Genomic DNA, 121,265 nt, shown 5'->3' with positions numbered 1-121,265 from the left:
TTAAACTTTATCAATACCAATATAAAACTTCATGTTTAACATTGAATACAAATGTAATAATAGCTTTGGTATTTTATTTACTTTAGTTCTTTGAAGAATTGAGATAAAATTATGAAACATATAATAATTCTAAAAAGCAATTAATTCTTCCGCTAAAAAATCCGCAAAAATCTCACTGCGTTGATTAGCCAGCCGCTGTATTTTATGCTAAAAATTAAAAGAAGTTGATCAATGTTTGCATCATAGGCCTAATGACATTATTCGATAACTCTGGGATAAGAGCATTTTTGCTTCTCTTAAACAATGTCTTATGTTCATCCAGACGTGAGTAAATACTGCATAAAACTGATATCAAAATGATTGAGATTAACACACTTTATGAGCCCACACAAAATAAAAGATCGAATAGGAAACAAAGAAAATAATTATTTTCATCATTATCATCACAAACATCATACCATCATCATTCTCATTATCGTCATCATTAGATCTACCACCACATCTATCATCATTGGGCATCAGCATAAAATGGGAACATGTAAAACAAACAAAACCTTTAGCCGATGAGGGGAATTGAAACTGCAGCTTAATGAAATAGATGATGCAGATCTAGGGCTGAAATTGCTAATCCTGTCTCTTACCTCTTGATTTACCTCCTTCATCCCATGCGCCAACCCGTCCAATCTATTGAGTGTGTGCTGAAATCCCAACGAGGTCTCTGAAACCATTTCTCGAACCTGCCCCAAACTCTCAACCAGATACCGCACCTTTCCTCGTAAATCTTCCAGGGTGAGACTCGAATTCGGTCCTGGCGATCCGACGTCATAGTCTTCGTATTCTGCCATGTCATTGAAAACTCCTCAGGGTCATTTGCAATTCATTTATCTCTATAAGGTCATCCGAACTTGTAAAAGCTGAATGCAATTTTCAAGTTGATTTTATTATTGTGTTTCATAAAGATATATAAGCGCATGTCGCGCTTGCAAAATATTTCAAAATGCGCGCATTTTTACCATGAATATTCATGAAAATTATATTCGGTGATTTTATGTTTTATAAGCTCCTGTCTCTTGAAATGTAGATTTCAAATAATTTATTATTATTATTCTCAAATCATTACATATGATTGTCTCAGAGCAAATTTGTCAGTGAAAATCGTCAATGCAAGGGTAGAGGAGCCGGATCGAGTGTAAACCAGGGATACGAAATAGCACAGTCGACCGAGAGTATTTTGTAATAGGGAGTTTGGGTACAGCAAGTTGTTCTACAAACTTTACAAGCAACATTTTCATAATAGCTTGAAAGTACACTTTAATATCAGACAATATTACAAAGCACTAAAACCTAATTGTCCTTGATGCTAATCAGATGCATACTGTTATGGTAAGGTTAGGGTTAGGGTGAGGAGTAGGGTTAGGGTCAGGGGTTTTGAGTGAATGTCTCAAAAGGAACTCTTTCCTTAAAAAATATAGTTTCTGTCTGATGTTTTCTTTGAGGCCTAGCTTGCTGTTTGGTATCATGAGGAAATGAAAACATCATGGCCAGGCGCGTAGCCAGGCGGGCGGTGGGGGCGGTCGCCCCCCAAAAAAACGTCCCCAAAAAGAAAAAAAAGAAGGGAAAAAAAGAGAGGAGAAAAGGAAAAGGGAAGGGAGGAAAGGGAAGAAAGGTAGCTTTGTGTTTTTTTTTCTTTTTTTTTCTTTTTTTTTTCTCAAAAGAGAAACTCCTTCACTCTTGCTCAAAATTTATATATGAATTTTGCTTCCGCGCTGCGCGCGGTTAAATGACAATATTGAAGATCTCCATTGTTTCCCCACCCTTTCTCTAAACCTGTTTTTCTACCTCAGCTATATGTGTTTATTGCCAGTTAAAGTTCACATGTATACATTAGGGCATGGAATTAGAGTAAGGTTAGGCCGAAGTGTATGAAGTTATCTTTTTTTTTTAGTTGATCGCGCAACTTCTGGTCGGGTCGGCTCCGGGCGGGTAAAATCTTTATATCAATTTCTTCCGTCACCTCCATAAAGTCAATTTCTCCCGCTTTTCAGCTCATTACTAAACAACCATAATTTTGGGGGCAAACAGGTTCCTAATCCAAAAAGAGGAAGGTATAAAATTCGTATCGTATAAGGGTATTAAATAAAAAAGTACAATATTTTTTATCAAATTCTATTAAACTTCATGTAATTTCCCTGTACATTGAAATTGTGAATGACTCTTAAGTTTCTTTATAATTCAAAATGAAGCGCTTCAGGAAATGTCAAAGAAATTAGGCATCCTTTTTATATAATTTCAATAAATCACAGAAGTTTCAACTTTTTGCGCACTATTTTCCTTTTAATGAAGTTCAATAATCTTAGAAAATTAATTGAATTAGAGTCGATGGGTTATTGGAAATATCTGCATTTGATGAAACGTCCGCCCTTTGAAATTTCAGAGTTTCGTTGCTCTGCGCGGGGAGGAATATCTTCCTCCCGGCACATACACTTCTCCTCTGTTTTGCGAGTTAAAGATATGCACTGTCGCTAAATTGTTTGTAATCAAATCTGATCTTTCTAAGGGAAGTATTTAATATATGTTTGAGAATATCCTTTTCTCGGGACCCTTTTCATGGCAAAAAAAATTGATAAAACGCTTTAGCTTCCGCACTTCGCGCGGGGTTATTATCATTTTAATTTCCTCCATTGTATTCCTTTTTTGTGCGTTCACAATCTTTTTTGAAAACAAGGTTCATGAAAACCAGGTTCAAAATCACAATAATGTCAACTGAATTGGAGCTGATATAGATACTAGAGACAAAAGAGACGGCTCCTTTTCATTTTAATTTATGAAACACCAAAAGCTTCGCGCTTCGCGAGGGAGGGGGAAACTCCCCCTCCCTGCACCCACCCCCTAGGGAGCGCGCTTCGCGCGCTCTGTAAGTGTTGGCACGCTTCGCGTGCATTTACCGCCCCCTCCAAAATGAAATCCTGGCTACGCGGTTGATCATGGCTTCCATTGTCTTTAATTGTCACTGCCATCGTCCTTGTCATTGTCCATGTCACTGTCTTCATATGTGTTTGTCATTATAAGCAAGATTTTAGAGGATTCAGAGAAATGCAAAGATGTGCAACATAGGACCGGATTAACGAGCTGTAAAGGCCGTGTGCATTTATAACAAACAAAAAACCACAACATACTAGACACTATTGTTGCTCTCTAAATCTTGAATGGCCTGTATCCTCATCTCTTCTTGTAACTCCTCATTTAATTAACGGTTCCTGTTAGTTCTCTTCTTTCTCTTCTTTTCCATTTTTTTATTTTTTAGTTCATCCTTTTTTCCCTTTTCTACTCCATTCTTCATTTTTTTCCTCTCCCATAATTTTCTTCATGCATGATGGGGGTAGGCCTAGATAGTCGCTCATGATGAAGAGATAAGGCTAAAGTCGCTATCGTGGGAGAAGAGATTTGCTTTTCATAATGTGAGTTGATCGAGAGACAAAATAAGAATGTAGTATCATTTAGATTGAACTATATATATTTTTAAAACTATATTTTACAAACAATATGTGACAAAAATAAATAATGCAATCGAGCTCCGATGCGCTGCTTATATATAGAGACTTGGAATATCGTAAGCCCCTTTCACAATTGACGTACGACCTGTTTACGACCACCTGCAACAGTTTTTTCTTGTTGTTGCACGATCGATCCCATGGTGTCTTGCGAGCACTCGCAGTCGTTGTAGACGATCGCACAAACTCGAGGTGGTCGGAGGTGATCGTGACTGGTCGCATCTGAACTTTGAACATGTTCAAAATCCAAACGCGATCAAATACGATTGATTCACTCGCAACAGGTCGTACCATCGGTCGGGCGATCATCGTGTGAGTGTTGTTCAACGTTGTACGACTTGGTGCGAGAGGTGGCACAACTAAGTATAGTCGCATTTAGTCGACTGGAGGTCGTACAACACTTGCACATGTGCTGGAGACCTACAGAGACCAGTCTTGCGACTGGGTGCGATAATATGAGACTGTTGCAAGACCGATCGAAATTACGGCTTACTACATTCCACTACCGTTGCATTCGCATGTATGCGACCGTTCAGCCCCTTTCACAATTGACGTCCGACCAGTTTACGACTGCCTGCAACAGTTTTTTCTTGTTGTTGCACGATCGATCTCTTGGTGTCTTGCGAGCACTCGCAGTCGTTGTAGACGGTCGCACGAACTCGAGGTGGTCGTGACTGGTCACATCTGAACTTTGAACATGTTCAAAATCCGAACACGATCAAATACGATCGATTCACTCGCATCAGACCGTACCCGGGGTCGTACCATCGGTCGGGCGATCATCGTGCGAGTGTCTTTCAACGTTGTACGACTTGGTGCGAGAGGTGGCACAACTAAGTAGTCGCATTTACTTGACTGGAGGTCGTGCAACACTTGCACATGTGCAAGCGACCTACATGTACAGAGACCTGTCTTGCGACTGGTTGCGATAATAATATGGGCCATAAGACTGTTGCAAGACCGATCGCAACGGCTTACAACATTGCACTACCGTTTCATTCGCATGTATGCGACCGTTCCACTCGCAATCCCTCGTGCAACACTCGCATGTGATCGCACGAGCACAATAAGAGTATATGCGACTTACTCGTGCATCGGGGTTTACTGGTTGTTTTGTTGTACGACAGCTGTTGCAACTGTGAAAGCCTCTGTGCGATCTTATGAGATGACTAGCGATTGATGCCTGTTGCAGCCTGTCGCACGACCAAAAGGTCGCAAATGGTCGTACGTCAATTGTGAAAGGGGCTTTACTGTGTAATGTTCTAAATCATCGTACGATTACATATGTTCAAATCTGTGACTATGCTATCACCCTTCTTAGAATAAAAGCGAATTTAATATCTAGTCGTAATGACGTCATAGCAGTCGTACGATTGGCTATAGGCCTACGATTTGAAACCAATTTGGCCTTTACTCCAAAATAAAGTCTTGCAATCTTTCAAAACGGTTATGATATATTCTTTCAATTAATTTTAACCTCAAACAAATGATAGGGGACATCCCGATAGACCGCGGGTCCGATAGACCGCGGGTCCGATAGACCGCGGGTCCGATAGACCGCGGGCCCGATAGACCGCGGGCCCGATAGACCGCGGGCCCGATAGACCGCGGGTCCGATAGTCCGCAGTGTGTGTAAAATTATAATAAGATATATCAAATGTCATCGAGAGGTCCAAAGGTCAAATGATACGAGGCCATGGGGTTCTATTAGATGCGGATCCATGGGGGGCCGAGGGGGAACTGCCTCACCCCCCACCCCCAGCTCAAAAAGAGGGGGAAGAGGGGGAAAAAGAGAGAATAAAAAAGAAAGAGAAAGATGGGAAAAGAAGAGAATATAGAAAAGAGAGTAAGAAGGAGAAAGGAAGAGAAGAAAAAAAGAGAAGAAAAAGGGGAAAGGAAAAAAAAAGGGAGAAGAAAAGGGGAAAGAAGAGGAAGAAAGAGGAGGGAAAAGGAAGAGAAGAAAAGAAAGGAGAAAGGAAAAGGAGGAAAAAAAAGAGGAAGGAAGAGAAGAATATTTAAATAGAGAGGAAGATGGGAAGAAGGATAAGAAAAGAGAAAGAGAGAGAGAGGAAAAGAGAAGAAAAACGAGAGAGTAAGGGGGAAGAGAGGACAAACGAGAAAAGAAAGAGGAAAAGAAAAGAGAGAAAAAAGAGAAGAAAAGGGGGAAGAAAAGAAAGAGAGAAAGAAAGAGAAAGGAAGGAAGGGGAATGAGGGTAAGAGAAAGAAAAAAGAAAGAAAAGGAGATGGGAAACGGGAGGGAGATGTTGACCTGGACGTCGATTTGATGGCGCCAAAATGACGTTCGAACTACGGGGCGCCGAATTGATGTTCGATATAGCGGGGCTCCAAATTGATGTTCGAACTAGGGGAGTGCTAATTTGAATTTTGACCATAATGCGACAAATACATGTTTTAGAGGGGGAGGGAGGGCAAAGTTATATTTCACATGGGGGCGCCAAGTTTATGTTCAACCGAGGGCGCCAAACTGACCTTGAACTTAGAGGGCTTCATGCAAATCCATTTTCTACCGGGGGCGTAACATTGCTCGTATTGCCTGTTTATAGTGAAATATATGTCCTGCCAAAAAACTTAAATTAATGCGGCTGAATTAAAATATCACGTTTTTACGATAACAGAAAAAACAATGTTTTCGAGTTTCAAGTCTGTTAAGCGAGATAGATACCATGTTTAGGGTCACAAACAAGGGTTATCAAATTCAGCTCGCGCTACGCGCTCGCAATATTTGATTAATGAGGTATGCATCCTCTGCTTCAATCCCACATGTAAGTGTTAGTGTTTTTAAAGTCAAAATACATAGGCCGATCCAGGGGGCAAAGATTTTGCCCCCCCCCCCATAGTGGCGCAAAAAAGGGGTAAGAAACATAAAAAGGAAGAGAAAAAGGACAAGCAATTGGAATAGGAATTATACCTTAGTCCTTCTTAGTATATAAAAAAATTGAGCTCGCGCTTCGCGCTGGCATCAATAAATTGTTTAATTATATACGCATCCCGACCTTACAGTTTTTTATGCGAACGAGAAGCACAAGCTGAAAATATTTGATATTCTAACCTGACAACTGAAAATGTATTTTTCATTTCACCATTATAAAAGTTTTCAGCTAGCGCTTCGCAGTCGCATTCATTTTTTAATAGATATGCATCGTGTTCATCATAACAACTACTAACATAGGCGGATCGAGGCGGCCCGAGGGCAACCTCCCCCCTATTGACAGAGCAAATAAATTGTGAAAAACGGGGAAAGAAAAAATGGGGGAAAGGAAGGAGAAAAAAGAAGACGAAACATAAAAGGAGGAAGACGAGTGAATAAAATAAGGTCAGGAGAAGACTTGGAAAACAATTTTTTAAAATATTTAATGTCACTATATTAAAGTTTCGCTCGCGCATCGTTCTCGCATTGCCTTTTCGATAAGATACATATCTTGCTCAATAGGCTGATATGTAGTTTAAAATATCAATATACAAAACATACTTCAGATCGGACATGGATCTTTCATTATTTTGTTTTATTTACCAATTTATGTTTTTAAGTGCTCTGGAAAATGTCCGTTTTATGGTTTGAATCAACATTTGCAACATTTTGTGCGCTCGCACTATTTGCCAAGTAGGCCTACCTATTGTCTTTTTATATTTCATATAAGATTCTCTAAATATACCTTTTCAGGTGTCTCGATTGTAAAAAAAATAATAAAGGCCTATGAGCTAGAGCTGTGCGCTCGAATTTTGATTGGTGAGTTATGTATACCTATATATTAATTCTATAACAAACTACTTAAATCCCCCCATTAAAAAATTCCGGATCGCAATTTGCGCTCGCATTATTTGCTAAAAATAATATCAACCAATGAATCCTATTCATGATTACAAAAATACTTAAAATATCCAGTTTTCAAGCCTCATGCACTGTCAACAAATTTCACACACTCATTAGGCTTAACAGATTAATAAATATGAAATAAAATTTGTATGAATTCATAATGACTAAATTGTCCCTTTTTCAGAAATAAATATCAACAAGTTTTAGGAAAAGAAATAGAAGATAGTCATCATTCTTATATTCTTATATTCGTATTATTTATATAGTGCTATCAAATTTCCCTATATACACAGTGCTGTAAACAGTGCTTAAATTGACCCTTTCCAAATCGGAATTTCAAATATTATTTTCAGCTCGGGCTCTGCGCTCGCATTATTGATTTTTGTGATGAAAAATGAAATGTATTCAGCTTGCCAGGATTCTGTCTAACTCTAAAACATGCGCACGCATGTTTTTTAGATACAAAGCTTGATCTTATTCTAAACGTGCTAAAATTATCCTGTTTCGAATCAGAATATCAAAAAATTTCTGTTCGCGCTTTGCGCTTGCATTATTATTGTAGTTAGATACCAAAAATTACCCATCCTTTTTCATGATTGACAAACATGAATCGATTGTCCGATTGGGGGATTTGAAATCTCATCTTTTTAGGTTGGAATATCAAAAATGTTCAGCTCGCGCTTCGCGCTCACATTATTTAATCGTTGAAATATGTATCGTCTTAATGGCTAACTGCAAAACATCCTTAACAGGTCCCTTTTCGACCAGGCCAGAACGAATATTTAACATTTCTGCTCGCGCTTCGCGCTCGTGGTAATTATCTAGTTACGTACGCGTCCTGTTCAGGTTCACAAACATTGCCCAAAATGTTCAATTTTCAGGACAAAATACATGAAATTTCATTTTTAGATTACATAGGGCTTAAGAGATTATTACACATTTATGTTGCTTATAAAGTAAAGCTAGGAAATGACTGTTAGGACATGGGCGTTTTGCCCCCCCCCCCCTAAAAAAAAGATAGAATCAAGACTAAGAAAAAATAGAGAGAAAAGGAAAGGGATTAGAATGAAATATAATATTATTTTCCAAATATTATGTCAAAATCTATCACAACCTTGTATTTTTGTAATAAAAATGTCAGCATATTTGCTTGCTCGCTTCGCTCACTGGCAACTTCTTATTAATTTTATGCGATACACAATCTCGAGCCCCCTCGAAATTGTTGGCTCATTACGCCACTGGGACAACCCCTTCAAAGAAACAAAAGAAATCAACTTTGAGCGGCCGATCGGGGAAAATATGGGTGAAAAAATGGCCCCTCACCCTATTGGCGGAAGCTGGGTCCACCCCTGACTTAGGCTTCCAGGATATAATACATGAAAAATCTATTAAAAAAAAATAAGATCGCGCTTCGCGTTCTCATTATTTATTTAGGCCTTGTGAGATACCTCAATTTGTTTTTGAGAATGAAATCTCAGATTTTCTTTGACGTCTACCCCCCCCCCCCATTTCATTTATTTTTTTTTAACTTGGTGCCCTCGCCACCCCCTAGTACGGAGCCTTGAAAATGCCATCAACGTGACGACATGGCGTGGTACTTTATCTTGCCATGTCTTAATTAATCATTGGCGGCGGAAGGCAAAAAAAATTAGGGGGTCCACCTGAAATTTTGGGATGGACACAGGTAAAAATTTGACAAGCAAATCAACCAATATTTATTGGAAGGACCACCAAAATTTTTGGACAAGAAAAAGAGGTTTTTAACCAAAATAAGGGGGGGACAAAGATTTTAGGGGGGATCCACCTCAATTAGGAGAGAGGGGGGCGTAGAAAACAAATTGACAACCAAAAAAAAAAGGTTCTCAACTAAAAATCTAGGGGGGACCGTCCCGCCGGCCCACCTCAAATTTAGGGGAGAAAGGTCCCCCCTCCGCTTCCGCCGCCTAAGTAATTAATACGCTTATTATTTCGACATAGCGATATATTCTATCTTGTCAAGTCGATATGTCCACATGGCGAAATATGAAGTGTACAAGTCCCGGCGGGAATCCGGATATATCGCTATGTTGACATGTAACTTATTTAAGTCGACTTGGCAAGATAAAATATCTCGCCATGTTCTTTTTATAAGTGGACTGACTTGGCAGGATAACGTATCGCGCCATGCGGACATAATAGGCTTATTTAGTCGACATGGCAAGATAAAGTATCTCGCCATGTCGTCAAGTCGATGGCATTTTAGAGGCTCCGTATGGCGTCTAGAGGGTAAATTTCCGGGGGTTAACAGTCCCTGACGATAAAAATATGGGGATAATATTTTCCTTGAAGTGGATGTCAGGGGGCGATTGTTTGGGTCATCGTTACATAACCCCATGGACTCGTATCATTGGCCTTTTGACCTCTCGATGGCATTGGATTTAACTATATCCTGATCATAATTTTACACACACCCCCGGGGGGGCCACTTCCATTCACGAGTGGATACCATGCGCGACCATGGGGTCTGGAAAAGCACCCTAAACACGTAATTTCCATATTCTGAAAATGCACCCCTTAACAAGTATTGGCGTGAGAAACCCTACCCTTTACAAGTATAGGAAACAAAACGATACTCTTGGCAAATGTTCCCTGAAATGAACCCCTAAACAAGTACAAGAATGTTTTATTGTTACGGGTCCTTCGGTCGTCGGCTTTACCGTATTTGGTTTGGTACGACCCCACCTTCTACACCTCGCGCAAATCGGACTCTAAACACGAAGTGTTGGGGCAAAAAGGACATCCTTTATAAAACATTTTAATTTTGTTTTATCATCCCCGCGAATTCGACCCTAAACACGTAATTTTCCTAGCGAAATAGATACCCTTTTTTCATTATTTTTGTGTTTTTGACACCCTTATCACGTTACGTACGTAACGTGCCCTATCGTGAAAAAGACATCCTTTTTACGTGTTTTTTTGGTCGCGCATGGTATCCACTCGTCAATGTAAGTGGCCCCCCCGGGCACACACCGCGGACTATCGGACCCGTGTTCTATCGGACCCGCGGACTATCGGACCCGCGGTCTATCGGGCCCGCGGTCTATCGGGCCCGCGGTCTATCGGACCCGCGGTCTATCGGGCCCGCGGTCTATCGGACCCGCGGTCTATCGGGCCCGCGGTCTATCGGGCCCGCGGTCTATCGGGCCCGCGGTCTATCGGACCCGCGGTCTATCGGGCTGTAACCAAATGATATGTTCCATTCACTTTTTCAGAAATGAGCAAAATGCGATTTGTTCCAAAATCGGATCGCAAACAGTCGTAAGGTGTGCGGTGGCCTTAAGGGTTTAAACCTTTGGTTTAAACCGAACCAGTGGCGTACCTAGGATTTTCCACAGGGGGGGCAAAACCGTCCGCCCAAAAAATTGACAAGCAAAAAAAAAAAAAAAAAAAAAAAAAAAAAAAGGTCTTCGATCACAAATAAAGGATTTCGTACCAGAAAAAAATTGACAAGCAAAAAAAAAAAAAAAAAAAAAAAGGGCTTCAAGCTCGTCAGGGGGGCATTGAAGGTCTTAAAGCTCGTCAGGGGGGGGGGGCAAAAAAGGTTTTTCAAGCCCGTCAGGGGGGGGGGGCAAAGATACGTTTTTTCATGGGTTGTGACTCGTCAGGGGGGGCAGAGTGCCCCCCCTGCCCCCCCGTAGGTACGCTAGTGAACCAAACCTTTATAAACGCAACTCTTTCTGCAACGGACCCCTGACCTGAAAAAAACCTTTTTTAGCTCATGTAGATGATGCGTAGGCCCAGTATGTTTTGATTAAATACGAGCTATGAAAAAATGATATAGACCCAAAAGGGGACTTATAAATTATAAGTTCCCTTTTGGGTCTATAACATTTTTCATAGCTCGTAATGATAAAGACTTTTTTGGTAGGAGAAAGTCCTTATACATAGGGGGTTCGTTTCTTACTATAATGTAAGCGCGCCATGCGCGAGCTTAAAACTTTTGGAATTCCGAAAAGGGGATCGTTTCATGAATGATAATAAATGTTTACCCAGGGCATAGACCCAGGGTAGCCACTTCAGTTCCGAAAACTGTTCTAATTTTCCTCTTCCGCATAACTACTCTTCTTTTTCTCCTTGTCCCCTTCTTGCGCCGCAAATAGGGGGCCACTTCTACACCCCCCCCCCCCCCTTCCCTGGATCCGCCTGCTGTGTAGGATACACGAGGCCGAGGGAGGGAGTGATTCACTTGTCGATCGAGAACCCCACATAGCTCCGCAAGCAACCCCCGTGCAAAACTCTTTGGCAGAAGTCGAGTCATGAAAGTGCATTTAGGCGCTGCTGAAACTTTCGCTCTGAGTCTGCATTCATGTGTAAGAAATCTGGTTGTCTGCTGTCCTGTCATAGACTTCTGGCAATAAGTAAGTTTTTGGTTTATTTCTATCGCGGGAAATATTACTGCACAGGGAACAGTAGATTCTGGAATCAAGCCTTTGTTTTATTTTCCTTGGACATCTATCTAATTCCAACCCCCATCGACCCAATCGCTTCCTTAGTTTGCATAATTTGCCGGGATCGGGAATTGGCTCAGGATCTTTCTCCGAGATCCAGTCCGCACCCCCTCGGCCTCCGGTATGTTACCCCGCTGTTTTGCTGCTTCGTCGCCGTTGGCCTGTGTCAAACCACATCCGTAATTTCAGTTACCTGTTTAGTGTGCACACGTTCACCCTTATATTTGTTAAATGTATTTGTTGATTTATGGATGAACTGATGAAAATTGTCCAAGTATTATAGCTAGCGTTAGGCCTTCTCTGTACATCTTAGTCTGTCATTTTAGGAAGTTAATGATGAAGTTGATGATGATGATAATGAAGAAGAAGATGATGATGATGATGATGATGTTGATGATGATGAAGATGATGATGATGAAGTTGATGGTGATGATGATGATGATGATGATGATGATGATGATGATAATGAAGAAGTTGATGATGCTGATGATGATGAATATATATTTTGGTTCTTGCTGTATTCATTCTATTTTACCTTCTGATTCTATCTTTTAAAAAATATTTTGGATTTTTTTCTTTGATATATATTTAATTTGTGGGGATCTATGACATGCTGATTAAAAAATTTGTACAATTATTTTGATGTATGTAGGCCTAGATTTATAACATTCAATATGTTATAGAGCAAAGATGTTTTCTAAAGGTCACTATTTTATATTACACAGAAAAATGTGGAAAATTTTACTTTGATCATTTCTGGAGGTACAAAAAGGCATGTAATTGCCTATTTATAGTTTCAGAAACAGCAGAAGAGAGAAAGAGAGCGAGAGATCTTTTTGTACTCTTTAATCACAAGTTTGAATTTACAGCAATATTGGAGTTGTTGCAAATTGAGGACTATCATTCCTTGCTAAATATGAAAATATATCTTTTTTTTTCTCAAATATTTTAGCTAGTTAACACTTAACATCATACATGTACTTGGGTGACCATTATCTGAATTGGTTTATCTTTGAAAGAAGAAAAAAGATTGACTGTCAGTTCTATTATAAAGTTTTTATTTTAGAGTGCAAAATGAAGTTTACATGTGTTTATTAAAACACATACCAGTCATAAAACTCCACAAAATTATTTTTAAAAAAATGAGGTCCCTATTCTTAACTTCATAAACTTTTGAAGACCAGGCAGCCAGTTCAAACATGCTCAAGAGTATTGCATTAACTTTATGAGATTCAGAGCCAATTCAAATCTCATTCACTTTCATTTTATGCACTTGTTTTGGATTCAATTATTTGATTGTTTAACTGTACTGTATACTTAGAATAGTAAATTTCAGAGCTGGCTATTAAAGGCACAGGGATTATATATTATTGCACGAATTTTAGAGTGTAGTTTTCATTTGTCTAATGCTGTAAACTATATCTCTTTACTTTAGATACCTCATCATCAACGGAGACTAATGTATTGACATTCACCTTCCAAGATCTTCGTCAAACCTCTATTTCCTAAATTTACTTTGCAATCATATCAGTCAGAATGACTCCACCAAGGACTTGTAGTAGACCAAGGTTATATGAGTTTATGATAATTTGTACAGTGCTTCTTGGAGTGGTTCAAGGATTCAGTGAAGACAATGGTGTTATTAAATGGGACGCATTCCCACCAGAACCGGACTATCAGTCAGGACTTCTTCAGATGCCACATACATTGAGGGATATTAATACAGTCGCTGTGGCTTTTATCCAAGCTCTTCCACCTAAAGAACTACCATGGGGTGAGTATGTGTCATCACTTCTGAATCGGGGGGGGGGGGGTGGGTTGGCAGGGAAAAGATTACAGAGTATTTTTGGCATTTTCACCCCTAAAATGATTAAGAGCCCTGGAAAAAAAAAAATCCTTAAAAAGGTTTTCCAATGATGCCGATTTGTGCAGTAAGTTGTGAAAAGTAGCCCATCCCCCCCCCCCCCCTATGAAAAAAAAATATTGTGCCTGCTACATCTCGTTTAGAACTGTTCATTGAAGTTTCTTATCAAGATACTCTATGTCCCAATGATTCAATATTCAACATCATATCTATCTTAGCTCATCCAGAGAAAAGGCAATATACAATGCATTGCATTTATGGTAAATATTATGCAATGTGTTGGTTATCAGTGCTTGTTCTGTGAAATGATACATGGCTAGAATATTGATTCATTATTTTAATTCAGAATAAATGGTACATGTTTTATCTTGGCTAGGAGAATTTAATAAAGAATGACTCGGGTATGCCACAAGTAATCTCCCAAACATATAACATCATTCTTAAATTCAGTACATCAATACTAGGATTTATGGAATATATTATTTTTCATGCAACATGATCAGATATATGTTAAAAAACACTAAATTTCTTTATTGAATCAGTGCCAAAAAGTCATTATTGAGTAAACTTAATAAAAAAAATTTAAATTCTGTTTGTGAACAGAGAATATCATGTCATCTATATAAAGGCAAAGATCAGACTAGATAACACACACTTGTCACCGAACAGACAGGAAAAAGCGCATTAAATTATTAGTCATTATAGAGTTACTTGGTTGAGTCTTCCTCATTAGAATACTGTAGGTGGATTACCACATGTCCTATTAGGTAACCTGAAACCTGTTCACCCAATCCCTATGCACTTGTCTCGGTGATCTCTAGGATTTGATTTTTCATGTTTTTGTAATATAAGGGATCATTATAACATTTTCTCCAAGAATGTCACCAGATTATTGAAGTATTTGTTATGGCCTCTCCTTTACAGTGCGTATCAAAAAAAAGGTTTACACTTAGAAAAAATCCTGTAAAATTAAACATTGGTAATATCCTGGTGATTTTTCCACATTTTAACAGTGGTACAGATCCATTTAAGCGAATGACGATATAACTGTCGAAAAATATTTCCGCTTGAGTGAGCACCACGTACTTTTGAAAAGTTAGTGAAAAATGATTTGCGCAGAACTTTGAAATAGTTATGCGAATAAAATTAGACCTTTATCATGAAGAACACATGGAATTTAGCTAGTAAAATTTATTTGAATATATCTTTTACCTTTTTAAATTGTTTCCTTGCCCAAAACACTTCGGAAAGTGCATTGTGCTCCACACACCGAGGCCATCGTGACGATATTTGCTTTACACTGAGCTGCTATTTACATGAAACGGCTTAGGCTTGATTTTCATTTTGTTAATCATCGTCAAGCTTGGGAAAGGTGTTGAGAAACGAGTATTGAATGAAAAATGAAATGTAAAACCACTTTAAATGATAAAATCTTATTGAAAAATGCTGGAGATGTCTGATATAAACTTTTGTTCAGATTCAGTTATGTCCACAGATCCTGCTGGCACAAAAAGGGTAAAGGTTGTGCTTTACTAAGTGTTGACATTTTCAGTTTGGGAGGCAAAATTGTTACAAAATGCTTCAATGTATTCGTTTTATTTCAATTGACTAAAAGTGCAAGGGAAATGTATAAGAAATGTTTCGCAGGGTAATTTTGATTTCGCCCTTTCCCTTTGACACAGCGTGAAAACGATCATTTCTGCGAGCTTTACAAAATTGGACAGTGCTCACTCAAGTGTAACATTCTGTCAAAACTTTTACTTCCATTGGATAGATGAGACCCAAACCCAAGAATATATGTGAAAAAATTACCAACATGTTGTATATTTTTTAATTCCCAGGGCTTTTTCGAAGTGTAAACTTTTTTTTGATATGCACTGTCTAAATGAGAGTTGTAATCTGAACATTAGCTTAAAAGTTGTCAATGAAGTATTTGAATTTATTTTAGTACTATTATTAAAAATTCAATTTTCGGTTTATCCATGAACTCCTGTTGTTGCTTAATTCTTAGTGATGCAGCAGCAATTTCAGATATTACCTGATAATATTGTGAATATGATATTGATACTTCACTGAATGAATGATATCAGATCCATGATAAATCACCTCTTATAACAAAACAAAAAACAACAATAACAAAAAAACACTTGTCTATTAAAAAAATGTGTCAATTTTGGGTCATCATGTATTCTAGTGTTGTAAGACAGCCCTAACATTATTCCCCATTACTTATTTGTACCATGGTCCAGGGGAAAACATCACAAAAATGTTACCCCTACCAAGTTTCCCCCTCTTTATACCGACATGTATATTCTGACAAATATCTGTTTGCCATTAATTGAAATGGGGTTGATGATATTTGCAGACTTTGCATAACCCTTAATATGTACTGGTTTTTTTTTGTATAGTCTAAGCAAAATTTGTCAGTCTTGAAACAATATTTTCCCCGAAAATTATTAATCTTGTATAACACATTCAGAAGAGTATAGTTCGAGTTACAGAATTGCATAATGGAAGCAACTTGCATTTCAATGGCTATAGCCCTTTTAAGAAAGTTAGATCCGAGCCATTTGTAATATTACCGCAAGAGAATTATGCTCACTTAATATCACTCTTGTATGTTTTGAAGAGCTGAACACATTGGCCTGTATTCTGAAGGCCATGGTCTAAGTCTATGCCAAATTATGGGAAGCCAAGATTGTTTGCATTATATATTTCAAAATTTTTCTGTGCTCATTAGTTATGATTGAGAAAACTATTTTACTTACTACTTCCAGATAGTTCTGAATAATTTGAGTGTCAACTAAACTGACCATTAGAGATTTTTGTCTCAATTGGCCTTCCATGGTTAAACTACAACTTGAAACCAGAGTTTAAATTAAACCTGACTTCAGAATACGGGCCATTATCATATTTTGTGTTTTCAGTTTAAAATTTAACCAGAAATAATTTGTGTAATGACAAATGATAAGATCTTTGTTGATTAATTTAAGCATTAAAGGACAAGTCCACAAATGTTGATTTGATTGAAAAGAGAAAATTCCAACAACACTGAAAATTTCATCAAAATTGGATGTAAAATAAGAAAGTTATGACATTTTAAAGTTTTGCTTAATTTCACAAAACAGTTATAAGCACATCCTGGTGGGTATGCAAATGAGGAGACTGATGACGTCATCCACTCACTATTTCTTTTATTATTCATGAAATGGGGAATATTCTATTTTTCTCCTCGAGTGAAACAATGAATAATTCCTCACTGAACATGTGGAATGAGCATTGTTTAATATTATATGATTCAGTCAAGTTGGTCCTTATTGTCAAATCTATAAAAAAATGAAATATTGTGTAATTCAAACAATAAAAAACAAAAGAAATAGTTAGTGAGGGACATCATCGACTGTCTCATTTGAGTTGTGCATATCACTGTTTTTTGAAAAATAAGCAAAACTTTAAAATGTCATAACTTTCTTATTTTACATCCGATTTCGATGTAATTTTCAGCGTTTTGCTAGTTTGATTTTTCTCTATTTATTCAAATCAACATTATTCTGGTGTGGACTTGACCTTTAAATAATAATTTTTGTATTATGATAATTTTTGTCTCGCCTGCATAGCAGAGCGAGACCATAGGGCATAGGCACGGCTTTTCCGACGGCTGCGGCATCAACATTGAAATCTTAACCAATTAAGGTTAAGTTTTTGAAATGTCATCATAACTTAGAAAGTATATGGACCTAGTTCATGAAACTTGGACATAAGAGCAATCAAGTATCCCTAAACATCCTGTGTGAGACCAAGGTCAAAGGTCATTTAGGGTTAACAAACTTTGGTAACATTGGGGGTATTTGTGGCATTGTCATCACAAATGTAAAAGTTTATGGATCTAGTTCACATAAGAGCAACCATGTATCCCTGAATATCCTGTATCCGTGTTTCAGCCTTTCAGGTCACATGTCCAAGATCAAAGGTCATTTAAGATCTATAAACTTTAGCCATGTTAGGGGTATTTGTTGAATTGGCATCATAACTTAAAGTTTATGGATCTACAGTAATTCATGAAACATAGACGTAAGGGTAATCAAGTATGAATGATTGTTTTGCACACATCTTAGGTCACATGATCATGGTCAAAGGTCATTTTGGGTCAATGGACATAGTATTTTATTATCATATGTATGTTTTCTTTTGTGAATAATTATCCTATTCAATAGCTGTTTTCAAAGTCAGCACTGCTGCTATATTGAATCGTGTAATGCAGGGAAGACTGCCAGAGGCATTCCACTTGTTCATAATTACATCACATATTTTATATTTTCTCTTTGAACTGAATATTTTCACAGATCTTTACAGAGGAATAATCAATGGAACTGTAGACTTTTCAGATCCAATGTTGGTAAGTCCACTTTACTATTTGTCTGGTTAAATCTGATTAAGAATAAAATTTGAGTAGAAAATTAAATCTTTGCAAATAAAGCCTGTGTGAGTTGTGTACAAAAAGTGAAAACTGTATTTTAGAAAGAACGAAATGTGTCGTTTACAATTTTTATTCAACTTAATTAGTGTTGAGTTAGACTGAAACTAATTAAGGAAAAATTACCATATTTGGTGGTTTAGCCCACTGTTTTGTGGTTCCCTAGAAATGATTATCATTAATGATAATTTATGAAATTTTGCTATGGATCGTAATCACGTGATTGTCCAAAATCTATCAGGTGACCTGTTATTGCTTTTAGCCTTAGAGCAAGATAAATTTGCTAATTATATCTGACACTAGTTCTAATTGACTGGTCATGGTTTAGGGATGAAGATTGTTTACCAAATAACAAGGATCCACTTCACTATCTTTTTACAAAATATGTAATCGAACAATATTCTTCATTATGATTTTTGTTTCCAAAATTTATTTGTACTTTTCTTTTGCAGTATGTGGATCACACAGTAGCGTTCATGGCTCTGTTTGCCATTGCAGTTATCTTCATGATATTCATGCCTATAACTGGGATCATCTTCTGCTGCTGTCGTTGCTGTGATAGGTGTGGGGCTCACATGCTACAACGAGAGGAAGATAACGTACCATGGAAGAGGGCGGGCTTCGCCTGTGGGCTACTCATCGTCTCCATCATTATGACGTAAGAAATCCTCCCTGATTATTTCACTTTCATTAACTTAATACAGGGCTAAAATTAATCCTGTGCCATTGTATCTTTCCTATTGTTCCCATTAGTGCTATAGAAATTTTGCCTTGCCATCACATTGTTAAAATTTAAAGCCTGTGATATTAGCCTGGTTGAATTCATAATGCTTAATTAAACAAACTGTACTAAAATTATTTTTAATTGAAACCCAAATAACACGATTAAAAAGAAATTATTTTCCAACTTATATCAAAAGTCTGATTTTAACATGCATACACTTGAAAATTGAAATTCTACAACAATTTGATAATGTTATTTGATATTATTTCACTTTACCAAAGTTTTCTTTTATTTGATGTACCTCTGTTTATGCCAATTTGTCTAAAGTAAATTGTTCTTGTATAGGGCATATCTCATTATGAATATAACATCTCTATGCGCGTCCAAAAGACTTGGATATTAACACGGCTTTAGCTTGGTAGCCGTTATTACAGTGCATACGCATTTCAAGGAATTACCTTGTACCCATTTACTTCACCTGGGTCGAGTGCACCACACTGTGGATCCATTCCTTGCTGAAGGAAACTACGCCATGTCTGAGATTTGAACCCACAACCCTCTGTTCTAAGTCCGAAGACTAATCCACTGGGCCACAAAATTGTTAGCAGCCTGCCCCATGTGAGGATCGAACTCACGATCCTTAGATTATGAGACTAACTTGCTGCCTACAGCTACTGCGCTAACGAGGCCACCATATTCATGTAACTGATAATATACCGTAACATAATCAAGTGTAGGCTGTATGTTTCTGGCAATTGTGTAAACGTCTGTTCATATTCACTGTATATAATTTCACATAATAGTTTTATTTATTCAATATGGTATTTAGATATTTTTACTTGAGGTTGTGGAACAAAATAAATATCAGATTTGGATGAATGAAGACAAACTTGACCTTGAACTTGAAAAAAATATTAATATAATCAGGCATCTTCAACTACTAGTATTCTGAGTCATTTAGATACAAATAATTTCTGCAACATCAAATGAAATATTGTTCATTCTTCCAGATTTTAGTTTCTCTTTTTAGTATTATTAAAAAGTAAAGATGAACTTTAGCACTCAGAGTTGTCAATGATTTAATTTTGATTTTGAAATCTAAGTTAATTGTTAGCATACATCATCAAAGGTCTCGATCTAAATAGGTTGTATGCATGCAAACCCACAATTGAGAAATGATGAAAACTAGCCAGTAAAAAACTGAGTGTGCTGAAGCGAAATGCACCACTTTGGCATTTGCATTAACATTCATTCACTATTCATTTATTTGATTATCATTTCATTTACATGTATGTCATTTTTTTTTTTTTTTTTTTTTTTGGGGGGGGGGATTGACTTTATGAGATTTTGTTACATTTTTGCATGGAGATTGGGTGTATTGCTTTTATGACGTAGATCCTTTGCTCGTGCCAGATCTATTAAATATCATTTTGGAGCCATTGTTGAGATTTTGTTTTCCGGATTATCATCTCCAAGGAGAAGTTTCAAGGTGTATCAGGAAACCTATGCATGCAGACTGTTGATCTTGATAAAGTTCAGATTCTCTACGTATTTCCTTCAAAGAGTCTCAGGGAAACTTCTCATGCCTTAAATGTACAGATCCTGTTTAATTCAACCCGTACACTCAATCAAATTCATTAATTTTTCATTATTCTTTTTTACAAAAAGTTTTGTCCTGCATTCCAGCATTAACCTTGGCAAGTGTGAATGAATCGTGGATGCAAGGACAGGCTAATTTTAGCTCTGATGCCTTTGAGTAGGAAGGAGAAATTTCCTTAAAATGATTTGCTGCTGTAAAGTGTGTGCTCTCCAATGTAACATAGACCTGTGCAAATTGAGGATTTAAATGAAATAATGAATTATGTAAAGAATTTATTTACACATTTCATATGCGTTTTTCTTTTAATCTTGATATGGCAGATTGATAATTTATGCCGTGTGTTTGCATCTGTAAAGACTAGTTCTTTCATTGATTTTCTTTATATATGATTTTTTGTGAAAAAATAAAAGTTATGAAATGTAAATAGGTGTTTTCTCAATACACTAAAGGGATGAAACTACACTGTAACAATGCGCACTCTCTCTTTACTTTATGCTGATAATTGTTACAGTGTAAATGAAGAAAATTTTGAGTCTTTTTGTTCGTATGCCATTGAAAATTTCAAAATGAGTTGGAACAGAATCCAATAAAATGGCCACCCAAGTGTTTGTACAAAACAACGCATGAGCCAAAATGATTCTGCGAGAAAATATGTAATTTACTGAGAAATGACTCAAATGAGCAAAATAAGCATGGCCTACAAGACAGGTGTAGTGTACTTTTCCAAGCAGTGATAGTCTCACTTACAGTTCTGTGATCTTTAGTGTGATCATTTTCCGCTTACCGATAATAGATTTCATTGTTCCCAAAGTTACAGTGTAGGTTGATAGCAGATTTAGATAGCATTGCTATGATTTTTAACCTTGAAGTTTGAAGACTTTCCCTTCAGTTTGCTGCAACTAATTATAGGCAATTTTTTATCTTACAGTTGCTCGATATAAAATAAATTCAATTTTCCATGATATTTATCATAAGTATGGTGAATGAAGAGGAAGTGAGCTCTGAAAGTACATATGTCGCGGTAACATTTATTTTCTTCATGAGGTACAATGTTCCATGAAACATTGGTGGGGGTTAAGGGGAATATCATTGCTTGGGTGAAAAAAGCTCTGAAATGACTGCCAAATATTCCAAAGAGTGATAAAATATGTTTAGAGGAACATGGGGATGAAATTTAGAAAGGATGTCACTTGATAGGTGATCTGATCACAAAAATAAAAAAGAAGATCTTTGACAATCCTCAGAACAGGAGATGTACCATCGTGCCATGTACCATGAAAAGATAAAGTGTAAAGATAAAATTGTACAATTAAGCATAACTGTATTAAGTCTATAGATGTAAAACCACTTACAAAAAAGTTACAATTAATTGTAAATATTTCGCTTATCTCTTTATGTTAACACCCCAAGGTCTAGTTACCCCAACAATATTAGGGACAATCCCTTTTTTAAATGTATTGATTACTTACCTTCCAAAACACCTTTTGGTCCATATTCAACTCTGAATTAATTCTGGACTAAAATTGTGGTTTTCTTCTGGATAACTATTTGACACACATGAGAGGTTCATTTGATCTGCACATCTGGCCCTTAAATCATTTAAGTTCCTGAGAAGATTTGAAATAGTTATCTTCACCAGTGAATAATAATGAAATAACACTTTACACACAAGGTTTTTCAATTTTTCTGCTTCCTAAAATTTAAGCACAGAATTAAACCATGGCTAGGGCCCTGGGAATGATTTTATACTAGGTGTAGGTTTTGAAGGAAAAATTTGATCAGCAAAAAAATGAGGTCATTTTGGCTTAAATTCCTATCTTGTGGCATTCCATGGAAGCTGCCTAGATGGTGAATAACACACCCAGCACCCCACTTTCACCCCCCCCCTTCCCCCGCTTCCCAGTGCCATGACCATGCATGGCCTCAAACAGATTGCAGAATACAGACCTTGACTTTATTATTGCATTTATTTAAAAGAATCATATATTTCTTTTGTTTTTCCAGTATAGGTATTGGTATATCATTCATTGCAAATCAGAACGTATCTTCTGGACTACGTAAAGTTGAACCCAACATACAAACCAACATGGATGACCTCATCATGTATGTCAATCAGACAGTTGATGTAAGTAAAATAGAATTTATTTTCTTCTTTATGTGTTTTGTTTGAAAGAAAATTGCAATCCAGTGCCATGTTTTACATAGGTTCAAGTGATTGATCATTGGGTTGATTTATGATGGTGGGCCCCAAGTCTGCGCACCTAACAATTTGAGTTAAGATTGATCATGAATTTCTTTTTATTTCACAAAATCTTTCAGTTACCGGTAATAATGTTCCTTATATTATTAAGAGTAAGTGTACCAAATTTCTCATTAAAAAATTAAAGAAAATATAGGATTTTCTTGAAAAAACCTCGGGCAGTTATTTTCAGATTGAAAAAAAAATTATACCCCATGTCTGCGCACTCATTCACTTTGCACACGATTCGGGGATTTTGATGAGAAAGGCTGCATTTTGAGGCCGTCACATGAAATGCCCTAAATTCATTATTTTTCCACCATTTTGAGTCAGATTTTTTTATGAATACCTGTCTATGTATTGCATGTGAAAAGTTTGTGCTCGTTGCGTATCTTCTTTTACTAGAATCGCGCAGATACGCGTGTGCGCAGACAAGGGGGACTGCGCAGACTTGGGGGAACTTGCCATACAATCGATCATGCACATCAATCAATGTAGTCAATCATAGAAATAATCTCAATGATCAATCACTGCAATCTGTGTTACAGGGTCCATGAGGCTGTTGATGAACCTGATGAGATATATTGAATGGATTCTAATGTGTAATTTTACAGTGGTAATGAACAGTTGCAATTTGTGTTTTTATATGATAGAGAATAGAATTCTATTAAAAAATAATATTAAAGAATTCGGTGTTCCCCATCGGAGCTGATGCATTATAAATACCAAATTACTGACCTTGTAGTGGTGTTTTTACTCCATAAATTAGATGATTTTCTGCTGAACACAAATGTTATTGTACTGTAATAAATGTAAGTTTTTTCAACATTGGGTATTCCAAGCCACAATGTCAGAAAATGAATGCAGATTTGGGATGCTTAGTTTTAAAGTTTGAAAAGTAAAATGGAGTGTCAACATCTTCCAAAAGTAAATAAGAAGATGGTAAATTCTCTAATTTTTTAACGAATGTTAATGTGTTACCTTTCAAATGTAATCAAATTTTCCAAAATAAATATGCATACAGTGCATATTTTGTTTTATATATACCTTACAAATTTATTATGCTGGTATACCTGTGGTCTTATTGCCTATTTCTACATTATTATATTTTTATTGTATCTTATAACTAATCATGTTTTTGTTAGCAATTTATCCTCCTTTAACCATTTCCTTTACTACCTTACCACATTTAACCTTCTAGTATCTATAATAATAATAACATAGTAATTGGGGTTTTCCCCTCACTTTGGCTCTAGAGATAGTACTCAGACACAGTGCAACTAGAGTGTTATCCAGACATGCCACAAGGGGCCAAGAGTAACATTTGATTTTATTTTGCCTTTGCCCCCAAAACCTGCAGCTTTCATGAAATATACTGGTTTTCCCTGTAAGGTTTTTTTTGCCTGCTGCGAACATTCTGCAGGATTTCTGTTTTACAACTAAAGGTTGGCTTTCCAATCTTTTACTAGCTTTCTTTGTACTAGGCTTAGTAGCATTTCTTAAAGGGGGACTCCTATTATGTGAAAAGTGGAAACGGTCATTGTGCGTTGTCAAGTTATTTTCATGTGATTTAGGAAAAATATATAGTAGAAGAAGAAAGTCCAATAAAAATGATTTTCCTTTGAATTTCAAGACTTTTACCCCCCCCCCCCAACTGGAATGTTTTAACTGAGCATTTGTGTATAGTCCCATGATGTATTATTTGTTCAGTGTATGTGACTCATGCCAAGTAGTGATATAAAAACGTGTATTTTAAAAGTTTGTGATAAGTAAATTATACGTACAAGCATGAAGAACATATGCTTTTCTTTAATACAATGACCGATTGACCATCAAAAGTTCTGCAATTAGAAAAAAGAAAGATGAATATCCAATCGATAATAATCACAATTTTCTGCCTAAAATTGATGCAATGTATTTCTTGATGAATGTATGATAGTGGATGAGGTGGGTGAGTGATTGGACACACTTTCTCTGTGTTGAGCTGTATGGTTGTGGTTTATGAGTCACATGGTTCTTTCTAATAAAAACCAAGTGCCTTTATACTCGGTCTCTTCTAAGCAAGAGGAAAGAGGAAATTTGGCCATGTTTCCCCAAGCAACCAGGAGGGAATGACATTATCTATAAGTAGTTAGTTACTTGGTTCTTTGTTCGTGTTAGAGATGAGCACAGCTGACTGTACTTGTAAAGCATGGTGTACACTACATGATTTGTTGTGCTCCGATTTTCAAGAGATTATCATTTGTGTGAATATTCCTAATTATGAACGATCGAATGTGAATACTAAAATTGAAATTCTATTATATTTTGAGCCTCCATGTAGGAATAAAAGCAAATAGCGTAAAAGAAATAGCATCATCATGGGTTAAGAATTGAAGCCGATTTGTACTGTCCTCTTTACCACAAGACTTGCTACAAAGCAGAATTCTGCCTTTAGTATTCATTGCATTATGCCAAATTTCATATGAATCAATCTTCTTGGAACTATCACCTTTAATGCAAAAGACAATTTTCCAAAAAGTCACTTAGTACTTAGTAGGTACTTGGTAGCAAGAGCCTTCACTGAAGGTGTAGAAATTAAACTCTCTGAACCAAACCATTTGAATGTTCTTTATTTTTAGTTGATCTGTATCTCATTGATGAACCAATGTATGGGGGGGGGGGGCATTCCCACAGTGATTGTCATTGTCGACTGTGCTCCCTGCCCCCTGGTCCCTGCCCATCAGAAGCAAATGTTTTATTAGCTTATAACAGTTGCCTTGTCATTGATAATCACTGGATTCTGGGGAGTTAAAAAGCTCCCCGATTTATGAAGATGCCTCACTTGAAAATGAAATCCCCTAATATATTTAAGGTGAAAATAGCATACATGTGTGTGATATGATGCAAAATGCATCATTTATTCCTGAAAAAAAATATACAAATTATGAAGAATTTGTCATTGATAAATAATATTGTAATTATCTTTTACTTATAATTAATATTTAATAATAATATTAATTTCTAATTATTTAAAGTTATGTTCATTTATTGTGGTTTATACAGAAGAAAAATAATAATGTTATTAGCTGTATTGTATTTTCAATATTTTTCATCGTATTGATTTATATCTCTCTTTTTTCATTTGGTTATTAAGGAAATTGATTTTCTTTTGGACCAAGTTGACAAAGTGAAAAATCTTGCAGTGAAGAAACTTGATAGTAAGTATGATATTGTGTGTTTTTCTGATTTTAATGCAAAGTCCTCTTGTATTTCTGTGCAATTTTAAAGTCAATATTTAAAATGCACTTTAAAAAGATACTTGAAATGGGGAAAACATTTTATTGTTTTATTGGGGAAAAATAAAAAAACTAATATTCAACAAACAGGTTTCTGTATGAAAATTTCCAAGGCATATCAGAGCAAAATCGAAGTATTCATTATTAAAAAAAGCTGGATGGAATCAATGCCTCACATTACTGCAGGTGTAAATTGAGAAATATTAAACTTGATTATCAGCCAAACAGAATGAAGTCACCATTTTTCATTTATAGTTTAAAATTGCTTGTAAAAAGCAACTTCTGCATACAAGGCATGTATACTTTCACAAGTTTTTATTTTATGAGAGGAATCATTCAAGACACTAAATGAGTGAACCTATAACCCAAATAAAAGGAGGATGATATATTGTGTCATACGTCCTCTCCCCCACGCACACTTCAATGTTATGACGTCAATTATGTTTTTAAACCTATGATTCATGATTACTAAAAAACTAGTATTATAATATCAATACTGATGTATTGAAACAAAATCTTCCGTGTGTGTAAAACAAACTTGACGCCTCACCAATCCCAACTTTAAGAAAAGAATATGTCATGAATGCATAATCATATGACTGGAAAGAGTATCTTCTCTCAGATAATTTAATACCATATTTATAGGGTATATGTTAACACTTGGATAATCAGGAGGTATTCTTTGCAGTGATGTAAATGTTGATTTGTGCCAAAGTAAGGCATGAATGCAATGAATGAACCCCAGATGCCATTACTGTCATCCTACATGAGTTAGTAAACATATTAGCAATTTATACCTCTTCAATGAAATTAACTTGAGAATTGATACTAAAAAGTGTTTATTGAACAATCAAAATTTACATCACTGCAAAAAATACCTCCTGATCATCCAAGTGTTAACACATACCACATAAATTTGGTATCAAATTATTTTGGACAAGATAATCTTTCCAGGTATCTATAATGATTATGCGTTTATGACTTCTTTTTTTCTTCTGAAATTGGGGGTTTGTGTGAGGTGTCAATTTTTTTTTTCTCACATGGTAGTGTTCTCAGTATAAAATGTAAATGAATAATTTGTGAATAGATAATATATATCAAACTTTCACAATTTAAAGGTAATTTCATATTTCATATCCTGTTTCATTGTGAATCCACTCAATTCCCTGATATTAAATCAACTTATTTATGTTTTTATTTTTATTTACATGTGAATTTATTATGTTTTGATTGACTCATGTACATAAATCAGTTCATTAAAGTTTATAAATACACAGTAGTGAAGTACAACAAATGAAAGTTTTCACATTGGTTTTAATACTTTAAAACACCTCAGCCTAGTATATGCCTGGATTAGCAGCTGTATATTATGAATATTTATTTTGTTAGTTAATTAATCAGTAAACAGAAAGAAGGGGGAAAACTGTCCTTTTGAAGAGAAAAGAAAATGGTCCTCGAAAGAACGATGTTCAACTTTGAAATTTAAAGAATGTTAATTAAAAGAATATATATGTGTGTATGATTTGATTATCACGCAGCACCCAGAAGTGTGAGTAGAGACCTCATCAACATCACTCAATCTAATTACATGTATATCAATAGCTTGGATTGTGAATAAATGATAAGACAATCTATTATAGGTTGAGGAATGAGCATGTTTCCTATGAGCAACATGTGCATGAAGAGAGGTGTGAACTTTTGGTCAAACAGTATGAGAGAATGTAGGGGAAAATGAATCATAGACACTTCAAGGGCTCCTATCATAATTGACCTATTGAGGAAGGCCTCTGACGGAGTTGTGCCTTGTCTGCTTTATTCATCATACTGTCAGGCTGTCTTAATGCATTTCTAATGCATAGAAAATACTATTTAGGTGATTTATAAATGTAGTAGTAATGGTAGTTGCAGTATTATTATTAGTATTTGTAGTAGTAATAGTAGAAATAGTAATACTAGTAGCAGTAGTAGTAGTAGTAGTAGTAGCAGTAGTAGTAGTAGTAGTAGTAGTAGTAGTAGTAGTAGTAATAGTAGTAGTAGTTAGTAGTAGTAGTAGTAGTAGTAGTAGTAGTAGTAGTAGTAGTAGTAGTAGTAGTAGTAGTTTTAGAAGTAGTAGAATTAGTAGTGATAGTAGTAGTAGTAGTAGTAGTGATAGTAGTAGTAGTAGTAGTAGTAGTAGTTTTAGAAGTAGTAGAATTAGTAGTGATAGTAGTAGTAGTAGTAGTAGTAGTAGTAGTAGTAGTAGTAGTAGTAGTAGTAGTAGTAGTAGTAGTAGTAGTAAGTGATGGTATTTCACTATGATATGGGTAGGAGAGGGAGAGAAAGGAAGAAGGGAAAAGGAAGGGGTTGATAAAAGTGGGGAACATTCCACAATTTGGAAAGTAAGCATGTGAAGTGAGCATCATCTAGGTGATTGTATTTTTTTCCCGCTAAATATCCATTTCCTTCTAAATTTGGTATATATGATTATGCTGCCCTAAACATGAGATGAATACAGGACGATTTTCATTGGCCTACAGCTCACAAAAAAATTATACCATGTCATGCCTCTCTGTCTAGTATCTGTTAAATGTAATCATATTTCTTTTAATATTTTCTGCAATGTTCAGATATCAGCATTTCTATCGGTGAACCAGTGAGGGATAAGCTTAGGGTCAAAGTTGAACCTGCCATCATTGCTGTCAAAGAGCTTCATAGAGGTAAGAAAGCAATTTGGTGATCTTTCTCCATTTTACGTCTTCTTTCAGATCATTCAATTATTACTAGTATTATTTATGTACTGTGCACGTTAACAAGAAAAAAGAATATGTCAATTGTCAAAGTATAAAATTAAATATACTCTTGATTATGACATAGATTGCCTACAAAGAAGATATCATTGAATCATGGTAACCTCAAATGATGTAAATTTCATAGTTAAATGTTCCAGGAGTAATCATTCCCTGTTATATATATTTTTTGGGGAAACAACAATTTTCATTGGTATGCTTGTATTATTTTTTTGTCTTGCCTGCATTGCAGAGCAAGACTATAGGCGCCGCTTTTCTGATGGCGGTGGTGTTGTCAACATGAAAATGTTAACCAAGGTTAAGTTTTTTAATGTCCTCATAACTTAGGAAGGATATGGACCCAGTTGATGAAACTTGGACATAATGGTAATCAAGTATTACTGAACATCCTGCTGAAGGTTCATGTCACATGACCAAGATCAAAGGTCACTTAGGGTCAATTTCGATCATGTTGGGGGAATCAACATTGAAATATTAACCTATTTTAAGTTTTTGAAATTTCGTCATAACTTTTAAAGTTTATGGATCTAGTTCATGAAACCTGGACATAAGGGTAATGGTGTAACACTAAATATCTTGTATGAGTTTCAAGTCACATGGTCAAGGTCAAAGGTCATAAAGTGTCAATGAACTCTGGCCATGTTGGAGGTATTTGCTAAATTGCCATTATAACTTATAGATCTAGTTCATGAAACTTAGACATATGTAATCAAGTATCATTGAGCATCCTGTATGAGATTCAGGTCAGGGTTAAAGGTCATTTAGGGTCAATGAACGTAGTATTTTATTGTTTTTTAATAACTATTCAAGTTGTTTTTCAAAGTCAGCACTGCTGCTATATTGAATGGCGTAATGGAGGCGAGACTGCCAGAGACGCTCCACTTGTTATGTTTCTAAGTTGCTTTATAGTTTTAACTAGACCCATTACTCTATTTGAATTTGATTTGTAACTAGATGCATATGATGCCCATGTGCTTCTCAACAAGACGAATGACCTGATTCAGGAGCTGCAGTTCTCAGCTATGATCCTCACAGACTCCTTGAGGGACGAAAGATGGTTTCTCAATGATACCCTGCAATCGTCAGCATGCTTTCAGAGTGAAGGATGCAGGGCTGCAAGAGGTCTTATTGATCTTAATAGACTCTCGCTTTCAACGCACTATAATAAGGTGGGTTTCAGTTTTATGGAATGTTATGATGATCAGTTTGTCTTGTCTCAATAAACTGTATGCACATTTTCCCCCCATGGGGAGTATTCCAGCAAGTCACTGTGTGAGGCACAGACAATAATGGGCAAATAAAATGACGTTTGCATCTTACCAGGTCAATCCATATAAATGTTATGACGAGTAATGGTTGTGATTAAATATTTGCGATAAAACTGATTAAAAGTGATGTCATGTTGTCTAAATACCATGCGAGACATCATTAGACTTTCTGTGTGTGTAATCTGGGGACTTTTTTATAAGTTCATTTACAGAAGACTGGCATTGTAGTGCTCCTGTATATTTCCCCAAGTGACTTAGTAAAAGTTCACAAAGTCATTTGCTAAGTATTTCTAAATAAAGTCACATGAAAGTATTTTTCTTCAATCATTTGCCATGATCATTTTTCTGGTATATCGTCTTGCTTTGGATAGTCAAAATGAATATGAATATATTTACTTTTGTAAATATATATGTTTTTCTACATTTTTCATCAGACAAACATTGAAGACTTGCTGATGCAGGCATCACAGGCATTAGAAAGCGATCTTACCAGTTATGCCATCAGTACACAAGCTATCTTAGATTCTATTCCACAAAGAATTGAAGAAGAAGGCAGCTCACATGTACAAGGTAAACACCCTATCTAAACCAGTATTTCAGACAATGTGATGTTAGTCACCTGCACCCTGTTACATGAAGCTTATTGATTGATCATATAGTAGATTTATATCATTGACTGCACAAAATAGTCAATGCAATATCTCTTTACTAATCAGTCCTAAGATCAATTGTAATGATGGTGATACAGGGGCCCATTATGAAGAGTGTCTAAGTTGTGTCATGGGTTCAGTTGGGCCATAGGTGTAATGATATTCATAATACTCAGCAGAAAGTTTGGTTAAGAATCTTCTTCACCCCACCCCGCCCCCCCCCCCCTTCCCGGATTTGTCCTTGAGTCTTAAAGGAAAATGAAACCTTTGGAACCAGAAAGCTTGTGTGAAAACAGAAAAATCAAAGAAACAGATCAACGAAAGTTCGAGAAAAATCGGACAAATAATGAAAAAGTTATGAGCATTTGAATATTGCGATCACTAATGCTATGGAGATCCTCTAATTGGCAATGCGATAAAGATGTGTGATGTCACTTGTAAACAACTTTCCCTTTACATTAGTATATATTATTTCAGTTAAACTGCCTCTTTTATCACATCTATCAGTAGATCCTGTATTCTTTCTATAGGAGGGCATGTAATACAGATTTTCAAAGAATACATTATGGATAAAGAGTTTGTATCACTATAAGAAAGAACAAAAAGAGACATTTTGGGGGTATTTTATGGTCAATCAAAGGGAAAGTTGTTCACATGTGACATCACACATCTTTGTCGCATTGCCAATAGGAGGATCCCCATAGCATTAGTGATCACAATATTCAAATGCTCATAACTTTCTCATTATATGTCTGATTTTTCTCAAACTTTCTTTGTTCTTTTATTTTTCTGTTTCCACACAAGCCCACTTGTTCAAAAGGTTTAATTTCCCTTAAGAGTACTTTTATTTTTGTGCATTCTTTATTGGATAAGGAGGAAAGTAAGTTGGAGTGGTGTTCTTACAAATTCATAGCTCTTCTTTTTTTACTTGTTTATGTGTAGACTTTTCAAATTTCATCCCAAATCATATATATTTTGGAACAAAGTTACAAGCTTGTATTTTTCACAGCTTAGTGTTGATATCTGACTCAGAATCTATTCCTTTTCACATTTTTGTTTCTTAGAAATCAAGCAAATGGTGGATGATCTGTATGCTGGAGGTGCTTCTGGCATTGTTGATAATGCTAGAAATTTGAGTCAAGTTGTAAGTTTACTAACATTTTGAGGGTGACATTTTACACTTAAGATGGGACTGTGTAGAGAAATTTTAAGCTATATGGTTTAAAAACGTGACAAAAATCAAGCAGAAATGTAGGACATACTGCTACAAACAAATTGTAATGGAGTATAAAAGACTTTCTACCCTGTGTTGATTAGTTGACATGAACATTTTATTTAAAAAATTGTCATGATGGACTTGTGAAAAAATAAATATTAAGAATAACCACTTGTGTCAAGAATTTTTGGCAATAATGATTGAGCAAACTACACTGTAAGATATTCTATATGACATTCATAATCCTCATTATATAGTGCCTTTTTTATATGATTTCTACAAAATGTATGAATATGATATAATTGCAGGTAATCGATCAGATAACAGCAATTTTCAGCCATTCTTCAGATCAACCAGTTTCTCAAATGCTTTATAAGAGCCTTCATATGGCTGTTACATATGACCAGTACAGGTGAGTTAATAATGAATGTCAAAGCAAAGCATAACAGTTTGATTTAATTTAAACAACTTTTGAAGATGATAATTCTCTCATTATTCTATTGGTTATGTATTTGTGGATGTAATATTTTCAAAATAATAACCAATATAAAAGAAAACATTGAGAGGCGATCTTAATTTCCTGAAACTTTGCTTTTGATAATTTCCCAAATATGTTGAACAGAATGGGTAAATATTTTTCCTTACTAAGTGTTAAGGAATGGCTGTGTTTTTATTGGAACATGTCTTCTATATTCCTGATTCTGGTTTATTCATTAGATCTGGGGATAAAGGTAATTATTGAATTGATAGTGTGGACTTTGTGAATGCATGCACCATCTGGAGACACTCTATTGTGCTAGCCCAAGATTTTGGAGTAAATTGACTGCTGTTTGACAGTTGTATTAAAATCTCTTTTGTCTCTTTCAGGTTCTATTGTGGTATAGGTTCAGTGTGTGTATTCATCATCATTATCTTATGTAATTATCTTGGAGTATTATTTGGTGAATGTGGTCGAGATAAGAGAGATCAACCTACAGAGAGGGGATGTCTGTCAAACCTCGGTGGAACTCTGCTCCTTGCGTGAGTATATGATAGTAATGTGATGTAGCATTTATAAAGCCACTTTTATGTAGATAAGTATTCAAATGTGCACAATGTATTACCCTGGGTTTAGCTGAAGGTACTGTTGTAAACTCTTGGTATCCTGTCTGTTCTGATTCACCTTACCTATGTTGAGTGCAGCACAATGTGGGTAAATTTCTTGCTTGAGGAATCATGGCTTGGATTCCAACCTATGACTCTCCGAAAGATTCAGATCACCCTCAGGGCCCCGTCTTACAAAGAGTTACGATTGATCCAATCAACTTAACTATGGAAATCCATCAATGTCATAATTTTTTCTACAGGAAATTTGCATAATGTCCTTTGTAACAAAGGCAAACACACCAAATTGTCGAGAAATACATGATATCTAAAAATATTTAAGAACAAACATGTAATTTTAGATGTGGTGTTGCTGGCTTTCCACAGTTGAGTTTGATCAGATTAGTCGCAACTCTTTTTAAGACGGGGCCCATAAAGAACATTAAGAAGGAGCCTAGTAGTAACTGCTCTTCTCAGGAAGTCTTTAAATACAGGTTTCACTGTACATGCGGTGTTTATGATTGTAAACTAGAATTCTTGTATCTCCTTGTTACTCTACAGTGGTGTTGCATTTGGATTTTTGTTTTCTGCTCTGTTGATGCTGATGACAACCATCTTTTTCTTAGCCGGAGGAGGAACTGAGAAAGGAATATGTCAACCTATTGAAACAAGGGCATTATTGAGAGAGGTATAGTCGAGTAAAACATTATGTCCTGACATATTTTAAGATGGCATCCAGTGTAATCAAATCTAATAGTGAAGACTTGCTATTCATTGTGAAATTTTAACAAGGTATTAACCCTATTAAGGCAGAGGGGAGGGGGCCTCGATCCCCCTGGATGATCTGTGTGATAAGTCTGCGTTGCTTAAAGATTTCACAGTAAAATTTCAGGCCTTTATTTTTTCCAAGTCTTGCTTTTCTGTTGAAGCCAAAGACATGATTCCCAGAGAGGCTTATAAAATTTTAAAGGAATTACAAAAATGTTTCATCCTAGTTGGTTATTTTAAATTTGATGACAAAATGATGTGCTATTTTACTTATAACATTATCTCAAGTTGATAGTCATACAGATGTTTACTGACATTGTCATTTTTAAAAACCTATTTTGATGTTAAATCATATTTCACAATTACTAAATTGAATCATTTGAAATAGTCATACTTTCAAGCATAAAGGGAAGTGCTAGTTCTCTCATTTGTCATTTAATATTTTTGATGAATACATGCTTTCCAATTGATGGATTTCCTTATAGCTTATAGACTATCCATATCTCCTGGACCAAGGAGAAGCAAGTTTTCTTGGATCCGTCTTACTGAGTGATGGCAATCAACCCATCAGTGCAGAAAATATCATCAAGTAAGAAAACTGATCAACAATGACGTATGCATGATTTTTTATCTGTTCTCACCAACACTGAACTTGATATCAACAGATCAAAACCTATTAGATTATTAATTTCCAAGTCAACATTTACATTATATCACCATGGGCATCAGTAAATGAGATTCTTGGGGGCATCTCACAAAGATTCAAGATTGACTTAGAATCAAACATGAATTCCGAGTAGCATGTAATATAATAGGCATCACTGCATTGGTTTAATCATGCTGATAGGATGCGGACTACTGTGAATAAAATAATATTGTGTGTTATATTTCAATTCAATTCATTTATTTCCTCTTTCAATATTTTTATGTTTACAATGATAGTTCAATATACATATTTACAAAATATAACATATCAATCAATTTTTAAAATACAATAATACCATGATATCGAAAGGGAAGGAGACCAACTAAAAAGCAGAGCTTGTAGGGTGAAGTTCCTCGTTAATTAATTTAATTGAATGTGTACGTCGCCATTCAATCATTACTCACACTTGACTGTTTGTGAAAGGCCCCCAGGTTTCTTTAACTGAGTCCATACTTTGCGTAAAATAATATAAGAAACTGGTCCCAATGTATTCTGACAAGCATGAATTTGTTCCGTTCTAATACCTTATACACTAAATCCATCAGTCCATGGATTTAATGCCACCTTGTAAATTCATGCCACTAAATTTTTTAATGAAGTTTGCGTTCATAATATTGAGCTCAGCTCCAATGTTTCCTTCCTTATGCAGGCGATATGATAATTATTATATATATATTTTTTTTCTCCACTCACCTCTTTTAGATTTACCACATTTGCTTATTTACATGTATACTATGGTTTCTTCATAATACACCCCCTCTCTTCTATATTTGCTTTTACCTTTTTAGGCAATTTGCTTCCTCTTTTTCACATATACAGGTTGTTTTTTTTTTTCCTACTGTATAGTCCTATCGTTTTTTTTTCCCGTCACACCTAGCGGATTACAATATCAGTTACACCGTTTGTGTATTTATATTTTTTCATATACATTTCTTTTTTGGATATATTTATATACATATCACTTATAGATACATATTTACACTTACCTTCTTCTCTTAGTTTGTTTAATGCTTTATCATATATACTTATTTGTCTTTTGCACATTATCAGTTGTTCCCCATTCTTTTCCTTTTTTCCCCCACTCTTATGCACCAGTTTATTATGCCTTTCTTTGTAACCTGTTTGACCCACCTCTCACTAATTCTCTAGTTATTCATCCCTCTATCACTGTTTTGTTCCAGATCCTGTTTGATGTTGCCTGCCTCATTATCTTAATCCCTCTTGGCCTTACTTACACTAACTTCCCTTTGTGTCTGCCTACTCCTTTTCTTTCATCCCCTTCACTAACCTGATTGGTCTTCTCTACTCACTAATGCCCCTTTTGTCTCCTTGTTTCTAGTGTTGCTGTAGCTTGTTTGTGGTCTATATTATGGTTGTTCCACTTTATATGTTTGTCATTTTGCCTCCGACGAAGATTCTGCTAGGATCGAAAGCTTAGGCCCCTTTTTGACTTCATAATATTGAGAAGTAAAATTCTTGGACACCTGTAGGTTTAGACTTAGCTATTGTCTCCAGTAAATATGAAAGAATGAAACAATGCTAATGTCTACACTGATAATCATCTCATATGTGATACGTTTCCTGTTATTCTGCAGTAAATGTGAACAGAATGCTGCTATCCTAACAACGGTTGATACGAACATAACCACCACCATTGCAGAGCTCTTACTTAACTACAATAAGGTGAGTAGGAGCCATTTACTACTGAATTCTGTTTATCCCAGAAACTTAGTTATTTTATGACAGTTCTACCTGGAATGCACAGACTGCACTATTCAGGCTAATGGACCTAAAGATCTGGTAATGATATATTAGGTCTCTCAATAGGCCTTTGAAGTGTATTTGATACAAGAATGACATATTAATATAACAATCTGGCATTTAGATGAGTTAATCCTTCAGTGCTTTTTTGTCTCGCCCACCAGAGGTGAAGGCGAGACTTAGGGATCCAAATGTCGTCCGTCCGTCCGTCACAAACCTAATGACATAACTCCACAACCGTAAGTCGCTTTTCAACCAAACTTGGATGGTAGATGGACTTGGGGGACCTGCATGTTAGGCTGCAGTCAGAGGTCACATGGAATGGTCAAAGGTCATTTTTAGGTCAACGTTAAAGTTTACATTCAAGACTCTCTTATGACACCTAACTCTGCAACCGTAAGTCACTTTTCAACCAAACTTGGATGGTAGATGGACTTGGGGGACCTGCATGTTATGCTGCAGTCAGAGGTCACATGATAAGGTCAAAGGTCATTTTCAGGTCAACGTTAAAGTTTACGTGCAAGACTCTTATGACACCTAACTCAGCAACTGTAAGTCACTTTTCAACCAAACTTGGATGGTAGATGGACTACGGGGACCTGCATCTTATGCTGCAGTCAGAGGTCACATGGTAAGGTCAAAGGTCATTTTCAGGTCAACGTTAAAGTTTAAGTGCAAGGCTCTTATGACAAGTGTTATTCCATCCCAGTCATTTCACGAAGTTTCGATACAATTCTGTTGCGTGCCCTCGCAAATCACGATATTTCTGGTTATTTTCATAAGTGGGCGAGACACAAAATCGCTTTTGCCTTGTTGTCAGTGGGTATCAATTTTTCAAAAGGAACACTGGGGTGACATTTCAAATGAGTTTGATAAAAATTCTTTGAAGGAAACTTAAATACACATGTGTGTTTTGTTATTATTTTTCCACATGCCTCTATGTGTGTTTATCTGTCTGTCTGCCCACCTTATCCCCTTTTTTTATTAGTAATTTTCTGAGTTTATCACCTATCATTCTCATCTCTGTTATTTCTTTTTTTTTTAATTCAAATGTATACATACCCTTTCTTGGTGCATTCATTTCTCCCATAATTCAACTTTACTTTTCACACGCCATGTTGTTACAGTGGTTACATCTTTCTATGATTTTCTTCATGATTTTTTTTGTTTGTTTCATTTTATGCATGATTTGTTTTCTTTTGATCACATGGATTTGCTGACTTGCAGTCATCAGAACTAAATGTAAGTTGAATTGGTAATCCATTCATGTTTAGTATTGCTTTTCTGATATAGAGCTGTAAAGGGCAGTATATACCTTTCAGCTTCTGTGCTATAAGGGTGCACACCTATAATTATTTCTCCATAGTTTCAGATGTTAGAAATGAAATTTAAGAAAAGTTACAAAACATAATTGTTAATAATAACACATATCATACCCTTTTCATTTAGTAGATCATCCTATATCATACATACCCTGATTTGAAGATACGTTTTTCTGTGGGTTTTTTTTCTGTTGTTCTCAGTAGGGAGTCTAAAGCTCAGAATACTCATAAACTTGTCTACATCATCAATTAATAAAGTTCCTGTAAGATTGCAAGAGAATTATACTCCTTAATGGGACTAATTCAGTAGATAGATATAAAGATATTCATCTAAAATATGGCACTGCACCGTTCAAGCAGTGGGAGAGAGCTTAGGAATGGACCTATGGTATATGTCCTCTATATAAGAGAGTACACTGAATGAAGTTTAGTTGGAAAGTCATGTATTTTTAGAATCAGTGCAAAACTGGATGTACATGTACCTTGCTGATATATAGGTTAAGATGGTTTGCTGACTAAAGTTTTTTTCCCCCAGTACCTGGCAGCCCAGTAGAGTGAATCTAATGTCTTACTATGCTTGTGCTATGTTTACATATGGTTTTTACTTTGATCCAGTCCTCATTTGTGTTAGAGTCTATGGACCTATCTAATTTCACCACATTGGATAGCAGAGTAGTATCTTCTCTCACTCGTATCAGAGATGCTGGAAACAACATCAATATCACTGGTGTACTACAAGAGGTATGATAACAAAGGTCTTATTCATTCTACTAAATTTTTGTCTATTTTTATCTGGCACATGTCTCTGTAAGTACTTGCATCTCTCCTTGTACTTCCATTCTCTTTCACCTTCTCCCTTTTTCTGAGAAAATGAGAATATGATGAATGACTTAGCTTGCTTGATATGATAGTTTTGCAGTCTGACCTCTCTTATCTGGACACGTTGGGACCAGCACCATTCCGGATAAGGGATTTATCCGGATCTGGGAGACTCGATATTAAATACACTCAGCTGCCTTCCTAATGGTAGCTACACGTAATCTATTGTAGTGGGCGTACAGACAGTATTCACTGCAGTGTCAGTGCAAATTATAGGCGTTTTTTTACGAAAATTAAATTGATTGGTTGCAAAAACTCTTGGATAATTTACCTGCTGGAATGATTGAGGAATACATTGAGCATACCTCAAAAGAATGAGAATGACTCAATGAAACCAAGCTTTTAAATTGGATCATCGCAGCACGCATCGCAGCTTTGCAAAGTCAGCCATTGTTATACTGACTGTAGGCTCAAACATGATAGATGGCGCTGTCCGTAAGACGAGGCCTAGCGCCCGAGACATGTGTTGTTCCCCCCCAAAAAAAAAAAAAAAAAAAAAAAGAGAACATGATGAAATGGTTGCGCTGTGCCCTGATTTACTGGAAAATTATCATGTCCAAGTTCTTTCGGTGATTCGGGTGAGATATTTTCATAAAAATTAATGTGGTTGTAGGTAGACTACATGTATATTGGAAAATGAATGTAATCAAAGTGAGTTTGCGTAGGAATTTAGATTTTAGATTGAAATCTGATTTCCCCATGTACTAGATTGGAAAAAAAATCTTGGCAAGTATGCGTCGGGATGATAGAAAGATCCGGATAAGGGGAGGCCGGATAAGAGAGGTCGGACTGTATTTCATTTTAATTTAAAACACAGTCAAGCCTCTCTGTTAAGGCTGCATGTTGTTATATTAATAATCTCATATCTTCCTTGTTTTGATAGATAAGTCAGAGTATTACGAAAGTAAACCTGACTGACTATGCTACCATTCTGAGGACTACAGCTAACAGAGAAAACAATGTGGTAAGACCATATTGCATTTAATCTTTATCATTCGGTGTTCCAATCCAAGCTTTCTATGTTGGGAAAAAATATGAAGCTACTTCAACATGTCAAAGAGAAGATTTTCCATTTTGATTCAATGTTACAGCTTCCAAGTTTTATTGTTTTTAAATTCTCCACATTTATTCTTCTTTAGATTAGAGGCCTAATACATACTTGCTGTACCTATCCATGCTGATATATATAATGTGGGAAATAAATGTCACAGTGCCTGGATTGACAGTATAACAAGGACTGTATATGATTTCCTCATACCTCTATCAGTTGAGATTGATGAGCCAACCCCAAGATATTGTGTATATCCAGGGATCCATTTCATAAAGAGTTATAACTACATGGTGACTTTGCCAGTATTGTAACTACCATGGAGACCTTGATGGTGATTGGCTGCTGAACCCTGTTACCATGGTAGTTTGCCATTGTGACAAAGTTACCAAAGTTGAAACTCTTTATAAAACAGTCCCCTGTAGTTTTGTTCACTTGGGCAATTAGACTTGATCTACTGCATAATAAATTAGAAAATGCCTATTTCTTTTTTAAATTCCATAAGATAAACATATGTTGGAGTGGTAATGAAACATTCTTGATATTTCATAAATGAAATTATGTAATTCTTGTTACCTATGCAGACACTGTATGACAAGTTGCGTGGTCATGCTTATAAACTGACCACACTGACCAATACGTTTGTCAAGCCGATGCAGTCTAAAGTGGTAAGTGAGACAGCCTATTAATGATCATACTAGGGAAGAAGACAATGATGAACAAATAATGCACATGTATGAGTGTATTAATTCGTTGTGGTATTGTGGATAGTCTCTCGTCTCTCATTCTGAGGGATGTGGGTTCGATTCCCAACCATGGCGTGCTTTCCTTCAGCAAAAAATTTACTCACATTGTGCTACACTCCAACCAGGTGAGGTAAATTGGTACTGTCAGGAAGTAATTCCTCAGAGCTGTGAGCACCGCAATCAGTAGACTAGCTTAGTCAGGGAAACATAGGAACACCTTGAGCACCTAGCAGGGTGCTATACAATTCCTGTATTATTAATTATTATTATTATACAGATCATTCAAGATAGGCATATTAACAATCATGTAATACAAGAAGCACAAGGCTTGCTGAGTGATTTTGTACATTATTCTAAATACTCAAGATATCTGCATACCAACTAAGATCACCTGCTTAATAAACCTGTGCATCATTTGCTTTGCTGACAAATTTTAGAATTGCCCACTCAATTAAGCAAGTCATCAAATGTCCTTTATGCCATTATCACTACTATGTGTAGTGACTTTGCTATAAGTGTGCATACCATATTGTTCTGTTAGGTATTTGCCAAATGGATTGATGAGTTTTGGGTTATTTTGATAGAAAGCAAATAAAGTAATTACTGTTTTTCCCAGTTTCTTACTACTCATGGGAGTTCATGAATGGTCTTATACTAGTGTTTCTTTTTTCTTTGGCAGAACGTTTTGAAGAGTAAGCTCACAGCATTGCATAGCAAGACAAATTACTTGTCGGTAAGTCCATATGGATTATTTTTTAAATGAATCCTTATAAAGTGATAATTATTAAAAATCATAAATGAATTGGTATCTTTTAAGGAAAGACTGAACAAGCATTCAAGTTCTCTCTTTACAAAATAGGAAGTCTTAATGTTATTTATTTTTATTTTTTTTAATAAAAACCCTTTACATTAAATGTATATCTGTTGTTGGGACATGTGAATGTAATAAGAAGGATCTTAAACATTTAACTAGGATAATATAATCTTGACTTGTAATTGTAGTCTATTGATATTTATGTTTTGATTAATTTCTTTCAGGCCTTGATCAATGGAACTTTAACAGGCATTAATGAAGTAGAGTCATTTGTAAGCACTGATGGTCCACTTATTCTTGATGAGGTAATGTAGTTAAACTGATTTTGTTCTTTTCATTCAGTTTAGTCTCCACTTTCATTTTTTAGAGAAGGAAAAAAAGAGTTAAACAATGTGATAAGACTGTAGTTACAAAGTAATTCAATACACAATGAAATTGAAAATTCCATCAAATAAACCAGAAAGCAGAGTGCCCTATTAGCAACATTAAATGTGCAAATGAAGTTCTTGTACATAAATATTGCATAGTATTTATGTAAATAACAATTATTTTTACTTTGGAAATAGATTGATTGTGGAGATAAAATTGTTCAGTGCTTTCATTGTAACAGCTGCATTTACAATGTATCTGCTGGTCCGAAAAGGTCACTAAATAACAGTTCTATATTTTGTAACATTTATTGCCAAATATATCAAATGAACTGTAAGCTGTAACATATCAAAATATGCATTGTGAAATCAAGGGATCGTAGCCCAGGGGGGAGGGCACTTCCATTGACAAATGGATACCATGCGTGAACATGGGGTTTCGAAAAGCACCCTAAACAAGCCATGTTCTGAAAATGCACCCCTTATCAAGTATTTGCAAGCGAAACCCTACCCTTAACAAGTATTAGAAACAAAATGGTACCCCTTAGCAAGTATTCCCTTTGACCCCCTAAACAAGTGCTACATCGATAGTTTAACAGCCCCAGCATTAGCAGCAGTATTTTTTCTAGTAATGTGTATGGACATTTGAGTTATAATATCAGCTAGAGAAGCACACATACAAACTGGGTAACGTACGTCGGCGTAAAAGTTAAGGCCGCTGGGTACATACCACCCCATTCCCAGGACCCTAAACACGTAGTGTTGGTGCAAAAAAGTACATCCTTTATAAAGTATTATAATCTTTTATACCCTCACATATTGGACCGTAAACACGTAGCTTTCCTAGCGAAATAGATACCCTTTTTTTCATCATTTTAGTGTTTTTGACACCCTTATTACGTTACTTGCATAACGTGCCCTATCTTGAAAAGGAGATCCTTTTTTCATGTTTTTTTTGGTCGTGCATGGTATCCACTCATCAATGGAAGTGGCCCCCCGGGATTGTAGATAAGTTCAGATCTGAGTACAGGAAGAAATAATGATGTGAAGTTTTAAAGCATTTTGAGATTTAGGAGGTAATACTATATCGAACAAGAAACACAGTGTATAGTTTATTCTTTACTATGCCAGCCCAGGTACATGTAATATTGATTGCATTGACCATTATGACTGATTAAGATGTTTTTATTATTTTATTATTCACAAGACAATCATTCTTAACTTACAACAAATTTAGACAAGATACCAAAATGCATGCATTCCAAACTTGTATACCATATAAAGTATTATCAGCATTGTTTTTATTCAAAACATCTTGATCATTATTGATTTTGTTTAATTTTATGTGGGGTTGGTTTTTTCTTTGGTTGCTTTTACAGGAAATCAAACGGTTTAGAGATCATTTGGTTGGTTACCTTGAACAGACAGCAGATCACATCATATATGAGGTAACAATGAAAATATATCATTCTTTGAAACAAGCCAGAAAATGTGAAGGTGTTTAGTAATTAGACCAAGATTATTCAGTTTTATATCAAGAACAAGATAAATAATCACAGATTGCAGTCATGAGACTGATCTTGAGATAAGGATCAATATAAAAAAATGCCCATCACTGGTTGATCGCTTACATTGTTTTGTCTATATTCCACATTTTCTTGTCAATGTTTGATATGATTCATTCTCTATATTTTGCAGCTCACAACAGATTTTGGTCACTGCAGACCTATATCAGCAGTCTACTCTTCCCTTGATGTTGTGCTGTGTGATTATACATCAGATTCACTGGTAAGGCATTTACTTTGTGTTGATATATGAAAACTATTAACATTTATAATTCAGTTTGAAGTTGATAAATGGAAGACACAACAGGGTTCAACTGGTTAAAATTTATTTCATTTGCTATTCTTATATGAATTGTGTTTGAGTTAAACTCAGGTTTCATCAAAATGTGAAGGCTTTATCATAAAGTTATATTTTATGCCATTAAGTTTTTGTTTTCTGAATAAATCTGTTGACCATTATCAATGCGCCTCAGAATAGAATATTTCTAGATAGATGGCGCTATATAAATGCCTATTATTATTATTAATGGAATATTCCCTTTTTTTTATTAGTACGATATTAGGTCTAAAATGAGGTAAGTACTAGTATATTGCTCTCATCTGACCATTAAAAATAAAAACGGGGTTTTGTTTTTTTTGCAGACCGAAAATATACAAATGCAATATTTTTTGTGAGAAAATGTCATATTTTGACAAATTATTTGCTTTAAATTATTAACTTTGTAATCAATGGCTTAAAACAGCATTTAATATACATTTTGACTGCATAAATAAATCAACTCCACCAAAGATATGAAAATCGACCGACCAACCCAAAGTTGGGGCTGATGATGAGGGCAGCATGATTTTTTATGCCTTACAATTGATTTTTCTTGTATACTAAAGCATTGTAAAAGTATTTTGTTTCATATTTCTTATAATCTCTCTCTCTCTTTTATATTCTCTATCCTTCTAGAATACATTATGGTTCACATTAGGTGGTTGTGTACTGCTTCTTATACCTAGTATTGTACTCGCTGTTAAGCTTTCTAAGTACTACAGACGAATGAAGTTCTTTGAAGATATATATGGAGAGTAAGTAAATCATTAAATAATTATACGGCAGATAACATACTGTACATTTAATGCAATTTCAATTCAGTTTACAATTTACATTATACCATAATTCAACATATACAAAGAGTAATGATCACAAAAAATAAACAAGTGGACAGCTTGCCTTAGTTCATCAGTTCTGATAGTATACTTGCACTTTTTCATCTGGTGATTTGACCAGTGGGCAGGGGTGTTTCACAAAGAGGTAAGTGTGATTTAAAGTAATAGTTTGACACCAATGCACTCATATCCTAATCTAAATAATGAGCTGTATACTGCAAACACCTAGGAATTAAAGAGTGACTTTAAATCACTCTTAAAGTTTTGTGAATCACCTCAGTGGAGTGATAGTGACAGTAATGCAGCATGCTCATTTGTGGAGAGCGGCTGATCTGGGGCCTGTATTTTGCAGAAGGGGCTCCAATCAAATGTAACTTGAAAAAAAATGCAACTTGATTCCTTACCAATAAGAAGTGCGTATGTGGGATTTTTGTTTAAATGTAAACTCTCTGAGAGGCCTCTTACACAAGAAGGGTGACCAACCTTCCTTTTTATTTCTTTTTGATTCCTTGATAACAGGAATGACTTGGACACACTACCAATGAAGGCATATGGTAAGTTCATTTTCCCCCAATAATTCTTAGTAGTTCTTTTTATCCCAATAATGTATAATTGCTAACTAATTTCATATTGATGTTAGGAATTGTCATTATTAGAGTTTTGTCCAATTTTGATATGTGCAACTTGCTATGCGGCCAGCAAAGTTAATTTCACAGCTCTAATCTATATATGCTCAGCAGCCACATTTATGTTCAAGAATCTGAGTAAATTAGCTTTGCACTGCTCTATGAGCATTTTATCCAAGAACACCCCTCCTGTTAAGTCGCTTGGGGCAATTAATTCATGAGAAGAACATATTGCATACTTCCAAGTGAACTCTAATATGCGATAACTATGTCATATAGCTCATTCATACATATCTAATAAGCACATGGCAAATATCACCCTCTCAAGGACTCAAAGTACTGACGTTTGACCCGTCCAATTATTGTGATAATATTGATAATAGTATTGATGAAAATTAATACAGCTGGTAGCGTTGATTAAAGTGTGTATTGAATCATATATGTAATATCTAATAAAAAACATAAAGCTAGATCACATGACCTTTGGAACAAAGTTTATTATCTTGTTGACAACCGTTCAAAGGGACATATTCTGTGAATTTTAATTACTCTGACATTTGCATTGATGTGCACACTAGACCTTCAAAAATATGATCTACCTAGCACAACTATTTGCTAGCGTTGCATGGCAAGTTTACCACAATGACATCATGTGGTCAATAGCGTTTAACACTCAGAATCCACTACGGTAAAAAAAAAAATAGATTAAACTCATTTATATTTTGGTGTATTGCTTGGCAACATGATTATTTTACAAGTTTGTTAAAGTAGGTTATTTTCTTCAATGAAGACATACTCTTTTAAATGAAGAGAAGTTTATTTGAACATGAATTCTCCTTTTAAAGTTTTAAGAAATGAAAATGATCTACTATTGGGCATGTATCATAACATTGCTCATAAATCATTGATCAAAAGAAATTCATTTCATATTTAGACATTCCCACTCAACCTAACTTTGCAGTCCCATGATAACATTGTTGTGTTTAACTCCCTTTTTGCATACACAGAATATCAAACTTTGTTAGGTATGTGTCAGGTCATCTATTCCTTTATTGACAAGTTGCATTCCAATCGCTACTCCTGTTCCATTCCCAGCCCCCCCCCCCCCTCACGCCCCTCTCCCTTGCATAGGAGGAAATACATTTAGTGCTGCACCACTAACAAAAGGCACTCGCACTGCATATCATTTTGTTCAGTTCACCAAAATGTCATCTAGTTCATGCTTGTCATATTCTAATAACAGATTTGTGGGGAGCATTTCATGAAACAAGTGGTCAGTAGTTTACACTGATAATTGTTAGAAGCTACTGATATCCTTCCATCTGATTGGCTCAGAACAAATAAGTCTGTTAAAATCACTGACCATTGTTTCATGAAACACTCCCTTGGTCTTAAATTTGATGCAGAAAAATTTAACTCTGGATTTTGTTGGGTTGGCAAAGGGTTTAACTGTATTCTGATTGCTGTGTAATTGTGATTTTGTTTACAGAACCTAATAGAGAATTTTCATCATAAAGCTGTCTTTCTCCCTCTATATCTCTCTATGGGGGTTAGTAGCCAGAAAACCATTCCATTCTGCATGTTCATTTCATTGCCAGTTTTGAAAAGGCCACTTTACACCTTACGATTGATGTATGACCAAATTTAGAATAGAGTATTTTAACAATTGATGAGGAGATTAAAGCATGGAACAAACTACTCTCCAAAGTTCTGATTCATCATATTATTACTAAATTGAATTTTTTAAAGCTATTTCATTCCTTTTCATAGGTTTAAAATGTGAATTTAGTTTAGGGTCGTAATTGCGTCATTGCTATCATACAGTTACCTACGATTATTTGAACATTACCCTGAATTTAAGTGCCTGCAATGTATTATAATTCTAATATTCAGGTTCTAGTATTTATTCTCAAACTAAAATTATATCATTCTATTGGAAAAACTCTTGTTTATATTACACGAAAATATGCATAACTTCCAAAACTTGGTACTATTTCAGTTGTAAGATGTGTGGTGGCCTACCGAGATACTGTATCTTGATAATATGCCTGTAATGCATGTTTAGTTAAAATGCATCTTCACTGTTTTGTCAATCTTGTATTGTTTAGATGGCATGTGGTAATATTCAACAATGTTTATATCATTTTAATTTTTAAGTATTATATATTTATTTACCACACATGGGTAAGAACACCGTATCAGCAAATGCTGTTTGTCATAGGGGTCCAAACACACAAATTGAAAAGTACAATACACAAAGAGAAAACATGGTTATAACATAATCATGAGATATATTAGAAAACAAAACAATCTACACTTGAAAATAAAAGCAAATACAAGAGAAGAAGAAAAAATGTAATGATTTTCAAATGGTAGAATTATATTGAATTACACAGTACTCTTTATGTTTTTTTATGTAGAAGTGTCAAAAGAAATAATACTAAAGTGCATGTGAGAGTTTGAAAGATAGCCACATTGTACAGTATGGTGATAATTGAAGCATTAAAGTTGGGAATGTGCTGTCGTAAATCCATTCCGTTTTTGTTTCTTTCTCAGAATGATTGTACATAATAAGATTCATTTCTTTTGGGAATGAGATGTGAACTTCATGATTCAATAAATGCATGAACATGTCTATGTATCAGAATAGTTTTAAAGTATTACCGAAAGTTATTTCCAGTAGGCATAGCCACTTTGATGTAACATTCTTTTGAAGTGCATGGAAATATAAGTGTTTAAGAATGCTTTGCCAGTTAGAGACATACCCGTATTGTCACGATAATCATAATTCATAGGACTTTATTGAAATTGAATGCATTCTCATATTATCAATTTCTTTCTATTTCAGTCTAAAACTGAAGTTAGTGCACTTTCATGAAATCTGTCCAGAGTTTAGATGAGTGACATGCACCCTATGAAATACTTTTCTATGCAAAGCTTAATGTTTCTCAGTAAAAACCCATTTAGTTCTTATGGAGCCTATAAATACAATTTGTATTTTTACTTTCTGTTTTGAATTGTGCGAAGAGCATGCAAGTTTGTTGACCCCATCCATTTCTTAGAAGCCTTGTGAGATTGTAGCCAATTGTATTGTAAACATACCCATGATGATTACAAATTGAGAGAGAGAGAGAAAGAAAAAAAGAAAGAAAGAAAGAAAGAAAGGAGATACAGATGAATTCTATACCTCCTCTTTTATAAGAATTAATTTATAAGAATTGATTGATAAAATTCCAATTTTTAGGTGTACTTTGTGTATCACACCCATTCTAAAAATTGTGTAATATAAATGAAAATAGGAGATTAGAATTTAATGAAAGAAAGAAGAATAACATTTATGTATTATTGTCCGGGGGGAGGGGTGGTGAGCCTCAAAAAGGTAACAAATTTTCATGTTAATGGATGTAAAGCCTGCTTATTTGCATGTAAGAAATGGGTTGTATGGCATGATTCACCCTATGGGTTAGGCCGGGGGGGGGGGGGTTAAAATTGTAAATATAAAATTGAGCTAGATCAGCTGAAAATATATTTAATCCTATCACCTGAACCCTATGCTAGAAAATGTTTTTATTGAATTTTGAATTGAATTTCAAGAGGAATTTCATATAGAATTTATGTTCACTATTGCATTGAGATACTCATAATTGATTCAAAACTAAATAATTTGTTTCTTTTCCTTTTTATTCAGAATGAAGCTGCTGTCAGTGATACTAAATCTACACCAGACAGTGTTTCCTGTCATACACTTGCTGCATCACTGGGAATTACCACATTTATCAACTTCCTTCTCAATATATATTTTCTAAGTAACAGTTTCGGTTTCACAGGCATCGAAAGTTGACACTTCTGGACAAACTTTGCCATATTATGTAGAAATAATAATGATTCCAGTATTGATTCTGAGTTAACTGAAACTCTTGCCATTTGAAAACTCAACCCTTTTGTCAGTATTGAGAATTGTGTATTAAACTCATGTTGCCCTTGGACAACTCATCTCTTTCCATTCTGATTCTTATGCATGCATATCTTTTGGTATATAGAATTGTTTCAAATATTCAAACCATTCCTAGCCATATGGAAAACTGAAATATTCTGGATTGTTTCACCTAAATTATCATGTTGACAGCTTGCAACCTTTTCCTTGCCAATTTAGACATTTTTGTTTTCATTTTTGTCTCGCCTTCATAGCAGAGCGAGGCTATAGGCGCTGCTTTTCCGACGGCGACGACGTCGTCAACATTGAAATCTTAACCAAGGTTAAGTTTTTGATATGTTATAACTTGGAAAGTATATGGATAGTATATGGAAAGTAATAGTGTATCACTGAACATCCTGCCCGAGTTTCAGGTCACATGACCAAGGTCAAAGGTCACTTAGGGTCAACGAACTTTGACCATTTTGGAGGTATTTGTGGAATTGTCATCATAAATTTGAAAATTTATGGATCTATTTTATGAAACTTAGACATGAGAGCAATTAAGTATAACATGATCATGGTCAATGGTCAATGGTCATGTTGGGTCAATGGACGTATAGTATTTTATTATCATATGGGTGTTTTCTTTTGTGAATGATTATTCAATAGCTGTCTTCAAAGTCAGCACTGCTGCTATATCAAAGTGCGTAATGCAGGTGAGACTGCCAGAGGCATTCCAATTGTTTATATTCAGAATTAATTTTGTAACCATCCAATCCTTGCAATTTAAAATGTTCTTTTTATGATTATATTCAAAATCATGTGAAACATATGTTATTTGATATGCAAATCATTCCTTGCCAATGTGTAACTTAGTGTTTTTTGTCACTATTCAGAATTGTTATAAACATGTATCCAATGTTGTATAAACCACCCCTTATTGATTTAATTTTAGTTCAATTTATTTGTGTTTAGTTAGAAGGGCTTCCCTGTATCCATGTTGTCATCAGTCAACCCATTCCTTGCCAGTTTTAATTCTTATTATCTGAGGGTATTCAGGATTATTTAAAATGTGTTTTGTTGTGTAATCAGTGTTTTTTTCCATTTCAAATCTTCTTTTCCTGTAAGTATTTTGTTGGACATCAAATGTTTGATATCTCTCATGTCTTGCCATATTTTATTTTACTGATCTGTATTCATAAGGGTTTCAAAACATTTGTTATATCTTGATTCAGGAGAAACTGACTTATATGAAGTGCAAAACAATGTAGTTTTACACAATTGATTGCACATTGTGTATAAATGTGTGAAAAGGGGGATTTTTTTTTTAAATAGTCTGTTTTCCATATATTTTTAGTCATGACTGATGTGAGGTCCAGAAATAATGTCCAAGTAGGCCTATAGGTATTGGACTAAATTAAAGTGAGTTATAAACTATTTTAAGTGTACAGATTAGTATGGGATTTTATTTGTATATGCTCAGTCAATTCATGTAGGCTTTATTTCATCATGAAGAAATGCTTCAAATATATATAATCCTGATGTCCATTATTATCTCTTGCCCTTTAATCTGTTGGTATGTTTAAGAATATCAATCTGTAATATATATGTATATATTTTTGGTATACATGTACTTTTCACAATGCATGGCCTTATTTAGCACTATGTAAATAATGCACAAGCTTGCCTTATGTTTTAAATGCCATTTCATTATATAAAACTTTAATATTTGAACTGGACTGAAAATAATATTTAAGAAGAATGCTCATATCTTGTTTCAAAGACAAAAACTGTTAATAGTTTTCAAACAAGAACTGTCAAGAAATTTATGGAAAAACTATCATTTATAACTTTATTTATGCCTTAATATTCATACTTATCTGACTACATTAATGCATTTAAAAGAGGATTAACATTTTTTATATTATTGAGCACAAGTAATGTAAGTATAAATATATAAATCCATTTTATCGTATATCATGTTTGAAGTATTCTAATGTTCAATTTGAATAATGGAGAGTCTTTACCTTTCTACCTTTTACCAGAATGGAGTATAATATTGATTCATGAGATAATAATACATTTACCAACCTTTCATCATGTTAATAGGCTAAATTACCCAGCATTCATAATACTTTGGTCAACCCCATTTCTGGATCCAAAATCTAATACACATGGCATTCATAGCTTTCTACATGTATGAGAACTGATTTTAGTGACACTCTCCATTACATAGTTTGGGGAATTAATTCAGCCGATTAAAATTCAGCATGAAAAAAAAAACACTACTTCGATGATCTGACTGAGAAGTAAACCTTATTATTGACCATATTTAGCCAGCTTAAGCTCCGAACCAGTACATGCAATTACAAATGCATTTAGCTACTGCCCACACATGCAGTATGAACTGTGGAATTTACCCTTTGGCATATGACCCTTCCATTTTTTACAGCAATATCAAAAGTATCGATCAAAATTGGTATACAAATAGCAGAAGCTTGACATTGATTTCATTCTACAATGCATTTTTTCAATCAGCAATATTTACCACTAGTGATGGTTTTAATACTCTATCAGGAAGTTAACAGGAAGAAAGCATCCATAAATATCAATATCTCAATTAATGACAGATAGCAGCTTTTATAGAAGCTGTATATAAATCTTACAGTAACGCTGAAATCATACCTATTCTTGATAGCCCCTACCTCATATTTTTAGCTTGAATTTAAGCTTCAGTTCCATTTTTAATCTTTAGGTATTCATATTTCTGTTATATGGATTTGTAAGTTGCATTTCATAGCATGCCGTCTTGCCTTGAGTTCACAATCCATGATGCCATTGACTTGCTAAAACAGAAAAGATTAAACATTGTGAGTGGTATTCTGATAACCCTTGTTTAAACTTGAATTTTAGACCACACTTCTATGCGATGCTTGGTATCGTGATAATTCCTCAATTTTCGTGGCAAATATAATGTACCAAGTTGTACATTGAAATTTTTATTTTCCCATTCCTGTCATTTCATGACAATTTTTTTTCTATTGTTGTTGGATGATAATTATTTTTACATGATAATTAAGTTGACAACTGGCACTTCATAAAAAAGTGTGGTCTAGGTTAACCCAGGGTTAACTAAACCTTGGCTATCAGAATACCAACTAATATTGTTTAACGAGTAGAAATTAAAGTGTTTATGTTGCTATTCTATTGTATTTATTAATATATTTCAATTATCTTTATACTTAAGATGCATTATGTGGCTGGTTGAAGGTTCCAAAGCTTGCTGTTTGTATTCCTGCTTTACTCAATTAGCTTTAAGTTTATCATTGTATGTGTGATGAATAAAAATATGGGTAAAAACAAGGAACTGATTTGTATAAAATTGTTACTCAGAGAGTTGTCACATATTGTGCTTTAAATTGATTATTTTTTAAGACAAGAAAATAATAGTAATTATATTTTTTATAATATACATTTCCAGGTATTTGCCAAAGGAGAACTTGAAAGGTGCCTTATTTGTATAATAATGAAACTCTGGGAGTATTTTTTTATTATATTATTTGTTCATTCCATAACTTTGAACATTTTGTTTGTATTTCAAATATCTTGTTTTTTTTTATAAATCCTGAATTTGATGACATTTTTTTTCTTCCATTAACCCCCCCCCCCCCCTCATTCACACAAACAGTGCCTGTCAAAAATCAAATTTTGGTTTAAAAAAAAAAAAACTGGATAACCTAAAAATTTTGAGTTCAGAAAAAAGGAACTTTCCTTTTTTTCTGCAGAAGGGAGTAAAATTATATTTTCAGACAAGAAGTGACCCAAATGAGGGTTATTTTATCTATAGTGTTTACACATGGTTAATGGTCTGACACAAACCATACAAGATTTTTAAATGCTATTTGTTCTCAGTGCAAAGATTCTTTCATATGTGAAATGTATCCATATGAATGTTCATTCTATTATGTCTAAAGATTGAAAAGGAATGTCATTATTTTTAACTGGTATGTAAAAATGAAAATTATTCATCACTTCAAACTAAAATTTTGGGGTGTATATCTGTTCTTACAAAATCATGTGATAAAGGATTGTAGAAATTTAAGCAACAAACTGATGAAATCAAGCAATATAAAATGTTTATGCATATGTTACATACAGGGCATTATTTTAAAAAGGGTTTTAAAGTTGTTTAGTGTGTGTCAACTATATCTTAGATAATATTCAAGTGCAAGTTTTAATTACTTTTCTTTTTGGCTATTATCAGAAAGATAGTAATGAATTGGCTTTATTTTGCTGTTTGAATATTGATTAACTTTCAAACATGCAAATCTAAAATGATGATATTACTTATCCTTTTGCTTATAATCAGTGTGTAAGTTTCTAACCCTTCCCTTCATTTATTTTGATCTTGCACATTCCTTGCAGAGTAATCGTGCATTCTCATTCTTTCTGTAGCAAGAGCTGCAATATATGAAATTTTGTTTTCAAAACATGTGAGATTATTCTATTATATTGTTGATATCCAAGTTTGATAAAACATAATGATTCTTTTTTTTCAACCAAGTTTTATGATTATAAAATTCCAATGTTAGATTTATTGATTGATTAATTGAAGTTGTCTATTACTTAAATTTGGTCAATTTGGGTTTGGAATTCAAGGCCTTTCTAGACTGTGCTGTAAAGAATTTAGGAAGGGCTGAGACAGTATTTGAATGAAAGTAGTCTATTGGTTTGCCTTATGTCTTCTTCTGAACTAACTATGCAAATATGTAATCATAAGACATATTGTGCTGCTTTATTGTGATGCAATCCATGCATGTTGCCTAAGGCAATCAATGTATGTAACCTAATGCATTAAATTTCATGGTTTATTCTTACACTTACACAAACAATGATTGGAAATAATAGAGAAATTAGTGGTTTGGTCAAAATTTGCTTGTTTCCATTAATCTTCTGAACAGACAACCCATATGACATTGGGTATATTTCTTGCATTGTAATTTATTCCCAATATATATAGGCCTGTCTTTTGCCAATTTGTATTAAGGCCTGCAAATATGCTACAAACTGCCTCTGCATGTAATCATGTCTATAATCTATGTGTTGTATCATAATATTTGTGGTATATATCATTAAATCTAGTATACTGCTGATTTAAACTTCTTTGAATTTATCTGTGAATTGTGTACCCATATTAGTGGGAAACGATGTGAAGAAGTAAAATTATCAAGAAAAAACTTTTCCTTCTATAGCATGGAGTGAATATGATATGTAAGTAGGAAGAGACTGAATGTTATGTGTGATAGAGGAGATTTTTGTGAGAGAAATAAAAAGTGGGCATAATGAGAGTGTACAGTATATATGGTCATTATTTATTTATTAAAGTATGAAGAGTGGTCATGATAAGAGAAGGATGTCATACTGAGAGAGGTAATAAGAATGGTCAGATGAAGAAAGTCCAACCCTACACAAAGTTGATTTGAATGATAAGTGAAAAATCCAACAAGATTAACACTGAAAATTTCATCAAAATCCAATTTTAAATAACGAAGCTATGACATTTCTAAGTTTCACTTGATTTCACCAAACAGTTATGCATCCTGGTTGGTATGAGGGAGCTGATGACACCCCACTAAAGTTCTGTATTTTATCATATGAAATACGAAATATTCTAATTTTCACCTCATTGTCCGTGTAAAACAAGTTTTGTTCCTCATGAACATGAGATATTACCATTGTTTTAACATTCTATAATGATGGAGAGCTAGTGGGTCATATTTACAGAAAGTGGTCATGATAGTATATGAGTGGTCATAGTTAGGCGTGAAGATGTCATTTTGAGAGAGAGAGCACTAAAGTGGTCATAATGAGGGATATATAGACCTATCATGGTCAAAATAAGAGACAGAGTGGCCACAGTGTGGAAGAAATTTAGAGATTGGTCATAAAAGACAGAGATCGAAATTACAGAAAATTGTCATAATATGAGATAAGAGATCGAAAGTGAAATGGTCATCATTAATTCGGCCTACGAATGCAGTGTCATTGTGTGAGAGAGAGATCACATTCCAAGAAAAAGTGGTCATACTCATACTAGATGAGAGAGAGGATATAATGATAGAAATAAAGCATAATTAGTAGTAATTCATTGAATTCATAGAGATATATTCTAATAATGCACATTATTTTATAGGCCTCCATCAGGCCCGTAAATTTCAATTACTTTTAGTTTTAGGGCACTGCCGATAATAAAACTAAAAGGGCACATTTTTACATAAATGAGAAAATTCAAAGAGTGCCAAAAACATACAAGGCCACTGAGCTGAGGCCTATCAATATGACATCCAATTAAAGATCATGGTCTGAATGACCTTGGAATTTTGATGATAGTATGATTGAAATTATTTTCATCTTGATTAATTATTTTAGCTACGCTACGTGCGCTAAGCGCCAGGCTACGAAGAGATCACCTTTTGACTGCCGTGGCCCGTAGATGCTTTCCGGATCCGGTGCGATGTTTACACGCACACACCCAGCGATCGTACACCGTACCGATATATGCACGCACGTACGTACGTACGTACGAGGTACACTTTTCGTACATGAATATATGATCCCGATTCCAAGAATTTCAGCCTGCTGTACTGTACTGTGTACGTACGTGTACCGGTACCGGTATATTATCTTTATGAAGATCGAGATTTCTTCCGTTAATTAACATGGGAGAACAAATCGAATGCAGTATAGAAAGGATCAGGAGAGCGAGGAGTTGCTTTGAAATTTTACTTTGAAATTGAAGTCTACTTTATCAGGGTAAAAAATGGGACAGACTACTTCAGCACCGCCGAATCCCAGCTCCCAAAATAATCGCAATAATGGTAAGTTGCCATGGGTCGGCCGTCGATCAGTTGACATGCCACTCACACACACAGTCACACTGCACTGTGTTTGTGCCAGTGCCACTGCACAGGTGACAAGATGTCAGGCCTATCTATCTCACTGACGTGACGACAAACACATTAATCAGTCTTGACACTAACATTTTTTAATTAGTAGATCTACCGTATGACTATGACCAAGCCTAGTCTTGAGGACGCAATGATGTAGACAGCTGGCAGCCGTCTGTTTTGAGGAGTTTTTTAACATTTTTTTTTTTAAGTTCTCCTCATACACACAGACGGCTCGCTAGCGTGCAGCCACCATTAGGGGACTTGCAATGCAAAATCCCCCCGTCGGGGCTCTTCAATTTTTGTCTTTAATCAATAAACATTTTGAAAATTAATGCGACCAAAATGCAAATTGATATTCCCTCTTGGCATTAATTGCCAAGAAACGGTGAAAAATCGAGTTAAAAGGAACAAAAACAGTGACTTACCTCGGCTGTCGCGCAAATTCACTTCCCCGTTTTATCCGATCTTAAGTACATAAACATATGGCCATTGAGTCCCCTGTACAGATCGCGCTAGAACTTCGGTCTCTGTATTTGGTGAGTGAAGCTTGCCAACGGAGTTCAGCTGAACAACCAACATAACAGAGACCGAAGCTTTTGGTCTAGCAATGATGATGATTTTTAAAATAATGAAATAGGCCTATACTTCTTCATCATTGACGTCTTGACACTCTTCCCCCAGTCGCATAAGAGAAGGACCATAATAAAGATTGATTTCCCTCGGAAATCCATCTTTAGAAACAAAAATCACTTTAATTGTATTGATTTCATTAATTTTCACACCTTCCTACGCCTAATGCGTAGGAAGGTTTTAAAAATTATAACATGAAAATGTGAAAAATTTAAGGTTTCTTACCTAACTGATGCTGAGACTGAGTAAACCCCTCGATCCACATGTAAACAACGTAAGTACAATAGCGTCGACCCTTGAACCGCTTATGTATGACGTACTTCCGGCTAGCGATGCCGTTCTGATGAATAATTTATAGAAAAAAAATATTATTTCGCAAATTTTAAAATGTATCACGTAAATTAAAAATAATTGTCAGTTTCATACCAATTATTCTTAATTACGTGATAAATTTTAACATTTGCGAAATAATTTTTTTTTCTATAAATTATTCATCAGAACGGCATTGCTAGCCAGAAGTACGTCATACATAAGTGGTTCAAGGGTCGACGCTATTGTACTTACGTTGTTTACATGTGGATCGAGGGGTTTACTCAGCATCAGTTAGGTAAGAAACCTTAAATTTTTCACATTTTCATGTTATAATTTTTAAAACCTTCCTACGCATTAGGCGTAGGAAGGTGTGAAAATTAATGAAATCAATACAATTAAAGTGATTTTTGTTTCTAAAGATGGATTTCCGAGGGAAATCCATCTTTATTATGGTCCTTCTCTTATGCGACTGGGGGAAGAGTGTCAAGACGTCAATGATGAAGAAGTATATTTCATTATTTTAAAAATCATCATCATTGCGTCCTCAAGACTAGACCAAGCCTGCATATGACAATTAATGAATAAGGTCTATTGCTAATCAGAACCGCAATGCGTCGTGGGATCGAAAAGGGGGCAAGCTACGTCACGTGTAGCTAGCTCTGCGCACATGCAGCTGCAGTCTAACGTTAGAGGTCTATGCATGCCCCCTTTTCATTCCATCATGCTTTGTGGTGCAGGTTCCTTTGTTAATATTTGCCGATTCGCGATAAACCATGTGTCTGCTGACCGCGCATACATATCTTCGCAATTCTAGTAATTTAAAGATACCTATACCTATATGGATGCTTCTGAACGCAGTATTATTGGGTGTTGCAAGAAACTTGCGATCAATTGCAAGTCAATTTTTGGTCCCTAAAGCAATCATATGTCTAGACAGCTGGCAGCCGTCTGTTTCGAGGAGTTTTTAAACATTTTTTTATTTTTTAAATTTCTCCTCATACACAGACGGCTCGCTATCGTGCAGCCACCATAAGGGGACTTACAATGCAAAATCCCCCCATCGGGGCTAAGTTCAATTTTTGTCTTTAATGAATCAAACTTTTGAAAATTAACGCGACCGAAATGCAAATTAATATTCCCTCTTGGCATTAATGGCCAAAAAAGGGGGAAAATCAAGTTAAAAGGAACAAAAAAGTGACTCACCTCGGCTGTCGCGCAACTTCACTGCTCTGTTTTATCCGAACTTAATACACATAAACATATGGCCATTTAGTCCCCTGTACAGATCGCGCTAGAACTTCGGTCTCTGTATTTGGTGGGTGAAGCCAACGGAGTTCAGCTGAACAACCAACATTACAGAGACCGAAGCTTTTGGTCTATCATATGTCTTGCAGTTAATTGCAAATTAGTAATTGCTAATCTGCTCCTTGAAACAAGAAGTTTAATCTGATTTGCTACAGCTAACGTTGATCTATCAGTTGTAAATTGCAACAGAATATTTGCGATTGATCGCAAACATTTTCTTGCAACACCCCCTTAGGGTATCGCGATCTTAAAATTCCATGGCGATCGACTAGTGCGCGCTCGGCTGAAAAAGTTTCATAAAAAAGTGTGACCTTAATTTGCGTACGATCGGTTTGCAAAGTTTTAGAAACCAAATCAAGCAGACAAAGGTACGATAATTATATCAGATGGAGGTTAAAATACTATAAATTCAGTTGGTATCACATTTTACTACATATTTAGAGACCTCTGATTTCAAACTGACGATTTCTTGATGCTTATCAAGAAGATCAGATTTTTTTTGGAGCGGACGCTTAAGGTAACAAAATTTGCCAATATTTTGCCAATATTTTCACAAATTAAGACCTTACCTTCAAGAAAATTACCATACTGAATTGTGGGTCGCTTTTTCTGTTAATGATATCAGTTTTTCAAGAAATTAATTAGATATAGAGATATTCGACCATGTGCAAAATAGGTAACGCACGAATTAAGGTCACACCACCATAGGCATAATATAAGGAACATTATCAACTGATAGATTTTGTGAAATAAAAATAAATTTATGTTAAATCTCAACTCAAATCGTTAGGTGTGCAGACTTGGGGACCACCATCATAATGTTAGTTGGTTAGGGGTGCATTTTTCACATGATATTTTACCAACACAACAAGTTGGCCTCATTGTGAAATTTGTCACCTCCACTGTCCAGACTCTCCTTGAGCTTATGTTTGTTGATGTGATGTGTGTGTTTTTCGCTGTGAGTGTGACTTACACCAAGGCTTCACACTAACTTTTTTTCTTGGTGGCCCGATCGGTCCACCAAAATCATCAATTACATATTTTTGGTGGCCTGAAAACCAAATTTGGTGGCCCTAAAACAATAGAAAATATTACAATTTATCAAAACTTTGATTGTTCAACTGGGCTATCAATTGCAGGCTTTTACAGAATTTTGTGGCCTGACTCTCATTTTTGGTTGCCCAGGGCCACCGGGCCACTGCTAATGTCGAGCCCTGCCTACACTGTCATGTCTCTGCCACTGACTAAGTCAGTGACTGACAAAACAAACGCAAGTGAATCATTGACCAGTGTAGTGTCTGACAAAATAGCGAAAAATGGCATTATCGTGACGCGTGAGTCATCGCACCGGTGAATCGACAAGTGACTCACAATAACGCATTTTTGGCGATACAAAATGCAAGAAGAGATATGGCCCATGATTGGAAGGGAACCAGCAACCGGGAGTTTTTCTGTTGAGACCCGGTTTAGGGTGGGGCACTTCTATTAACAAGTGGATACATGTTTTCAAAATTCTGTAAAAGCCAACACTTGGTGGCCTGGTTGGGCTACCAAAGTTTTGATAAATTCTGTTGTTTTCTATTGTTTTAGGGCCACTAAATTTCAAAAAATGAAATTGATGATTTTGGTGGACCGATTGGGCCACCAAGAAAAAAATTTAGTGTGGAGCCTTGACGTAAGGCATCGAGGGTGTCAAAAACGCTTTAAGAAATGCTGAAAAAGGTTAGAATAACGTGCCCGAAATTTGAAATGTGCTGAAATTCGATGTGTAAGCCTACCAAAATCAACACATCAAAATTCTTTCACAAGTTGGTTTTGCCAATCACCCCAAACACATTGTTATTTAACACAGGCATTATCAATTACCACTGGAAAGTCCTCATTTCAACTCCTAAGATTCACCTTTAATGAGTCAAATTTTGCCCTTAAAATGTGGAATCTATGTCACTTCCTGAGCATGTGGCACTTAGGCTCAGTTTAAAAAAACGGGGTCACCGCAAAATGCACTATTAAAAGTGAAAATGAACAAATCTGTGGTTTTGTTCCAAGTTAGGACTGTATCTTCAAAATGGCAAATAAAAAACAAACCACTGAAAAACTCAACCGTATTGAGTTAGCACCAAAAATTAAGGGTAGTAGGGTTTCACACTACTTGTTGAGGGATGCTTTTTCAGATCATGGTAAAGGAAAATACTTGTTTTTTAATAAGATGCTTTCTGGAACAAGCCTGATGTCCACTTGTCAATGGAAGTGCCTTATTCCACTGCAATACATAGACAGATAATCATTAAAAAATCTGACTCAAATTCAAAATGGTGGAAAAACATTGAATTTCAGGCATTTCATGTGACGGCCTCAAAATGCAGCCGATTCTCATCAAAATCTCAGAATCGTGTGTAAAGTGAATGAGTGTGCCGACATTGGGCAGTGCACCTTTTGTTTAATCTGAAAACGACCGGCCAAGGTTATTTTACAAGAAAATAGTATATTTCTTTCAAATTTTTATGTGATTTTGGCGCACATACTCATAGGTATATAATTGACATCACCTCCTGGTAGCCAATTAATATGAATTCCTCATTCCTGCTTTTTACAGACATTCAAAACCATTTTTTTACTTTCACCTACATGTATCTTGTTCTTGGAAATTTTCTTTTTTTCAATGAATGAAAACAACTTCCCACTTTGGTTGGTACCCTGTAATAGAATTAATGTAAAAATAAGTTTAAAACGTCTTTCAAACATGTTTTAATCTTGACTAGTTATTATGTTCTGATAAATCACCATTTTACTTCCAGATTTCTATTTATGTGATAAAAATCACAATGTCTCTTTTCTTTACAGGTGTGAATGGTAGTACTTCTAATGTAGACAGTCATGCCAATGATAGGAGAAGAGTTACATTTGGTGCTCCTGCAGTGCCTCTACGACCCAAGTCACCAAACGCAGCCGGTATATCAGCAAGGCAAAGCTGGCCCAACATCCATCAACCTCCAGACACTGGCCCTATCACACCCAATGAGATTGCAGGGTCCGAGACTGCTGGCCCCAGCAGCCGCCTTCCAAATCACCTATTTCACACAACTCACGGGAAGAACATTGTCCTTTCTCCCAACCGCAAACTGGCTACACGCGGCGGGAGCTTCTGTAATGCAATAGTGTTTACACACCGCCCCCTTCGTCCCCAGGATAGGCTTCATCTACAGTTGATACAGAGCACTCAGGGATGGAGTGGGGTTATCAGGTTTGGATTCAGCTGTCATTGTCCTGATAGACTTAAACCTCACATGTTACCCAAGTATGCTTGCCCAGACTTAACTGTGAAACCAGGTTATTGGGTAAAAGCTCTTCGAGAGACATTAGCAGCCAATGGCAATGTAGTCAGTTTCTTTGTGAACCCCCGTGGTGAGGTCTATTATAGCATTAATGGTGAACCCTATCACATGTTTTTCAATGGCGTAGATGTCAGCAAACCTCTTTGGGCTCTCATCGATGTCTATGGCAATACCACAGGAATTCGCATTGTTGGTGAGTGCGTTCAAACTATCCTGATTATCCTAAATCTAAGAATTTGCGATGTATGTTTTGTTCTGTCCATTTACATCTTTATATCTCGATCCTCCAAAGGTCCATATCCATAAAACCTAAAGAAACTTAGATTTGCAATCTTAACAAATTATTATGTATTACACCTATCCTCAGGCCAAACTTAATTGTTATTGATCTTGCCCTTGTAGAATATACAATGCAATTGTCAAGAATTGATGATTAGAGTACCGGTACATATCTGATAATATCACACATATCTTTATTTCCAACTTAGGCAACACAATATGACACAGTCTCACGTGCATGTACAGTATTTTCACTTTCACTTTTAGGTCAATCTTTGTTCTGCTCCAGGCATTATAAATGGGCATTAAGGTTTGGTCAATACAAGAATAATTTTTGTTTATGAATGTATGCATATACAGTGCGTCCCATTACTAAGATTATTTCTCATTCACGCATGAGTGAGCAAAAACAATTTGAAAAGGGGATACCAAAAAGTCACTTGGCGGGCCGTATCTAGGTTTTAAAAAGAAAACCACATTTTTAAAAAGTTCAATATCTGCTCTTTAATTTGATACCTCAATTACAGAAAATGGTCACGAAATAACAAAGTTCTGGTCATTTGAAATAAGGCTTGAATTTCAATAATTTCATAAAATGAAGAGGTTTTACAGGCTAGCGTTCAAACTCACTCGACACTCCGTTTTGTTGACGATCAGCCATGCATTAAGTCTTTTGTTACCGTGCGATAGCTTCAGTGGGAAACCGGTGAAAACACGTTTATTTAATGAAATTATGGAAATACAAGCATTGTTTCGAGGGATCATAACTTTTTTACCACTTGACCATTTTCTGTGATTTAGGTATCAAAGAAAAGAGAAGATATTGAACTTTTTAGTCATGTGATTTTCTTTTTGAAATTCAGATACCCCCCGCCAAATGAGTTTTTGGCATCCTTTCTTCGAATTGTTTTTGCTCAATCATGCGTGAATGAGGTATAATCTAAGTAATACCAGATGAAAGAGGAGATTCTAAGCTTTACATTGGTAGGTCATTTGTCTATTTTATTTATGATTAAGTTATGATAAATCATCGCTAAATCTCGGTTTCGTTTTTTCTGGGACGCACTGTATATATATGTACTCTGGCAAACAAAATAATGCCATTGAAAATTACACATTAAAAAATTCTGGCAAAAAATTTGCCAGAGTTTTTTTTTTATGGCAAAAGTTTTATGCAACGGGCCCCAGTAATAAGAAATAATAAAACAATTCGAGAGCAGGCCTACTGTACATGTGTATACATGTACATTGTATTTATACGGTTTATTTCCCATTGGTCTAATGCCAATTCGTCTATCATTTGGTCTATTATCAATTTGTCCACTATCCATTTTGTCTAATAACCAGTTGGTCCAATAGCCATTTAGTCCATAACCATTTGGTCTAATTGGATAAGCGTTAATTGGGCGATATGAATGAAAAGGAAATTATCGGTATTAGACCAACTGGTTATTAGACGAAATGGTCAGTCATAGACGAACTGGTGATCAGACAAAGTGATTATTGGACAATATGGTTGATAGAAATGTTGATGGACCGAGTGGCATAATGAAGGTAGACCATGTGATGAGTGGATGAGTTGGCAATGGACGAATCTGCAGTTTACGATATGTACATGTATTTTGATACAAACAATATACAGTAATGGAGTATTGCAAATTATGCACCAGGTCCATTGCTTACCGGTACATGTAGGGAAAATGGCAGGTGTTACATAAATTACAGGCCAGTAATAAACAAACATGAAAACATGGCTAATCATATATTTCACTTCAACAAATTAAAAAAGAAAACACTAGAAAATAAAAAGTAGAAAATTCAAGAATATCAAAGGCCTGGATATGTCATACATGTACCATTGTGTTTACAAACTTTACATGTACCTGTACATTTCCTTTATTAAGGAAGTAAAACCAATTTCCTATTATGCATAGTATAGGTTTTATCCTTACAAAGAAATACATGTATATTGGGGCATTCCCCAGTGTTTCCTTTTGCTGTAAAATTCTATAAAGGAAGCTTAGTTTTTTTTAACTATCATGTTAAAATCATAACTTACATGTAAAACAGACTTGTTTCATTATTAGTATTTTTGTTTCGCCTGCATACATGTAGCAGAGCGACTCTATACATGTAGGTGCCACTATTGTGACGGCGGTGGTGGCGGCGGCGTCATCAACATTGAAATCATAACCAAGGTTAAAGTTTTTTAAATGTCATAACTTAGAAAGTATATGGATCTACTTCATGAGACTAGGACATAAAAGTAATTGATTATCAATGAACATCCTGCATGAGTTTCAAGTCACATTACGAAGGTCTAAGATCACTTTAAGGTCAATGAACTTTTGCCATGTTGGGTTTAATTGTTGAATTGCTGTCATAGTGAAAGTTTATGGATTCAGTTCATAAAACGTGGACATACATGTAAAAGGTAATCAAGTATCACTGATTCTTGCAAAAATCTTAGGTCACATGATCAAGTTCAAAGGTCATTTAAGGTCAATGAACATAGTATTTAATCACATGAATGGTGTTTCTTGTGAAAAAAATTTCAGTAATTGTTTTCAAAGTCAGCATTGCTGCATAATGTAAGGTGGAACTGCCAGAGGCATTCCAGTTGTTTTCATTATTATAATTTTTTAATTGTATTAATTAGATTCAATTTTTATCAGTTAGTCAGCCAACCTGCATGCTTTGAAACATGTATAAACTCTACAAATGTTCTAACCTTTTGTATATTGAAGTCTTGTTTTATAATTATATACTCTTTTGTTTGCAACAGATGAGCACACTGTAGCCAATAATGCATTCAACCTCCCACCACATGCAGGGTATGAGGCTGTAGGTAGAGGTCCTTCCTCATCAGCATCATCTCAGTCTCTCCCTCCAACAATCAATCCTGCGCTATCTGAGAATATATCATCTACATGTAATATACCAATGACTCTATCAGGGCCTTTACCACCGCTTCCCCCTTTACCCCCGCTACCAGCTCAGATGGCACAACAGCCCCTTTTGGAACGCTTACCATTCCACAGTGTCCATGGCTCAAACATTGTCTTTAGCGAGGGCCTGATGTCTGCTGAGCGTAAGGCAGATGTCTTCAACGGAGGATTGGTTTTTGTATGTCGTTCTTTGAAAGTGGATGAAGCCGTTTTCATCTGCATTAAGACGGTCAATCATCGATTCATCGGTCATCTTGGTATAGGACTCACCACATGTGACCCTAAGGGTTTGAGAGATACCACTATCCCGGACGATGCGGAGCATGTTTATGATCGACCAGAGTACTGGGTGTTGACAAGGGAGTTTGAACAGCCAGCGGCTAATGATGTCATGGGTGTGGTCTTTAACTCAGAAGGAGAAGTACATCTCTTGAAAGCGGATGGCAGCAGTAAATGTTGTTTGATGTTTGTGGATGTGACAATACCTCTCTGGTTGTACTTTGATGTGTACGGAACAACACAAGCAATCCAAACTCTAGGTCAGTTCTAGCATATCACTCATTCTTCAAACCCTGCCCACTTGCATGTTTATTTGCTAAACTTTGGGCTTTATTAATCTTAGTTTAATAGCTGATCTACCATTGCATTTTAACATTTAAGATGGTTGGCAACAAATATTATTCAAATCGTGCTTAGTACCAATGTTTTTCCATTCAACTTGGAACATGAAGCTTCACTTTGCAGTCACATTATGATAATGAGGAATAGAAATGGCAAACTTCTAGTTTGTCATCTCAGTGCAAGAACACCCTTAACACCACACTTTTGTGCATCGCAGAAGACCGTTGCGTAAGGGCGTTTCTGCACTGCACCATTTTCGTGCGTGCATGAAAATGTTTTGCTAGGGGTTTTCTTGCACCGACATGAATTGTTAAAGAACATGTGTACATTAAGAATAGTATGAACAGAGTTGAACCATATAAACTTTCACGGGATATTTCTTTAAAAGTCAGTTTGCACCTGGTGAACTGGTGAAGTATTAATGATAGCATCTGTTGTATTATTTATCAAATTTTTCACACTTTGGAAATGATACCTGCTCATTTGTCTCATATTCATCACACGATCTTGAGAAATATCTTTTCCTCAAATGTTTTCACAGTTCCTTCTGCTTCTGTCTGCAGGTTATCGTAACATCAGCATTCCATGTACAGGTATGACTGAGACGACTGCCGAAAGCAACACCGCCAACCTGAACACAGCCTCAGCAAGTGAGACAGCCGCTGCAGTCAATGCTGAAGCTCTAGCATACAGGCTTGCTGCTTCTTTATCTTCCTCTTCCTCCGCACCGGCTATCACAGGAACCGCAGTATCATCCAAACCTAAACCTCCGCGTCCTTCTAAACCACCTACCAGGAGTGCCAAGGCAAATCCTTCAACATCATCAATGTACCCTCAAGCAAGCTCTCAAGGATCATCAGCATCAGAACCTTCAGCAGCCGCAGAAGCAGAAGAGTGCTCTATCTGCTTTGAAGCACCGGTTAACTCTGTGTTCTATAAGTGCGGACACACTTGTTGCTGCTTTGAATGTGCCAGTAAGATGAGAGGGTCATGCTGTCCAATATGCAGGGCGGTCATTGCAGATGTTATTAGAATGTACAAGCCATAATGTGCCATCTGTTTTGGGTGGTCCAAGGATTTGAAATGGTCATATACCAGGAATGGGGATGTTAGCTATACATGAAGTCCCCCAAGGATGGTATTTGATGGATGACTGGATTATGGAAAGCTACATTTAATTGCAACTGTCATGCTGCATTTCCATTTTTGTGAAACGAACCAACAGAATCCATCAATGATATGGTTTATAATAGGGCTTTACATGTACCAGTGACAGTGTGCTATAAGAGGAGAATGTCATGTTGTCAATTAAACCATACATTTACTACTGGAATGGTCACATTGGATATGGATGCACCATGAAACAAATCCCATTGTGCAGCCTTTGCTAATAAGTATGATGGGGTCGTGTGGTCTAGTGGTTAGAGAATTGGACTCATAACCACAAGGTTGTCAGTTCCAATCCTCGCTCTGTCAGTGTCTCTACTTTGATAATAAAAAAAACGAGAGTAATATCAGTTGTCTATAAGGTCAGCCAATATGCCTGATTAACTTTGACATTAAATGTTTCCTATGTAATTGGTTATATACAGTACCAGCTTGGCGTTTACCAGTTACCATAAACAGAAATCGAAACAGTATGCACAAGCCATAGTAAGTCATCTATTTGAGTATATATCTACAGGCCACAATGCAGGGTAGATGACCTGATTTTTAAGTCAATGTAAACACCCAGTTTTTTGCAATGTTTGCTGAATTCTTCAAGGGCCTGTCCTACAAAGCGTATGCATTCAATTTTTAATCAAACTGAGATTGATCTCACATTGTGTAGTTAACATAAGAATAGAACTCAAGCTCAATTTGAGTTTGATTTTAAGTATTGATGTGCTACATCTATGTGGCGTACAGTACATGTAGCTGTGACATCTTCACAAGGCAAATCTATCACCCTCATCAGTGATGTACCCTGATGCAAGCTCAAAGCCCTCAGTAGCTCCAGAGGCAGAGCAGTGTTCTATCTGCTGTGAAGCACCGGCAATTTTAGGAAGACACTTCTGTACTATGGTGAGCAAGACTTGAGAATTATCTGACATTACTGCTACAGATAAGGTACCTAATGAGAGTATTGGTTGATACTGCTGTTCTACTGGTGTCTTTTTGCAATACGTTCATATACAGTTGCCACACTCAACCCTACTTAAGGGACCCCAAATTGGCCCCTGGCAATAATGATTTTCTTCAAGTGTTATACTGTACATACAGTACACATGTAGCACCATATTGTCATGTTATAAAGCCAGGCTAATAATCATTGAGTGCTAGGAGTGTCATGTCTAATTGGTGATATAATGGTACATCATGTTTATAATTCAGTACATGTGCATGGAATATACTGTACTTACATGTACACATTACTGTACACTTTTTTGGAACTTGAATTGCCTTTTGGTGTGGTTTTGTTGATTGTTTTTGTCATCTTACACAAATTTTGCATGTACATGTAGATTAAACCAGTTTAAGTATACATGTACCCTTCTCCCCATGGAAGTAAAAAAAATTTATATGACAAAGGAAAATTGATTATATTTCAAACAAATTATATGTACTTGTAGCTACATGTAATAACATCTATATGTACTTGCATTGTTCAGTAATATATCTTCTGAAATAATTATATATACACATGTAGCTGTAGCTCTATCATTTGTGGTGTCATAGAAATTATAACAATCTGTACTTGTAGCTTGCCATGCTAAGGTTATGGTTTTTTTTATTTTTTTTTTTATCATACATGAATTGTTAGTAGTGGATAAATTCCTCAGACAGTACATAAACTCAGCACTCTTGAATACTAGGTAATTGCATTTACATTGATTAATCAATATGTGTACTGTATGATTGTATTTCATACATGTGCATGCATAATGTTTAACCAACATGTTCCAGCTTATCTTTTGAAGCATCATTTTGGAGCATTAGTAGTTTATGAACGTTTGACATTGGATTTCAAAATCTTGAAAATATGTATCAACATATGTTACGAAATCATGAGATTTTGATTTTTTTCGACTAGTTTGTAGAAATGTTGGCCATAGAGAGTTTAAAATGTTAGATAATCTTTTCAATTAAAAGTACATACGTAAAATGGGAGATTATAATGACATTTGAGTGCCACTTTGTACTTGCAGATGGTTACCGGTATTACATTTTCTTCTTTCTATACTAAATGTACATGTATGTACTTTATTTTGAAAGATACTAGTAATACTGCACTTCGATTTATTAAGGTCTCATGGCTCTTATGGTCAACTCTCTTGACTTTGAACCACAAGGTCCAGGGTTCATGTCCCACCAAAGCACTTGCATCCTTTGGCAAGATGTTTACATAATTTGTATCTTCATTTGCCACTCACCACTCGATGTATAAAATGGGTACTTAGTAGGATGGAAATCATGGATGCTTAGGCACCTCCTACATGTACATGTACATGTAGCTAAAGCCAGGGTAGAATAAATGATTTATTTATTTCCTGTATGAAACCTTCGGGCCAGATGAGCTTGTGGCGTCCGGCGTCTGTCGTCCTTCCACAATTTCAAAATGCTTCTTCTTCACCATTTCAAGTCCAATTTCAATTCTGTTTGCTTTTTATGATAGTGGGGGATTCAAAACTTCTACACAGAATTTTGAAATTCATTAAATATGCTAATTTATGTGCATTTTTCAAAATTCACAAAAAATGCTTCTTCTTTATCTATTGACCGATTTTGAATTTTTTGCTTCCATCTGGTAGAGCTTCATGATGTTCACCAAACTTCTACACAGAATTTTGAAATTATCTATGCTAATTTATGTGAAATTTATTCATAAATCACAGAAAATGCCTCTTTATTTGTTGACCGATTTTGATTTTTTTTTCTTCAATCTGGTAGAACTTCATGAGGTTCTCCAAACTTGTACACAAAATTATGAAATTTTGTCTAGAAAATTATTTATGCTAATTTATGCAAAATTTATTCATAAATCACAAAAAAATGTTTTTTCTTCTTCATTTGTTGATCAATTTCAATTTTGTTTCCTTTATATGATAGCTCAAGGTGGTGATACAAAATTTCGACACAGAATTTTGAAACTCATTAAACATGCTAATTTATTAATGTATTTTCAAAACTCACAAAAAATACTATTTATTTGTTGATTGATTTTGATTATCTTTGTTCAATCTGAGAGCTACATGAGGTTCACCAAGGTACTACACATAGTTTTGAAATTTTGACGAGAAAATTATTTATGCTTAATTTATATGAAATTTATCCATAGATCACAAAAAATGCTTTTATGTCATTTCTTCATCAATTTCAATTCTATATCCTCAATTTATGTCACCAATATAATTTACTACAGTGTCAACTGGGCTGAAATTAAAATTGTGTTAAATTTCGTTGCGAGATGCCGGATGAGCTCCACATCATTGATGTGCTAGTCTATTTTAAAGCAGAAACAATACATTTAGAACATGGACATGATGAAATTCAATTGTATTGGCATTGTTTAGAATTACAGATTTGTACACATTAAGGCCAGGGTGCAATTCTTGTGAAAATTACAAATTTTCAAGTACATGTATCTAACAATTTAACTACAAGGAAAGGAAATAGGTAAGCACTTGGCAGTAAGAGAAAACATTGGAGAATATCAACTGATTTCAAGAATAAAAGTTTTTTGTAATGAATTCATTATGTCCCATGTTCTGTCGAAGGGATACCTTTGCTACATGTAAATACTTCTTTTTGTCTTACATGCAAGCGCAATATGCCCCGAGATATTAAAGATTGGTTAATTGTTTCTGGTTTGTCATTAGAGTTGATGTAGCTTCACGTTTAATTTGGTATCGTCTAGATACTTGTATTTATAACTTTACGGAATGATAACTACATGTATGTTTTGACTTTAAATGTTCATACACATACTTCTTGTTTACATGTACATTGTATTACTTAGCAATACCATACAGAAAAATAACAAAACTTGCTTTTTGTTTTATAAAGGACCTTAAATGTTTTGTTCTGTAAGACATGCACTTAAGTGATGCCATTACTTAAATACATTGTATGTCAAAGTCAAACATACACATCATTGTTCTTGTCGTGCTTTTTGTCAAAGACAACTGAGAAATATATATTTTCTTTTACATGTACTATACATGTACATGTATTAAGCAGCTTGTGGAAAGCTATCAAATTCTTATATCTTATACTGTATGAATTCGTCTACTTTTCTCTTGTTTTTATGGAGTGGATAAATAATCTTCACTGGCAGGAGTATCCTTTCATGCATATTAGGCAAATTAAACCAGGGTAAAATCAATGGATAACTATTAAACTTGACCTTGCTGAGATTGAGAGTGGCTATTTATAGACATATTACACATCATTGTGTTTGAGATTTTACCTGATCCTCTCATATGGGTGTATAATGTACTTGGAGTATTGCCATTGATTGACTGCAGTTTATTTTACCCAGGCTACATTTAGTTTGCCTAAAAGATCTGAGTTTTCACCTGCAAATTGATATCGCTGCTTGCTACATTCAAGTCCCGCTCATATTTAGTTAATACATGTACATGATTCACGTTGAAGTGAACACATCTAAATAATGTCTTTATTGACTACATGTACATGGATGGCAATGGGTGCATAATCTGTGCATCTATAATTTTTGTCAGGGGAAAATATAGTGGGGAGCATATTGAAGGAATGATTTGAAAATTAATGGTTTAGAATCGCACCCCATTTGAAAGGATTTAAAACAGAAGATTCATTAATGGGAGACGTACATAGATAGACAAGGTATGTGATCTCTCTATGGATGTGCATTCAAACCTGTTTTAAAGACCACCTCTCCATAGCAGCCACTTTAAGTGATTCCCGTGGAGGCTGGTTATGTTTACATAAGAAGAAGAACCTATCTCGAGCATGTGTAGCCGTCACCTGTCTATAGTGACCACCAAAACTTATTCCCATGGTGGCAAATTGTGTGTATAGGAACCTCTCAATAGCAGCCACCTGCCTAAAGTGACCACTATTAAAAACAGATTCACATGGAGGTAGGTTGTGTGTATAAGACCCAGTCTATAGCATCCACCTGCCTTTAGTGACCACCAAATCTTATTCCCATGAAGGCAGATTGTGTGTATAAGACCCTATCTATAGCAGCCACCTGCCTATCGTGACCACCAAAACTTATTCCCATGGAGGCAAATTGTGTGTATAGGAACCTCTCAATAGCAGCCACCTGCCTAAAGTGACCACTATTAAAAACAGATTCACATGGAGGTAGATTGTGTGTATAAGACCCTATCTATAGCAGCCACCTGCCTATCGTGACCACCAAAACTTATTCCCATGGTGGCAAATTGTGTGTATAGGAACCTCTCAATAGCAGCCACCTGCCTAAAGTGACCACTATTAAAAACAGATTCACATGGAGGTAGGTTGTGTGTATAAGACCCAGTCTATAGCATCCACCTGCCTTTAGTGACCACCAAAACTTATTCCAATGGAGGCAGATTGTGTGTATAAGAACCTGTCTATAAGTGCCACATTTTGTGTTTCTCTTTGGTCACTACAGAAAGGTTTCAATGTGGTTGCAAATTCATGTACATCATGTATTGTTGAGCTACATGTAAAGTATCACAACTTGATGGTTTCTGAATGAGTCATCAATTATCACATTATTCAAGTTGCTATCTAATAGATCAATGTGACATTTGTTGGAATCAAATTTCACTGATCTTTCCTGTTCCTAGAACTCTGGATTGTCTTCCTTAGCTTATAGCAGAAATTAATTTCTTACTGGTATTAAGAATAAATTTTCAACAAATATGGTAGGTTGTGCACATTTTCTATGACTTTAAAACAGGTTTCACCAGTTGTCTTTTTAGAATAATAGACCATGCCAATTTTCTGTTTGTCTTCATCCATTATGAAACTAAAAAGATTGCGTGCCATTTAGATATGAATGTATACGTGTAGAAATGGTAGAATAAAAAAATCAAGTACATATATCCGTTACAATCAAAATATGAAACTAGAAGTTGAATATTAAGGATACACTATGTATGTATGTATGAATTCATGATGTCCAGGAAAATCTGTTTCATTTTACACTAAATATAAAATGTACTTGTTGTTTTATACATGTACATGTACCCTAAAGGGTTTGAATTGAAAAGTTCAAGATAGCTGCTGCATAAAATAATTGTTACAAGGTTATATTGCATGAAATAGAGTATCATATTCTCAGTACAGTATGAGTTTTGTGCAAAATGCTAGATAAAATACTGAACAACCGTGTACTATTTATTAGTGTGCTTATCATTGTACATGTATTACTGCACTGTAGAATGTGAGAATGTAATATGCGACAAAAAAAAACAACCAACCAATCTTTCTTTAGTATAGAGTCCACAGTATGTTGTTAAAATGGTCTATTTTATCCTTTTTTTAACCGTGTATCCATGGAAACAATTCCCTGTGTACTATTGATGATGGAATAAAGTGTTATTGATTGATATAAAGTCGTTACTAGACTAATAAATGTCTCTAATGTAATATGAATGTCATTGTTTGTAGTAAATAAATCCATATCTTTTTTTTCATTCAGGTTTATGTTTTGATTGTTTTATGCAAGATTTTAAAGGAATTTACCACCTCTAAATAAGGTACATAATGGAAATTAATTTTTGCAATGAGGGCTCATGTTAATGTAATATGCCTACAAAATACCCTTTTCTGCTATTTTTTTATTTTCTGTACATCTGTTTTATGTTAACAGGGTTTATATGCTCTATTGTTCATTCATTTTGGAATGGGAGTTCATAAGATATTGTTATGAAGTGTAAAATGTAATGCAAAACAATTGTTGGACAAAGATATTTTCAGAGGAAAAAGATTGTTTCAGTTTTATTGTTATAAGTTATTCATATATCATGATATATCATGAACTATTTTTATATAAGTTATATAATGGCCTTTTGATATCATTTCTTTTCATCATGACTTTATGCTACAGCACATGTAAATTGTTTAATTGTAATCTAATGAAGAAAACCATGATAAAGTAGAATGAAAAGAATAATAGATGGAAACTATAGGGAAGGTGAAGTGAGAGACAAGTGGTCTTTGATACACCTGGACACCCGTCTTACAAAGAGTTACGATCGATCAAATAAATCACAACTATGGAAAGCCAGTAACATCAGCATCTGAAATACATATTTGTTCAAAATACTTTGTAGATGAGACATTTATTTATACATTTGTCTTTTTAAAATTCAGTGTGCTTCTCTTTGTTTTCACAGGACATTGTGCAAATTTCCTACAGAAAAAATTATGACATTGATTGATTTCCATATACTTGAGGTTGATCAGATCAATCGTAACTCTTTGTTAGACAGGGCCCTGATTACACAATTGTTCGGCTTTTTTGTTTACAGAATACGCAGGTGTGTAATAATAGAAATCAATAGAGTGTATACACTTTGTGCAGAAGCGAGATTTTGATTGCCAATGGGTTTCTTTTTAGGTACTGTTAGAAATATGATCTTCATGTCACTACTTGTGTTCGAGTGTAATGCTATACTTACATGTATAGCTGTATGCCGCTGTCATTACTTGTTATGCTAGTAGAATGATCTTCTTGGTTTGATTTGACAGAAACATGGTAATTTGACCTTCATGGAAACTGTAGGATCATGAGAACAAGAGCATAGGTAATATATGGGTATAAGATTCTATCTTTACTCATTTTAGTAATTCTATTAATTTAAGGTAAATCCAGTATTGGGGAATGTCCACAGTAATTGATTTAACAGTGCAATGACAATTGTTTACAATTTCAATTATGAAACAAACACTTTATTCTATTGGTTCTACAATTTAAAACTCCACCAATATGATTGCTCAATGCTATTTATTTTAATGTCACATATCATAATTGCTTTCCTACACGAGTTTACATTACCGGTATTAAAACATGTACAACATGTACCCATTTTCTTGAATATTTGTGTAAATACATATTATTTTATGTTTAGTATATTGCCAAATAAAAGTAGTTGAGAATTGTAATTATAAACCCTTGGAGATTGCAAGCCAAGAGGCCTGTACATGTCAAATTTCATAATATATATTGGACGTTGCTGCTTGTGTACATTATCTGTGTTTAGCTAGTGTATATTCAACAAAAAACAGGACCTTTAATAAAATCAAAATATTATACATCACTGACAGTATAAAAATGTAGAATGTTTTTCATTTGTGCAATGTCCTTGTGTATTACCAATGTTTTAAATCCTTAATGGATTTCTTATTGTGCTTTTCTAAATCACTTCAAATTGATAATCTATGGAGTAAAAAACAATAGACAATTAGGAGAGGATTTGTAAATATCTTTATAATTGTTTGATGGGACATCACTAGGCGTAGGAGTGACTGTATCACTGCTAGAGGCAATCTGACACATTTTTACGAACCCTCTTCATACATGCAAATACATCAATACTAGTCATATTTATACAGATGTGCATCGGTAAGTACTTTAATATCTTTTGTGCACTTACAGAGGTTCTAGTGTATTAGGCGTGATATAAAGTGGAATATTATTATTAATTTCCATAACCTCCATTCATACACGCCTCAGAATACTGCAATATTGCTATATAGGTAATATAATACTATTTTTACTGAGGCATGCATGTAAACAAAGAAATGATTGCATAACAGTGAAATGATCATGCACATAAAAAGAGCATGTGCATGGATTGTTTATCTTTATAAAAGCTGCAACATTTTTTAGTATGGTGTGTATAAACAGGGTATGAGTTTACTTTCAATAAGCAATATATGTATTTCTATTATGTTATATTTTTATTTATATTTGTTAGGGTTCCATCCACAAACTACCTCCCCCTCAAAAAAGAAATAAATAAATGTAAATAAAGATTTTTTTTAATAGCATTACAAAGGAGGATGCAAAATATCAGTATTAAAATACACCGACCCCCATTCTTATAGCCTATAGGTAGTCAAAAGGATAACATCGGTAAAATGGCTGCAACATACATTTGCAGGGGGGTGCCTAAAGCTAGGATATATGAAGAAGGTATTTGATTGACTAATAGAGTGGATGTCTGAATCAGAGGATGACTAATCTCCTCACACATACTATCTAGTATCAGGTGATTATTCTCATGATGCTTGCGGAGTGTGCTTGGTACAGTCGCTGGGTAACTAGTCTGCAAGCACAGACTCCAATTTTACACTTTAAAAATTATACAATGTCTAGAGCAAAGACTAAACTCGTGTCAAATAAACAGCTGCATACAGTACTTAAATGAACATCCAATGTATTATATCAGTGACCAATAATTTCTTTTCAATTCTTGGAGGACAAAATTTGAATAAACCTAATTTAATATAATATAATTTTAAAAAAGTAGAGACATGATACCATCAATTCTCTTATTGAATATTCATGAATACATGCATAGAACTGCATTACCATAATATTATAATGCAAATAATCAAAATGTCATAACTTTGTTATTCCTTGTCTGATTTTGATCAAATTTTCAGTTTTGATTTTCTCATTTTTATACGCCCGTCCTAGACGGGACATATTATATCACGCTCGGTGTCCAAGCTTTACTTTGTAAACGCGATAACTTCAGTTTGACTTAACCTAGGCTCATATAATTTGGTGTGTATGATACTAGCATAGATCCCAGGAAGCCTATTGAATTTGAGGTCAAAGGTCACAGTCACAGTGACATGTTTTCATCTTACCCTTCTGCAGTCCTTGTTAACGCGATAACTTCAGTATAACTTGACCTAGGCTCGTATAGTTTGGTGCTTAAGATACTAGCATCGATCCCAGGAAGCCTATTGATTTTGAGGTCCAAAGGTCAAGGTCACAGTGACATGTTTTCATCTTACCCTTCTGAAGTCTTTGTAAACGCGATAACTTCAGTTTAACTTAACCTAGGCTCATATAATTTGGTGTGTATGATACTAGCATGGATTCCAGGAAGCTTATTGATTGTGAGGTCAGAAGGTCAAAGTTGAAGTTGCCATCTTCCACTTTTCTTGCTTGACCAATAACTCCATTTTCTGCGTTACAGACTGGCGTATTATATGCTCGCCTTAGCGACACTCTTGTTCTTTATTTGTCTCTATTATTGTCAGCCTGGAGTACCCCCTTTAAATTTGGCATACTCATGCTGGACCCTACTGTTTCTTATCAGTTTTTGTCTTGCCTGCATAGCAGAGCGTCGCTTTTCCGATGGTGGCGGTGGCGCAGCGTCGTCAACATAGAAGTCTTAACCAAGGTTGAGATTTTGAAATGTCATCATAACTTAGAAAGTATCTTGACATAGTTCATGGAACTTGGGCGATTAAATATCAGTAAACATCCTGCGTGAGTTTCAGGTCTTATAACCAAGGTCAAAGGTCATTTAAAATCAATGAACTGGCCATGTTGGGGCTATTTGTTGAATTGCCATCATAAGTTTGAAACGAAAGTTTATGGATATAGTTCATGAAATATGGACATAACACTGATCGTCTTGTCCAAGTCTTAGGTCACATGATCAAGGTCAAAGGTCATCATTGTAATTTATTATCATTAATTCAGTAGTTGTTTTCAAAGTCGGCACTGCTGCGATATTGAATCCGTACGCAATTAAGGCATTACTACGTAAGTGTACGTAGACAAGTAACGCAACCCTACGCAGGGACTTCGCTGGGACTACGCTGATCCATTGTTTGTTTTTTGTTATGAGTAGGCAGCAAATTTTGGCAAACTCCATACGCAACTCTACGCAGATGCCGGTGTGAAACCCCCTTGAGGGTTATTAAAAGTGAATTCAATTTGTATTCCCGGTACACAGAAATCCATACTCTAGTATTCCCCCAGAAAGAAGTGTCCCAATCTTTCAGTATATTATTTTGGTTCCATGACATTTGCTCCAGCGTACAATTGCTTCGGTGGAAAATCTGCACATTAAGCCAAACATAAATTCTATCCTCCAACACTAAATAAACCCTAATCCTTATCTTTACAATATTCTGATCTAAAAACTCTATTACAGCTGTAACTCTAACCATATGCCCTCTGAAATATTAAGACTGGAGCAAATGTTGCAAATGTCACGTCACCAATATTTTACATCAGTCTAAAATTTGTTCTAATCATCCATCTGTCTTGTACATGTATGATGGGGAAATTGTTGCCATATTAAACTTAATGTAATAAAATAATTGCAATCTACTTGATAAGATCACATCCCTCTGGTTTATAATTAATATCTTTTTATTAAACTGTCAGAAAAACAGCTAGGAAATATCAATGTTGGATTGTCTAAATTATCCAAAAATATCTTTAATTCAACAAAAGCATGAGATTTGAAATAAAATCAAAACATTACATACAGAAACAATGGTGAAGAAATACATGTAATACATAATAACAAAGATTCAACTCATTTGAATGAAGGTATAGATATCTTCTGTTCAGGTACATGTAATAAAGTATTAGTATAAAACTTTTTGGAAAGTGTGAATAATTTCTGTTCAAATATCTCTGGCAAGGATAATGGAACACAGTCATTAAGTAAACTGAGAAAGATGGCATGTACGTATCAGCATTTATTTTGAAAATCAAAATCTAAAATAATCATATAGCCTAAACCCTATCCACTGTGTAAGTGACAATTCAATTATAATCAATGATCCATGATTTTTAGTGCAATTTGTGAAAATATTTGATGAGCTATGAAAAAAAATATTGGTCTTATAAAAAAGATAGGTCTCACATTTTTTTACGGTGAGTGCCAATATTTGTACCTATTCCTTGAAAAGCTTGGTTATCCAAATACTACAATTCTAGATACTCCACAAGACAATTGTGCTTTAGTAGGGATTTACAGATAGCAGTCATGAAAAAAAGGGCTATCATATATGAGTCCATATCATAAAATTGATCTCGCATACTAAATAATTTTCATACAAACATGGAATGAGAAGTATCTTTTAAATATTACTATGAAATAATAATAAATTGATACAAAGTATTTCAAAAATATTATTGCATTTCTTATACATTTCCTGTCGCTAGAATATGATAATAAAAGGACACAGAAAAAATATGTAAAATCATAAAAACCTAGGTGTAATTACCTATATGTAAGCCTCTACAACAGTATGTGAAAATATATTGAATGTCTAGAAAAGAAATATGTACTAGATGTACAGACATGTAAGTGGCCATGTTGAAAGATAACCAAAATAAAATCATCCCTGAATACATTAATAAATGGTTGATTTGATTATCAATTTAATACTATTCATAAATAGACTTTTGCTATTATTATTTTCAATAATCTGGACAAAAATCAGGAAAAATGGCATGTAAAACATTGCACACCATTACAAAACAAATTCATGTATGAATATTATTCATACCCTGGTCCCATTTCATAAGAACTGCATCACATAGACAAATGCATAATTTTGTTGACTAACTTGCCATCAGATTTATATGCAAGGATTTAAGCAGCTTTTGACGTTTGTAGTGACTTTATTCACTATAATAAATGCTATTAATAATATACCCCTTGTACTATTTCATCAGAGAGGAATCAGATGTGAGTGATATAAATGTAATAAACCATTTACCCATTGCATTCTGTATTGAAGCATTATATGCATGCCACATGAAGGAAGGAAAATTAGGACACTTTGGTACAAAAAGGGTACTCCTATGGCTGAAAATAGGTTGAAATGTGGCAGCCAAGTCTAAGTAAAAACAACCATATAAGACTAAGATAAGATTGGCTAAGCTAAGCCAAGCTAAGCTAAGGCAAATGCAAACAAGGCTTATACTAATAGGCCCGTATTCTGAAGTCGGTTTTAAATTAAACCCTGTTATAAAGTTGTGGTTTAACTATGGAGAGCCAATTGGAGCATAAATCCCTTACAATACATATTCAATTTATTAACTGATATGACACCCAAATTGTTTGTAATTGTTTGGGAATGATAACTGAAGTATTATTCTTCATTATTAAAGCAAAAGGAAACAAAATAGTAAACATAAGAAATATACAATACAAACAGAATTTTTGGCTCCCCATAATTTTAGCACAGAGTTAGACCATGGTCTAAGTTAAACCTGACTTCAGAATACAGGCCATAGTATTTCTCCTATGAAACTATCAAGACATTGTAAGAAACTTGAAATCAATCAAAAGTCAATTCACGGTCCTCAAATTGTTCATAAATCTTGCAATCAGTTGCAAATTTTAGAATTGATTGCTGGGCCTTGTTGCATAAAAGTTACTATTATAGTAACTTAGCCATCCAATAGAAACTTCCCTGAAATCCTTGATTCTGATTGGCTGATTACCATGGCAGTTACCACTGGATGTCAGAGTTACTATAATAACAACTTTTGTGCAATGGGTCCCTGGTCTGTTTCTTTCAATAGATTTGCTTAAGTTTAAACATGATCATATCAATTACATATTGACATTCTAAATTTGCAATTGACTGCAGCAGCAGAGTTTCTTGCAATATCCTCTAGATATATGAAGTTTCATCTTCATCCAATCTGTTGGGTTTCTCTCATTAACCATTTCAGCGCTTCTTCTCGGCCTTGTCTTCCAAGTTCTGCCCCAACAATATCTTGGCAACGGCTGTGATAATCATTCACCCACTTTATCTGAATAATCATAAAAAAAAAAAAACATTTCATGAATAAATTATTACAATAAAAAAGAGCTACGGAGATCTGATGGGTGATATGCTACCTAATATATCTTCCTCTAAATGTCTCTCTGAACTCTTGAAATAATTTGCTAACTGGGATAAAAAATTTGTTTACATACCTCTTTTTCTGTCAGCAGCGACGGATCAATCATTTTGAGTTGAATTGGAACAAGGGTTACCGTTTCAAAAGTCAGAAATTTCTTGCCATTGAAAGAATGCTGGAGAGATAAAGGTACATGTGTATTAAATCAAAAGCTGCAAGAATATTACTATTAAAACTATCAATGAAATATCTAGTTAGACAAAGAAATGGTAATGATGTATCTTACCTTACCTACATGTAATTTCAAGGCAATCATAACTCTGTATCCATCTATGGCATTGAACCTTACACAACAAATTCATTCATCTGTAAAAAAAATTATAATCACTAACTGCTTTATTACCAATACTCCAAGAAGAGATTTACCGTAAACTTATAACATTTTACTCATCTATGTGTCATTTGATCCCAAAATAACATGCTTACAAAAAATTTCATGAGCTTTTCTTGCCTTGTCTAAACAAGCATTTAGTGAACAGTCCTCACTGCTTCTCATTTACTCTTAAGATTTACAATATTTATTCTTCAAAAAAAATTCTGATGGGAGACTGCCTGAAATTACTCCGAGCTATAAAACTAAAAACTAGAAGTTTAATGTACCTTTAAAAGCAAAAGTTTAACTGACCTTTGTATTAGCTGGAACAACTACCACAATGTTCTCTATTCTGATACCAAATGATCCATCTTCATAATAGCCAGGTTCTAGAAATGAAATTATTACAAAAATTAGAGGGAAGATAATACAAACAGAAAGACTTGCAGGAGAGACAGTTAATGGATATTATTTTCAATCGTTTACTTTTTAAAGTTGCAAGTCATGCTAAAATATATCACTTAGAATAAAAGGTTATGAGAAGAACTTTCAAGATTCCAACGGCAGCAAAAAGTGAAATTGAAAAATCATATAACAATCAAAGCTTGAAAGAAAAATAACACAAAAATGCAAGGTTCACATATTTCCACATCTTGCCAGGAGAGTATTTTGCTAATAACTCAAATTAGCAGGTTTAGAAAAGAGGCTTTATTGTGCTTACTCACCGTCCTGAATTATGTGACATCATATTGTGTCAGAAGAATTGTGAATGAATACTTTTGTACATATAAAATGTATTATTATTTTCTTGTTTTCCAGATCACACAATTCAATTTCTTCTCTATTACACACAAAGATATTAGAAAGCTTTTGCTTTTCCTGCATGCTCAAAGTGATGAAACCTATAATTGTAGAGTAGTTTCTGCCATAATACTGTTATTTCTGCCTATTTGGCACAGCTTTCCATCTGTATCTGCACTCAGATCATGTGTTCTAGTTTTTCTGAACAGAGCACTCATAACCAATAACCAAACAATGAGATCACAAAAACATGGTCAAGAGTTGCAAGTCTTGAACCGTTTAACAATTAACATTGCCAATGATATTTTACTTTGCAAATAGTAAAAAAAAAAGAATTCATATCTGGAAATCGAATAATCGCTCTCTTCTACAAATAAACCAACTGAATGTAATCACAACCCTCTTGACATATATGATGTCACAATACAGGCAAGTAAGAAGCTCAATAAAGCCTATTTTATTTAAACCTGCTTTTTAAATTAGAGAGGAAAAAGAAAAAAGAAGATGAGCAGGAGGAAGAAGTGAAAGGTAAAAAAAAAGAGAAGAAAAATGGGTAGAATGTCTACTTACCATCTGACATGAAGATGCCAGCTTCAAGCGGTGCCTCTGTCCCTGGTGCAACCTTGTAGCTTATGAGATGCGGAGGTTCATGGACATTAAGATATGAGCCTATTCCATGTCCTGTTCCATGCATGTAGTCCAGGCCTATCTCCCATAGATGCTGTCTGGCAAACGAGTCTAGCAAAACTCCTGAAAGGTAGAATCAATCAATAAGAAACAATCCTTGGTCAAATAACGATAAGAATTTGATCAAACTACAAAATTGTTATAAAATCTAATAAAAAACTAAAACAAAAAACTTCTCTTGAACTGCTTGGTAAATTTCATCTGAAATTTTAACTTGTGTGTTTATCAATCGGAATTGCCCTCTAAGGCTAATCATACAGTGAGTGGCCTATAATAATCAATTACAGGTGAATCTGCCTACGCCGGATCTCTTATGACCACAGAAATCATTTTCACTTGGACAAAATTCAACTTAGAAGACATATTTTGTGTATTCTGGTCTGAAAATTGCTTCAAATTACTCAAATACAAAAGTCGACTGATACAGATATACAGTGATGCTCAAAAGTTAGAGAACCCACCGGAAAATGAATATATTTAAAGTGTTTATGTTCTGCCATGTTTTAGATATTTAATTGTGAAATCAGGTGATAAAATATTACATTCAATACAGCTTGTTTCTCTGGGCTCACCAACATTGTAGTGTTGTTGTCAACATTCAACACTCAGCATAAAGGAGTGCATTTTGTGACGGGGTACACTAACTTTTCATCACAAATGTAAACTGTATGGCCCGTATTCTGAACTCGGGCTTAAATCAAACCCTGGTTTAAAGTTGCAGTTTAACTATGGAGAGCCAATTGGAGCACAAACAGTACACGGTCAAATTACTAACTCATATGACCTCCAAATTGTTCATAATTGTCTGGGAATGATAACTGAAGTATTTTTCTTCATTATGAAAGCAAAAGGAAACAAAACAGTAAACATAGGAAATATACAATATAAACAGAATTATTGAACATTTGGCTCGTCATAATTTTAGCACAGAGTTAGACCGTGGTCTAAGTTAAACCTGACTTCAGAATACGGCCTATAAGTTTTGATACTGGTATATACCTGTATCTTTATTTTTAGGCAATCATTTGTACGATCTGAAACCATTCACTGCTGAGAAATGCATTCTACAGAGAAAATGATCCTAGACTTTACCACCCACCTCGTGTTCCTTCTGGGAAGACTGCTGTTGCTAAGGAGATGACACCTTTTAAAACTCTTGTAAAACATTCCTGAAAATAAAGAAATTTATAAAATGAAAATAACAAGACTTCAAGTCAAGGAAGGTAGGCTGAATCTGTACCATATCTTCCTATCCATTGTAGGTTATGTGTTTTAAAGGTTTCCACTAAATATTATGGGATTGGGAACATAAAATCAAATGTGAGTATATCTGTAAATTTGCAGATTATCTCATGCAAACTGTGAAATTCAAGCAAATATTTAGCCTGTGATTCTTGGAACCTTCACAATTATTCTTTTTTTTTTGGGGGGGGGTGTCTGTTCTTAACTTCTAAGTGTATACTGATAATATCCAAAGGCCTATGTAATTGATCCAATTGATCCAAGGTACAAAAATATCTGCACATACATCTAAAGAGCATCACACAACCAGTACATTTTTTTTTTTCTTAAGCAAACTTGACATGATTTGGAAAAAAAATATCTAAATTTGGACTTTGACATTCACATTCTTCACAATTTGTTGTCATGTCCTGTGTAAAAAGCTTTGCATTAGTTCAGTAATTATATTTGCATCCGTATGATTTCTTTTGTTCTCTTTTTCTTTCCTGTAATACATATAATTATGTACGCATATCAGAATAAGTCTACTATACTTTTTTCATTTCCAAGGGGGATCCACACTTTACAAGCTTTGCTTTTTAGTGGATCCCCCTCATTTCCATTTATGCTCTATATTATACTGTTTTTTTCTGTTTTGTTTTTTTTACGAAGTAAGAATGCCCTTCTGTAAAATTGTACTTGATTTGTATTACTTTATATTACTTTGTATTATGTTTTTTGAATGGAAATGAAATAAAAGAATTGAATTGAATTGAAAAAGCTCTTTCGGTTTGGAAATTACCTTTTGATGTTGAGTAGGAGTTCCAAAATGAAATGTTCTTGTAACATCAGTTGTCCCATCTCTGTCAAGTTTAAATAATTAATACAGAAATATAATCCATTAATATAGAGTGAAAGATAAACTAAGATAAATTTAAAAAAAGAAAAAGTGCTGAGAAGTATTCTATAAATCTGTTTGTAAAGTTACTTATGAATACCAATAATTGGGCAATGAAGTGAGATTGAAAAATCCAAGAAGACATTTAGTCACAATTAATTCTTTGTGAAACACACCTCTTGTCATTCAACGTATCAACTCCTTAGGACAGCTACGCAAAATGAAGGGGATATCGCTTTATATATCCCATTACATCCTCAGGGATGGTTATGCAACGACTATTCTATTCTTGAAGATTGAAGCATTGTAGCACTGCACATGCACTGTTAATGTACAGTCTACATGAAAGGGTAATATCACTTTATATATCCCTTTATACAGTGTATATTACTCCAAAATCCCAGGGTGGGTAGGCAATTATTATTCAATAATTGAAGCACTGTACATACCTATACTGTCCACCAGACAGGGTAATATCACTTTATATACCCCCCTCAAAATCACAGGGTGGGTAGGCAATTATTATTCAATCATCAAAGCATTGTACATACCTATACTGTCCACCAGACAGGGTAATATCACTTTATATACCCCCCCCCAAAATCACAGGGTGGGTAGGCAATTATTATTCAATAATTGAAGCACTGTACATACCTATACTGTCCACCAGACAGGGTAATATCACTTTATATACCCCCCTCAAAATCACAGGGTGGGTAGGCAATTATTATTCAATCATCAAAGCATTGTACATACCTATACTGTCCACCAGACAGGGTAATATCACTTTATATACCCCCTCAAAATCACAGGGTGGGTAGGCAATTAGTATTCAATCATCAAAGCATTGTACATGCCTATACTGTCCACCAGACAGGGTAATATCACTTTATATACCCCCTCAAAATCACAGGGTGGGTAGGCAATTATTATTCAATCATCAAAGCATTGTACATACCTATACTGTCCACCAGACAGGGTAATATCACTTTATATACCCCCTCAAAATCCCAGAATGGGTAGGCAATTAGTATTCAATCCCCAAAGCATTGTACATACCTATACTGTCCACCCGAGTCACAGAGGTAGATCTCTTGTGTGTTGAGGGGAAGTGCAGTAGGGAGTTCAGGTTTATAGTGAATAACAGCACCATTAGGACCCATGGAAGAGATAGTAGAAAAACTCAGTGACACATAATCTTCTTGCTCACTGTAAAATAAAGAAGAGCACAGGAATGAAAGAGAAATACGGGACAAAACATTGCACATACAGGACTGTTAATATCAACATCTGATTAGGGATGATTTATTAACCTCCATTAAAGAGATGGTAGAAAAACTCAGTGACACATAATCTTCTTGCTCACTGTAAAATAAAGAAGAGCACAGGATTGAAAGAGAAATACAGGATAAAACATTGCACATACAGGACTGTTGATATCAACATCTGATTAGAGATGATTTATTAACCTCCATTGAAGAGATGGTAGAAAAACTCAGTGACACATAATCTTCTTGCTCACTGTAAAATAAAGAAGAACACAGGAATGAAAGAAAAATACGGGACAAAACATTGCACATACAGGACTGTTAATATTAACAACTGATAAGGGATGATTTATTAACCTCCATTATTTTTTCATAAATATTTCACTTCATGACATGTTCAATGAACTGCTCAATGAATGACCCCTAGGCATAAGACCTACCAGAAATAATGTCTCTCTGTATTTTTAATTCATATGAAAAATTGTATGTAATGCTCTTGACCTCCCATGGCTTGAACAGTCCATGAACATGGACCTATCCACGGAGGATTATCTATTGTTACTGGGGGTGCTATGACAATGCTCAACACCCCCAGTAACAATAGAATAATCCTCCGTGGATAGGTCCATGTTCATGAAGTGATGCAAGAATGGAGGGGGGAAATGGGGGTCAGATGTACAAATAAGTTGATTATTATATGGAATTTCCCAGCTATAGATTGCTGAGGGGGGGGGGTCTTCAGAATAGCTGTTTAATTATGTAGAGTTCCTGAAAGAGAGCAATATAGTAAATATGAATGTATAAGTTAAGAAAGACTAATACATCAAATTGCCTCATAAGTGATAGTTTTCCCTTTTTCATTTGATAATGAGCTTTCTTTGATAGTGATCTTTCAAGAAAAAAAATGATATTTCAAGATACCTTCTGAGACTTTCAAGCTTATCAGCGGCTGTCACTTCATTTAGGTAACTTTTTGGGATCTGTAAATTAAACGAAATCAAAACATAAAATTTAAATGTGTACTAACATACACTCTGTGTTGAACTAGCATATATTACATTTCTCGAGATGAAACAGAGGTTGTCTGTGGGCAAATCCATAAAATAATCATACTTTTGCAATTCTGATTCATAGTTTTTTCCATTCTCATGTAAACTTCATGAATCACTCAAGCCATGACAATTTTAGAGCTTTAACAACTTTTTCATATGAACTAGAAAACTGAAATATACAGCGTAAGGGGGTTCCACATATAGGGGGTGGGACTACATACTTATGGAAATGCTAATGAGCAAACCCTCTCTTGTGCATGATTGTTGTATTCTTAAAGAAAATTGTCAATTTCTTTAGCACAACTTGGTTTTGACATTGAAATTTCACTCTTCTTGCTCATCTATGTATTGATTTTTGGTATCCTGTAAAGTATTACAATATAAAAGAAACACTGAACTTGAGGATGACAGCAATGATATATCATAAATCTTTCCTCTATGCTGTAAAAATGACTGATAATCAAAGTTTTATTTATTCTGGGATGCACTTTACAAAAGATAATCACAATTAATCTGTCTCTAAAACTTGACTTGAAAATACATCGCAATATGCGTTTCCTTACCTCATGTTCCAGCCAGTTGAAGTATTCACAAAGGGCTACAGCATCTCGTATCTGAAAATTACATCAATATAGGATATCTGAACCTGTGTGGTATTTTGAATACTGTTCAGCAACATTATTGCATGATAAGTCATCAAGTTATAACACTAACAAAATGCTTTCAAAATCTGGCATTCTGAGAATCGATGATGATGATGGCGATGGTCATGATGATATGACGATGATGGTGTTTAATGATGGAGATGATGGAGTTGATGATGATGATGACGAATATGATGATGATGCTGGTGTTGATGACGATGGTCATGAATATGATAATGATGATGCTGGTGTTGATGACGATGGTCATGAATATGATAATGATGATGCTGGTGTTGATGACGATGGTCATGAATATGATAATGATGATGGTGTTGATAATGATCATAGCAGTGATCTACTTTCATATTCATCTTTGCTCCATATCAACAATAAACTTCATATCAAAATAACACCTTGGAGGCTTTCCTTCCACAATCCTAATGATTGCATACAACATAATGACAATATTAAACATTATAATTTATATTCTTCACGCAGAAAGCTCACATTTACTGCATAAATAAAAAAACATTAATCATTCAACTAAGAAAATTACAAAAATAGGTGTAGAAACTTACATGTGCTTGTCGCATACCCTCTATTTCTACATCATTCTTTATTGCTTTGCTTTGCCATATGGGGCTGTTATGAATGTACTGATGTTGCTGTAAGGAGATACAAATATATCAACATATTGTATTTTTTTTCAAAATAACTATCTTTTAATTTCAAAATCAAATTGACCATTACAATTAAAGATTAGCACAAAGATTTGCTGTAGAGACACAGTCTTCATCCCCTTCACTTAAATAAAGTAAAAATTAAATACAAAATAAGCAAATGGTCAAAAATGTTCACCTGCATTGGTAGAAGATGATGAAAACTTCAACTTTTGTTATTGACACACTGGAAATTTTACCAGTAAATAAACATAATTATGTGCTTGATAAAATGGTGATAACCAGACAATTTATTCCCTGATTTACTCATTTTCACACTTAGAAAACCTATTGAAAATTTCTGTGACATAGTAGGAACATCAAAATCATTCTAGATGAAGGGAAGTTAAAAAATCCCTTAATTTGTCAGAGATATCTGCCTATTCTTGTTTTGTGTTTATAAAACAAATTCTATAGCTAACACTTTCATGTAAAATGAGCATTCCTAAAAGTTTACAAGTAAATATACACTCTCACCTTTGGAACAATGTTCGTTAATGCATAGCTTGAGTTTGGACTGATCTGAGGGGAGAAATAAAAAGAGATGTGGTTAAAAGAGACTTCAAATATTAAAGGCGACTAATCAGTAGGGGGGAAAGGTCTCAATCTAGTTTACATGAAGGATGGTCAGATGTAGTATTATCAGACAATCTTCTTATACCATGGAAACATACATAAAGGACATGTCAGATGCATTTCATGAAAAAGTCTGTTTCATCTGAGATTTACCATCGTGAAAGTCAGACACCAGTGCTTCTTAACCAATCAAAATCAAGGAAAGTTGCCAGATAGGATAAATCGTCACTCAACAAATATTGATGAAGTGCACCCCAGGTGTCCAAGAAAATTGATAAGTTCTTGCCTAACCTTATCAAGACCCTTTTTTCCCCATTCCAGCGACTGGAGCTGCTACCCCCTTCTATGTTACCTAGATAACCTCAAGGACAAAGGCTTTGGTTAGATGCCAGTATCTTTTTCAATGCTATGGCCTCTAGTTTTGAAACTTGCAGTTTTTATAGAACGTAATCTCAGCCAGGTACATTTTTTTTTGTGTACACATATTCAATGGGGAGTTACGATGGCTCAGTCGAAAGAGAAGTGGTCTCGCAATCCGGTGACCAGGTTCGATTTCCACTTGGTGCACTAGTGCCCTCTGGTAAAGCATTTATCCTCATTACCAAGTCCCTCAGAGAGGAACTTAAACCCCTGGTTGCTTGCTTACAAGTGTTCATGCTTTCTTTAGCATTCAGGTAAAAAAAATATATCACTACCAACACCACCACCAGTAATGAACTAAGTCTCACCCATGTCTTGGCTCCATTGTCAGCAAACATGTCTGCTATAAACTGTTGGATATCATTGTATGGATGTAGAGTGACTTCCATTCCCTGGTTGATATGACTCTGTACTCCTGATTCTAGTTTACTCTCATCTACAAACAAACTGATAGAAAAAATATGTATCACAACTTAGTATCAAAAGACCTTCCATTAATCAAGTTAAAAGGTTCATATACTCAATATCCATTCTGTTAGCTAATTATACAAATTTTACCATTGTCTTACATTTTCTATAATACAACTTTTGTTGCAATAACATTATCCAATCAAATTCCAGACCAATCTAATCACTTACACTATTTTGGATGACATATCATCAGTTGGGTCATAGTCACTTTTATTGTTGAGATATTTGTAAATAAAAATACAAGAAATATTCCTTGATGATTCTAAGATCGCAATTGCCTGCTCAATGGTCTTATATTCAATGTAGTTGACAACATTAATTTAGATTTCTGATTTGTGTACAGAGTCATCATTATGAATCCATTACAAGCAGGTTGTACATGGTCAAATAATATAGTAATGACACTGGGATATTCTAGGATGCAAATAGCAGTGCACTCTGCATCTAAAACACTGGCTTTTGTTATTGCATGGAACTAACCTAACAGCTATTATTCTCACGTTCATGATTCTTGTCTACATAACTGGAATATTTGCAACAAAAATGTTCCAAAAACAATTTGAAATACTCACTGCACATCATCTTGAGTAAGCACAGCATATGCAAAGAACACAGGGTTGTATACTATATCTGAACCACGTAGATTGAACAACCCTATAAGTTAGATGAACAAAAAATAATGCTTAATTGAAATTTAACAGGTTCCTTATTTCATTTAATTAATCATGTATGAGTAAAGAGAGAATATCATCATATCTTCCAATATCTGCACCATATAGATTAAAAAATCCTTTAAATGAAAAAAAAACATCCTGTTTATTAAACATTGTTACACACTATGTACAAGGGTATTAGGCAGGCCTAATCAGTATTACCAAATAATAGTATATAATTTGGCTTCACTCACATGCTATTTCATCAAGAGCAGTCAGGATCAGATTCTGGACATGGACCTCTTCCATCTTGCTCCTAAGCTGAGCAACTTTGTCTGCAGAACTTTGACCTGAAAAACAAATCGGGCTTGTAATGTTCTTCTTTAAATTACATTCTTAGAAAAATACTAACAAATATGTCACAAATTGATCTCATGATAAATACATTCAAAACTATAAATACAGAATTGTTTAGATAAGCCAAGTTTTTTCAAAAGAATATTATTTTCATCTGCTTTCATGAGGAAATTAGCATGACAGTAGGTTCTTATTCAGTAACAGATGCTGTTTATCACCTGGTGGGTGTTACATAAAGCTGTTCGTAAGTTAAGAGCGACTTAAAAAACAACTGATTAACCTTTCTTGTGGTAAATATTAGTGCTGCAAGTCAGGCGGCATGTTCGGGTTCGGTTCGGCACGGTTCGGCAATTTTTTTCCGAACTTTGGTTCGGTTCGGGGTTCGGCAATAAATGCCAAATTAAATTTAACATTTTTAAAAAAAAGTTCGCCAACCCACGAACACATAATTTGTTGAATGCTCTGTCATATATTTATAATAAACTTTGTTTCTAAAAAGAATAGTTATGAAAACTGTTGCATAACTTTCTTTTGTTTTAATCTTTAAACAAAAAATATGAGTCATTTCTACTTTCATTTTTAAAATGAAAATAAAAAAAAATCAAAAGAAAAAAATATTTATAACGAGAGAATCAGGACATTAACAGAATTACAAAGAAAAGAATATTTTTTTCATGATTATTTCATGTAGCTAAGATCATGATCGATTACAATGTCATTGCTAACGCAGCTTCTCAAATTGGAAAGTGTTGATCGGGAATGTCGAAACAGTAGACAAACAACCTCAACTCAACTGTTATTATACTGGTAAAATTCACATTCCAAAGAATATGAAATGTTTTAGAAAGTCCCTATTTTCTGAAAAGTGGTTAAATCTGGTCAATCAATTACTTTAAAAAGATAAAATATCAGTCCATTCTTGGTCCAGAAAGATCGACGCTACGTGACTTCAAACATATTTCCAACACGAAAATGAGTACATGGGACTGTACTGTGTACTTTAGTGTTGTGAAATCACTCAGCGGTGATCGTTAGAACCAAGACGGAACTGATAATTTATTATTTCATTTTCAGTAATTGACCAGATTAAACCACTTTTTAGAAAATATTGACAACGGAAAAACGTTTGAAGTTCGGAATACAAATTTTACCTGTATAATAGCAACTGAGAGCAGGTTGTTTGGACTTTCTGTTTCAACTTTCCTTACCAACCATTTGATTTCCGGAACATCGATCAGGGAACATGCGTTGATTTGGTTTGAATTTTTATCTTTTCTGTTTTTTTCAACCTCATTCCTTCATCTCTTATTTATTTATCTTTTATATTAATATGGAAATTTCAGAAGGTGGAATATATATACTTTACCATTACATTGTCAGTCACAAGGAATTAATTTATGTCTTGTCTTTTTCTTTTTTAATACAAAACAATTAAATGTACGTCGGATTAGAGCAATACGTAATTCAACTACACTTTTTAACTGAGTTAAGCTTAAAATGTCCCCACATTTTATGAAGAAAAAAATAAATTAATGTTTATAAAAAAAAAATGAAAATGATACAAATTTAATCAAACACGAGACCGAAGCTGTCATACTTTGTCATTTACGAGGAATGAATTTATGCCTGGTTCTTTTTCTTTATTAAATACAAAATGATTAGGTCCGATTACGATCACGATCGATTACGGCACTACGTAATTAAACCACACTTTTATACCAAGTTTAGCTTCAAAATGTCCCCTCATTTTATCAAGAAAAAATATATTCATGTTAATAAAATATTCTTAAGTTGATAACAGTTCAATCAAAGACGAGATGGGAGCTATCATAGTGGATTTAAAAAATATATAGAGTGGAATTCTTTTTGTGCACAATCACTAACCAATATTTTTTTATTTTATTTTATACTTAAATCTATGTAGTCATCGCACTTATGCATTGCAAAGTAATATACTTTTTTTTTTCTTTTACGGAATTACCGAACCAGGCCTTTGTGTTCGGTTCGGTTCGGTCCGGTTCGGAAGTGCAAAGTTCGGCGAACTTCCGTTCGGTTCGGCAGTTCGGCTACAGCACTACACATTGGCGATGGTTATGTGCATAAGGATCACCAGTTGTTCTTAAAGTCGCTCTTAACTTACGAACAGCTTTATGTAACGGCCCCCTGGGTGTGTTTCACAAGGTGTTAAGTATGACAGAGAGTCATGCGTAAGTGCCAACACACAATCTTATTGATTAATATGCAGTTGCACGCATGATCTGACAAATGCTGTGATGCCTTTTATACCTCACACAATTGGAATTTAAGTGCGACTCTTAGTCACACTTAAATCTTTGTGAAAGGATTGGAATGAACTTTTGGAGCAGACCTCACATTACATACTATAGATTACATGGGTTATCTCCTGCAATTCACTCTGAAGTTTAAGGTCATGGAATGGAGCTGCCATCATAAGAAACACTATTATTAACTTCGACCCTATACTTGCTCAGTTTTTTTTTTTAGTGTGGTTCTCACACAAAGTATATTTAGGACCTACTACAGTCAACTAAATAGTTTAAACATGGATACAGCATGTAAAATGATGACCCACCTGCATAGCGAAGACTATGAACTTTGACCTCTGCCTGTGGTGGAGGTGGCCTGTCTTCACCCCAGACTAGATCAATTAAGTTTGGTTGGACAGGTACAAGTGAGTGACCAGCCGTCTCTAAGGTACTTGAAAAGGACTTCCAAGATTCTAACAGTATTAAATGGAAAAATTAATAAGGACTAAATCTTCTAAATTTGTAGTAGTAATTGCAATGTAAATACAATAATTACCATTATGCTAGACATATAGGAAAAAGCATGTGAATCCTCAAATTGGCAACATAAATGAAATCATTTTATTTCTATAAAAGTGAATAAATAGTTAACCTCACCTCTAGGATGAGACAATAGCAGAGCTGCCAACCTTGTGCCAGCAAAAAAAGGAATCATTATGGCCAAAAAAAGGAATTTCCAACAAAAAAAAGGAATGTGTTAAAACGAACCTTAAAACGACATGCGACAAACATCCAATGCAAAAAGTATGTATGCAGTGAACAATTTAAAAAAAGTTAATCTCTAGGCCTAGTCTGGGCTAAGTAACGGAGCGTTACAAATTGGACCCTTATTTTAATTAAGTCAGTAGCAGGGCTTGAATTAAGAATTGAGAGGGGCAAGGCCATTTTCAAATGGGCACTTTCAGCTTGGGGCAACCGGCAAAGTGGCCTTGGATGCCCCAAAATTTCAAGGGGTATCAAGGCCATTCTAAAGGACATGAAGGCCACTTTTATTCTAGTCAAATGGGCACCTATGCAAATTTTTCTAAAAATGACAAGTAGGCCTTTCATTTTGTAGTGCAACCTACTCCGGCACTTATCAAAGTGAAGATCTGTCGAGAAAAAATTCTTTCAGGGGCACCAAAATCAGTTCTGGTGAACATTTTTAGGGCCCCATTTTTCTGGGGCTTCCTTTCCACTTCTAAAATAATTAATTGTTTTATGTTGAGTTTCCTGACAAAACTACCAAATTGTAGACTAAGAGAAATATAAAAAAAAAGTTGACATCAATTCAGACTTCTCTTCCCAAGTAACATTGTTTTTGCCAAACAGTACCCTTTAAAATTAAAGTGTCATAAAATGGAAGTGTACATGTAACATTCCACAAATATAGAAAAATTATTCATAAATCAATCTAATCTAAAATTCAAATAGATCTATAGATAAGAAGTTGAAATCATTCCACAAAAGTCCCATCGTAAATCACTTCACGATGTGCACAGCTCAGCCTCAATCACACTGCACGCACACTCAATCATCCCCAGCAGTGACGGCACTATAGAGCAGACATCTAGGCCGCCAGAACCGGGGAAGAAATCTTCCCATTCCTGCTAAACTGAATGCTAAAGTGCCGACTTTTTTAATGAATTCCAAAGGCAGTAGGACATCTCTCTAGTATAAATCATGTGAAACTATCAATAAATGTTGAATATCACCCAGAATTATTACTTCAAGGGACAATGAAGAGCTTTCCAGGTCTTTTCAAAGCCGAATTCATCGTATTTGTTTGATACGATTACGAGTTGATGAAAATTAACCAGACTGTACCGTTATCCGAAGGGAATTGATATTAATCAATTCAAGAAAATAGCCTCAAAATTTCATTTCTTTATCACAACAATTAATTTTAAAGTATATGAAAAATATCTTTTGATGATTCAATCTTTAATATATATGATGAGTATTTTTGTAAAATTTTGCAAATGGAATAATAATTTCCCTCAAACCTCCAAATCCCCCTCCATTACAAATGGACTCTTCTCTTACTACATTTGGGAATTACCCTACCCTCGTACTCCTCGCTCTGCGCTGCAAGAACAAACGTTGGCTCGATCACCTGAAGAGTGTTGGCCCGTGCGTAAAGACAACGTATTAGCAGTTACGTTAGATCTAAATTCTGAAATCTGATTTTCGGATCGTTTTTTTGTACATAAAACATCACTTTATAGGAAAGAAATTACATGCAAATTTAAGATAAAATATATAAAATTCAGAAATATCGTACCTTAGACCGCAGTTACTGTTATTTCCTTTCAAATGATGATCAAAACATAATCATCCTCGATCCTTTCGTTTGTCATCGTAAGTTGCCATCTTGGATGACGTCATCATCCTTACAGACGTATTTACCAGTCGCTATACATCGCGATTCGTACCATGCATGCCGCTCGCATATTCAATTAACGTATATGTACGTGCACGCTATCAAATTATTAAAGTGCGTTGGAAAACCGGCCGGCGGGCGACTACGCACGCGCAAATACCAGGCTCATCTCGGGCTCAACCACTGAACTAGAAATACGTATTTCTAGTTCAGTGGGCTCAACACGCACTCCACATACATACAATTATGTACACACATTATCAAAATTGTCAAAAAACGTAATTTGAAAAGAAAAACCATAATGCCGTAATTTGAATGAAAAAACGTAATGATTACGGCAAAAACGTAATGGTTGGCAGCTCTGCAATAGTCAATTATTTGTGAAAGGTCTACTTCAGTAAATTATTGTATTTTTTTGGTTACAACTCATAAAGTGATTCAAGTATAGCTTGATGTTAAACAATAAGTTGGTCTTCGAGCAAAACAAACACGAGTCACAAAACAAAAATACACTGTTTGGAGACATAAATAATGCAACTAGTATCATTCTTTTATAACCCTAAGTTAGTTTTATGATTCAATTCAAAAACCTGATTCACACTCTCCATGCAAACATCAATACCATATCATACATGAATTCAAAATATTAATCAATTTTTGTCAAAACTATTCAGAATTGACTGCCCAATAATCAGTAGTTTAGATCAAAATATAGAGCAAGTCATACAGAGTTTATCTTACCCCATCTGAAGAGAAATGGGTCAACTCCAACTTTGGATCCTGGAGGTAAAACCTGCCATTAGACAATAAAAATTAATCATAATATCAGTTTAAAAAAAAAGAGATATAAGAGATTGACATAAAAACTGAAATGCAAAAAAGTAAAAATTTGCAGTTATAAAAAGACAATATGACAATGGAAAAGTAAATAAAAGTGCTTTACAGATTACCCAAGCAATCAGATTGGGGGGGGGGGTGGTTGTACAAACACATTGGTTTGGGGTGTATGGGGGTGGGTAGTTGGTAAAATCTGTTTCAACTATTCTAATTGACTTATATACCTTCTGTAATCAATCATGTACATCAATCCCGATCCTCCATGTGATAAGAAATAATAAAATAAAACAGCAGAACATGTCCCACAGTACAACCATGTAAAGATAAGATATTTTACATTTGCATATAACTAAATAAAGAGATATCTTGCACAAGAGCAATCACTGTCTATCAAATTCACTCAATCAAAATAGTAAATAAAATATCTGTCAAAGGAATATAAAAAGATAATAATTTAGACCAAATAATAATTGTAATACTTACACATTTATATAGGTCAATTTCTATATGTATTCTCAACTGTACATTACAATAATGTTATTATCATTACCCCGGCTAAAGCTATGCTGCCTAAAGGTGGTCTGGCATTCAAGGAATTTTTTCTGCCGGGGATTCACCTCACCTGGGTTGAGTGCAGCACAATGTGGGTATATATCTTGCTGAAGGAAAACACGCCATGACTGGGAATCGAACCCAACCCAACTAGACCACAACGCCTCCACAGATATAATCAAATAATTATGATCCGCATTTTTATTGAATTTCAATACCAACTTAACCATCCATTAGATTTGTGAATGTTCGGTTTAGCATATCAAAGGATAGGTCTCACCTCTGTCAGCCAATTTTCCTGAGTTGGAGTCTTAGGCATACCTGCAAAATGGATAATATAAAGCCATACTTTAATATGGTAGAAGCAATACATTTATTCCCATCACAAAATAAATAGTCAAACTCAATCATAAGTATAAGTTGGACCACCGAGATTAAAAATTAAGGCTTAATATGAAGTAAGAGCCTTATTTGGCCATCATCTAGTGCAGAAATCCCACAATACATGTTTCTTTCAAATCCTTCTGTTTGCTTAGACAAAACATTGAGGAAAGTGACACTGAAAAAAAATCTGATTAAGGAAGCTACAAATGTTGAACCTTCGTTTTGTTACGCTCCCTATAATACATGAGGACTTTTCAATATGAAACAATTATAATAATAATAATAACTAACAATAGTTATGATGATGATGGTGGTGGGGGTGGTGGTGGTGGTGGTGGTGGTGGTGGTGGTGGTGGTGGTGGTGGTGGTGGTGGTGGTGGTGGTGGTGGTGGTGGTGGTGGTGGTGGTGGTGGTGGTGGTGGTGGTGGTGGTGGTGGTGGTGGTGGTGGTGGTGGTGGTGGTGGTGGTGGTGGTGGTGGTGGTGGTGGTGGTGATGATGATGATGATGATGATGATGATGATGATGATGATGATGATGATGATGATGATGATGATGATGATGATGATGATGATGATCATCATCATCATCATCATTATGATCATGATGATCATGATCATAATGATAATGTTTTATTTACCAATGGTAGCCACTTCAGTTAGAAAGCTGCTCTACATAACATATTTTATTACCCTTCTCCAAACTAAATGCTGAGTACCTATCAAGGCAGAAGGCCCCATTTTTATCCAGGGATCAAACCCATGAAAGGCCTGATTACGCTCATCCCATGACTGTGCACTGTGTTGCTTATGCTTTTTTTGCTTCCCCCACAATTCAAAATGGGCATTTTCTGATCAGGAAGAGCGGCATGAAATTTTGAACATGTTCACAATTTTTAGCCGATCACGCCAATCTGAATAAAATACCTGTTGTTACCCTGTCTTCACAACATTATTATTATGCTGCTCCCGATTATAACCGAGTCCTATCCGGCTCTCCGCCGATTTAATGATCAGGATGGATCGGGGTCTCAGATCATGATAGTGGAATGGCACCTTAGATGATGATGATGATGATAATTAGCCTATAGTGTAAATTAGGCACCAAATACCCTCTGTACAGTACTCAAGGTGCATAGAGAGCAATGGTGTCAATCTGCAAAAAGTTCTATTCATCTGGGGGGATATTATGTAATAATGCAAAGCGCCATCCCCCCATGAATATAAAGCGTGAGCGGATCTACACCCATGATAGAGAGTTACAAAGGAAACACATTTTCAAAGGATTCGATGTCTTCATAAAGGCTATACCACAAAGAGGGGATGTATGAGCAAAGGATCACATCAACATCATCATTACCAAGTTTCATGAGTGTCCAGTTTTGATCCATTTGTTTGGCTGCCTGCAGGAAGTATCTACCATCAGTCCACATTGCTGCTTCATGCTCTGTCACAATAGCAGTACCTACAAGGAAATAAATCAATTAATATCCATCAATCTAAGTTATTGAGAGGATTACAAGATTATTTTCACTTGATTTATTTTGAATTTGCTATTTCTGAAGTTTTTTTCTTTGCATCAATGACTTGTATGCATGAATTCCTAACAGAATATGCTGATATTCATTATCAATTAATTCACTTCTGCATTTATTTTCAATATATATTTCATTGTTATATACTTAAGAATATTGTTCAGTTCAGGTTAATTCTATATTTGACATTAAACTATGGCTTTTAATTAATAACTGGCAATGGTATGGGATTTAATCTTACCACTTGATCCAGTAAAGCCAGTAATGAATGGTCGCCTGCAGTCACATTCTGCTAAATATTCATTCTGAAAATAAAATAACATAAATTACCCCAAAAATATTCATTAGTGATTATATTCAGGCAGTGGCGTAACAGGAGGGGGGCAGGGGGGGCAAGCTGCCCCCTGGCAGATTTCACCGGGAAAATAAAAACGGAAGAAGGGAGAAAGAAAGGAAAGGAAAGGAGGAAAAGGAAAGGGAAAAGTGAAAAGAAAACGAAGAAAAAACCTTTTTTTTTAATGGAAAAGGAAGGAAAGCGGGAAAATGTGCAAAATAAGAACATTTGAGAAAGAACAAATCATTCCGAAATAGGCCTATGTAATGCAATAGCACGGTGGGAAATAAATTAAAAGATGACAAAATGACAAACAATTGCTGGAAACGAAGGTAGAATGTAATTAATCAAAAGCTAAATTGGAAAACAAAGAAAAGGGACAAGAAAAAAAAATTAATAACACGACCTGGCTGCCGATGATTGAACTTAAAGAGCGGGAAGAAAGATGGACTGCATACAACATTATGATATAAGCTTGCTAAATTTTATGCAAATAGGCTACCGGGGCTTTGCCCCAGACCCCACGCAAGAGGCACTCTTCCAATAGGCAATTTTTTTTCTAGCTTGCTTTGCACACTGGCGAATTTTTACAATTTTTTCCCACATTGCTATGATTTGTCCCCTCAAAATATTTGCTTCATTACGCAACTGGTTTGAATAAATGTGTTTTGTAAAAGCTATATTCTGTATATGCCCGCGATTTGATTAAAATAGCGGCAATCTGCAAGGTTTAAATGGCTTTGATATCAAGAAGTTCCCGGGGCTCCGCCGCAGATCCCAACCGCACAGCACTGCGTATGGGAGGGTTGGGCCATGGCCCCCAAAAGTTCTACAAACAAGAACAAAAGAAAGGAGGAAAGAAAAGGAAACGAAAAGTGTAGGATATGATTTTGTTCACTGAATAGAATGTCAAAAAATAGCTCAAAGTTAGATTTCAATGAAAAGGTGATTTTTTTTCTCGCTTGCTTCGCTCGCTCGGGACTTATATAAAGCAGCTTTTTAGTATATGTGCTTTACTGCGCCCCTCGGTTTTTTTGGTTACTCTTCACGCTACTGCCGCAAAGAATCCTGTTCACAGTGGCGTACAGTCCACAAAAAAGGGAATCTAACGAAAGAGTGACATATATTATTCTCTGGAAATCATGTCAAAATCTATCACAAAATTGGATTTTTGTATTAAAAAGGTCGAATTTTTGCTCGCTCGCAACTTTTTTTAAAAAGATAAATTCTGCCGATACGCAATATCTGGCCTTCTCAAAATAGTAGCCTCATTACACCATTACGCCTGTTCATACCATGATATTACCGGGAAATTTTTGGCTCTTGCCCCCCCTGGCCACTGACCCCTGTTACGTTGCTGTATTCAGGTAAGTACTCAAAATAAAATCAAAGATGAAATACAGTAACTTCCAACATAAAATATACAATATTCATAAGTTCAAACAGATTCCATAAGGCAAGGGCTTTGTATAAATTTCTAGATCAAAAGGAGACAAATGTTTTCAGATCAAAATATCACAGATTCCTCTTAAAAGTCACAAACATTACATTTTAATCAAATAATTTACATAACATCCCTTTTCATTTAAAAAGTAGAATTTGAATATATTTTTCCACAAAACTTCATCAAAAAGAACATAATTTTGAATGGTGCAATTTGGAAACTCACTACCAAGTAATACTCACCTCGCTTATTCTTCTGTCATAAGTCCCCCAAAACGGGGTGTCAATGATAAGCCGCTATCAAAAGCCACCCCCCCCCCCATGATAATCAGGATGTATTAGTGTAACACATAAAAAAAATGATTTTAAAAGTGTCAAGTGGGCAACCTAATATTGCATTTGTTCACCAGCAGGTACTAGGTTTGAAGACAGACATTTTTCCTCATTTTTAATTTACCCTTTCTTGTACTTCTCTTAGTTCTCTTTACTTTTATGTTTTGCTCTCTTCTAAGCGCCTTGGGCATTTAATCAAAATGAAAAAGACGCTATATAAATCATATGTATTATTGTCATATGTATTAATAATGGAAATTATCATGGTAGTATTCTGCTTCAGGATAAGTGAACCAGTGAGTCCTTATATACCAAATATATCTCATCACATACGTCATGCAATGATATAGGCTTCTTAGTGATGCATCTATCAGGGTGCGACATAAGCGCTTGCCCGATTGCCCGGGGCAAGTAAAAGTTAGAGTCGGGCAAGTGTTTTGAAACAAAAACAAAAAGTAATTGCCCGAATCGGGCAAGCAAAATTCTCATATGGAAATAATATTTTAGAAAGATTCCCCATATTTCACCATGAAAAATAAAGAAAAGAAATAGAGACAAAAAAGCCATATCATTTTCTTCTTTCAAAAAAGTTTATAAGTCATAATTCGAATTGCAAAATTTGCGCGATTTTGTGCAAGAGACACACAGCTCAGACACAAACATGTACACACACAACCTCACACACAAAATCAATGGCATGCAAGTCTAGCATACCTAGCTAGCGCGCGCCTGGCCACGTCCACGCAGCCCATATGCATGTAGTTAAGTTTCTACCGACGAACGAGGTTTGCACTGGAAGAAATCTCATACAGAACTGTCAAAATTCACATTTCTTACCAATGGAAACTCTTGTAATGTCCATATTTCCTAAAAATTGAGGTAATTCTGTCATTTGTAAGCAGTAAAAGAAGAAATCATCGCTTCTGTATTGCTTCAATATGATCGGGTTTCGAATGATATCGTCTGTTACATACACACTGAAATACATTGTTTGACAGTCCCACATATGCATTTGTGTGTATGTTGATAAACTTGAATTGGTTTCTCTCGTAACTATTTTTTTTTGCCAAAAAGAAATTGATAATTTTTCTTCTTTATTTATGACTGGATAGTTTGAGCATTCTTCCTCTGTTTTCTTTCTCTCTGCTTATCTTTCCTTCATTTCTTTTCAATCTTTGATCTTTCTTTTTTTCCCCCATCCATCCTTTCTTTTCTTCCTAATTTTTTTTTCTGCCTTCCTTCATCTCTTTCCTTCATTGAATTCCTTTCTTTCTGTTCGTTCTACCTTTCTTTCTTTTTTCCTTCCTTCCATCTATCCTTTACCTTTTTTTCTTCCTTTCTCTCGTTGTTTCTTTCCCTTTCCTTCCTTCCATCCATCCTTTCTCCACCTTTTTTTTTTCTCTTTTCTTTCTTCCTTTCTTTCCTTCTACCTTTTTTCTTTCTTTAGTCCTTCCTTTCTTTCTTTCCTTCTTTCTTTCCTTTCTTTCTTTTTCTTCCCCTCAGTCTTTCTCTATTTTTTTTTCGTTTGTTTCTTTCCTTCTTTCTTTCTTTCCATCATTCTCTTCCCCATGGCCATTCTCTCTCTCTCTTTCGTTCTTTTTTTGTTCTTAATTTTTTATTTTTTTTTATTTTTTCTTTCTTCCATCCTTTATTTCTTCCTCCTTTCTGTCTTCTTTATTTTTCCCTTCCTTCCATCTATCCTTTTACCTTTTCTTTCTTCCTTTCTTCTTTCCTTTCTCTCGTTCTTTCTTTCCTTTTTCCTTCCACCCAGCCATCCTTTCTTCAGCTTTTCTTTTTCTCTTTTCTTTCTTCCTTCCTTTTTTCTTTTACCTTTTGCTTTCTTTAGGCCTTCCTTTCATTTTCTTCCCCCCAGTCTCTCTATTTTTTTTTCTTTCTTTTTTCTTTACTTCTTTCTTTCCTTCTTTTTTTCATTTTTTCTTTCTTTCCATCTTTCTCTTCCCTACAGCCATTCTCTCTCTCTTTCCTTCTTTTTCTTCCCTACAGCCATTCTCTCTCTCTTTCCTTCTTTTTTTTTGTTCTTTCTTTCTTTATTTTTTTTCTTTCTCTGGTTATTTTCAGTGATTTTCCCTTTTTTATTGTGTGTCTTTATCCCTACAAAGTACATGGAAAAAATATGAGATTAAGAAATTAATTAAAGAGCATATTAACCATATTTTTTGTCATGATGTAGAAGATAAAAATCGTTTTTAAAAAAGAAATACAATTACAAGGTATACATCAGTAGTCATGTTGAAAAATATATAAAAATAGCCATCAATAGTATGGAATGTAAAACCGTAAGCCTATATTGTTTTGAAGCAATAAAACTTTGTTTTGAAGGATTTTTTTTCGGGCAAGTGAAATCTACATTCGGGCAAGTATTTTCCAACTATTTGAAAATTTACTTGCCCGACCAGGCAAGTGCTTCAAAAAAGTTATGTAGCACCCTGCATCTATTAAAGAAAACCAAAACCCAAGAAGAGAAGCAATCTTTAATACTGAAAAGAGTAAAATGAGAGGAACAATTTAAAACAATTTTCATATTTCCAGATTTTCCCCTTTATTTTACATATTTCATATCATCTCCTCCTAACCTTGACATATGTGGTGTGAATTATATTTTCCCATGACATATGTTATGCTCAGAATGAGGCAATATGCAATTTTAAAGATAATAGGGAAAATCTGAAAAATTCTGTACAAAACAAATAGAGAGTTGTCCACAAAATCAGCCATTTTCAAAGCATGTTTGCCAATTTGAGGATCCCCATAGAAAGTACAAGACTTTTTAAACGTCCATAACTTTCTTATTTCACAACCGATTTTGATGAAACTTGTTTAAATTGTTCCTCTTATATTACCTTTTCCAATAAGATTGCTTCTCATCTTGGGTCTTGGTTTCCTTTATACATTGCACTTACCTGATGAGAATCACATGATGGGATGATATAGGCTTGTATTGGACCTCCATACTTAGTACTTTGCATAAATCCACGCAATTTCTGAAGCAACAAAGTGGTATTTTTGGCCATGGCTGTTACCTGTGTAAAAATAAAATCAAAGCAAAATATTCAATAATGCATGCAGTGCTTTATACAGTGCGTATAAAAAAAAAGTTTACTCTTTGAAAAAGCTCTCCAAATTTTTTTTTTTACAAATTGTGGTTGGTTTTTTCATATATATTCTTAGGGTTGGGTAGCTTCTATCATATGATCATATGGCCATCGACTAAATATTACGCTTGAGTGAACACTAGCCACTTTTGCAAAGTTCGCAGAAATTGGTTTGCGCAGAAATGCTAAGATTCACTATGTGTCAAGAAAAGAGTCTTCTTCTAAGTACATTTCATGATTCAGTCTTCTACATGACCACCATGTCTTTCTACACACAGTCTTGCTCTTCGAAGCATGTCCTGAACTGCTCCGCGAATCATAGCTCTATCTTGTCGGAGGACGTTGATCTTTCTGGATATTCGTCTCTCTATCTCATCCAAGTCTGCAGGTGGGGTAGCAAAGACCTTCGCCTTGAGGTATCCCCAGAGGAAAAAATCCAAAGGGGTCAGGTCTGGGGACCTAGGTGGCCATTCAGTGGGGCGGTTCAACGCGATCACGTGGTCCCAAACAGTTCAGTGAGGTGCTCTGTGACGATTCTCCTCCTGTGTGCTGGGGCACCATCCTGAGTCCACCAAATGCGTTGAAAATGCCCGTTCTCTCCTCGACGATACCTCGGCATACGATCAATCACTGGAACAACATGATGGAGGATCATTCTGCTGTACTCTTCTCCGTTTATATTATTCCGGAAGAAGAAAGGGCGGATGATGGAACCATTGCCCATTAACCCTACCCACACTGTAACCTTGCCTCTGTTGTCATTTCTTTAGTAGCTGAAATCACGAGGTGGTTGTCTTCGTGGTCGATATGACGTTACATTGTGGGTGTTCACGCTTGAATTAATGGCAAATCCTGACTTATCTCCCATTACCAAATAATCCAAAAAGCGTCTAGGACGTGCGAGAAGCCACTGGCAAAAGTCTAAGCGTCGTGGCAGATCTCCAGGAAGGATTTGATGCCGCTTGACATTTAGTATGGATGGAAAATGTGAAGATCTAGGCGAGTTATCCTGTTGAATGTTGACGAGGGCAAATCAAGTTCATTACGACGACTACTTATCCCACCTGCTGGATGATTCTGCAGAAGATTCCTAACTGCTTGGATGTTAGCATCATACCTTCCTGATCTTCTTCGTCCTGATCTACCTCTGTTCCTGTTTAGGCTTGTTCCGGTAGCTCTGTACTTGGAGACGTTTTTGTAAACTGCTGCACGTGATGGGCATCTAACATTCGGGTAAAGTTCGCGAAACCTCCGGATGACCGCTGCAACACTGTTGGTGCGGTAATAAACTCTAACCATTAAAGATCTCTGCTGGGCTGTGTACTGTGGTCTCGCCATTTTGCTTTGCTTTGAAGAGCTAGATCATTATTGAACATGATGCCAAACATCTGAAGAAAATACCTAGAGCAATTCATTGATCTCTTCAGATACTATTTGTCTATTTTTAAAAGACTAAATTACCAAGAGGATTAGGATAGTGAAGGTGGTATTTGCATAAATTATGTTTTGTAATTAATTGGATCTGTTAGTGTCATGGATAACATGAATAAGATCTAGGCTCTGGGTACATAGCTACATGAAAAGATGGCATTGGGGTGGTAAATGGGGGTGGGGTTATGGGTATAATGTTGAGTAAGGAGAAAATTCTAGGAGGTTTTCACTCAATTAAATTATTCTTTGCTAGAAATTGATGGTGTTGCTGTATGATTTTCACTTCAAATAATTCGGATCAATCTGATCAGTTTCTGTTCAAGTCACTTTTCAGATTTTTTAAAAAAAGCTTTGGTGTTCACTCATGTGGAGATTTCTGCCGACAATCTTGATATAATTTAATATATGTGGGTCATACCTATATATCAATATAAAAGAAATATCAGGATATTGTCAAAATTTCATTTTAATGGAATTTTTCAAAGTGTAAACTTTTTTTGATACGCATTGTATAATGCATTTAAGTGCTACAATATACTAATAGTATTACCCACCTTTGGTATGGTTACCCTGATCAGGTACTCATTTTCTACCAGGAAACCAACCTGGGTGGAGAATGGCAAACGTAGATATAAGAATCCGAAAAGTGGAGCCAGCAAAATTTTGCTTGGTGACACATTGAGGACAGTTCTAGCTTTATGGAAAGAATAGTGCATTGTGAGTGTGGAATGACTTCTTGGAGCTAATTTAGTTTTGATTTACATCAGACCTCCCAACATTTCATCAAAGAAAATCATAAAAAGATTGCAACTGTACAAGGGAGCATAGCAAGGGCCTTGTATTATATGACCTATTGAGCCCTACATGACCTTTGACCTCGTCATCCTCATCAACACACATCTGGTATTACCCAAGGATCATTTGTACCACGTGTGAACACAATTGATGCAGAAATCAAGAAATGAGAGCAAGTTAAACAAGTGGAATGCCTCTGGCCGTCTCACCTGCATCACGCGATTCAATATAGCAGCAGTGCTGATTTTGAAAACTACTATAACTCGCACAAGATGTTCAGTGATACTTGGTTACTCTTATTTCCACGTTTTATGAACTAGACCAATACACTTATAGAGATATGATGGCAATTCAACAAATACCCCCAACGTGGCCAAAGTTCTTTGACCTTACATGACCTTTGACCTTGATCATGTGACCTGAAACTCGCACAGGATGTTCAGTAATACTTGATTACTATTATGTCCAAGTTTTATGAACTAGACCAACACACTTTCAAATTTATGGCTGTAATTCAACAAATACCCCAATTTGGCCAAAGTTCATTGACCCTAAATGACCTTTGACCTTGATCATGTGACCTGAAACTTGCACAGGATGTTCAGTAATACTTGATTACTATTATGTCAAAGTTTCATGAATCAGATCCATAAACTTTCAAAGTTATGATGGTAATTCAACAGATACCCCCAATTCGGCCAAAGTTCATTGACCCTAAATGACCTTTGACCTTGGTCATGTGATGTGAAACTCAAGCAGGATGTTCAGTGATACTTGATTAACCTTATGTATAAGTTTCATGAACTAGGTCCATATATTTTCTAAGTTATGATGAAATTTCAAAAACTTAACCTTAGGTTAAGATTTTGATGTTGATTCCCCCAACATGGTCTAAGTTCATTGACCCTAAATGACCTTTGACCTTGGTCATGTGACATGAAACTCAGGCAGGATGTTCAGTAATACTTGATTAACCTTATGGCCAAGTTTCATGAACTAGGTCCATATACTTTCTAAGTTATGCTGTCATTTCAAAAACTTAACCTCAGGTTAAGATTTGGTGTTGACGCCGCCGCCGTCGGAAAAGCGGCGCCTATAGTCTCACTCTGCTATGCAGGTGAGACAACAAAAACTTTGACATTTTCGTAGCAGACCAAGACACCAATATCAACTGCTGACATTGGTATGGTGTAATGAAAAATGTATCAGAACCAGTTGAGCAAACTCAAGTCCTTGAAGTTTTGAATTTCAGATTGATTTGTTTTATTTCATTTTTTCTACAATATTACAAGGTTACACAATATTATCAAACATGTAGATCTAGTCTATTCATAATCTATTAGGACTAGATCTATATTAAATTATTCAGATATTTTGATTACCCTAATAGTTTGCAGCAATAAAATAATCAAACTAATTTGCAAATTTATAACAATACATAGACATATAACGAATTGTCTAACAAATATAACAAAAGTGTTCAATCTTTTAATTGTAAAGACTTTGGTGGAATGTTTGTTGACAAACAAATGGTAGCACTGCTAGCTTCCTTCAAGGCACGTAAAATTTTCTGGGTTTTTTTGGTTTAATTTGTCATCGCTTTTATTGTTTTCCAGAAAGTATTATCATCAGCAAAAATATTTTAAGTTATTGCATTTATTGGTGTCTAAGTACTTTATCAAACAATCACGGGAATTGCGCATACAATAAATCTGGAATCTAGTTATAAAATACTGACAAGCTGAATTAAGGTTGTTCATAAAAGTTCATAAAAATTTATTTCCACATTCATATACATAAAAAGATGTCAAAGACACCAGTACATAGAAAACTTACATAATACATCAGAATACAAAGCAGACAAATGAACAAAACAAAAAAATAGTAATATATGTCTAGAATGTGGGGGAGCAACAAAGGTCAAATACTTATCGAGGTTGCTCCCAGGGTCATATGGTTAAAAAAGATAGATATAAACAAAGACAAATAACAAAAATAAAAACAATCACAAATAAATACTTAAAAGAAAGGAACCCCCCCCCCCCCTAAGCAGGCATTCTAAGTTGTAAATGTGAATCTTTTCAGAATAAATAATTTATAATTACGTTTAAATGATGCAAGTGTGTTACAAGCTTTCAAGTTGTATGGTACACTGTTCCAACATTTAGGTCCTGAATATTTTATAGTTGTATAAGAAAAGTTATATCTAAATAAAGGGAGACGCATACTACATGTAATATATGACCTAGTTTCATATCTGCGGGTCAAGTTGTCAGATAAAAATATATCATTGAAAGTGTCAGGCAAAGATTTTTTGAAGTATAGAAACATAAAACTTGCTGTTTGGATTTCACATATTTCTGTTACTCTCAAAATTCTATATTGATAAAACAGAGGAGCAGTTGGTGAAAGAGGATGAGTATTACTTATAATTCTGATTGCACGTTTTTGGAGTATAATTATTCTTTTGGTCAAATATTTGGCACAATGGCCCCATACAATGTTACAGTAAGTAATGTAAGGCAATACCATAGTATTATATAAAGTTAACAGTATTTGTTTTGGTATAAATTGATTATTACTATTAGCGCCACCAACGACCTTCCTTTTATTTCTGTGGAAGAGACATGGGAAGCCACTTTCCAGGCCAAGGTAAGCAATTTTGCTCTTTTTTATGTGCTTTTTATATAAAAAATAATATAAAAATTGAAAATGGGGTGCCAGTTACCAGAAAAAGCCCGGTCCTGGTGAGTGGTCTGGATGTATACGATGCAGGGCCCTCCTGGGCATAAACGCATCGGGTACTTGACCTGGATTTTGCCATGACCGGCAGGGGCACTACACCGGGTGAACACCCTACTCTTTGACGAATAGTGTACTGGTTTTAACGTGCATAGGTTGTACCTCTCCTATACATGGGACCAACATTTGCGTCCTTTCCGATGGACGGAGTGTTTTCCAACTGTATTCACACCTGCACTAAATACAGTGGTGAGGCACGCTAACACACAACGCTATAGCATCAGACTTTTTTGTTAGACGCGTTTCGGCATGAGCGGGACTTGAACCCCTCACGTTGAGATCTAAGATCTTATCCGAAACTAGACCAAAAGCTTCAGTCTCTGTATTTTGGTTGTTCCGCTGAACTACCTTGGCTCCACTCACCAATACAAAGACTGAAGAGTTGTTGGCCCGTGGCTATAGACAACATATAAGTGAACTAACGTTTTATAGGTCGCAATTTAAAACTGTTCAGCGAAATTTACAGTTTCATGGTTTCCATTATCAGGGAAATATAAATAACTTAAGTAATTGCGTACCTTGGACCGGAGTTATTGAAAAAAATTCCTCTGGATGATTGAGAAATCTTTCATCTAAGACATTTTCACCTAAGCTGACAGTTTTTCTTGCAAGTCGCCACCTTGAATGACGTCATTATCCTTATTAACTTTTTAATGTCTCGATATATCGAATGTCGTCTGCTTCCTGTGATCGTAGCGGTTTAGCTCGCATATGGAGCAGATCGTATAATATCGAAAGCAATATCGATATCACATTCGGAAATTGTTGACGCCCTCTCCGTTCGTTGGTAAATATCTCACATTTTGGCTGCCATTTTGGGGGTGATTCTCGAGACCAAGACAAGTAAACATCGATAAAGTACTATTTTCATACCTTTTGATCTATTTTTTTCATTTCCTTATTTTTTATATATTCAAGACAGTAGTTACATGTAGGTAGTTTCTAAATCCTTAGACTGTAAATTTGATTTAAAAAAATATTGAAGTCTGGACAGTTAGTCGGCGAATTGGTGGAAGTGATAACACATGCGAGCTCACAATAACGAACTACCGTCGGTGAATGGGGATTATATTATAGTGAAAATAATGTCAGAAATTGTTAAGGAAATCCCTACCTCGGGCGATGTTCATGCAGGCTCCACTCCACTTCACTACCGCTACACTACGCTCCACCTACCATTTCGGATATACCAAGTCACAAAGGTGGGATGGCAATCATGATAATCGTAAAAATTAAACAAACAAAAATATAACGAAAAAGATGATTGACTTAATATCTTACTCTACACCCGTATTTCACTCGGTTTTCATCCTCCGGTTATCCTCAAAATTTGTGATTTTGGGCCAGTATCTTTTCCTCACACGTATTATTCACGGCCGATTTCAAATCATCGCATGCGATCGCGATTAGTCGCAGGTCAAACCGATCGCATGCCATGATTTGAAATCGGCCGTGAATAATAAGTGTGAGGAAAAAGATACTGGCCCAAAATCACCAATTTGGAGGATGAAAACGGAGTGAAATACGGGTGTAGGGTAAGATATTAAGTCAATCATCTTTTTCGTTACATTTTTTTTGTTTAATTTTTACGATTATCATGATTGCCATCCCACCTTTGTGACTCGGTATATCCGAAATGGTTCACGGTCCCGATATTCGGGTAGGTGGAGCGTAGTGTAGCGGTAGTGAAGTGGAGTGGAACCTGCATGAACATCGCCCGAGGTAGGAAATCCCAAGAAACAACGGTTATTCCTGTCTAGTGTCTAATCCGAAACATGCGCTCTAGTGAGTCTAGAGAGTCTAGTCTAACCGACTGAGTAACTAACGACGGAATGAGTTTCGGCATAGAATCGGCAAACAGTATTCCAGTTATGAAGCGATGTTAACCGACAATTTAAAAATCCACTGCATAAATACGTTCGTAGTGCGAGGTTTGTGTAGCACACTGAAACTAGACCAAAAGCTTCAGTCTCTGTATTTTGGTTGTTCCGCTGAACTGCGTTGGCTCACTGACCAATACATAGACTGAAGGGGATGGGGCCCCGTACCTACAGCCAACGTATAGTGAACTAGCGTTTTATAGATCGCGATTTAAAACTGTTTTTTAAGCAAAATTGAAAGTTTCATGGTTTCCATTATCAGGGAAATATAAATAACTTAAGTAATTGCATACCTTGGGCCGGAGTTATTGAAAAAAATCCTCTGGATGATTGAGAAATCTGTCATCTAAGACATTTTCACCTGACCTGACGGTTTTTCTTGCAAGTTGCCATCTTGAATGACGTCATTATTGTTTTTAAGTTTTTAATGTCTCGATATATCGCGATTATACATAGTATCGTTTATCTTCGTGTAGTGTATCGTATCGTATTATTGTATTCGTTTATTGCCATATGTAGGTGTGCTGATTGCTGGTGGTAATTTTGTTATTTGATTCCCCGGTTTGATTCATTAATTTATTTTAGTAATTATGGCTGACTACTGGTGCTGTAATTGTGACCGTAATTTGACTAATCATCCTAATAAAAAATTTAAAAAATGCAAAAATGGATCACCATGATTACTCCACTGCTGACGCAATAAAATTATTAGGAATAGAAATGACACCCGATCAAAAATAAAAAAAAATCATTTGCGACAGATGCTGCAGAATAATTTTGAAATTAGCTGAAAGTAATTCAAATGTAATTAAAAATAAATCCAAATTAAAGAAAATCAGTAGAATCAATGTTTACTTGGGGAGGAAGGTGAAGACCAGCTATGCTTCGCCATTTCTTCGAAAGAAACGAAGACGACTCACAAGCCCACATGCACAGACACCCCTTCAAAAATAAGATGTCACGACACAAACGCAACCAGAAAAACGGCGGGTAAGTTTCTCTTTAAATCACACATTTCGAGACTTGATTGTCCATAGACACATTAAACAACATTTTACCGAGCCCAAAATGAAGAGATAAGACAATAATCCCATGTCAAATGATAAAAATAGAAAATCAAATTAACCACAAGAAAAAAAAAACAACTGGACCAGTTGGACCAGTAACTCTTGAAATTGGAGCATTGGTTTATCGGTCTGGTAATACTGGTCTAGTTACAAATAATACTGCTCCAGTTATTGGTCTTGAATAGGCCTATAGTAACTGGGATTTTAAACTGGTCTTAATTATACTGGAGTCTGTTACTGATGTTTACGATAAGTGGTCGGTATCCAACTGAGTGAACTCAATTGGTCTTACTGGTAGTCCCTATTGGTCTTATTGGTTGTTCATTTGGTCTTCCTGGCGTAACAGGCGGGGGGGGGGGGGGGGGCTGCCCCGGCCCTGACGGATTTCACCGAGAAAAGGCGAAAAGAGAGAAAGGGAAAATGAAGAAAAGAAAACGAGGAAAGAGGCCGGGGTGGGCGGAATGGGAAAGGTGAAAAAGCAAAGGCAAATGACAACAATAAAGAAAGAAAGAATTAGAACATGCGAGAAAATATAGGCCTTTACATGTCTTTAGCAGGAGACTCAGTGGCATGGACAAGAATGGTGGACAATGAGAGAAATAGACAAAAAGAGATACGAAATGAAGGTAGAGACAAAGGTTGAATTTGAAAATCAGAATATGAAGAAAAGGAACAAGAAAAAAAATCAATAACACGACAAAGCTGCCGCGGATTGAAAAAAAAAACGAAGGAAAGAAAGTGTATGAAAGTGAGGTACAACACGTGCTCAACAGTGGCGTAACTACGGGGGGGGGGGGGGGGGCATGGGGGCACGTGCCCCCCCCCCCCAATCGGCTGGCAAAAATATTTAAACAAGTGGAACGCCTCTGGCAGTCTCGCCTGCATTACGCAATTTAATATAGCAGCAGTGCTTACTTTGAAAACTACTATAAAATAATCATTCACAAACACACCATTCATATAATGACATAATACCACGTTCATTGACCATAGATGACATTTGAACGGTGACTTAAGACTTGTCAAATACACCCATGTCCACATTTCATTCACTCTATCCATAAACTTTCAAAGTTATGATGGCAATTCAACAATTACCCCAACATGGCCTAAGTTTATTGACCTTAACTGACCTTTGACCTTGGTTTTGTGACCTGAAACTCACAGGGGATGTTTAGTGATACTTGATTACTCTTATATCCCAAGTTTTATGAACTAGATCCATAAACTTCAGAGTTAGGATGGTAATTCAACAAATACCCCCAACACAGCCAAAGTTCATTGACCTTAAATGACCTTTGACCATGGTCATGTGACCTGAAACTCGTACAGGATGTTCAGTGATACTCGATTACTCTTATGTCCAAGTTTTATGAACTAGATCCATAAACCTTCAGAGTTAGGATGGTAATTTAACAAAGACCCCCAACACGGCCAAAGTTCATTGACCTTAAATGACCACTGACCATGGTCATGTGACCTGAAACTCGCACAAGATATTCAGTGGTACTTGATTAACCTAATGTCCAAGTTTAATGAACTAGATCCATAAATTTTCAAAGTTATGAAGGTAATTCAACAAATACCCCCAACTTGGCCAAAGTTCATTGACCCTAAATGACCTTTGACCTTGGCCATGTGACCTGAAACTCAAGCAGGATGTTCAGTAATACTTGATTAACCTTATGTCCAAGTTTCATGAACTAGGTCCATATACTTTCTAAGTTATGATGTCATTTCAAAAACTTAACCTTAGGTTAAGATTTGATGTTGACGCCGCCGTCGCCGTCGGAAAAGCTATGCAGGCGAGACAAAAACGGGAAAAGGAGAAAAAGAGGGAGAAAGGAAGAGCTCGTCAGGGGGGGGCAGACTGCCCCCTCTGCCCCCCCCCCCCCCCCCCCGTAGGTACGCTAGTGGGTAGTTATCATTTTCCCAATATTTTATAATAAAGTAGGCCTATTAAAAAATTAATAACCTTTGATTTCCATATCGGAAAGACGGTGAAAATCGCCGACTTTCCATGTTCAGTGGGGAGCTGGACCCACAGGTCTCTCCCGTCCTCCAAACACTGTAGCGCTTCCCGCTGGTCAGGCTTGAGAGTGAAGTCTTCCCCGAATATCCCCTTGGCTACAGCATCCATCATGCAGGCCTTACGTTTATGCTGCTTGAACTAACGTGATCGTTTGTCGTCTGCTACTTATGATCGTAGCGGTTACACTCGCATAAGGAGCAGATCGTATAATATCGAAAGCAATATCGATTATCACATTCGTGATTGTTGACGCCCTCTCCGTTCGTTTGTAAATATTTCATAGTTTGGCTGCCATTTTGACAATTTTTATCGTGTTCAACCCAATTAAACATCGGTAAAGTATAATTTTCATGCCTTTTCATCGATATCGTTTAAAGTATTTTGATAATGAAATATAAAGTTTTAAAAGTTTGTTGGTTATACATCCTTAGATTGTAAATTCGATGTGTAAAATTACATCAAACTTTGGACTGTGAATTGACAAAAGGGAGGGAATGAGAACACATGCGAGCCCACACGTATACCCTACCGTCGGTAAATGGGGATTACAGTAAAATGTCAGAAATTGTTGAATAAATCCCCAGAAACGACGGTTATTCCTGTCTAACTGAAACACCCCCCCCCCCCCCCAGATCAGTTAGTTACTAGTAGTCACCTCAGCTGCGCTCTCCCGGCGCGCTGCGGCGGTAATTTCCCAGCTAATCGCCCGACCCGGCCCGGGCTACATCGACGGTCCGGACTCCGGGCATTGCTGGTTTTAGATGACCAAGTTTGGGCGCAATACCTATACATTTCTGACGATTCAACATCATAATAACCTAGGCACAAATTTCATGTTATGAGCTTAATATCTTTATGTATACATCTTGGTGATGAAAAAAAGGGGAACCAAATGAATACAAAATTAATCTCACCTTAGAAATGCAAGCTTTCTACCATTCACATCTATGAAGCGCTGATGGAGGGCAATTTATTATAAATTTAGAATATAATTTATATAATTTGCTTTACCTATACTTTATAATCATTCGTTTTGCTTTTTATATGATTTTTTTTCTTCAAATTATGGATTACTTGTAAATATTGTGAAAACTGATTGATTTTTCGATTGATTTTATTTACCAATAAAAACACAAATAAAAATACTTTGCCATTCATGGTTTGGGGGATAACTGACACAAATTTTGTTCTCTGTGGGTCTCTGTAAGGGAGATACACGGAAATAAAAGTGGGGAGATATGGCCTAAACCCTAAAGGACAAAATGTATGAAAAACTGTGTGAGGGCAAAAGGAGTGAACAAAAATTTAGATCTTTTAAATACGAAAGCTAATGTGGTGATACATTTTGACATGATATTTCAAAAATTGTATATCATATTTCACCCTGTTTCTTTTCCTAATTTCTTTCTTTTCTCCATTCTTTCCTGTGAAATGTATAATGGTATCCAAGTATTTTATGGTGTCAAAACATTTAATTGTAATAACTTTTCTTTCAAGAACTCTTCACTTCAAGTTCTCTCACATCTTAATTAAACATGCAAGACTATATTTTCATCTTAATTCGATGGATAAAAGTCAACTAACTTTGTTTTAGAGTAAATAAGAGCACTTAATATCATCTTGGACTTTTGAAAAAAATAATTAACTTTTTAAACACTGTTTGATGAAACAAATACATCATCTGTCATTTTGCTAAATACCCTGTGCTTTTCTTTCTTATTATATCACAAGTTCCTTCACAGATCAAACCAAAAATTTAGAAAAATATAATATTTTGCTAAAGGAAGTTGTTTTCTTTCTACCGTACTTAAAATAAAACAGACATCCAAAACAACAAACTTTTTAAAGTTCCCTACCTCATTCATTTTGTTGTCACGATATGATATACATACCATATAATATTAATATTTCAGTTCAATTGTTACACAAAATTTGGCATCGAATCGGGTCAGTAATATATATCCCTGCTTTAATCTGTGATATTTCATTATTACCCTCTTGTACAAGTTTCATGATTGACCAAATATTTTTGCGGAACGGTTTTCGAATGGGGGGGGGGGGGGCTGACCATGCAAAAAATCACAATCATATGGTCATTTTTACTTTTTGTACACGGTTTTGGAAAAAAGTGGGGGGGGGGGTTGAAGCCCACCCCCCCCCCCCCACTTCCGCGGCCCCTGTTTAAAATCATAGTTACTTTCAATATCGGTTTATTAACCTGTCAAAGTTACCATGACCATAATTTTTTCACTTAGTAATCTTTTCATGCTATTTGAAATACTACTAGTAGTACTTGGTAATTCTTTTGTCAGAGTTTTACAGAATATGAATTTACAATCTCAAAATCATCCAAAACATATCTTTCTCTTTCAGTAAATTATTAATAACAATAATAGTAATAAAAAAGTAATTAAAGAATAACATATGTTATCATGTTGTTTTTTGTATTGTTATTATCATTACCTATCATTATCATCTTCATCATCCCCATCATCATCACCATCATCATCATCTACATTATCATCATCATCCTCATCATCATCATCACCAACATCATCATCATCAACATCATCATCATCATCTTCATCACCATCATCATCCTCATCATCATCATCACCAACATCATCATTAGCATTATCATCATCACTATCAACATCATAATCATCATCATCATTATCATCATCATCACCATTATAATTCTTATCATCATTATGAGAAGTTGACAATTTTTCTTTCTGTCTAATGTTCATGGCCAAAAAAATCTTATCATGTTATACACTGATGAAAATTGCAAGCTAGAGGTAGACAGTATCATGGTGCTGTAACACAAAACTTTGCAATTGATAGTAGGGCTGATTTTATGTTTGATGACATTGATTAATGATAATTGCGTGCAATCAGGCATACAAATCAACTGTTATGATCCGAATCACAAAGTTTTGTGAAACAGGGCCTAGTATGTCACAAGGCATTTTAAACACAAACTAAACTTAAGGCCCTGTCATATCGTTCTGTACAAGCCTTGCGGGCGAGTTGCAGGCAATCACACGCAACTAACCCAAACAAAGATTTGAGCATGTTCAAAACTTTCTGCGTGCATATCAGACTTGCATGCGCTCCTGCGGGCAACTGCGTGTGAAATACTGTCAATGCGGGCAACCTGCGGGTAGCAAAAATAGTTACCCACAAGGCTCAGAATGCACGGAATGATGTGACAGGGCCTTATGGTAAAACAAATGAAAAATATCTACTATGTGACAAAAGATACAAGTAAGACTCTTTAAGCCAAGGAACTTAAAAGTCATGATGTTGTTTTAATCACAATATCCCAGTCAGCATGTTAAAATGAAGAATTCTTCAATCAAGCATTCTCTACCAGTCACAAAAACTCACAAAGTCAAAATATGACAAATAAAAGTGATTTTTTCAGCATCTTTTTTTTTCTTTTACATACAAGATAGTCTGTGTGAAATAGTGTATTTACAGTACATTCATTCTAAATTTATATAGAAACTTATTTCTGTACAAAATCACTAAACTGGACAGCATAGATTCATAGAAATATCTAAAGTATTCAGTACTTGTACATAATGTACAGATCAAAATGTTAACACAACATACATAAGGACTACACAACAACTTTTGCCTTTATTTTTTAATAAGACATATCACTATGACATTCTCTTTTGTAAATATCTAAATAAAGAAAACTTTTGAAGCTTTTGTCACTTTGATTGCACATTATATTTTCAACAACATAGCCCTACATAGAGGATTGGTCGGAGAGATTTGATATTCTTAATTTGCACTCATTAGAACTTCAAAGAATCAATTAAAACACACCGTTTGATTCTCACTTCCATCATCTTTTTAACATTCATATATGTAATCTAATCTACTTAATCTTGAAAAATCCCCCCTCTCTCTCTCCCTCTCTCTTTCTCAATGTGAGTCTCTGTTTCTCTTTCTCAAACATCCACTCAATCTCACACTTAACTCCCTGATCTTTCTTTCTCTATTTCAATGATATTTCTCTTACTTTTCAGCAAGTCACGTTTCACCATGTCTCCAAATACTTAATCTTAAGTTACATCAATAATGAAATCTTCATATGATATCGTAGACTGTGATATTTTGACTTAACGGAACTAAAATCATAATATGTAAAATTAAAAATTCATGTATCTAGCCACCAGAATTTTTTTCTTCATATTATTGTATTGAGTTGCTCAGCCCAAATAATTCTCATTTGATTAAGTCTTCAGCCAATCAAAATATGATGGTGGTGATTCACTCGGTAGAGCAATGGTCTTGTAATCCGATAACCTGGGTTCAAACCAAATAGAGAACTTTAGCAGGGTGATAATTCTCTTCCATGAGGACTGTCCTCAAGGTTTTAACTTAAAGGCATACACATAATTTCTTAGTCAACTAAAAACAAATCACAAAATTGAAATCTAAACATAATCCATTAAATTGTTTTTTAAAATAATTTTGACCCTGTCTAATTAATTTAACAACACGTCATATACATGTAACAAAAAACACTGTAGCAAGTTTTGATATGAAGCTTACTGGCAAGTTAGATATAGAAGTGTATCACTGATTGAGATAAACACCACTTCCAATATCTTGATTATTCAATATATTATTTTGAATTGTGCATTTCATTACATTAACTGGACAGGAACAACGCATCCATTGGTGACGAATACAAGTACATTGTAAATTGTAATAGCAACATGCTGATGTATTCAAATTAAAAATGCAACTAACACCTTCATAAAGAGTTCCTTGACGTGCTATTTATGTCTCCTGGTCTTTGCAATTTCTACATCCTGCTATGCCAGGCATGCTTAAACAATATCTTGCTTTGATTTTGCTTATCTTTAGAGAAGAAAAGAAATTATGTCATAAGCATGGGTCTTTTCCTCCTTATTTCCTCATTCTGCAGTGTTTGATATTGCCCATGCCCTTTCTGCAAGCCCTTTGTGCCCAGTTTACACAAAGATTGGTGCTTGATTGAAGGGCTGATTTTATGCTTGACTATATTGATCATCCTGTGCAATCAAGAATACTCATCGTCAGTATGATCATTAGCTAAGCTCTGTTTAACCGTCTCCTGGCATTTATATTACTACAAGTCAGAAAACAGTTATTAGCAGAAAAAAATTACTACTCTACAATCAAAGCATACAATGCCTTTAGTTATATTATACTTCATCTTCTTCATATGAACATTATATGTTTTGCAAGTTGGTCATTTTCTTTAACGAGCATTAAAATATGAGTCATATGTTCAAAATAATTGCTCAAGGTGACATACATAAAACATATGTGTTAGCAAACTAAACAAAAATCTACCAAAGTTTTTTAAAACTAGTACAACTTTTCAAAATACCAGCTAAAGATGACAGAACATAGTACTCATTAATACAGTGTTCAATCTTATACCAGCCTATTGGTATAGAAGGCAAGCATAAACAAATTTAATTAATATTTACCATTCAGTATTGCACATCTGCTTCATGCAATAATGAACGAGATGATATTCATTTGACCTATAAAAATAATATTCAACATAACTTGTATTTTCTGTCTTTGAAATGGAAATCTGCAACATGAGTCTTAGCAAACTACAGCATTTAAAGTACCCTGCTGCTTCAGTCTTTTGACATTTGAAAAAAAGCGTCATCACTATCAAACTGTATATTTGATTCAATTTAATTGAGTTTGATTGTTGAAGTTAAGTGTGACTTAACATCTCACTTAAATTTTCATATTGCATACACTACATAATGCACATTTGTCATACCATGCACAGAGAGTTTACTAAATATAAATATCATGGGCACACACAACTATTTTTAGAACAACACCCCCCCCCCCTTTCCTTGACTGGTTTAAGTCTAAGGTCCATGACAGAAAATAACTCCTCTGCAATTTGACTTTAATGAAGATGAGGCCTAAACAACCATCAATAAGTTTCATCCACATATTGAGAGCCTCATTCTGTTTATATTCTGTGTTTACATTACTGAGTTGTTACACATCTATTCAAGCAAGAAATAATGAAATATAAGGACAGCAGTACACATCTATTAAAGATGACATACATAGCCCAAAATACAGAGTTGTCACAGAAGAAAAATTGAGTTGTTGTTCACTGTTAATTTTTAAGAGAAATTGAAAGTCATTGACAAGATTATACTGAGATGATTTTTCAGTAGCAATTTCACTTCATATGAAACTTCAAATATGAATTTTGCATTAGATTTTCCTTTGAGAATCTAAAACATAAAACTTTCTTGATTACAATATACTTTCTTCATGAAATTTTCAGATAGCTCTGCTCATCTGTGTATCAAATCAGTTGGAGGTATTAAGTAGATTTGAAAGAAACATCTGTTAAAATAAGGAAATTTCATTTTGCATGTTAATTGGTAGACTGCTATGTAAGTACATCAGTCTATTGTGTTCACAGCATAGTCCAAAAAACAACTAATATCTTAGTACTTTTAAATTATTGATGTCTCTCCATATCTTTTCCTGAACATAGCACTCTACCAAAACACTCCACATTGAAAGTCGGTGGAGTAAAGCATGCCCAAACTTGACAATTATTGTACATGATAAAATTAATTTACCCCAAATAAACATGCTTTGCCATGATAGATGACAGACAGAGTATCCCTGCATATGCTATGTATATAAGGGTGCTCCATTCCACCGACTTTGTTAGCAGTGAACATTGAGCAGACTATTAAGGCATACGTATGTCGTAGTCTACAAATGAACATGGGAATCAAATGCCCTCAAATAATTCAGTATCTAAACAAATTATTAATGCCTATCTATAATTTTTTCAAGGAACATAGCATTCTATCAGAACACTCTAAATTGAAGGTCATATGGGAGTTTCTTTAAAACATGGTCTGCCACAAACCATTAGGATTCAAATGAATGTGATGCAGCTGAGATCACTGCAATGGGGGAGGGGTGGTGTCTTTCTCCTTTTGCAACATAGCAAAGACATGTTCAAAGATAATAGCATGGATTCAATTATTTCATTATGCCATTAAATATAGATATTTGAAAATCAAATAATACAGGGAATAAATAAATACTACTAATCCTTCAGTATGTTCTTCAGCCTTTGAAATATTACATAACTGTCCAGAGAATGCTTGACCTCTGATGGACAATGTGGTGTGAACAAGGCATTTGTCCCATTTAACCCGTTGACTACTGAATTCTATCGTTCCCATAGACTTTGTACAGATACCACCCAGTCACAGTAGTCAGCAGGTTAAGAAAAGTGGTACACAGACAGGATCATGATATCAAGCTTTGACTGGTAGCAAAAGAGGATGTTAAAAACTAGTTGAGCAGATTAAACAGAAGTGTGAAATGCCTGGTGGTCTTGTCTCCATTAAACAAAACGTTTTGGAAGGGACCTGATACACTGAAACTTATGCTTAAAAAATCTGAAGATTATAAATGAACATTTGGTTGATTTCTGATGTTCAGACAGCTACCCGTTACTAGAGTTTCTGAAAATCTCTTAAGTGAACAATACGTATTATATATTGTCATACTTGATGTGTTTTTATAGACCATATCTTAAACATGGAAGATCACATCAAATTATATATTCTCCCATGAATTCAACATTTCATTAATTTCCTGACTCCTCAAAGTTCAACTTCCATTCCGTGTGTTCCACGACAAGTCACGTATATGAAATAGAAAGTTAGATAGACAACCTGCCTGCCCTCTTTCATCATTTATCCCATCTAAAATGATGAGAGATAGAACAAGAAAGGAAAGGACCCCAACATCGGTGAAACCATGTCTCGTCCTTCCAATTTCGTCAAGTCCATAGTTCATGGAAGGCATCGTTAAAAAAGGCTATGTATCTAG

The 121,265-nt window shown here is 35.3% G+C and overlaps 4 protein-coding genes across 7 annotated transcripts in view; 2 read left to right on the top strand and 2 right to left on the bottom strand.

Moving 5' to 3' along the window:
• Window positions 1-11,657: 11,657 nt before the first annotated feature.
• LOC129273363 (prominin-1-A-like) lies at window positions 11,658-51,012 on the top strand. 4 transcript variants are annotated; one of them, XM_064107581.1, is made up of 26 exons: window positions 11,658-11,783; window positions 13,405-13,647; window positions 18,081-18,133; window positions 18,664-18,869; window positions 22,540-22,660; window positions 25,911-25,974; window positions 28,659-28,748; window positions 29,793-30,007; window positions 30,541-30,676; window positions 31,821-31,900; window positions 32,281-32,384; window positions 32,840-32,992; window positions 33,617-33,743; window positions 34,309-34,412; window positions 36,125-36,212; window positions 38,228-38,353; window positions 39,375-39,455; window positions 40,124-40,207; window positions 40,965-41,018; window positions 41,324-41,404; window positions 42,847-42,915; window positions 43,166-43,255; window positions 43,988-44,106; window positions 44,707-44,741; window positions 46,303-46,362; window positions 48,502-51,012. In XM_064107581.1, the coding sequence occupies exons 1-25, from the start codon at window positions 11,732-11,734 to the stop codon at window positions 46,326-46,328; spliced, it is 2,601 nt and encodes an 866-aa protein (XP_063963651.1). In that variant the 5' UTR covers window positions 11,658-11,731; the 3' UTR covers window positions 46,329-46,362; window positions 48,502-51,012. The 4 variants fall into 4 exon arrangements, with proteins under 4 accessions (XP_063963651.1, XP_054766363.2, XP_054766364.2 ...); XM_054910388.2 differs by having other exon boundaries at window positions 11,666-11,783; window positions 13,309-13,647; XM_054910389.2 differs by lacking the exon at window positions 46,303-46,362 and adding an exon at window positions 45,821-45,838 and having other exon boundaries at window positions 11,666-11,783; window positions 13,309-13,647.
• Window positions 51,013-55,301: 4,289 nt separating this feature from the next.
• Window positions 55,302-70,229, top strand: LOC129273362 (E3 ubiquitin-protein ligase NEURL1B-like). Its single transcript, XM_054910387.2, has 4 exons — window positions 55,302-55,607; window positions 60,771-61,454; window positions 64,326-65,027; window positions 65,673-70,229. Exons 1-4 carry the CDS (start codon window positions 55,550-55,552, stop codon window positions 66,155-66,157), a joined length of 1,929 nt encoding a protein of 642 aa, XP_054766362.2. The 5' UTR covers window positions 55,302-55,549; the 3' UTR covers window positions 66,158-70,229.
• A 5,300-nt stretch (window positions 70,230-75,529) lies between these two features.
• LOC129273361 (xaa-Pro aminopeptidase 1-like) lies at window positions 75,530-114,296 on the bottom strand. The gene is made up of 22 exons (XM_054910385.2): window positions 114,257-114,296; window positions 105,321-105,371; window positions 103,144-103,263; window positions 98,354-98,417; window positions 97,938-98,042; window positions 96,477-96,517; window positions 95,549-95,600; window positions 92,712-92,858; window positions 90,016-90,111; window positions 89,681-89,762; window positions 88,946-89,084; window positions 88,119-88,163; window positions 87,501-87,587; window positions 86,842-86,892; window positions 86,148-86,206; window positions 85,018-85,167; window positions 83,863-83,923; window positions 82,939-83,008; window positions 81,723-81,902; window positions 80,664-80,740; window positions 80,055-80,153; window positions 75,530-79,888 (listed from the first exon to the last, which is right to left on the bottom strand). The coding sequence occupies exons 3-22, from the start codon at window positions 103,252-103,254 to the stop codon at window positions 79,769-79,771; spliced, it is 1,836 nt and encodes a 611-aa protein (XP_054766360.2). The 5' UTR covers window positions 103,255-103,263; window positions 105,321-105,371; window positions 114,257-114,296; the 3' UTR covers window positions 75,530-79,768.
• Window positions 114,297-116,636: 2,340 nt separating this feature from the next.
• The window catches only part of LOC129273360 (serine/threonine-protein kinase 32B-like), a 21,387-nt gene continuing 16,758 nt past the window's right edge, over window positions 116,637-121,265 (bottom strand). Inside the window, exon 8 of the mRNA XM_054910384.2 lies at window positions 116,637-121,265. This exon is cut by the window's right edge and continues 127 nt beyond it. Coding sequence (XP_054766359.2) covers window positions 121,254-121,265 — 12 coding nt within the window. The 3' untranslated portion in view covers window positions 116,637-121,253.

This window comes from Lytechinus pictus, chromosome 12, assembly GCF_037042905.1.
Source record: "Lytechinus pictus isolate F3 Inbred chromosome 12, Lp3.0, whole genome shotgun sequence".
In the NCBI taxonomy this organism is placed as follows: Eukaryota; Metazoa; Echinodermata; class Echinoidea; order Temnopleuroida; family Toxopneustidae; genus Lytechinus; species Lytechinus pictus.
Note: the sequence above shows the minus strand (reverse complement) of the source record. Positions and strands in the feature narration are given on the sequence as shown.

Excerpts from the sequence above, each read along its gene's own strand:
- LOC129273362 (XM_054910387.2), top strand. The coding sequence starts at position 55,550 with ATGGGACAGACTACTTCAGCACCGCCGAATCCCAGCTCCCAAAATAAT. Across the intron at positions 55,608-60,770 it reads CCAAAATAATCGCAATAATG|GTGTGAATGGTAGTACTTCT; the intron begins GTAAGTTGCCAT and ends TTTTCTTTACAG. Across the intron at positions 65,028-65,672 it reads ACAAGCAATCCAAACTCTAG|GTTATCGTAACATCAGCATT; the intron begins GTCAGTTCTAGC and ends TTCTGTCTGCAG.
- LOC129273361 (XM_054910385.2), bottom strand. The coding sequence starts at position 103,254 with ATGGCCAAAAATACCACTTTGTTGCTTCAGAAATTGCGTGGATTTATG. Across the intron at positions 90,112-92,711 it reads TCATAGTCTTCGCTATGCAG|GTCAAAGTTCTGCAGACAAA; the intron begins GTGGGTCATCAT and ends TTTGTTTTTCAG. Across the intron at positions 86,207-86,841 it reads TCAACTGGCTGGAACATGAG|ATCCCAAAAAGTTACCTAAA; the intron begins GTAAGGAAACGC and ends TTTAATTTACAG.
- LOC129273363 (XM_064107581.1), top strand. The coding sequence starts at position 11,732 with ATGTGTAAGAAATCTGGTTGTCTGCTGTCCTGTCATAGACTTCTGGCA. Across the intron at positions 18,134-18,663 it reads ACTTTTCAGATCCAATGTTG|TATGTGGATCACACAGTAGC; the intron begins GTAAGTCCACTT and ends TTTCTTTTGCAG. Across the intron at positions 39,456-40,123 it reads CTAACAGAGAAAACAATGTG|ACACTGTATGACAAGTTGCG; the intron begins GTAAGACCATAT and ends TTACCTATGCAG.